General features: G+C 35.9%; 1 long non-coding RNA gene across 2 annotated transcripts; it reads left to right on the forward strand.

Moving 5' to 3' along the window:
- Positions 1-9,617: 9,617 nt before the first annotated feature.
- Positions 9,618-77,320, forward strand: LOC116420635. 2 transcript variants are annotated; one of them, XR_004231010.1, is made up of 4 exons: positions 9,618-9,891; positions 55,410-55,483; positions 56,445-56,649; positions 77,000-77,320. It is a non-coding gene; the product is annotated as an uncharacterized LOC116420635 (long non-coding RNA). The 2 variants fall into 2 exon arrangements; XR_004231011.1 differs by lacking the exon at positions 9,618-9,891 and adding an exon at positions 52,533-52,879.
- The last annotated feature ends 66,859 nt before the right edge of the window (positions 77,321-144,179 follow it).

Genomic DNA, 144,179 nt, shown 5'->3' on the forward strand with positions numbered 1-144,179 from the left:
ATATGTTAAAGTACCTCAAAAAAAGGCAGGAGTGAGGGTGGGGAGAGGCTAAAATCTAGGTATTGAACTCATAGAAGAAGGAATTAAATTTTCCTGTAGAGGATCAGTAGATCTACCAGGATCTGGATATAATGATAAATTAGGAGAGCATGGACCTTAAAGAGTAGAGGATTCTGAGTGATGATGGTCCAAGAATTTAGATGTGGCAGTGGAAGTAAATAGTATTTCTCTTCCCCTACTAGCCCTGGGGTAAATGTAAGAAAAAGTGTAGCTGGGACTGGAATAGTGAGGAAAGCATCTTCCAGAGAGAATTAAGTCTCAAGGAATACTAGAAGAAAGAATAAGTGAGAAAATCTAAGATGAAAGAAAACTTGTTAATTATAGACCAGGATTCCACAGAATACAGTGGAATAGGCAAGCAGATCTGAAATGGGATATTGGGGAGGGAAAAGTTGCTGTGTTTGGGAATAAAGAAATGGACAGTTGGAGCTAGGGGATGGGGTTTTTCCACTAGCAATTGAGGAGTATAAGGATATGAGTATATTAATCTATAAGGAATGAGTTTAGACTGAGTATTGGTGGAAGGAAAGAGGTCATTTGGTAGGCAAATAATCACACTATTCTAGATTATGAGGAGGAGGTCATGTAATGCGTTATGATGGTTTTATTGCCCCTACAACAGATCTGTAACTCGGTCAGATTTCTTAGGTATTAGCCTGGAAAAAGCTAATTATGACATTTAATTTTACATAAGACTGATGGAGAAGAGAAAGTCAATTTAATAATTGACAATGACAAATATAACTGCCAAGTGACCTGGATGTTGTGTTCAATACAATTCAGATTAACAAATATTAAGTGCAAGGTGCTAGGGATCCACTGATGAAAATGGCATTGTACTGCTCTCCAGAAGTTTATAATCTGACAGAGGAAGAGACCCATACAAGAAATATATAAAATTATTGCACAAATAACTTTAGTATACATTAGAAAGTGATTAAGTGCATATCACTTTAGCATAGTACCTGGAACATAGAAATCACTCAATAAATGTTTATTGATTGCTTAATAAATTTAGACAGGTCAAAGTTAATAGATTCATGTGAGAAGAATCATTTGTAATAATATTCAGTTCATTGTAATAATTTTGTTGTTGTTTAATCATTTCATTTGTGACCAACTTTTTGTGACCCCATTTGGGATTTTCTTGACAGAAACACTGGATTGGTTTGCCATTCCTTCTACAACTTATTTTGCAGATGATGAAACTGAGACAAACAGGATCAAATGATCTGCTTAGAGTCATACACTTAGTAAGTGCCTGATGTAATAATATTCAATTGAAAAAGTTATTTTATCCACCTGTGTAATATAGTCTGTAGCACATTAAATATAAAGGAATGATACCTATATAGCAAGTGGTCCTGAGACTATTTCTCCCTGAATGTCATTGAAAAAGATGAGAAGAATGAGATACTAACAATCACATTTGAAATAAGAATAGGAACTAGATGTATGATTTTGTTAGTAGAGGGGGGAGTCTTGGGTAACAAAAGAATTTAGCTTTGCTAGCAAGTGACCAAAAAAAAAAAAAAAAAAAAAAAGAAAGGATGCTAACCATGTATCAAGAAGTTAATGATTATAGATCTGGATGAGATAAACCTCCTAGTCATCTGCCTCAGTTTGTGTGCTACTTCTCTCTCAACTAGTCAACTTAAACCCTCATCCAATTTCTGGGCCTAATAAGGAAACCCCCTCTGACCCCAGCGTGGTATTAATAAATGACAGTAGAATTTTCTCTACTGCATCTAAGTCTGAGTAGAAATGCCCTCTTCCATATTTGGCATTGATTACCCATTCTTAATCAAGATCATTTTTAGGATATAAAACTTCCTTTCTAAGAACTCTGCTTTGAGCATATATTTCCCTTAAAATCTTTGCAATCATACATTACTCACTTACCCTTGAGCTGAGGGTTTTTGGGCTTTTTTTAGCATTTGTGGAAATGAATATGTGTCTCTCTGTCTCTATCTCTATTGTTGTCTCTCTCTCTCTCTGCTTATATTGCCATATGGCATGTGTGTATGCTTTTTTTTGTTGTTGTTGTTTACTTGCTATGTCACATAATAATAAAGCACGTTTGTATCAGCTTCCCAAATATAAGTTTTCAGTGAATCTCTTAACCTAGTTCCTTGCTTTAACCCAACTCATGAAGCCAAATAAAGTAGGGTACTGAAGAACGTTGGGGAGAGTGGAATGTAACACAGCCGCTCTAAGGCTGTAGGGCCAGAATAGTCATTGTTACACTTGTCACATCCACATTTAGGGGAAAAAACATGGTTGATGCCCACTAAGAGATTGAGAAGGAATAACCAGAGAGATAGGGAAACCAGGATGCCACAGTGACATGATAAAGGAAAGAAGGAGACATGGAGAATGATGTGAAGATGAGCGAGGAGAACAGCGGTAAGTAGTACACTTTGACTAGATTGTGGAATATGCAGTGAGGAATAGCAGGAAATCAGGTCACAAAGATAGTATAACCTAGATTTTGGAGAATTTTGAACACTGGGCTAAGAACTTTGTATTTTAATTGGTAAGCCATAAAGAACTGTTGAAGAGTTTAAACAAGGAAGCAATGCAACCTGAGTGATATATTAGCTTTCTTTGGTGACTGTGTGAAGAATGGCCCAGGTAGGAGAAAGGAGAGTCAGGAAAACCAGTCAATGATACTGTTACAACGGACTAGACAGAGGAAAGGAGGGAAATGGCTATGGTAGTGGAAATGAAGGCATGAGAAGCTCCAAGGGTAGAAGGTTCATCTTAATAAATCTTTCTGTGTTTCTTAGAACTCAGCATTTTGCATGTATAGGTTCTATGAGAGGGGTCCAATGGAAAAAGCACCGTATTTGGAGTCCTCTCAAGACCTCCAAGAGGGCTTAAAGGTTCCAAGATGTAACCATGGGCAAGTAACAGACTCTTTGAGCCTGATTTTTCTCCTTGGTTAAATGGGGGAAATCATACCCATTTCACAGATTTTTTATAAAGAAAATATAATATGAAATAAAGAAAACCATAAAGTACAATTAAAAGATGAATTACAGTTTTTATTATGCTACTGAGTCATTTTCATTTGTGTCTGACTTTGTGACCCCATTTGAGGTTTTCTTGGCAAAGATACTAGAAAAATTTCCCATTTTGTTTTCTAACTTATTTTACAAATAAGGAAATTGAGGCAGATGTAGTCAAGTAACTTGCTCTGGATCACCCAGCTATTAAGTGTCTGAGACTAGATTTGAACTCAGGAAGATGAGCCTGGCTGTCTTATCTATTCTATTACCTAGGTGCTCTTCATTTTGTTTACAAGGGATAGATCTAAGGGCCTGTAATAGTAGATAGAGTTGATTTGAGAGTCAAGAAGACTTGAGTATTCATTGATTTATACTACTTATGAAACCCAGACCAAGCACTTAACCTCTCAGTGATGCCAGGAAAGTCTCTAAGACTAAAAATAATAATGCCAATTAACATTTGTATATTAAATTTTACATATTATCTCATTTGATGCTTATTACTGATATTATCTCCATATTGCTAATGAGCAAACTGAGGCTCAGGCTTGGGTCTTGCCTTGGGTCACACAGCTAATAGCTGAGGAAGCATTCAAACACAGGTTTTCTTGACTCCAAATTCAACATTCTTTCCACTGCTCCATTAGCAGAAGTTGCTTATGTACATTGGAAGAGAGAGTTGCTGTTTACTAAGAATTCATGTTGTTGTTGATGAAGAATTCAGTGAAATCATATGTTTGGGCAAAAAAAAAGCCAAATTCAAGAAAAATTTTCAGAGATGTAATTTAAAGGATTTGTGTTTAATTAATTGTGCTTATTAAATGCCTTCTGTGTGCACAATACCCCACTGACATAGATAAAACATAGACCTGGCCCTCATGCAGCTTACAATCTATCAGGACTTATCCCTTAAACTGTGTGAATCCATATGGGAATCTTGTAACTAAATATGGAGATTGTAAAATTGTGATTTATTATCAGTAAATGTTTGTTTTGTATACCTATTCTGTACACCCATAAACCTGGGGTCACATAAACATTTCTTGGCAGAAAGAGATCATGAATAGAATGGAGACAATAATGAATTAGGAGGATATTGTAACAGACCTATATGTCTGGGAACTAACAGGATACTTGTCAATGAACTGCATTTCCCAGAAGGCTTTGGGGGCAGAGTGTATACACATTATAAAAATGATTTCCCATGTGTGCTGACCAAATGTGGATGGGCAGTCTTTTAAGATGAAAATGAGTAGATGGCAAGAGATTTGGAGTTTATTATCACTGCTGTTTATTACCTGTTTCACTTTGAGTTGATCATTTAACCACCTTTGTAAACCAAGAGGATTGGTTTAAACGGCTTTTGAAGTTCTCTAACTCTGAAGGTGATAGTTGGAGCAGTGGGACCCTTGCTGGTGCACAGCAGAGATCACCTCTAGGACAATCAATCTCCTCAGTGCAGGAAAGACTGATTATAAGTGGCGTTCTGACTTTTGAATGAGCTATTTAAAGGAGAAGTGGTCACTGCTTTTCAAAGCAGAAAGGTGCACACTAAGTAGGGCAACAAGTAAGGTTCCTTTTCTCTTGCATGAATCAAGAGAAAGAATAGTAATGTCCACTTTGTGGCCTGTAAAAGTGATTTCTCTACTGCCTGCTGAGATCTGGGAAATTTGCATTAAACATTTAAATCAGGAGGCTATGACCTTAGAGGAATAGAAGGAAATCAAGATGATGGCTGTTTCTGAAATACAGGTGCTTAGATTTTATTACCCTTTTATCCAATCTAATTAAACTTCTTACTAAGATAATGAATTCTTAATTTATTTGGTATACCTAGGAAGAGGGAAGGACCTGGTAAGTATGTAGGGAGTGAGACAGATTGGGATAACAGCCTACTCCTAACCTAAATAAGATGAGAAAATAATAGTGGAGGAAAAAAGGAAGAATGGAGGCTTGAATAACCACTCATATGCTCATGGTCTGACTGGTATTAGAAGATAAAACACTAGCCCTAAAATCCCTTACTTATTTTTACCCTTAATTTTTTAATAGGGGAGTTAGGAGAAGGGACAGAGATTTTTGAAGAAAAAATAAGTTCAGTTTTTGATATATTGAGTTTTATATGCTGGTAGGACATCTAGGTGATGTCTACTTGGCAGTTAGTTAGAAATCCAGGCAAGAGAGTCATTCAGGTAAGATTTTGAATGTAGTTTAAGAAAATAGGATGAGACTGCCAAGAAGGAAACTATAGAAAGAGGAGAGGAGATATTTCTGTATCTAGGTGGACATTTAGAACAGAGCCTCTTAAACCTTTTTCCACTTGCAATTCCTTTTGCCCAAGAAATTTTTACATGACCCTGGGCATATAAAAAAGGCATACAAATCAAATACTTACTGATAATTATGATTTCATGACCTTCACATACAGTTTATGAGATCTCATAAGCTAGAACTTGGAGAAAAAAACGAAGAAGAGGTTCCAGTGAAAGACAGATGAACAATGGTCATAAAGGTAACAGGTAAACAAGGAAAGAGCAGTGTTGTAGAAATGAAGGAGATATTTTTTAAAAAAAGAAGGTTGCAATATTATAAAATATTGCACAAAGACAGTTAAACTGAAAATTTAAAAGGCCACTAGTGAATTTGGAATGATCTTTTACAGTAAAATGATGGAGAGGGAAATCAGATCACAGAAGGGAAATGGTTAGGAGTAAGAAGTAGTGAAGAAGTAGAGGAAGCAAATATTGGTTATTATTTTTAGAAATTTGGCAATAAAAATGACAACAGAAAGAAAATGGAGGAGGAGGAGGAAGGAAAGAAGGAAGAAAGAAAGGGTTTCTTATTTGTTTTAGCTTGGAGAAGAGCTGAACATACATACTTGTATGTGAAAAGGGAGCTAGGAAGACATTAAAGATTAGACAGAGATGATCAGACAATAAGAGGCCTGGGTTAGGAGAATTTCAGAGATCATCTAATTCCACAGTCCCTTCATTTTATGTGGGAGAATCTAAAGTACAAAGAAAGATGATGCAGGTAATAGTGTACACAGCAAGGATTAAAAGGTTCTTGGACTTGATATTTAGGATTTTTTTTTCACAATCTTCTGCGGCCTAATGGAACAAAAAATCCAAGAGGAGATCCACATCTTTTCTAAGACCAGAGAAAAGGAAGATTTGGAGGGAGAAGAATAGAGAAGTGTGGAGGAAAGAAAATTAAGGAACTCAATGTTAGATGGTTTTAATCTCAGGAAAGTAGGGGATGGTATCATCTGACACTGGAGGTTTTGGAGGAAAAAGGAGAGATGAGAGTGGAGTTGAATGCTTGAGAGGAAATAATTTCTCTTCCCATTGTGGGAAATCAAATATAAATAGACTACTTGATGATAATGTGGAATTCAAGCAAGGAAGGCACCACTTGATACAAACCTGTCCAAATTGCCAGTCTGATCTGAGCTATTAGCTGGTTTGAGCATCCTTTCTCCCATCACTGTTGGAGCCATTCTCCCCAAGTTTCTTTTCAAGCTCCTTTTCTGTTTTGTTTATCACAATTTACATCAAAAGGTCCCTGATTGCTCCTGGCAGAGTACAAATAGGTAGTAATATCTCATTTAATCCTCAGAGATAGTGATTGCCCAGAATCAAGAGGTATGTGGCTCTGTCACAATCAATAGTTAGCACATTGAAGATAGCATTTATTAAATGAATTATAGTGACTAGAAGGATATTATGATGAAGGACACCTGGGGAAAAAAAGATAATGTAAGTCCAGGGGGGGAAGGCTAGGGTCTTCTCCATATCTATTCCTTCATTGCTTCCATGCTTGGTAACCTGGCTTTCTATTTAACATGCCATCCCTTTATACCTTTTCCTCCTACTCACTGGTAGTCTCTTGGAGGAAATTTTTCAACTCAACAAAGATTTATTAAGTGACTATTATATACTAGGCAGTCTGAGGACCTTCCTTTATGGAGCTTAAAATCCAGGAATTGAATTATTCTAAAGAAAATAATAATGATATGGATTAATAGCTAGTATTTATAAAGGGCTTAAGTTTTACAAAACACTTCATGTATTATTTAAAGTCAAGATGATCCTGGCAGCCTCGCTTTACTTCTATTTATTCACTTGATGGGGCAGATGAAAACTATTTCTCTGAAAGATGAGTAAATGGGAGACTTTGATGGCTTTCTTGGCACATCTGCTCTAGAATGACAGTAGAGCCTTGGTTTAAAGCATCAGGCTCCAATCTATCATTTTGTTAAATGACAACGTTGTGCCCTGATTGCCTAAAAGAGTTTGTGCAGCTTCCAAAAATGTGTAACTTCTAGGGAATAGTTCCTACCCTGGGAGAATCTGACTCATTAAGTGATAGAATTGTTCTATTAGAAAAATTATTGTTAAGTGGTTTCACCCACTGAAATAATCCACGGTTATTTTAGTGGAACCCTCTGTGTAAGAAGAAAGTGCTAGAGAAAAGAATAGGAATTCTCACTCTGTTCTTTTTGCTTTGCATCTTGTAGACATAATGCTAAGGAAAGGGAGATTGCTGGAAAAAAAAAAAGTCTTACAACAGGAGAAAATCGAGCACCATATTGTCAGAAGCATGATGAAGCTTTCCTGAATTTAATATCTAATTGGAAAAGTCCACCACTGTTCTTGGTCTTCTTGTGTCTTGGTCCAGTCTTTTTAATTTGAGCATAATGCTTCTGGAAATCAGCCCTTGCTTAAGTACACACGTTCCATTTCTGCAGTGTGAGAGGCCTCTGAAGTTTCTATCTCTGGAATCCACTGGGGCAGGTTGCCTCAGTAACAGGACTAAGTTCTTGTAGCAATCTCACAAATCTGTCTATGAAAATTTGTATTTTAAAAAAAAAATTACCATGCTAAAGAAAAGTTAGACCCAAAATTTTATAATCTTCTGAAAAAAATCACAAAGCACCTGACCCAAATCTTTGGAATCTTGGTACTGATGTTCCCAATGATACCAGCTGTGATGGGATTGCATTGAAAGGTAGTAGAAAAGTGCCATTGAATGTCATTGTAAGAGCACTGGTATGAAAATCCTGTGAGAAATAAAGAAAATAACAAACAAGGAAACAACTGTTTGCTCAGTCTTGGCCTCAGGCCAATGCTTTTGAGGTTTGTTCATTCAATACAAAGTATATACAGAGAGAAAATACCAATTTTTGGGCAATAATGCCGGGAATGGCAGTATATTATTAAATGTAGTCATAAATGTTTTAGAACAGAATTGTTTTGGCCTCATTCACATTTACCATAAGAATTAGCTTTGAATTGTGTTAAGGCATTCTATGGATCTAATGCCATATGATGAGCTTAATGGGGGTGTGTAAAAAAAGAGAGAGAGAGAGAGGAACAATACTCCCTGAATGGCAGCTGGAATGGTATTTGCTTTTTTGCTTTTTTTTTTTTTTTAAACAAAGCTGGAACAACTCATCAGGTTATACGTGGCAATTTTCACATACTAATATTCTCACCATTAAAGAACAGTAATATTTAAATCATTTTGGATGTTTCCAATTTTGGCAAGGCGTGGGCTGGAGTATTGAAGCTATTCAAGAGGAGTTATATGGTCCCCGCATGATGTCCTTAAACCTATTGTTTGACACACCAGGGGAATCTGGCTCCTTTAAACCTGAAAGGAGAGAATGAGATCACAAGGCTTTCAATAGCTCACTTAGTTCTTGGCTCCACTGTGATGGGGTGGAAATTCTGGAGCCATGATAGGTCAAGGGACCAGGTTATTGTACTGGCCCTTCTGGCTATAGATCCTTGAGCAAGACCCTTCTTTCTCCTTGTAGGCTCTAGTATCCTCATCTGAAAAATCAGAGGTTAGGACTAAGGTTTAGAATTCCAGGTTGTCAAATTTATCGTCAGCTTATTGTTTTTTGTGGTAACTAGATCACAAGTTGTCACAGAAAATTTTTTCAAGTTGTTTATCCTTCATTTCTCCCCCAATTTGGCCCTTTATTAGAGTTGGAACATAAAGTAGTTATGGAGTAGTAGTATCTCCCCAGTAGTATGGAGAGGACAGTATTCTAGAAGTGCCTAGGGGAAATAATCCTGGAGTCAATGTAGAGACAGGAGAGAGGAGACCCACCCCAACTAAGGGGCTGGTGGTCAGAGGAAACTTTCCCCCAACTAATTCACAAAGCAGATAATTGAGAGTTGATCATAAATTAGTTCTATGCCATAAATAACCAATCCTGTTGGACTATAAAAGACAAAAAATTAAATCAAGCCCCCCAAAGAAAAATAAATAATATTAAAAATAACATTATCTAATATATCTGTCCCAAGAAAGGATTTAAACTAATGCTTTTTTTCATAATTTCATGTTTAAAGTATTCAGGTTTACCTCATTATACTGATGACAGCAATTGTGTTACAATAAGGGAAATGGGGATGGAAATGCTAGGTATGGTCAAGTCTGGGCTCTGCTACTTACTGGTGATATGACTTTGGACAAATACTAGGCCTATTTTACTTCATGTATAAAACAAAGGGACTAGAACAGATCTTTAAAGTCCCTTTCAGCTCTGATACTGTACTCCTGATGTAATGATCTCTGGTGAGGGGTTAGCTGACCAAAAACCTCCTGGGAATTCTAATTCTTTCTAGTTTGAGAAGAGATAAATTAATTCAATATCATCTTCAGCCTGCGGTTTATGATGTGATTCTCTCTAGGAAAAGAAATAGAGAAGAAGGAAGAGGTGATGGTAGTTCCATGACTGTCCCTGTGTCTGCTACACCTAATCTCCCTTTCTTCAGAACTGACTTCTAAGTGGACAAGTTGGGAGGTAGGTGACTTGTGTTTTTTCTTTTGAATGCCCAGGCATTTTTATTGGCTGTATCCCATGCCTGGAATGCTATGCCTCCTCATCTCTGCATCCTGATTGATTCCAAGATTTAGCTGCTCCTTACAATTAGCCTTTTCCAACCCATGTTAATTCTAATGCCTTCCTGTATTATTTTCCATTTATTTTCTATATAATACATTTGTATGCCTGCTAGATGGACAAAGTTCTAAGCCTAGAGTCAAGAAGACTAATCTTCCTGAGTTCAAATCTGGGATCAGATACTTACTAGCAAGTCACATGACCTTGTTTGCCTCAGTTTCCTCATTTGTAAAATGATCTGGAGAAGGAAGTGGCAAAGCACTCTAGTAGCTTTGCTAAGAAATGAGGTAATGAAGTATTGGACACAACTGAAAAGATTGAATAACATCAAAAAAATTTGTTTGTATAATTTATATGCTGTCTCCTCTGTTAGATTCCAAGTTCCTTGAAAGCAGGGATTACCTTTTGCTTTTGCCTTTCTGTATTCCCAAAGCTTAGCACAGCACCTGGCTCATAATAAGTACTTCATAAATGTTTACTGACTGACTGATAGGAGGAGCAGCACAGGGAGAAACAAGTTAACTAAGAGAAAATGGCAGTCTTTACCTTACTCCTATTTTATTTCCACTCAATTATGTGATTTCTATTTTTTTAAGAATACATTTGCTGGATTGAATATTATCTCTCAGAAACACGTGTAGATCACCTTATCCTTATTTTGCCTGGTGTCCCTTCGTTTATAGCCTGAGAGCACAGTGAAAATGTTCCAGGGAGAAGGGCCTTTCATACTTCAGGGCTGGGAGCTCAACATCCAGCCCATTATTTTGCTTTCTAATTAGAAGCATAAACATCAGTCACATCATAATTCATCTTCTAAGCAAGGAATAACAGTCAATATAGGCCATATTGTCTAAATCTGCCCTATAAATTCATGTTATTCTGGGATTTCTCCAATGGGGTATATATTGATTGATCTAGTTTCAGAAAAAATCCACTAATGGAAACATCTGAATTAACACTAAATGAATTCAAATGTGAGACTCAAATGTGTTTCATAAAGGTGGATATGTTGGAGTTCACTCAAACCTACCAAAGTGAATTGTGTTAAATTTTTAGTGTGAGCACTTATATTTCAGAAACAGTAAATAGCAGGACTTAATTTATCATTTTGTTGATTTCAAGACTCAAGAAAACGATGCATAAAATATTAATAATGCAGATTAAACTTAAAAATACACTTAATGTACATCTTCTGCCACTCCCCACCCCCAAGTTGGTAGTTAAACATTTACTATCCACATTCCTGGTTTCTGCCACCATTATTCTACAAGTAAATTACCGTATAAAGTACGGAGTGAAGGCATTATGTATTGCTTACCAACTCCTTCTCCCATCACTTCTTTTTTGCCTTCACCCAAAGCATGGCAGTAATCCCTGCAGTATGAGCTGTAGAAAAAGAATGAGAATGAAAAATCACTCAAAAGGATGTGATTATTCCCAAGGGATTCTAACTATTCCCACTGGAAGGTCATCTTGCTCACATGGCCAAGAAGGAAAAATACCAGGCGCTGCTAACAGAGTGATATTTTATCCTTCCCCTTCTAATATTCAGCTCAATCCTTCTTTCAATTCCACCTTTCCAGTGTCCATTATTATGTGGTTGTTGAGGCTCTGCAGGATTAATCACCCTGGATGAAAAAAAAAGTGTTATATATTAAAGGAACTAGATGATGGTGAGTAGTTAAACTGTGAGCCAATAAGCAAAGTTTGGTATTTTAGTAATGAAGATACATTTTGTAATGGAGAACACACAAAAGCATGAGTCACTTGGTGAAATAGGGCTTTTTAAGTGTGTGATAATATTTACTTATAACTTCATTTTTTATTAATTATAATATTTTGGGTTTTTTATGAACTTGAAAAATCAATGAAGCCTATGAACGTGCAATTGGCCAGAGATGCTCAAATGCCGTTGTTTGTCCTTCCTTTTTGAAGAAGATCAATGACATCAAAAGGCTGATGTCTTGACTTGCAAGTCAATTGGGTTTAACTGAGGCAGAGCTGTCTAGTCATCAGCTTTACTCTCTTCTCCAGGGTCATCGGGGTCCAGTGACAAGACATAGGTCTTGGCCGCAAATACAGTGGGAGACCTTGGCCTTTTTGAATTAAGGTCTTTCCCAGGTCTCAGTTTATCTGAGGTGATGCCCCATTAAGTAGTTAAAGACTAAGTAAAAATTGAGGCAAAAGATGGCTTAGTTTGCCTTCCCAAAGGAATCGGTCTGGAAGGGAAGACCCTCAGAGTTTCTGGCCTGACAGAAACAATTGCTATTTCCACCCATTCTGTGCCATCAAAACCCAAACAACGAACAAGTGAAGTTTGGGCTGGGACCTATCATGGTACCAGAGCCAGAGCGGTTTGGATTTAAAGACAGTCTGGTAGTGCCATTTGAATCATAATGGGCTTTATTAAAGCCTCGTTTTTCAGAGGTATATTTCAAGAAATCATAAATGAAAATTACATGTGACAAAAGAGTTAATTTTTCCAACTTTTTTGAGGAGAAATGATAAAATAAATAAATAGGGAAGAAAAAAAATTTAGCCCCCAAACTCCAACATCCCTTGCAATATAAAGGTTTGGCATCCATGTTTCCAACAGGAGATCCCAAATGATCCGTTTTCCAGGACCACTCGGGTTGCTCATAGCTACCGTCATTCTTTTCAGCAATGTGAAAAGTTGATTTCTGAAAGTTTGGGTGACTTAGCTCCAGAGTATTTTCAAGTATATTCTCTCAACTACTTAGGGCTAAATAATTAAAATAGCCACCAGGGGGCAATAATACTACAGTGACATTCAAGTAATAACAATTTTACCCTGTCCAAATCACCCAGGAGTCTAATGTTAGTTTAGCAGGCTACACACCTTTAGTTTTTTACTCTGTGATTGATTACTAAGAGACTCATTACACCTGTAGGATAATTTAATAGCATTTAACAGGGCCTCAGATTTTCCAATATGGAGATGAATAGAGGAAATTGTGCAGATTTACATGGGTTCAGATTTTCCCTCAGAGATCATTTTATTTTTCTGTCTGCCTACATTTTCTTGTTGCAGTCAGGAATAGGGGTGAAGCTGCTGAGGCAGGGCCAGGAGGGAGAGGGTAAGGAGGGCATGACTGGGGAGGGGATATGGGAGGAGAATGAAGGCTGAATAAGAGAAAATGCAGACACTGAGAGGTAATGTCTCTCATGGAACACTATCCTGATTCTTGACAACTGCTAGTTGCCTGATGAAGGGTATGTCACTTAGTAACTTAGTGACTCTGAGTCTGTAAAATGGGAATAATAAAAACTCCAGAACCAACCCTGTAGGGGTGCTGTGAGAATTATTCAGAGAAGACATGTAAAGTGATTTATAAATGTCAATGTCCTATCTCTAAAGGGAAAGCTTATTAATTCTCAATACCCACCACTAGGGATGACTAAGGCTACTGGGATTGAAAGACAGTGGTTCTATCTTTCATCCAGGGGTCGATAAAGTGAAAGTAGTGGAAAAAGAGAGATGTTTCCCACCTCCTCTGTGCTTCATGGGGATACATCCCCAGAAAGTGGACAGAAACTGTTCCAAGCTTCTAAAATGGCCACAAATGCCTATCAGGAACCTTTTTGGCAGAGAACCTCTTAGATCTTTGGCCTAGAACTTGTGTTATATTAGACACAGCTGGAAAATCACCCAGGGTCATCTAATCTGCTTTACAGATAAAGAAACTGACTTTCATGGAGGTAAAGGAATTTGCCTAATAATGCCAGATAGTAATTAGTATTACACTATGCAGTGATACTTAGGTAGCCTATAAGTCCTCCTATCTTGGAGTTTTGAGGATGCCAGAAACTCTAGAGCGCACCTGGGGCTATATGACTTCTTTTTAAACTAATGGTACCAGCAAACGCCGTCTTAGAGACAGGTAAGTAAGAAAGCAGCTGCTTTGAGCCTTTGTGTCACTCTTGGCAAAAGTATGACTGCTTAAACAGCTTCTGGGTTATTTTTAGGACGTTCCACTATGGTGCAGTTCAAATTGGACTCCACCTCATTTAAGAATAACCCGGCTTAGCGGGACAGTTAAATTTGTACAATCATCCATCCGTATTTGACAAATGAGTAAAAAACCTCAGAGAGATGCTATTTGCTTGAGATCACAAAGTTCCCGAGCTGAGGCTGCCACTTCCCCGTTCCGGAGGAGCGAGGGCTCCCACTATTCTTGGTTCAGGAATGCTTTCCATTTCTGATCATCAGAAGGAGAGCCAGCTTTCTCTGCTGTCCAAGTCCCTGTCAGATGCTCGGAAGGGTGCATTCGCTCGTTTAGGCCGGTAGGGGGACATATGTACAGTATGTCTTTATCACGGCATGCTCCCTTATTGGGAAAAGAAAGTACTGTTTTGGTGAAGCACTACATACGGTATGGGTCCAAATACAGGCTGTATGCTCCTACCCCCCACCTCCCACCAATCTGTCTTACATAATCGCTGAGTACAACTGATAACCAAAGCTATTTTTCAGAAAATATGTATGTATAGACATATAGCTATACTGTAAAGTCAGAATGAGACCCAGAGATGTGTATTCCTGTATATGGGAAGCCGGGTGCGCAGCAGATAAAGTGGCAGGCCTGGAGTCAGCAAGACTTGTTTTCCAGAGTTCAAATCCAGTCTCAGACACTTACCAGCTGTGTGACTCTGGTAAGTCACTTCACTCTGTTTGCCTCAGTTTCTCATCTGTAAAATGAACTGGAGGAGAAAATGATAAACTATTCCAGTATCTTCGCTAAGAAAACCCTAAATGAGGTCACAAAAAGTCAGACATAACTGAAAATACTGAGCAATAATAAATTCATGTATATATAGTATTATATATGCACATGTACATATTTATAAGTACATGTAAATTTTATATGTATGCACATATACATAAATATATATGTATGTATGCATCACTAAAATAAAATATAAACTCCTTAGCTTGACACTTAAAAGCCCTTCAAAATCTGAACCCAATCTATCTTTCCAGTTCTGTTACACATGACTCCCTTTCATGCTATACAGTGAAGTCATTAATAATAATAATGATAAAGATAACTAGCATTTATATAACTCTTTAAAGTTTGCAAAGTGTTTTACAAAAATTATCTCATTTTGCCCTCATGATTCTGAAAGTAGCCCTCTTACTATTCCTACATCTCTGAGCTTTTGCTTTGGTTAACTCCTACAACTGGAATGCCCTTCCTCCTCACCTTTTTTCCCTTTAAGACACAAACTCAGGCATTTCTATGTAAGATCTACTTGCAAATATGTGTGTATATATATATATATATATGTATATATATGTATATATATACATATATATATACATAAGTGTGTCTATATATACTACATCTCTATAGATATATAATATATGCATGTACATGTGTCTCCCTCTATAATATGCACAATTGCATGTAGATGAGCACACTTATACATATATGGTCTCTATAGACAATCATAATAAGACATTTATGCATGTGTATCTTTCCTTGCAAACATACACTCACATAAGAGGCAGGATGGTATAGGGAACTGGTCTTAGAATAGTCAGAAATACCTGAGTTCAGGTCCAATGCCTGACATATAATTGGTTGAGTGCTTCTGAGACAGTAATTTAACGTCTTAGTGTAACAGGTAACTTTGTGAGATTAAATGTAAGTTGTAGGGAAGATACTGACTTCCACTGGTTGAAGAAGAAATCAATAGTACGAGCTGAAGCTAGCATGCTTCCCTCCCTGACACTTACTAGATGTTTGGCCACTGACAAACATACTTAATCTCTCACTCCTTTCCCCTATCTCAGATAATTTTCTTTCTTTTCTTTTTTATTCTGAGGGAACTGGGGTTAAGTGACTCACCCAAGGACACACAGCCAGGAGTGTTAAGTGTCTGAGACCAGATTTGAACTCAGGTCCTCCTGACTTCAGGACCGGTGCTCTATCCATACCCTACCCAGCTGCTCCTCCAGACAATTTCTAAGAAGGGTAGTGGTGGTGGTAACATAGGGCAGCTAGGTGGCACTGTGGATAAATTGCCCAAGTTCAAATCCAGCCTTAGGTGATTATTAACCGTGTGACCTTAGGCAAGTATGTAACTTCCATTTCTTCATCTGTAAAATGGGAGGGATAAAGGACCTACCTCCCAAAGTTGCTTTGAAGATAAAATGAGATGATATTTGGCAAGGGCATTGTAAATCTTCACGTACTATATAAATGCTATTGTTATTATTTTCTTGACATATTTTTCCATTTGCATCAACGATGTTTACACACAGAAGTTCTCTGCCCCATGGATTCACATGCTTAGACTATATACCCATTAAATCTTTATCAAAGTAGGAAGTTTTGCCTTTAACAGAAAGAATAAGTTATTAATCAGAAGCTGTAAGTTCTTCCCAATGTTATTTAAGGAAATGTTTTGACCTCAGAAGGGCTGTATTGACACTTGGTAGCTCTCCTGTACATAAATGAAGTTCAGATAACTGTTATGGATTCAGGCAGAATATTCTCCTGGATTTTTTGATGTGTGGTCATGACATACATAATACAAAACAGTTAATTGGCTGAAATGGCAACCTTCCTGTCCTCAGTTTTTATTCAATAACATCTCAAAGTGGAAGTAAAAAAAATGAAAATACTAATTACAAAAAACGTCAGGAGACTCAACATGAAAACAAATATCTCAGAGCAGTTGTACTCACCTTTATAGAATTTCCAATTGCACAAAGCATACATGCATAAGTCAGATATTCTCATATTCCATCTGATGACCCAGCAGTTTTATCCAAGATTCAAGAAAATGAAATTTCTGCACTTTTGAAGATTTGGAAGAATTCATTGCTATGGGATTTAATTTCTATTGAAATAAGCCAGAAAGGCCTTGGAGTTTCCCAACTCATGTACTCATCCCACTTAATTTCTTTTCCACATTTACCTTCTACTTACCACTGCCAATCCAATTCCCCAAACACAGTATCCTGACGATAAGGAGAATTTATATAGCTCTGATCATTTTCTCTCCTCCCCCCAACATATATACTTTATAACTAGGGGAAACTGGTATGAAAGTATGACTACCAAACCCCCTCCTGTCCCCCGTGAAATAACTATAAAGGCCAGATATTTATTCTGCTTTGCTTTTGCTTATAATTGCCAATCAGTTGCAAGACATCCTAATATAGTATTTTTGGGATTACAGTTTTCAGAGACCTGCCAAAGAATGAGATCTGCTTGAAAGGGAAGTCCATATTATGAGTCCTGAACAGCACAAGCACTCCAGAACTCTGGCCATAAACCAAGCATTATTATCCTCCAGGGTTGTGAGAAGAGTCACAGCCATATCTAATCCCACGAAAGAATTTCTCTGGTACATGCTTGTTCACATCTTGGCAGAAACCCTGTCTCCCTCAAACCAGACTTTATCTTACAAAGCCTTTTCTGTTTCTGATTTATTAATAAACTACAGACCCTCCTTCAGAGTTCTTGGCATCCTTGGCAGGCTTTATTCCAATGTTCTTAGTTGTTATCACTAATTAGCTAATATACAGCTGTAAGATGGACCCACTATTAACCTCCTTTTACAAGTGGAAAAGCTGAAACAGAAAGATTTAGTTTGAGTTGCTCACCATTCTCATGCTACTCTTCTGACCTGGAATGTCCTTTCTACATCTTACTCCCTACCCCAATTCCTTCCATTTTCTAACTCCTATGTCCTTCATAAAGTCTTTGTGAACTGGTCTGGCGCTCATGGATCTCTCCTTTGCTCCTATCCCATGTATGTTACCTCTTATTTAATCCTGGAGGCAGCAGGGAATTACTAGAGGTTATTCACAGATGACATATATATATATATATATATATATATATATATACACACATATATATATATATATATATATATATATATATATCTATCTTTGCTTTGCTTTGTTGGGTGACTTGGTGGGGAATGGAATGGAAGGAAGAGAAATTTCAGGTATTTCTGTGGGATTTAATTTCTATTGACTCTATGAGTCTGAGCCACCTTCATGTTTTTCAGCAGATTGACCCATCCTATTTCAATTCCTTTCTTGCCACCAACCTGATCGATTAATGGATTTGGTCTGCTGTGATATCTTTGAAGAGTCACAGAACTTTAATATGACATTGAAAAGCTCAAGTGGATGGTACAGTAGAAAGGGCATTTGATTTGGAGTCAGAAAACCTGAATTCAAATCTATTAATTCTGAAAAAGTCATCTAACCTCAGTTTATTCATCTGTAAAATTAGAGGGTTGAATTATATAGGGCTTCTTTTCTTTTCTATTTTTTAAAATATACATCTCTTTATGAATCATGTTGGGAGAGAAAAATCAGAACAAAAGGGAAAAAAACACAGAAGAGAAAAAAAAACAGGAAAAAAAGTGAACATAGCATGTGTTGATTTATATTCAATATCATTTATTCTTTTTCTGGATGCAGATGGTGTTTTCTATCCAAAGTTTACTGGGCTTGCTTTGCACTGAGAAGAACCAAGTCTTTCATAGTTGATCACCACATGTTCTTGCTATTAGTGTGTACAATGTATTCCTGGTTTTACTTCTTTTGCTCAACATCAGTTCATGTAAATCTTTCCAGATCTTTCTAAAATCATCTTGTTCATCATTTTTTATAATAATTATTAAATAATATTTAATAATAATAATACTCCATTGCCTTCATATGCTACAACTTATTCAGCCCTTCCCCAATTGATGGGTATCTACTCATTTTCCAATTCTTTGCTACCACAAAAAGAGCTGCTATAAACATTTTTTGCCAATATGGGTCCTTTTCCCTTCTTTAAGATCTCCTTGAAATAGAGGCCCAGTAGTGGCAGTGCTGGGTCAAAAGGTATACACAGTTTTATAATCCTTTGGGTGTAGTTCAAAATTGCTCTCCAGAACAGTTGGCTCATTTCACAACTCCAGCGACAATGCATTAGTAGTTCCAATTTTCCCACATCCCTCCAACATTTGTCACTATCTTTTCCTGTCATCTTAGTCAATCTGACAGATGTAAGGTATCTCAGGGTTATTTTAATTTTAATTTCTCTAATCAATAGTGATTTTGAGCATTTTTTGAACTATATAGTTTCAAAGGTTTCTTCCAGCTCTAAATTTATGATACTAATATGAATGAAAAAAGTTAAAGATATAGATCACACAGAATACTCTTGTCTTTTACATCATGAACATTTTCTGTTTTCTGTTTACTTGTTTACTTATACTTATTTAACATGTATAAGTAAATATATATATATTTTTACTTATAATTATATATACCTTGAATCACGAACACTCTAAAAACAGAAGACTTAATAGATTCTGGATAAAGAGAGCACAAAATATCATCATAAAAATTTTAATTTATTATATTTAACAGATAGGAAAGCACTTATGTTGATTTACAAGTTATCTCTGAATCAGTTTTCTGTGTTCAGTCAGTCCATCAGCTTCTCACAGCTAAGATCATAATTAGTAAAAAAAAAAAATAATGATGAAAAAAAGATAGTGTGCAACTAAGACAATTCAGTTCTGAATTACTTGAATAAATAAATAACTATCAAAAAGGGAAAATGGACAACAGTAATGACATCAATACCAATTATAATAATGTTATAGAGGTTTAGTCCATTTAAATTATCACAAAAAAAGAGACTTAAGAGAGTACACAGTATACCTAAATGAGCTAACAACTGATTAATTTACTATTTTACTAGGAGAAAGATAGCTGCCAAAAGCAACATTAGGCTAAAAATGAATTTATTCAAACCCTTATCAAATCTTCCATGAACTACCATGATATTTTTATAATTGATCTTTTTTTTTTTTTAAATTCCTTCCTTTTCTGTCCATCAAAAGTCACCAAAATAAATTTTCTAAAACATATTTCTCATCATGTCAATGTCAGATGTCAATAACCTCTAATGACTCCCAATTGCATCAAGGATCAAATATAAATCTTTTTGGAAGACATTTGAAACCCTTAACAACTCATCTTTCCAGATTAATAATGATTAGACTGAGAATAATGATTCTCTTTCATTCACATACACCACAGGTCAGTCAGTCTGGCCCTCTCACTATTCCTTGTACATAACATTTTGTCTTCTACCTTGGTGCCTTCACACTGGCTGTCTCCCATGGAAGGAATGTGCTTCCTCCTTGTCCTTATCTCTTTCTCTCCGAATTCTGTCTTTTTTACAATTCAGCCCCAACACCATCTTCTACATAAGTCCTTTCCTGTTGTCCCCCAGTTAGTAGAATCCACCCATTCACCCCCCAATAATTTTTTGTCTTAAAAAATCTAATTTGAATACACACACTTATATATATATATATCTATATCTCTCTCTATATATATACACACAGATATATATGTATATATATACATATATGTATATAGATGCATATCTATATCTATCTATCTATCTGTATAAAATTAGCTGGGTCCTCCAGAACATGGATTATTTTCATTATTGTGTTTCTATCCTAGTATATTACACTCTACCTGGCACATTTCGAGGTACTTAATAAGTGCTTGTTAATTGATTTGTTAAATATGAACTCATTTGCAAAATTTTACAAAAGAGGATAATGGCCAATTAGAAGCAGTATTGTCTCATAAATGGCAGAGAAGCAGTGGAGGTTAAAAACTAACTTAAAGAAAGCTTGGCAAAACATACAAACTAAACAAAGTCATCCCAAGGTTGTTGAAGAATGAAAACATAAGGAGAATAACCAATAGAAGATAGAAAAAAATTAATAACAAACTATTTTCTCACACAAGGACATGGTAATAATAGCTAGCATTTATGTAGCCCATTAAGTTTGCAAAACACTATTCGTCTTATATTATTTGATTCTCAAAACATTCCTCTGATATAGATATTATTAGTATCTTCATTTTACTGGTGAGTGAACTAAGACAAAAATTAAGTGACTGGCCAAGGTCATACAATTAATAATTGTCTAAGGTTGGATTTGAACTAAAGTTTTCTTGATTCTAAATTTCTTAATATTACTCATTATGTGACCTAGTTGCCTCTAGAAATCTTTATAACTGGTCTCTAGCATCATGCTAGGGATATGCGTATAGGGGAGGTAGATATGGCTTTAGAGCAACAAAAATGGGAAAAGCAGCTGGATTGGACCAAGTAAATATAAAGGAGATTCATGCAAGAGGTGATGCAATTCTGAGTGTTGTGGGATCAATATAAAGGGTACCTGAAGAAAAGGAAGATACCAAAAGAATGGAAAAAATAAGGGATGTTATTAAAACCAAAAAATGTCAACTGATAATCGCTGATTTCTATCATTTTCTCTCATCTATTCAAAACTATTATGACAGTCATTTGTACATAAATCTAAGGCATCCTCATTGAGAGTATTGGCATGCAGGATCTAGCAATCAATATTTTACAAAAGATTACATCTTTATCATTTCACAATCAGAAGATGGAGAGACCATGAGATCTCATTATCTTTATTGTTGACTATCAATTTTTTGTTTTGATTTGGCAGAGGAAATTGCTACCTTGAAGGCTCTTTTCCAACAAATGATCACCCAACACTCCAGGTTCCCTACAACACTTAATAGAAATAACCAAGATTAGTATAACCAAGATTAGTATTCTGTGATCAGAAACATCAGTGGAGGCTTTAAACAGAGAAGCATTTGTTTCAAGGTTTTCAACATGGTGATAAAGGAGATTAACACAGAGTTCAAGTTTAAGAGGGATTCCCTGTGGATGCTGAGATTCTCCATATGCTCCTTTTTTCCAATGACATGTTGCTGATTGTAACAAACCCCAGAATGTTTCAGAACTCCTCTAGAAGAAATCTATAATCACTCAAAAGAGCTTGACTTGACCATCCACACAGGCAAGAGCCAATCAATGAAAAATGTCTATGGAACAGATTACAATATGCAGAGAGTTTGTCTATCAGTGTGTATATTTGAGACTGACAATGCTATCATTATCATTGTTTATCCTTCATTTTTTAAGAAGATCAATGACATTATTGAATTAAAGTACATATAACAAAGGATAATATAATGGCAAATGGTGAGCAGGCTGAGACTGGTAACTAAAGAGGAACAGCAAAGAAGAACAGGAATAAAAGAAATCATTAAGGAAAAATAAGATGAGGAGAAAAGATGGGTTGGTCATCTGGGGAGCACAAGGGATGATGGGAAGCAGCCATAATGCTCCACTGGTATCCTCAAACTATCTAGGTAAAGAAAAGCAGGGCTCTAGAAAAATTGGTCAAGCTCATAAGGGGAAATGGGAAAGACTCAAACACATATTCCATATCACTCTTCCCCTCATAGCAAAACTCCTCTAGTTAGAAATCAATACTCACTTGATAGCTTTATTTCCTCTCCTCTCATTCTCTTCTAAAATACTCTGAAATCTGCCTTCTTATATCATAATTCAAATGAAACTGCTCTCTCCAAAGTCATCAACGATCTCTTAATGACCAATTTTAAGGCCCCTTCTGTTACATTTACTCTTTTATTTATATTTAATTTCTCCCTGACTATTGGATCATTCCCTACTGCCTACAAACATGCCTACATCTCTCCATACTGAAAATAAAAACCCTCACTTGATTCTTCCATCCTTGCTGACTATTGTCCTTTAGTTCTTCCTTTTTATAAGTAAGTTCCTTGTAAAGGTTATCTGCTATACATGTCTCTCCTTTTTCTCCTTTCATTCTTTTTTTTTTTTTAACCTCTTACAATCTGGTTCTGATCTAATTTTTCTACTGAATTTGCTTTCACCAAAATTATTAATAATCTCTTACCTGGAAAATCCAGTGGTCGTTTCTTAATCTTCAGTCTTTTTGATCTCTCTACAACCTTTGACACTGCTGATCACTTTTTCCTCTATGATACTCTCCTTTCTGGTGTTTCAGGACATCACTCTCTCCTGATTCTACTTCATCTTATCTGACTTCACTGTCTGGTTTGCTGGATCCTTCTCCAGAATCCCTCTCTATGGGTTCTATGCTGAATCCTCTTCTCTTTTCCCTTTAAACTACTTCACTTGGTAATCTCATCAGTTCACATGAAATTGACATTATCTCCATTAATAAAAATAGATATCCTGCCCCAATCTCTCTGTTGACCTCCAATCTTGCATATTTATCAAACTTTTAGTCCAGTAGACATCTTAAACTCAATAGGCACAGAACAAGTCATTATCTTTTCTTAACCTTCCCCACCTTCTCCCTCTCTTAACTTGGAATTCTCTTCACATTCCCTTAGATTTCTCAGTTTCCCTGACTTTTTCTTTGAGATTCAGCTTAAACCTTACCTGCTGCAAGAATTCTCTCTTGGTCCTTTTAGTTACTAGTATCATTCCCTCTCAGATTGCCTTCTATCTACTCTTAATAGTTTTTGTGTGTTGTTTATATGTTATCTCCCTATAAGAATATAATATCATCAGGGAACTGTTTTTACCCCCTTTTTCCCCCCAGTACTTAGCATTAGTGCCTGGTACTTTGTAAGTATTTAAATATTTGTTGATTGACAAACAGAAGACCAACAGACATAAACTAAAATCTGTATTTCTGGAGAAATATACAGAAAGAAAATAATACACCCAATGATTACAACAATATAAAAAGAAAGAATAATAATCAATCAAAAGTGAATGTTGCAAAATTATAAAAATGAACGTGGCTAGAAAGATAAGATAGGAAAAGATATGCTTACCCTTTGCATAAGTGGGAAGTTCACAAGTGTTTATACATAGCACATGGTTTCAATATTTTGGTCAGTTACGTTAGTTTCTCCCTCCTTTTTAATCTTGAACAATGTTATTGTTATGCAAGATTGCTTTCTGAGAGGAGTAAAGGGAAAAGCTGTTTGGAAAAACTCAAGATGACATTAAAAAGACAAAAATAATACTTATTTTTAAAAAATCTGCATTTTTGAAATGAATTTACAAATTAATAAAATCAGTTTGAGTATCTATGATAATCCATAGCATTTATAGCCTCAACCTACTATAGACTTCTCTTCCTTACTTCAGAACTCCAGAAAGCTATCCTCTGGTGGTTGATTATCACCCTAACATATCTCAATTCTTCAGGGGCTCAAGATTCCTTGGAACCGAATAGGAGACAATTTGTTAAAAAAAATCCTATTTATCATTTCTTAAGAAACAATGATTTTTTTAAAATAAAATTTCATTTTGGGGGAGGAGCAACTCACAATTGTCCACTAGGGTAAGATATGATTCTCTAGAAGGGATATTTACACTGATGGAACTCTGTGGTTTGCTTTGAAATACTAGCACAAAAACTCCCATTGAGTTAAAATAGGTAAGGATTTCCATTACTTTGTGAAATTAATTTTCTTCTTCTTTGATATATTATCCATTAATTCAATTAAAGACTTTAAAAGCCTAATTTTGTTTAGCACATGTTTATTAACAGGCAATCAAGTGGCACAGTGATTAGAGAACTGGGCTTGAAATTAGGAAGACTCTTTTTTATAAATTAAAATTCAATCTTAGATCTTACTAGCTGTGTGACCCTGAGCAAGTCAACCTCTTTACCTCAGTTCCTCACTATAAAATGATCTGGGAAGGAAATGGCAAACTTCTGTGGAATATTTACCAGGAAAATGCCAAAATGAGGTCATAAAGAGTTGAATATGATTAAAAAATAGCACATTGATATCAAAATTGTGAAGGATTTTTAAAAAGTTGTTTTCATTTTGCATGAAAGGGTGTTGTGATACAAAGTTAGTGTTCTCTTCTTTTTCAATTTCTGCTGTATTTTAACCCTCTTGAACACCTATGATTGCATGGTTTGGTGATAATGAGACTGGAGTTAGACCAGAATTGTTTTGCATCAGGAAAGGTATGGAGGCTTTTCTCAACAAGGAGACTCCTTATCTCATAAATACACAGATGTTTGGCAGATAAAAATAGGACTATATATGAGCAACAAAAACCATAACTACTCTGGAGGAGAAAATGGTGGAAATGGCAGTAAAATATGATGAAACAGCCAAAGTATGACTATGTAAGCAACAGTTGACTTAACAGATGAACTTTATTCTCATTAACTGATGGCAGCCCTGTACCCCTGCCCTCCCCATTCCATCCCTGATTGAAAGCAATCAGCCTAATCAATAAGAATCAGTAGCAGGGAAACTCTGACCCTGGTGATATGATTTTGATCTGCTTCCTTGACATCATTGTTGGGGTTAGTTAATTATAGATAAAAAGGTAGGTGGAAGGCAAGAGACCCAGGAAAGATTTCTACTCAGACTCATCTTGGATTTGTCTTTCACATTACAATTTGTGTCAGTTTATGTACCTTCACTGTTTTCTTACCCAACCATCATTTTAGGTGGAATGTAACACCATCAATCTAAAGATGGCAGCCTTTCTAATTTGGTATAGGTCTTACCTGGCAGAGTTTGTGCTTTGCTGGCATACTTTGAGAGTCTAGCAATCTTGCAATTTGTAGTGGAAAAAACTTTGAATTCAGTGAAAAGACTTGGGTTTGATCCTCAAATCCATTCCTTACTAGCTGTATAAATTTGGACAAGTCATATCATTTTACTGGGCCTTTTAGAGTAAAATTAGGGGACTTAGATTCTCTAAGATTTCTTCTAACTCTAAATTCTGAGATCCTATGAATCATGATCCTGAAGTAAGCTGACTTGTCAATGTCTGAGTATTTTCTCCTCCACCTCCAATTCTCCAATTCCTCTGATAATCTTTAATCCCAAAGAACAAACACTGAAGGAAGAAAGAGTACCCTTAGAGAAGAGTACAGCTTTAACATCCATTGCTTGTTCAGTGATGCTGACAAAACAAAGATTAATTTGATTGTTTGCTTGTTTGATTTCAAGCCAATCTTTTCTTTGGCCTTCCCTGTACATGGACTTTATGTATGGTCATGGACTTATAGCATCTTAGACTTGGAAAACACCTCAAAGACTATCTAATTCAATCATTACCAAACTATGAATCTCCTTATTCTAGACAAGTCTGATCAGTAACTGAGGTCAGTTCATTGATTCATTCAGATTTGCGATTATAATGCAATAAAATATTCATTTGCCCCTAAAATGTAATAAAAGCAACTTTACTGAAAATATGATAAAAATACAATTCTTATAAAACACTATTCCCTTCTGCCCCCACATTTACCCCTAGACCACATTAGGTCAGACAGGTATTACCAAAAGAAAATGGCAATTCTGCTAAAACATCTGATCCCATTTCAACATAGCCTAGGTATTTTATGCCTCAGGTCTCAAGAAAGTCAAATCAATGTTGATTCAGAAAACAGCCTCTTCAGCTTTTAAAGGGAAACTAGGTCAACCTAGGCAAACACAGGTGGCCCTCCTACTCATTTCTCGATTGCATCCATCATCCAGTCTCCCCTTGAAGCCCTCTAGTGGTGAAGAACAGTGATAAGGCAGTGGGGTACAGTGGGAAGACCTTAGTTCAGGAATGAGAGACCCTGGACTCAAATTATGAATATTACACTTCTTACTGGTTAACTGGCAAATCACTTGAATCTGAGCTTCTGTTCCTCATCAGAAAAATAAGAATTGAATTAGGTGAATCTTACAGCTTAACATTTCCAATTCTATTAACTTCCAAATTCTTAAGGCAACTGATTCCGCTTTTGTTAAGTTATGGTAGTATGGTTTTCTTTATATCAAGCTGCTGTGAATATGCATGTTGGAACAGTTAACTAGACAGTTAAATGGGTAATAATAATAATAACCAACATTTATCTGGTGCTTTAAGATTTGGAAAGAATATCTCATTTGATGCTCACATTAACTCTGGATGGTAGCTATTATTGTTATACCCCTTTTTTATAGATGAGGAAATTCAGGTACACAAAAGTAGGTGACTTGTACAAATCACATGGCTAGTAAGTATCCAAGATGGGATTTGATATTCATTGTGCACCTTCACTGCTTCTGAAAAGTTACATGTATTTATATAGAAACATATATAGGACATAGCACACGGACCTTGAACTACTGTGTGGCTTAATGGATTAGAGTGCTGGGCCTGAAATCAGGAAGACTCATTTTGATGAGGTCACATCTGGTCTCAGCCTCTTACTTAGCTGTGTGACATTGGTCAGTTCACTTAACCTTGTTTGCCTCAGTTTGCTCTTCTTCAAAGTGAATTAGAGAAGGGAATTGGAAACCATTCCAGTATCTTTGCTGAGAAAATCCCAAATGAGGTCACAAAGAGTCTGACATGACTGAGAAATGACTGAAAAACAACATATGAGCTTTAGCCCAATACATTACATGGATCAGTGTTTAATAAAGATTTCCTATTTGTCTCTTTCCATTAATCATTTAATTTGATTCTCCATTTAGTTAAGAAATGCATGCTTTCCCCCTACCTTTCTCTACATATCTCAATAAAGAAATATTTCTTTGCAGTATAGACTATATCCGACTAAGGATGAGGATAAATTATTAACATTTTCATGGAAAAGCATATATGCTGTGAACATAATGCCTAAGAGCTTCCACATGTTCTTGAATAAATTCTCTGATCTCAATCTCAATATAACTTTTCCTCATAGAAGATCTTTAACAGCCTAGCATATTATTATACTTCAGTCAGAACTTCATCTTCTTTCTCAATTTAATTGCGAATCTCTTTATTTTACCATTCAATTCATATATCAACCACTGGGAGGCAAATGGGGTTAGTGACTTAGTAGAATTGCATAGCCTAACTCCAAGTCCAGTTCTTTGCGCACTATGACTTCAGATAAACCAATTCCTCCAATGAGTTTGTTACCAACCTTTTTTTCAGTGAGTTGCTAAGAAGTAGAGGGTACCACAGAGATCCTTTGTGGCAGAAATTTAGATTGATAGTATCCCAATGGACACAAGATGGATGCTTTTACTTTCTCCTCCACCATGGGAATGGCACAATGTAAAGAGTGATGCACATGAAATCAGAAGACCTGAATTCAAATCCAGCTTCTTTTAAGTCTTATCTTTACAATCTGGGGCAAATTCTTGGGTGTCAGTTTCCTCATCCTTAAAATGAAAGGATTGGATTAAATGAACTCTAAGGTCTTTTATAAGTCCAAATCTTAAGATCTTGGAACATTCTAAGCCTACCCCAATCAACGGTTCCATAAACACCCTGGTTGTGTCTTGGTAAGTGTTCACACTAATTTCTCGAAAAATAAAAAAGTTTATTTAGCAGTGAGGCAGCACCATGGATAGAGCACTGGACCTAAAGTCAGAAAGACTTGTCTGAATTTATACCTAGTCTCTTAGACATTCATTAGCTGTGTGACCCTCAGCAAGTCATTTATCCATTGTCTACTTCAATTTCCTCATCTGTAAAATGGGAATAAAAATAGCACTTACTTTCCAGGGTTATAGTGAGGATCAAATGAAATAAAAGAGTTATATAAAGACTAGCCATTTATTAGTTTTAATCATACAAGGCCAACAGATAGTTTAAAGTATCCAAGAAGTAATTAAGAAAGTGCTACAATGAAAAATCAGGACCAGTTTCTTTTTTGTCCTCAAGAGTGCCCTTTATGAAGAATAAATGAGTAAATATTCTATATTTGGCCTAGTAAATGTGCTAGCTTCAGCTCATATTATTGATTTCTTCCTCCCCTGGTTTTTCCCCTTTCTTGAACAAGACCCATCAGTAGTTGGTAAGAACTCATTCTCACTGAGCCTGCTGTTTGGTTTTAGCAGATCTGGGCTTGACATGGATCATTAGCTTAACAATCTCTTTAATTTTATTGAGTCTCTCAAATTAAGAAATATGAATTTTTTTCATTTGGAAAGTAAGGACCCAACAAGAGTTAGTCCTGAAACAGCCTTCATGTTATCAAAGCAGCAAAATTTGAAAAAAAAAACTGAATATCTGATTAAATCAATTCACAAATATTTATTGATAATATATTATATGAACCAGATAGATGGTACATGCCTGTAAGTCTCTGCTTTGGGAATGCTAAGATTCTTGAATCTGAAAATTCTAAGTTGTTGTAAGACTAAAGTGGTTCCATTACTAAAATCATGAATCTTAAGAAGCAGGGCATTACCAACACAAAAAAGGATGTCAGCCTATGTAAGAAATTTAGCAAATCAAAGCTTCCATGATTGTCAATATTGGGATAGGGCTTTGGACAAGGTAGGGAGATCCAATCTCAGATAGTAATAATTTGCTATATGCAATGCACTGTATTAGTCATTGAGGAAAATACAAAAATAAATAGGGCAGGATGACAGAATTGCAAAATCTTAGACTTGGAATGGAATTTAGGGACTATCTGGTTCAACCCATACCAAAAGATCAATCTCTTTTGCAAAGTCCCCAACCAAATGGTCAGTCAGTTTGCTGGAAGGCCCCATGTGTGGGGCAGCCATGCCACTTTTGAATAATGATAGTTGTTAGGAAGATATTCCTTACAATAAATCTAGACTTGTATCTTCTTTCCTTTGGGATGAAATGGAACAAATTTAATTATTCTTCCTTATGATAGTCCTTCAAATATTTGAAAACAGTTATTTTCCCTTTTCCCCTTTCCCCTAGCCACCATTTTTCCTCCTTCTGGTTAAACATCTTCATTTTCTTTGATTGTTCTTCATATTTAGCATGATCATATGATCTCTATCCATTAAAACTCCCCAGATCAAGTCCCTAAATCTTTTTATACAGATCTTTCTCTAATCACATTTCCCTCATCTGTACTTGTATTTTTTGAAATGAAATACAAAGTGAAGTGAACAGAAATAGAAAAGTAATTGTCATTATAGCATCAATATTGTGAAACTGAACATTTTTTACGACTTTTCTAAACTAGTGAAGGAGGAAATGAAAAGAACTAAGAGAAAACTTTATAAAACATCACTGTAGAACCCACAGTAAAAAATTAAGCTTTGATAAATCTAATGACCATTCATGATTTCCAGAGGGCTGATAAAAAATGTTGTCCATTAGAACAAGATGATTGTTTTGGGGTAGAGAATGAGACATATTTTTGTGTAAAGCCATTGGGAAAATTTGTTTTGTCTTGTCTGTCTATACATATTTTTTTAAAATTTATTTTTTTAATTGTATGAAGAAATGAGAAAATAAATAAAAAAACTAGAAAAGTGAGAGTACTACAATGTGAAATGTTACATGAGCTTTCAGATGAAGTCATTGTTATTAAATTTACCCAAGTGTTTTAATTTATTATAAGATTCTCTCACAGATGAAAGAGGGATCTATAGATGTTTATAATATAAAAACAAAATATACCTGGAAAACTGAAAAAAAATCAATCACAGTGTTGTAAGGAAAGAGATCATGTAATACCTTATTATAGTAGTTCAGGTGATAAATGATTTGGTCATGAACCATGATGGTGGCACTATAAGAGAGAAGGATAGAAGATAAGAGAAAAGGATAGAAGGATAGAAGATAAGAGAGAAGGAAGAATACAAACTCAACTCTGAGGTATAAAGCCTAGGTGACTGATGGTGCTTTGCATGGAAATAGGGAAAATGGGATAAAAGGTAGGTTTTGTGGAATGGAATGGATGAGTTCAGTTTAGTACATCCTACTCTTGAAATGCCAGAGACACATCTAAATGGGGTGGAACCATAGATATCCAGAGATGTGGGCCTTAAGTTCAGAGAACAGGCTGGGATGAAGATAAATAAATTTTAAGAGCCATCTGCATAAAAGTGACAATTGAAGGACTAGGAACAAAAGACATTGGCAAGGTGAAAAAGTGTAAAGAAGAGAAGGGGCCTGAAGATACATAGAACTGAGATACTTAATTTTTCTTAGAGTACTTTTACACTCTCACCCCTACCACATACTTCCTTGTAGCAAACTAAATTGTTTATATAATCTCTCTCCTATTAGGTTGTAGCCTCCCCAAGAAGAGATACCATGTCATTCTTCATCATTGAATCCCTTGCACATTCCTTCCCACATAATTGGCACTTAATAAAAGCTTATTGAATTGAATTAAGATAGTCAAAAGGGCTATGACACCAGATTAGAGACATCATTTCCAGCTGGAGAAATTGCAGGAAGCTTCTTGGAGAGAATTGCATTTGAGCTGCACTTGAAATATTGGTAAAATGTCAATGGGCAGAAATTAGTAAAAAAGAGTCACTACTTTAGTAGTCTTGTTAAAGGACAATTAGAGTATGGTCAGTCTTCAATATATTCAATTATGTGTACATGTACTTTTGGTAAATAGTGTTCTCAAGGGATATTTGTAATTTGGTTCTAAAAAGGTCATTCTGGAAATTCTATAAAAAAGAATATCCTCTTTTTTTTTTTTTCAAATAAGCAAGATGATAACCTTCTCTACTTATAATTGCTGGTTAATTTCAGCTGATAATTATTTCATTAACTATATCTCCTTTGCACAGAACAAGAGATTTCTTGTGCTCCCTGTAGAATTCCCCTTCAAGATCATTATCCCCAAGAGATCCTTTTTAGGGGCTTAGAGGAAATACAATGTACTAAATAACCTATCTCTCTCTAAAAAAAGTTTTTGGAAGGCTGACAGAAAAGGATCGTAGTGGAAATATGCTTCCTACTTGCTCAAGAGATCAAAAGATTTGTCTGGGCATAACTCAGCACTAAGAATCAATGAGTCAACCAGTCAACATTTATTTAACACCTACTATGTGCAAATCAATGTGCTAGTTAGAGCTACAAGTATAAAGAATCAAACAATGTGTCTTCTCAATGAGCTTATGCTGGTGGAGAGTTAAGGGGAAATAAGTACACATAAATGTAGAAAGATTTTAAATTAAATTAAATTATTTTAAATTAACACTGTCCCCTTGGAATCTCTTTCTGACCAGGCATTTAGTTCCTTTACCTCCTTGTACATTAGGAGCTCATATTGCTCCTGTCTCCACCACCTCCAGGGCAGCAGTAGGCATAGGAATGACCAACTAACACTGCTTTCCATCAAAAAGAACACAGGAAATATTAATCCTTGCAGCTGAATCATTATACATCGAAATTCTCTCTACAATATTCTCCAACAAGCAGTTTTAGGACAGGATATTATGTAATCTACAAGTAGGAAAACCTGCCTGTGGTTATAGCATATAGGTCCTCAAACATCCCATTTCATTTTCAGATAATTCTAATTGCTAGAGGAAAGGTGGTCTTTAAGGTTTCTGCTGAACACTTGTAAGATTTCTACGTACCCAATAAGTAAAAACCTACTTGACTGATTTTAATCTCCAAAGTATTGTAGTCACCAAATACCAAATCCCATTTATAATCTGGAAGCTATTTTCCATAGAAGTGTAATTGTAGGGAGAAAGGCCCTAGGCTCCTCTGTTTGCTCATACATTTTCCAATTTTCTTGCAGTTGCTCTTGTTCTATCTGCACTAGCATTATCAGTCTTTGGGACCCAGTAGAAGAGGCTTTCTCTCAGTGTCTTTGCATAGCATCTAGGCCAGACAAAGAATCACTGAATAAATTCCTCTTAATGATGGTGACCTCAGGTTATGTCAAGTTTAATAGAATCAATTGATCTCTTGCTGTGATAAGATCACAGTAACAACTTCCAAAGCCCATCATTTTACTAATAACATTTTCATTGAGATGTCAAATGTCTGAGAATCATGGCATCCCACAATCTTAAAAGAATCAAAATGCTGACAATAGAAAGCCATATGGGTGGGCATAAGTGGGCTTTAGGAGTGTGCCTAAGAAGTGCTGTAAAAGGCATCAAGGCCACATATTATAGGAAAAGAAAAAACAGATAGAAGCTTCAGTGATCTTCAGAACATTTTTTAAAATAGAGGATGGTCCTAAGGACATTGGGTGAATCCTCTGTGTCAGACTTAAGTAAAGACAAAAAAAAAAAACCCTAAATAAATATGGGATGAAACTCATTTATGATTGGCATAATATAGGTATTTTATCCACATCAATCAGATTATTGATCAATTAAAACATCATAAAATATGAATATGCCACTTCAAATGAGACACTGTTAATATGTATTAGTTTTGTCTGCTATAGTAAATATTAATGGTATCATAATTCCCAATATCATAATTAGGAGAAAGTGTGGTTTCTTGGTCAGAAGTGGTGATTGTTCACCTGTTGCAGTCATGTTTTACTCTTCATAACCCATCTGGGGTTTTCTTGGCAAAGATATTGACATGGTTTGCTATTTTCCTTCCCCAACCCATTTTATAGATGAGAAGACTAAGGCAAAATGATTTGGCCAGGCAATTAGTGTCTGAGGCTGGATTTAACTTAGGACTTTCTGATTCCAATCCAAGCACTCTATGCATTGCGCCACCGAATGTCAGTACAGTAGTCAGACAACCAAGATTCAAATCCTGATTTTCATACTTAACCATTTTTGTGAATTTGGCCAAATCCCTTTGGCTTTTTGCACCTCATTTTATTTTAATTGCAACAAGAGAGGGTTAGATGCGGTGACCTCAGAGTTCTTTTCCAGCTGTAAATCTGTGATCCCATGATTTTATGTTACCAGGTATTTCTTACTTGACAGATATGATAGACAGTCACAGCCAAAATCCTATCTTCTTCAAGAAGCCTTTTTTAGTCCTCCTTAAAGTTCAGGCTTTCCTCCTGTGATAATCTATAATTTATCCTGCATTATCATGTTTTTACATACTCTATTAAACTGTGTGCCCCTTGAGAGCAAGGTCTACTTTTAACTTTGTTTGTATCCCCAGGACTTGGCACTGTGTGCCTGGTCCATAGAAGATGCACAATAAAGGCTTATTGACTTGAAATCCTGGCATGAGATAAAGAGAAATGGATCAGCTGCCAGAAGGCAAGAGTTGTAATCCCACCTCTATGTTTTAAAAACTAGATGACCTTAGAAAATTGGTTAGCTTATGTAAGTCTCACTTTCCTCCTATTTTAACACGAGACTAATATTTGTTCCAAAATACCAACCAAGATATTGAGATGGAAAGCCTTTTGCAAATAATAGCATGCTCTGTCATTGAGGTATAACCAAGAATTGCCATTGGAAAACATTTAATAATTTTTGTTCCTTTCTGACCTACAAAATGTATCTTTACTGCAGAGTATAAGTCTAACTACTGACATAATTCTTCAATGCTTAAAAAACCCACATGAATTTAATGCAAATCAAAATGACACCAAAGAATCACTAATAAATGCATAATTAAAGGGTTTTTATATGATCAGATCACAGCAAAATATATGCTTATCTATAGACACCTAAAAAACAAGCACAGAAACCAAATAGTTTGCATTCTTTTGTTCTTAAAAGAAAGCTTTTCAAAGGTCTTTCAGCACAAGGATGTTTAAATACCATGTATTTGGATTTGTCATTTGCTTGTACGAAAATGTGATCATATTTTCTTTACTGTTGGAAGAATCCTCTGTAGCATAATAATTGCTATCAGTAACTGACATTTACTTTGAATAGGAACAATTGATGAGCTGTAAGAATAACTCAGAAGAGATAGAACCAGAAGTGCACAAATGTCCAGATTGCTGCTATAGGACAAGGTGTGGATGGCAATGACTTTTCTACGCTATACCTGGGTGGAGATCCTCTAGTATTTGAAGTGAATCTAATTTCCTATGGAATTGTTTCCAGTCTGTGAAAAAAAAATCTCACCAGGATGTGATCCCTCATTTTCTCAACATTTTCATATTGACCTCTTAAACAAAGACAAAATGGCACTTAGTCCTCTATAGTATTATTTTTTCTGAATCTGCAAGAAGTTTGGTACAACAGCAAAAAGTTGGAGGTAAGGTGGGGATAGGTAGTGTGCATTTAGAATCATTCAGCTTTTAGGCCTACTATAAACATTTACTGGAGAAGGAAATGGCAAACCACTCCAGACACAGTATTTTTGCCAAAAATAATTCCAAATGAGGTCATAAAGAGGAGGACATTACTGAAATAACTGAATAACAACACATAAACATCAACTTAGTTGTTGTTACTTAAATGTGAAAACGTATCTAGTGATGAATTGGTAAACCTAGAATTATAAATCATAAATCTGGAACTGGAAGAGATCTGGATCAATCTACTCCAACCTTCTCATTTTTCTCATAAGAATATTGAGATCCAGGAAGATTTATTGCCTTACACGAAGCCAAACAATTAGGGTCAAAGGTGAGACTTGAACCTAGATCCTCTTAAGTTCATAATCTGTATTCTTTCCTCTGTAATAAATAAATCTTATTCATCTTAATACTCTTAATATATATGTGAGAAAAAACTCTTGAACAAAGAGCTAAATTAGCAAAAATGACCTTGTTATCAATGTCAGCTACAGAAAATGTTTATAAAGCAAAATGTTCTGGAAATGGTTATTCTTCTCTGTTAAAGGATAAAACCAAAATCTTGTCATTGTAGATATTTTTCTTGCTAATTGGGTAACATGCACAATTGGAACACTGCTCAGAGCAATCGGACTTTGTTGTCCCTTGTTAGCAAGTAAAATCTCTGTTTGGTTTATGTGATTGGACTCAATTAAGTTCATTGTCAAATGAAACCAAGAGACAAAAGGAAATTGCAACTAAGTAGGCTAGTCCATAAATAAAATAGTTTACATTGGTTTTATTTTATGTCCAAAGGCAGTAAATCACATCATTTCAGGGGACATTTATTCATCTTGTATTGTAGTGCTCCTGCTAGTCATTTGCAAAAAGACTACCATAAAGATGATTAAAACTTGTATTCCAATATTTGTTTCAAATGATGCAGGAGATGAATGAGGATCACATTTTTTGAAGAACTCAAAACCTTGCAAATTATATCAAATTAACTTGAGTGAAAAGCAGCATGATATAATGGTTAGGGTGCTAGAGTTGAAGTCAAGAAGATCTCTTTCCAAATCTTACTTCTGATAACTTACAAGCTTGGTTTGAATATTACTTGCTCTGCCCAGGTTTTGGACTCATAGCAGGTACTTAATTAACATTTATATAATTAACTAGAACATATGGCTTTGGTGACTTAATGCACACATGTAGCTCTTAATCTGGGGAACCTGAACAAGAATAGGCTAAATGTGCTAAAGTTCATCTGTTGGTTTATTTTATATAAAGCAGTATTGAAAAAAGGGCATGGTTATTTGGACTTGATGGGTTTGATTTTTTGTATTACCATGACTACTGTCATTATAATTGACTTGGCTGGCTTCCTGTAAGCAGAGACATGAAGAGCTATACTTGGCATTATATCCTTGATAAGTTTTTGTTTATATTTGGTAAAGAAGAAGATTTTTTTTTTTTTTACAAATGACCTAATTTCTAGAAATTCTAACTTCTCATTTATAATCCTATGAACCTATCCTAAAATATATCTATTCATGGATTAATCATGCAATAATATTAATGCTAGTGGTACTGATATTAGTAGACTGAGGAAGAGGAGAAAGAGAAAAAAAAAGATCATATCTCATTAAACTTTTCCTTACTTGACTTGTACTGTTATTTAGATACAAAAACAGATTATGATTTATGATGATAAAAGAAATACCCATGCCAGGCATTCCCTACACTGAAAAAATCATGGATCTTTCATGTATTTAAATATACTTTGATACTTGTTGAATTTAATGCAATGATGGGCATAAACACGTACAAAAACAATATGCTGGAAAATATGGCTTGAAGCAAAAAGAGAGTGAAGTCAAACACTGGTCTACAAGAAGCTTCATGTCTCTATGTAGTGAATACTTTAAGAAAAAAAAGGGAAATAGCAGGTATAGGAAGGATCAAATAGTAAAAATAAAAAGTAATTACATTTTAACAGATTGGAAATGAGTTATTATTATTATTGTGAAAATAATTATCAAAATAGATGTTTAAAATAAGATCACTTAATTGTTAGAACAAAAGAGAAAAATCAAAATTATTGGAAAACCAGAAAAAAAGATAGGAAATGCAATTAAAAATAATGTCAACTTGATCTACTTAAACTGTTGACATTGAGAAATCAAGAGTGAATGGAAGAAGAGACATCAACACAGATTATAACCATTTCCTAAAATAATTTAACTTATGTAAATCAGTTGTCATAGAGGAGAACAAAAAACCTAGGAACAACTCTAGCTCCTGAGTACTTTATCTCCTATGAAAACATAGCAATCAAGAATATTCGCAATTTCGACTATGAATACATAGATTAAATTTTACACAAGAGGAAAGTTAAAGATTGTGACCAGCATCACCTCATAAAACAATGAGAAGTAGGGAAGGAAATAGTATTTTAAAGAAAGTTTGGTAGGAGATTCTAAGGTTTCCAAGATTCCTGAGCAAAGTCAGGATGAGGGCATTTATGAAGGAAACTTAAAGGATAACAGATTTTTTTAAAAAAATAGAAAAAATATTTAAATTTTTTCATTATTTTTTTTCATCATCAAGGACAAAAGATATACCACATTTGCACTTTAATGCTATAGTCCTAATATGATTATGGAAGAAGTAGATATGCCATTGAAAAAAACAAAACAAAACAAAACAAAAAATGGGAAAAGCAATTGCATTAGACCAAGTACAGACAGGAGAAAACTATGCTTCCCTCTCACCCAATACATTCAATCAGTTGCCAATTTTTTTCTTTTTAGTGTCTACAACATCTCCTTGGTCAGATCTTTTCTCAACATTCATGTAACCACTACTTTAATTAGGCCCTCATCACTTCTCACCTGGATTATTTTATTGACTTCTTAATTGACCTTCCCTTTATAAGTCTCTCCACACTTTAGTATTTCCTCCAAGTATCTACCAAAGCGATTTTCCTTAAGTGCAGAACTGACCATGTTACTCCCCTACTCAATAAACTTCAGTTCTTCCTAGTACCTCTCAGATAAATATATAAATTATTCTGTTGAGCTTTTAAAGTACTTCATAAACTGATCCCAAACTATCTTCTTAGTTTTCCTGAACATTATTCCCTTCTCATCTGTTCATTCCTGAAACAGCTTCTTACAATCTGTGATTTCCTTCTAGGTTTAGACCAAGTACCACCTCCCACTGAAAGCCTTTCCAGATCCACCTATTTGTTAGTCTTATCTTCCTCAACAGAAGAGCATGTATATGTATCTGCTTACATATTTTATTCCTTCCCACCCTCACAGTCCAGCAGAATTTAAGTTCTGTGAGGTCATGGACTACTTTTTGCTTCATCTTCATATCCATTGCCTAAAGCAAATAGTAAACAAACAAACAAACAAAAATAACAATACTTTGATCCACATTCAGTCTTCATAGTTCTCTCTCTGGATGTGTATGGTACTTTCTATCCCAAATCAATTCCAAGTCTATTGAAATTTCATGTAGTTGAAAAGAGCCAAGTTCATTCATCACAGTTGATCATCACATAATCTTGCTGTTACTGTGTACTACAGGAACAACTCACTCAGTTCTGCTCACTTCGCTGAAGTCTACTCAGACTTTTCTGAAATCAGCCTGCTCATCATTTCTATAGAACAATAATATTCCATTACATTCATGTGCCATAACTTATTCAGCCATTCTCCAACTGATGAACTCAATGATGAATTGATGATTCAATTTCCAGTTCCTTGCCACTACAAAAAGGACTGCTAAAACGTTTTTGCACATGTGGGTTCTTTTTCCTCTTTTATGATCTCTCTGGAATACAGACTCTTTTGAGACATTGCTGGATCAAAGGGTATGCACAGTTTGATAACCCTTTGGGCACAGTTCTAAATTGATCTTCAGTCTGGTCAGATCACTGGCAAAGAACATCTTTGGGATACAAAGTTTTCACTGTTTTACATCTCATTTTATTTTAATAACCAGAGGTTCACCAGAGTTATCTCTGTTGTGTATTTTAAGGAATCTTTTGTGATTTTTGCATAACTATGGAAGACACATTGTTAAAGAAGAGATATTAAATCAAAATTTGCTTTACTGAATAAGATGCTTTTTTATAGTCAATGAGCAATGAGTGTAATTGAGGTCCTATATACTTTATGCCTTTAAGTCAATTGTACAACTATTATAACAGGACATTGGAGATAACTGCTGAAACATAGGAATGGATTCTGAAATTCTCCCCTATTCAAGCCTCTGGAAGTCATTGGACTGTGACTAATATAGTAACAATAGGGAGAGAGATCTTACACACACAGTATGAGAAAGCAGGGGCTCTACTTCCTGCCTTGGAAGTAGCCTCTTCCCCCAACCATCTTCAACCATTCAATAACCAGAATGAATGAAAGAGAAAATAACAGACTGACATGCTGAAACTACTACACAATGAGGATGGCTATCTGAGGTGGTGACAAATTGCCTCCCTCTTGATTCCTTAACTTACTCTGACCCTCGTGGCCTTCTGCTTCATTCCTTATTTTTTAAGAGTCTGTTCACTTTCTGTATTTTGCTAGGTGGTGTTGTAGAAAGTCAATAGTTTCTCTAAGATACAATTATTTTTTATTTGTGTTTTTGAAGGATTAAAAGCCTTGAGTGGAATTATGGAATTAAAGTTTGAATGGGAGAAAGAGAGAGAGAGAGAAAGAGAGAGAGAGAGAGAGAGAGCAGACAGAGACAGACAGAGACAGAGACAGAGAAAGATAGGAAACAGACACACATATATACAGAGACAGAGAGAGACACACACAACGATAGAGATAGAGAGAGGTAGACAGAGAAATGAACAGAGAGAGAACCCTGGGATTTTCTCAGCTTGGAGCTTAAATCAAATCATATTATTATAGCCTCCTCCAAAAGGAAATAAAAAGATCTAATGAATCTGGATTGGTTTGTTGTTGTTCAGTTATTTCTGTCATGTCTGATTCGTTGTGACCCCATTTGGGGTTTTCTTGGCAATTATGCTGGAGTGGTTTGTCATCTCCTTCTCTAGCTTATTTTATAGTTGAGGAAACGAAAAGAAAACAGGATTAAGCAATTCTCCCAGTGCTATGCAGCTAGTAAGTGTCTTAGGATGGATTTGAAATCCTGTCTTTCTGATTCCAGACCCAGGGCTCCACTGTGCCACCTAGCTGTCCCTTAGCTAGACTTATACCTAGACTTAAAACTCTCACTATAGTCTAGTGAAAGTTAGGTTATGGTAAGTAGAAGCAGGAGAAAACCTGCCTTGAGGGGCAGATAAATATCTCTTTGTTGTCTTCTTCTCAGTAGGATAATGTGTCCCATCCTCTCCTTCTTCCAAGCTTGGAATAAGGGCATTGACTAATAGAAGTCATGCCTATTGATCCTGAAAGAAATAACTGGAAAAGAGTAGCTTCTTACAATGTTGTGGCTTCTCCCTGTTGGAATCCAACTCCTGTAGTGAATTAAGGGTATGAATTTTCCAGGGCCAGGTGGAGAGTCTCGAATATGAACTCTTCAAAGTTTATTGATCAGAGAGACAAATATATATATATATATATATATATATATATATATATATATATATATAATTCAAATGCTCATAGGCTTGATACAAAGTATCAACCAGCAGACTAAAGTTCCTATAGTTTTCTCTAAACAAATAAATTGCATCTACTGAGATGCAAATAATTAAGCCCTGGATTTTGGTTACTTAGAGATGCACATCAGGGTAAAGTTTATCATATCATTGTCTCAAGTATCTTCCTCCCAAATGCCTTTAGTCTCTATTATGGGCTATTTTTCTGTCCCAAGTTCAAAGGTTTGCCTTTAATCCAAAAAGTAGTGCTTGCATTTTGCTTCAGTTGCTATTTTAATAATTTATTATATTCACAAGTAGTCTCTGCTATTTCAATAATAAAAGGGAGTTTTGGTGAGCCAAGCTACTGTAAGATTCAAAAACTAGAATGGATACTTACCTCTTGACCCTCTACATCTCATAATCATGGCAGTACTAGTCTTTTGGGGAGTCCTGGTGACTATCCATCAAAATACTTACGTATGCTTTTTGGCTCTCCTAAGGTTTCAATTGTCTCCTTTCCCACAAGACTGAGAAAATGTGATTACATCAGCTACATCAGTTTCAAGATTCCATGAGGCTTGAGTGATGGAGATGCCAAAAACCTTCTGTTCACCCATAGACATTGTCTCCTGTGCCCTGCAGTCTGCTGGTTGGGGAAACATGCTAATAATACCTGATACCAGGGAAGTTTAAGAAGGGTGATGAATTGCTTAAGCTCAAGAAATCTGAGCTACACAGTAAGGCTAAAATGAATTTCATGTCTACAATGAATCTAACATCAAAATGGTGGGCCCCCAGGAATGAGTGACCACCAGGATTCCTAAAGAAGATGAAATGGCCTAATTTTGAAATGGAGCAGATCAAAATATCTGGGCTGATCAGGAGTGGGGTCTATGACTGTTGTATTTCCAGCCTGAGAGGGATAAGAAGACTCAGTGAGACAGAAAGAGAAACAGAGAGTCTGCTTGGATGCCTCATTCTCATAACTATTTGTGAAATTGTGAAGTTGAAAAGTTGGTCAAGTTACTGATGTTACCTCAGTTACCTTTTTCCTCCCCCCCCTCTCATCTGAGATTTTTATCAAGTTTTTGAAATCTCCTCTTAAAATGTGATCACCTTCAGGACAGATCTTCTCTGTGTATACTTGTTTTAGGCTAGTTATTTTTTCTATTTTTATTTTCTTTAATAACATCACTGTTTTTTCATATACCAATCCAGGCATGTGATGTTAACATTTGCATGTTTTCCTCCAATGTCATTAATGCTGCATGGAGTTCATTATAAAAACCTTCATAATTTTTTTTTTTATATTTTTCGTCAGTTTGTTGTTATTTCACTTTCACCCTTCAAAAGTTTTGTGATAACGTTGTTTAAGTGGATTTTGGACAATATTTCTATTGCCTTGTTTTTTCCTACACAACTTTTTTGCTATTTTATGAGCTAATATTTCTTATAATCTTTCATAATAGTCCTCTATGAGATTTTAAATATACATTCCTATTCTGAAGCTTTAAATATCATATCCCTTTAGTTAGCATGAAATTACATTTGTGAACAGAGGTGGTTTCTAGTTTCTTTTGTTCTTAATATTTTTGGGACTGATTTCTATCAGTTAAACTTCTTTAAGAAGAGGTGATAATGAGTGTCAATGTCAGTTCCTTTATCCATTTTCCAGCATCCAATTTGTTTAAATAGGTTAAGTTGATGATCTTTTAATTTCCTACATTATCTTTGCATTTCTTTCTCCTCATTAGCTATTGAACTATATGCTTAACCCTACAATTTAGTGAACTGATGGGTATTGATTCCTTCATCAATAAGCAATTTTTTTCTTGTATGTTAAGATAGAATCATTTCCAGTTTTTGATACATTATTTGGTATACAGCATATCCAGTGTCTGACTTTTTCTAAATTTATTATATTCCTAAAAGAATATATCTCTTTCATGATGAAAATCAATGGAATAAAAAATGGTACAGTATGTAGTAATTTGCTTTATAGGTAACTTTCCAAAAATGTATGTCTTCTTTAAAGTGAGATATGCCTTCATAAAGGTTCAGGACAGGGAAGCCGAAGGATTTTACTATAAAGTTATAAACCAAGACGTTGTTTTCTTTAAATACTATTTAGAGTTTATCAGAAGGAAACAACATTTGCCTCCCAACTTATAGCAAAAATCTTGACAGCTTAATATCCTGCCACCTATTGTCTGTTCTCTTTTTATTTCCCTTAGGGTCCTAACTCCTCAAACAAATCCTCCTAGCAACCTAATAGTTATCTTACTCTTGGCCATTATGCCTCTTACTGAATTTTTCTCAGATCTGTGTTTTTTCAGGGTTACCAGAAAAGACTTGTAGAGAGAGGCAGAACCGCTCACTCTGATCACAACCGGAAAAGTACAGCCGAGTCTCCATTGTTTGAATGCCAGTCACTGTATCTGATGCATCCTTGTTCTTTGTTCATTTTCAGACCGCCTCTTGTTTCTGTTATGAGTTTTATGATTCTGTTTAATTTTACTTGGGTCTATGTGCTGCTCACCTTTCTTTAGTGGGAATACAATCTGCTTTTATTTCTAAAGGGCTCAGTGAGCTTTTATCTTCCTGGTTCACTTTTGTTTATGAACAGAAAATGGCAGGTCAGGGACATACTTGGTAGAGATGCCAAGGAATCTGTGCAGGAATGCATAGTCACATAATAGGGATAGATAGAATAAAGAGGTATATGAAGGTAATAAAAAAGCAAAATGGGAAGTTCAAATGAAGGAAAGGTTGCAAATCTCTCCTGTGTCTATTTAAATCCAAAAACATAGTTTCTCAGGATTCCCCATTTTCTGCCCCTCCAGTGTTCAATATGATATAATGTACATGAACCCATTTTTATATTTGGTAACATAATTAATGCATTACAAAAGTATTCTTTAATTATTTCAATGTTTTTGACTACTTAGAACTTACTCCTTTTCAGAAAAATGCATCTATGTTTATTCATGTCAGGGTTGATATTAGATCTTAAATTTTTCAAGAAAAAGGAAGGCATGGTGCCTTACATATATTACAGTATCCCTCGTAAATAGGTATCTGATGAATTTTTTTGTGTGTGTGATGATCATGATAATGATAGTAAAGATCTATCAACCAATTAATAAAGATTTATTAAGGAGCTATCATGTATCAGGCATTGTGCTAGGTGATAGGATTGCAAAGAAAAAAAGAAACAGCACCTGCCCTCAAGGAGCTTACAAGGATCTTATAAGGAGCAACTGAGGGAGTTATTTACACACATATGCATATAGATAATAAATATAAGATAGTTTGGGAAGAGAAGAAATTATTAATTTCTAATTACTAATTTGAAATTAGTAATTGGGAGAGTCAAGAAAGAATTCATTATTAAATTGATTCTTTTTTATATATAGGATATTTTATTTTTCCAAATACATGCAAAGATATTTTTCAATTTCTCCTTTGCAAAACCAATTTTTTTCCCTTTCTCTTTTCTTCCTCCTCCCAAGACAGCAAGCAATCCATTACAGATTAAACATCTACAATTCTTCTAAATATATTTCTATATTTGTCTTGCTGCAAAGAAAAATCAAATCAGAAGAGAAAAATACACAAGAAAAAATCCAAGCAAACAATTAACAACAACAGCAATAACAACAAAAAGTGACAATACTATGCTTTGATCCACATTTAGTGGTAGAGAGATTAGCATAGTTCTCTTTTGGATGCAGATGGTACTTTCCATCACAAACCTATTGGAATTGCTCTGAATGATCTTATCATTGAAAAGAGTCCATAAGGGTTGATCATCACATAATCTTGAAGTTACTGTGTACAATGTTCTCTTGTTCCTACTCACTTTACTTAGCATCAATTCATTTAAGTGTTTCCAGGCTTTTCTAAAATCATCCTGCTCATTATTTGTTATAGAATATAACAAATATATAATGTAATATTCCATTACATCCATATACCATAACTTATTCAGCCATTCCCCAACTGTTGAACATTATTCAATTTCCATGAATTGATTTTTCCCCCTCTTCTTAAAAATTTTATTTTTCTTGAGGTTTTTTTTTATTAGAGTGGGAGATCTATGTTTTCTTTCACAACATGATTTTTTTTATTAATTAAACTTTTTTATTTACAAAGCATATGCGTGGATAATTTTTCCAACAATGACCCTTGAATAACCTTTTCTTCCAAATTTTCTCCTTCTTCCCCCCACTCCTTCCCCTAACTGGCAGATAGTCCAATACATGTTAAATATGTTAAAATACACGTTAGATCCAATATATGTATACATATTTATACAGTTATCTTGTTGCACAAGAAAAGTCAGATCAAGAAGGAAGAATAGGAAAAACAGAGAAAGAAAACAAAATGCAAGCAAATAACAGAGAGAGTGAGAATGATATGTTGTATTTCACCCTCTGTTCCATGCTTCTCTCTCTGGGTGTAGATGGCTCTCTTTGTCACTGCACAAGTAGAACTGGTTTGAATCATCTCAATTTTGAAAAGAGCCATGCCCATCAGAACTGGTGGTTGTATAATCTTGTGGTTGCTGTGTATAATGATTTCCTTGTTCTGCTCATTTCACTTGGCATCAGTTCATGTAGGTCTCTTCAAGCCTCTCTGAAATCATCCTGCTGGTCGTTTCTTACAAAACAATAGTATTCCATACCATTAATATATCATAATTTATTCAGTCATTCTCCAATTGATGGGCATCCAGTCAGTTTCCAGGTTGTTGCCACTACAAAAGGACTGCCACAAACATTTTTGCACATGTGGGTCCCTTTCTCTCCTTTAAGATCTGATCTCTTTGGGATATAATCCCAGTAGAAACACTGCTGGATCAAAGGGTATGCACAGTTTGATAACGTTTTGAGCATAGTTCCAAACTGTTCTCCAGAATGGTTGGATCCATTCATAATTCCACCAACAAGGCAACATTTATATCATTCTTTATGTCTAGAGCATGAACCCATTTTGACCTTATCTTGGTATGTGGTGTTAGGTATGGGTCTATGCCTACTTTCTGCCATAGTAGTTTCCAATTTTTCCAGCAGTTTTTGTTAAATAGTGAATTCTTATCCCCAAAGCTGGGGCCTTTGGGTTTGTCAAATACTAGATTGTTATGGTCATTGGCTATTTTGTTCTGTGAGCCTAACCTATTCCACTGATCAATTTTTCTATTTCTTAGCCAGTACCAAATGGTTTTGATGACCATTGCTTTATAATATAGTTTTAGATCAGGTACAGCTAGGCCATCTTCATTTGCTTTTCTCTTCATTAATTCCTTTGAAATTCTTGACCTTTTGTTCTTCTGAATTTTGTTGTTATTTTTTCTAGTTGGGCAATTAGTTTCTTGGGAGTTTGATTGGTATAGCATTAAATAAAGAGACTAGTTTAGGGAGTATTGTCATCTTTATTATATTCACTTAACCTATCTATGAGCACTTGGTATTTTTCCAATTGTTTAGATCTAACTTTATTTGTGTGGAAAGTGTTTTGTAGTTTTGCTCATATAGTTCCTGACTATCCCTTAGCAGATAAATTTCCTAATATTTTATATTATCAACAGTTATTTTAAATGGAATTTCTCTTTGTATTTCTTGCTGTTGGAGTTTGTTAGTGATGTATAAGAATGCTAATGATTTGTGTAGATTTATTCTGTATCCTGTAGCTTTGCTAAAGTTGTGGATTATTTCTAATAGTTTTTTAGTTGATTCTCTGGGGTTCTCTAAGTATACCATCATATCACCTGTGAAGAGTGATAATTTGGTTCCTCATTACCTACCCTAATTCCTTTCATTTCTTTTTCTTCTCTTATTGCCAAAGCTAGCATTTCTAATGCAATATTGAATAGCAATGGTGATAGTAGGCAACCTTATTTCACCCCTGATCTTATGGGGAATGGTTGTAGTTTATTCCTATTACATATGATGCTTGCTAATGGTTTTAAATAGATGCTATTGACTATTTAAGGAAAAGTCCGTTTATTTCTATACTCTCTAGTGTTTTTAATAGGAATGGGTGTTGGATTTTATCAAATGCTTTTTCTGCATCTATTGAGACAATCATACGTTTTTTCTTTAAAAATTTGGTTATTGATATAGTAAATTATGCTAATAGTTTTCCTAATATTGAACCAGCCCTGCATTCCTGGTATAAATCCTACTTGGTCATGATGTATGATCCTGGGGATGATTGTCTGTAATCCATTTGCTAATATTTTATTTAAGATTTTTGCATCAATATTCATTAGGGAGATTGGTCTATAATTTTCTTTTTCTGTTTTCATCCTACCTGGTTTAGGTATCAGTACCACGGCTGTGTTGTAAAAGGAATTTGGTAGGAGTCCTTCATTGCCTATTTTTTCAAATAGTTTACATAGTGTTGGAGTTAATTGTCCTTTAAATATTTGGTAGAATTCACATGTAAATCCATCTGGTCCTGGGGATTTTTTCTTAGGGAGTTGATTAATAGCATGTTCTATTTCTTTTTCTAAAATGGGATTATTTAAGTAATTTATTTCCTCTTCTTGTTAATCTGGGCAATCTATATTTTTGTAGGTATTCATCCATTTCACTTAGGTTGTCAAATTTGTTGGCATAAAGTTGGACAAAGTAATTGCTGATAATTGCTCTAGTTTCCTCTTCATTGGTGGATAGTGTTCCCTTTTCATTTTTGAGACTAACAGTTTGATTTTCCTCTTTCCTTTTTCTAATCAAATTAACTAAAGATTTATCTATTTTGTTAGTTTTCTCATAAAATCAATTCTTACTTTTATTTATTAGTTCAATAATTTTTTTTAATTTCAATTTTATTGATCTTTTATTTTTAAAATTTCAAGTTTGGTATTGATTGGAGGTTTTTAATTTATTCTTTTTCTAGCTTTTTTACTTGCAAGCCCAATTTATTGATTTTTTTCTTTCTCTATTTTATGCAAGTAAGCATCTAGAGATATAAAATTTCCCTTTGTTACTGCTTTGGCTGCATCGCACAAATTTTGGTATGTTATCTCATTATTGTCATTCTCTTGGATAAAATTATTGATTGTGTTTATATGATTTACTGTTTTCACCCATTCATTCTTTAGGATGAGATTATTTAGTTTCCAATTTCTTTTCAGTCTATTTTTATTGCATTGTGATCTGAAAAAAATGCCTGTACTCTTTCTGCCTTTCTGCATTTGATTTTGAGGTCTTTATGTACTAAAATATGGTCAGTTTTTGTATAGGTTCTATGAACTGCCGAGAAGAAAGTGTACTCCTTTCTGTCTCCATTTAATTTTCTCCAAAGATCTATCATATTTAGTCTTTCTAGTATTTTATCAATTTCTTTAATTTCTTTCTTATTTATTTTGTGGTTTGATTTATCTAGTCCTGAGAGAGCAAGGTTGAGATCTCACACCATCATAGTTTTGCTGTCTATTTCTTTTTGCAACTCTCTTAATTTCTCCTCTAGGAATTTAGGTGCTACACCACTTGGTACATATATGTTTAATATTGATATTGCTTCATTATCTATGGTACCCTTTAGAAAGATATAGTTTCCTTTCTTATCTCTTTTAATTAGGTCAATTTTTGCTTTTGCCTGATCTGAGATTAAGATGGCTACCCTTGCTTTTTTTACTTCACCTGAAGCATAATAGATTCTGCTCCAGGCTTTTACTTTTATGCTGTATATATTGCTCTGTTTTAAATGTGTTTCTTGTAAACAACATATTGTAAGATTCTGGCTTTTAATCCAGTCTTCTATCTGCTTACGTTTTATGGGAGAGCTCACCCCATTCACATTTACAGTTAAAATGATTAATTCTGTATTTCTTACCATCTTATTAACCCAAATTATACTTTTCTCTTTCCTTTTCCCCTTTCTCTCCTCCCCAGTATTTTACTTATGAGCACTACTTGCCTCAATCAGTCCTCCCCTTTAGAGACCCTACCCTTTTTTATGCCTTTCCCCTACTATTTCTCTTTTCTCTTCTATTTAGCCTATCCCTTCCCTTTTCCCCCTTCCCCTCCCACTTTTCTATAAGATGAGAGATGTTTCTCAGTGAAACCAAAATATCTAATATTCTTTCTTTGGGCCAAATCTGATGAGAGTAAGATTCACACAATATTTATCACTCTCCCTTCTTTCCTTCAATTATAATATGTTTTCTTTGCCTCTTCCAGAGATGTAATTTCCCTCATTTTACCTCCACTTCCCCCCCTTTTTTTTTACAATCCCCTTTCCATCTCTAGTTCCTTTTTTATATTATAACAGTAAAATCAAATTATACATATACTCTCAATGTATACCAATAACAGAAATACAGTTCTCAAGAGTTTTTTTCTTTTAACCTTTTTATGCTTCTCTTGAGTTCTATATTTGGAGGTCAAATTTTTTGTTTAGCTCCAGTCTTTTCATCAAAAATAAATGGAATTTCCCAGTTTCATTGAATGTCCATCTTCTTCCCTGAAAGAAAATGTTCAGTTTAGCAGAGTAATTTATTCTTGGCTGCATTCCAAGTTCCTTCGCCTTTCAGAATACCAGATTCCAGGCCCTTTGATCTTATAAAGTGGAAGCTGCCAGGTCATGAAAAATCTTTGTTATGATTCCTTGATATTTGAATTGTTTCTTTCTGGCTTGTAATACTTTTTTTTCCTTGGGCCAATGGTTCTCAAATTTAGCCATGATATTCCTTGGGGTTTTAATTTTAGGGTCTCTTTAAGGAGGCATTTGGTGAATTCTTTCAATGGTCATTTTATCTTCTGATTCTATGATATCTGTGAAATTCTCTTTGATGATTTCCTGAAAGACAATGTCTAGGCTCTTTTTTTCATCATGTATTTCAGGGAGTCCAATCATCCTTAGATTGCGTCTCCTAGATCTGTTTTCCAAGTTGGTTGTTTTCCCAGTTAGATATTTTACATTTTTTCATTTTTCATTTTTTAAATGAGTTGTTTTGTTCTATGGAAATTTTTCTTTTCATTTCACAAATTGTTTTTTGAGGAGTTATATTATTTTTTCTGTTTCACAAATTCTGTTTTTCTGGGAGTTGCTTTCTTTTTCCATTTTATCAAATTTATCTTTTAATGAGTTTTATGTTTTTTTTTCCATTTCACTGTCTATTTTGTAGTGAATTTTCTTCAGATACTTTCTGTATTGCCTTTTTCAAACTTTCTTGCAAAATTTTCATTTCCTTTCCCCATTTTTCTTCTATCTCTCTTTTAAGATACTTTAAAATTTCTTCTAGGAGAGCCTTGTGTGGTGGGGACCAGGTTCTATTGCTTTTTGGGGCTTCATCTGGAAACAGTTTGCAATAGTCTCCTCAGGGTTTGAAATCTGTTCTTCCCTTTCACCATAGCAGCAGTCTAGTGTTAGAGTCATCTTTACTTTTTTACTCATTTTTTTTAAAAGTAAAGATCTGTCTCTAGGGCGGGGGGTGGGAGGGAGGTTTTCCAAGTGGTCACAGCTGTGCTGGGTCAGTGATGATTCACTCCCAGTGCTGGGTGGGCGTGGCCAGGTCCCATGAGATTCTGGCATTTTGGGGTTCACTATTGATCTTTTGTGTTTGTGTTGGATGTTTTCTAACTTTTCTGCTGATCTACTGGTTTGCAACCAGGACAGAATGGCCAACACTGCTGTAAATTCCTCCCTGTAGATTCTCTGCCCTGTGGAGTCTGCACCGCTACACTGAAAGCGCACTATCCCGGGACTCTGCACTGTGTGTGCTGGCGTTTGTACTTAGCTGCTTGTGCTGGCTGGCTGCCTCCTGTTTCTGACTAAAATAGACCTTTTCTGGCAATCTTCAAAATTATATTCTACTGATAATTTGTTGCACTCCCAATATCTGTGGGTTCTGCTGGTCCAGAGCTAATTCAGAGGCTAGATTTCTTAATTAGTGTGAGGGTTGTAGAGAAGATCAGAGAGAAATGTGTGTCATCTCCACCATGTTGACTACACTCCTGAAAGTCCCCTCCATGTATTGATTTTTAAAAGACATAAGGTATTATACAAAACTGAGATGAGAGACAGAACATTCCAGGTATAGCAATAGATAGGTGAAAAATGGAGCAGAACATGTGTTCAGAGAAGCTAGATGTCTGGTTTAACCATACCATAGGGAACCAAAGGAGAGGAAGGAATAATGAGGTAGGAAAGAGGTTTAGGTCACATTGGGAAATGTTGTAAAAGCCCAAAAGAGGAGTTTATATTTTATCCTAAGGAAACAGAGGGGCACTGTTGTTTTTTGAATAGGTCAATGGCATGGTCAGCTTAACACTTAAGAAAAATCACTTTGGCAAAATGGGTAGAAATAAATTGGAGGAGGAAGAGGCTTGAGGAGGAGACCTTTTAGGAAGCCATTACAGTAGTGATGATGAAACTAATAGCTGTAATGATGATGACTGGAATATAATACTACAATTTTAGCATTGAAAGGGGCTTCAGAAGCCCCATAGTCCAACGCTTAAAGCAGGAATCCTTGCCAAAGTATCCTTGATGAAGGGTTGTACAGCGTATGCTGCATAGCCCCAAGTTATGGAAAACTCAGTACCTACAGAGGCAAACCATTCTATTTTTGGATAGCTTTAATTACTAGTATAGCACTGTCTTGGCGTTGCCAAGGAGATCAGAATGCTGGAGATAGATAGCCTGCTGGTTCAGGCAGAAATCACACTTGCATTTTTCTTCTTGATCAGTCAGGGAGTTGCCTTAATAGGGGCAGACTTTGACTCTCAAACTAGTCCCTACCATTCTCAGGGATTTGGGTGCAACAGAAGTTGAACAAGAAGCAAGGATGTGGGTGCTAGAGGATCACATGGAAGTAAAAGAGGGACTTTAGCTATCAGAAAAAGCAGCTAGAGATGAGAAAGCATGACATGGAGAGAGAGAACTACAGAGGAAGCCACTTTAGCTGAGCTCCCCAGTGCTGGAGTCCAAGATTGGGGAAGTGTGGGCCCATGAGATTGCATGAAGCCTGTCAGAATGGATGCTATATGGCTGAAATCTCTTTGGGACTACTGGCAGTGATTTCTGGCAATGAATTTTCTATGCTAGATTTTTTATTCCTTCTGGCAATGATTTTTCAATTTTTCTATTCTTTAAAATATTATCTATTTTCTGTTTTTCTTCTCCCTTTTCCTTCCCATCCTTCAGAGAAAGCAGTCATTTATTTCTTGAAATTGATCTCTTTTTCTTGAAAGCATACTTTGGTTTACTGTGTCTTTTAAATAAAAATTATGATAAATGTTGTTAATGATTATATTGCTTAACTCTGTCTTTGCTCAAATGCAGCAGAGAGGGACCATAAAGGAGCATCTAAGAAAGGAAAGAAAGAGAGATTTATATCTGTTGTATTTTGCAGGGATGGTTTTCTGCATAGGGGTTCAGATGGTAACAAGAGAAACAGACAGAGACAACAACAAAGAGACAGAGATATTCAAAGACAAAGACAGAAAGACTTAGAGAAATAGAGATACAGACAGTGTGAGATAGTAAGAGATAGAAAGATAGAGGAATAAAGAAATGGAAAAGAAAGTGAGAAACAAATTGTTGTTTCTTTTACAATACTTTTCTCTCTAGGTAATGGCAATATTGGCTAAGGATTGCAACATCTGGCTTATTATGGAAGATGGAACTTTTATTTGTTTTCCTTCCCATTCTTTATTTTAAGATTTGAAAGTAAATATCATTCTCCAGAAGGAGACAGGGTCAAAGGGATCTTAGATAAGAGAGAAAATCACAAAATAGAATAGCTCTGATTATGGAGTAAGGGGAATGATTAAGAAGGAGTACAATCTCCTCAATACATCATAGCAACACAAAACCATACCATTATTAGACTAGGAATTCTTATTTTAAACACAAATAGACCTCCCTATAACTTCTGTCCATTGGGTCTAGTTTTCCTCCTATACTGATTATATAGAATCTCTCCTCCCCACCCCCCCCCACCCCCCACCGAAAACAGATACATGTAAAAGGTGCTGGATTTAGAATCAGAGAATTTGAGTTCAGAACTGGATCAGGCACTTACTACTTATGTGACTGTTAAGTCACTTAACTTACTTGGATCTCTCTTTTCCTTAGCTGTGAATCAAGGGGCATGGAATAAATGACCTCACAGGTCCCCTTCATTGTTATATTCCACGATGTAAACATAATGGGAGGGGTCAGTGCTAATAGGACAGAAAGGGCCCCTTGCTCCTCTTAAGGAAAAAAAAAATCATATGGGATGGAATTGATGTATGAGATCTTGTCATAAAGCTAGATCCAAGTTTGGAGCATAGATATCAGTTCTTAAGTCACAAGAATTGAACAGAGGAGATGGTAGGAGCAGGACAATGGGTCTAGTGTCCAGCACCTAGCATGGCCAGAAACTTCATTCAACATTCCCCAGCAGCAGATTTTCAGGTCCAGCTCTCTCTCCCTCCTTCCCTTCGACTCTCCCTAACACATCTCTTTCTGTCTCTGTATCTCTCTCCTTTCCTCCCTCTCCCTTCCCCCTTCCACTCTCCTTGTTTTTCTCTTCTGCCTTCCATTATTTAGCTACTTCCCTCATCCAATTTTGTATGGACGAGCTAAACAAACAATAGATTCCCACCATTTCCTAATTTTCTTTTCTCACCTCTTCTCCTAACTCCTCCTACTAATGATGGTAGATATAACAATATCATAAATATAATTTCCTAAGAAAAATATTGCTGATTCTTCTTTATAATTAATGATCAAATGAGGCAATATTTCTGAAGTACATAGCAATGTTTGGCACACAGTAAAAGCTTAATAAATGCTTGTTTCCTTCCCTTTTAATTGAGGTTTAGGTTTTTTTCCCCCATTGCCTTTGGATCTGTCCTAGATTGTAATCAGTCTATGCTAGGAGTGGTTTCTTTTATTTTACAGAGAGCATAGTTAGAATCTTTTAGTTTTTGCTTAGTTGGTCAAGGGAACATCTGGCAGTGAAATTATCTTACTTCAATTTTTATAAATTATTTAATTACTTAAGTTTCTTAAGAGTAGAGAAAGGACTCCATGTAGATCTGGGGCAAATTATTTCCCCTATGACTAAAGAATCTACTCTTCCATTATCATCCTAACTCTGAGTAGAGCTCACTAGGACAAGTGAGCTCCTGGGACTAAATTCTCTCCTGCTTCCCTGATACTGAAGAAAGGTGGGGGAAGAAAAGTAGAAGGGAGGACTAATAGAAAAAGTTCCTCCTCTGAGCCAGTGGGAAGTGTGGTCTGTGCTGATTTTGTCCCAACCCCTTCATGATTGCTAGAAAAAGTGAGGAGCAGCACAGCCAATCTACTTTGTATTCCACAGCAACAACTGATGTGACACTGAATTAGAAAACAGAATCACTTTTGCCATGTAACTGTTTATACCTTCCCCAGTCCACCAGGTAACTCTACAAGTCTCCACTTCACTTAAGCTTTTCAGATTTGGCCTTAGACAACCAAGAATATAGCTGATTGCAAACTTGGTATATAATGGAGAAAATAAAGATACCACTTACAGACTGATTTGGAAAAAGAAAAGATGTATTTACTTGCAGTTTATTATGTGGAATGTGACAGGCATACATTTGTGCTTTTTATTGAATGATGACTTACTACATACAGGAATTGGTGCAATTTGTAATGCAGATTATGTTTTTAAACAAAAAGAGGGTGCAAATACACTGATGACAGTCATGTGACTTGTTCTGCACTTCTCAAAAATGGCTGGAGAGTGGGCGGAACGACAAATATACCCTGGTTGCACAAATGTAATTTCCAAGAGAAAGATTCTGGGCAGCTTCCAATTCAGCCGGGCAGATTTAGACAGAAGAAAACCATGGCTAAGAAAATCTAAGTATCCTAAAATAGTATGAATTGGAGTAGGATAATTTGACTCACCCACATTAACTACTGAAATGCCACAAGGCAGAGAGAAAAAAAGTTCCTATCTAAGATTAGGATGTGGGCTGAAAGGAAACATATCGTATTTCTGTAAGGTTTGAAAAGTTTTACACCTGGGAATTGGATTTTACCTGGATGACCGAAGAAGAAATAAAAGAAAGGAGGAGCAGGAATTTTCTGTTCTCGGAAGAAGTAAAATCATATGAGGTCCTGGCTCCTTCCCCATTCTTGAAGCAATAAGTTTCATGACCTTATAAATTCTAGGCACTGAGCCAGCTCTTGCTTTGAGATATATGTGGTGTGTGTAATTCCTAGAGACTGCAGACTGGGATTTCCTCCTGGAAAAGAGGATATGTGTATTTATGAGTGGGCAGAATTTGATCCATTCTTTTCCTAACCAACCACCAATTAATCTTCCTCTTCAAGTACAGGACAATCATGAAATACAAAATGAACAAAACACAAATCAGTGTCACAGGTTGGTGGGCAGTTGTCTCTCTTCTGGTTACAATTTGCTTTGAATTTACCTTGTAAGTGATTTCACCCAGTGACCCAGCTGCTAAGAAATGAGGTCCATATATGCTAACAATTCTTACTTTAGCTGTCCATGAGTAATATGAAAGGGAATGCATGACTAAAGGTACAATCTATACTCAGATTTGAGAATAAGCGGAAAAACTTATTTTTTTAATATTCTCATTTGCCCTGAGGAAAAACCAAAAATAGCTATGATGTAATTTTCAAATCTAATTTTGTGGATTTCTCATCCCTTAAAAAAGTACTTTGTCTAATTAATGCAGATGCTCTCAGGTGGGGAAAATAACTGACTTGAACCTTTCTAGATCCTCCTCATTACCAGATGGTAGGACCCTTTCTCCCTTACTATCTTGAATTTATTTATATTTATTCTCTTTACAGTTATATTTATACTTACTTTATATACATTTATATATGTATTATATTTTATGTTGGTATTTATATATATTTATATATGTATGTCACATATTAATAGATGATAACTCTATTTTCATTCCAATTACAGTGTCACCTTCTTCAAAGGAGGCCTTGTTTTCATACTTTGGGATCTTCAGTATCTAGTAGAGTGTCTGGCACAGAGTAAGTGCATAAAAAAATATGCTTGTTGATCTATTGTTAAAAATATATGGCTTGGGGGCAGCTAGATGGCTCAGTGCATAGAGCCCTGGCCCTGAAGTAAGGAGGGCCTGAGTTTAACTCCAGCCTCAGACAATTAACACGTCTTAACTGTGTGACCCTGGGCAAGTCACTTAACCCCAATTGCCTCAGAAAAAAAAAAAAAAAAAAAAAAAAAAAAAAAAAAAAAAAAGGATGCCTTTTCCTGCTCATTCCTAGTCTCATTATTCTTTTAAAAATGTTATTGATTTCTTTTGCTATTAGATAACTTCTAGATATCTTGCAGCCCCTTTCCCAGCAATACCATCTTCCCTTAGAATTCATATAAATAGTTTAGCAATACCAATTGAGGATGGACATCTGACAGCCTATGCTATTTTGCACCCATAGTCCCCCAACTCTCCAAGGAAAGGAAGAAGGTGCATTTCCTCATTTCTTTTCTAAGATTTTCATTGGTCAATTGCAGTTAGATAATGTTCAGCTTTGTTTTGGTGTTTTCGTTTTCATTAACACACTTATTGTCTCAGTATTAATTTTATAATTTTTGAGAATTAGAAGTCTTGGTGAAGTGATACCATTCCCCATCCATCTACCCTCAATTCACAATCAGTCATAATTTTTCCTCTTGATGATTGGACACAAGCCTTCTGGGTACATGTGATGATGCAAAGCTACATTTCCTACATAGCAAATACATTGTTACTTCCCCATCAAAGTTTCAAAGCCAACCCTCATCAGAAGTTCCCCTTGATAGATTCCATTTAAGGCATGAGTTAATATATGAAGAGAGAAAACATTGATCTCTTCAAATGAAGTTGCACAGCTTCCCACCAGCTTGCTGGCATTTGTGGTTTTGTTTTTCAAAGGTGATGAGGCAGTCGGGCTATTTTAGGCGGCACATCCCAGATTTCCTTTGCTTTTGCAGATCCGGCTCCCCCTTACCCCCTTTCTTCCAAAAGGAGGATCAGCCTTACCTGTCTGCTTTTGTGAGGATTAAAAATCACCAGGTATGGGGGAGAGAGTTTCTCAAAGGCTCCTTGTTCCCTGAGGGCCATCACACTAAATGGAGGATGACGATGAAGATCTGCTTTCTGTAGCCATGAGGAACACATTCCAGCATTTTGACTAAGGTTTGGCTTATTTTTTTGTTAATTGTCAGGCTTCAATTCAAAGTGGGGAAAAATAGAAAGGTATTGAAGTATTTGCCTACCTCTACCTCACCCCTTCCACCAACTCTGATTTGAACTTTGAATTTAAGGCAATTTTAGCTCTAGTTCAGGTTTAAATTTCAGGGACAGAGAAGGGTAACAGGAGGAAAAGACAAAGAATGACCAGTGTGGATGGGTCCTTGCAGATGAGTTGTTCCAGATCAGAAGTAAAGGAGTAGAATTATAGGTTTTCAAGCTTGAAGAGATTCTAGAGATTTACTGGTAAAAATCCTTTTTTTTTTTACAGATGAAGAAACTGAATTTCAGAGAGAGGGATCAATCATTCAAAATAATCTAGGTACTAAATAGCTGAGCTAGGGTTTTGAATCCAGATTTTCTGATTCCAAATAGAATGTGGTTTTCATTACATCTTTAAAAGAGTTGTTAGTCATTTTCAGTCATGCCTGATTCCTCATGACCCCATTTGGAGTTTTCTCAGCAAAGATATTGGAGTGGATTGCCATTCCCTTTTCCAGCTCATTTTATAAACGAGGAAAACTGGACAAATTAAAGAAGCTGGGTTAATTGACTTGCCCAGAGTCATAAAGCTAGGAAGCATCTGAGTTCAGATTTGAACCCATGAAGATGGGTCTTTGTGACTTCAGGCTTGGTACTTAATCTACTGTATTTTTTAGCTGCCTTCTCTTTAAAAAAGACTCAAAAACAACCCAAAAGGCTATTCCCCTCCAATTGCTAGCACAATGCTTTGTATATTATGAGTCATCAATAAACATTTGTACACAGAATAGAATGGAAATGAAACTGGCGATACCACGTTAAGTTGATGTCTTTTACAACTATTGCTTGGTCAGTTTTATAGTAACATCTCCTATGAACAAAAATTCATTTTTCTGCATGACACTTAATGCAATACAGGAGTTTCATCTATGTACTTTCAAAGGCTGTAGTAAGGTATGCTTTCAAAAATTCTTTCTGCCAGGCTACACCTGAAGCAATAAGGATAGATCTTTGCATTCCTAAGATAGCAGTATTCACTTACTTCCCTCTGAACATGAAATGCCTTTTTTATTCCTTAGGTAAGGCCTTATTGGTAGTCAGAAATGTAATTAGGTCAGAGTGTCTAGGGCTTTTTCCCAGGATGCTGAAATTTCATCCCTCTAACAGATCTTCTTTTCTCTTTATATCATGGCCTCCCATATGAACGAATGAATGTATGAATGAATGAATGAAGCATTCATTAAGGTATTATTATGTGCTCTTCCTTAGATATTATAGACTTTAGAGCTGAAAGGACCCTTAGAGATTTTCTAGTTCAAATCTCTCATTTTACAAGAGGAGGAAACTGAATGCCATGACACAGAAAATAGGAAATATAAATACAGAAGCAAGAACCACTCTTGTCCACAAGGAGCTTACTCTAAAGAGGAAACAAGATTTCATGAACAGGGAAGAGCACTTTGATCAGGAAATTTACTGGGAATAGGGCCACTGAGCAATACACCTCATGCAATCAGTGAGAAATACATCTAGAGCTTTTTTGAAATAGTGTTGTGGAAAAGGTAGATGCCAACCTACAGTGTGACTCTTCTAGCTTTTTCACCTAGACCCTGGACTGCCAACTCCCAATTCCAAATCCCATCACTTTCTTCTCTTAGAGACTAGTGAATTGACTGATAGATATCTTTTCTATAACCTAGGGTGTTGGTGTTTTTCTTCTTTAAAATGTGGTGTTCTTTTTCCAAAACACAGCCAGGTGATAAAAGTTCAGATCTTTTATTGTGTCTTTCAATATATCCCGGTTAGTTCAGTGGCCTATCTCTCTGCTTGGTTCCAAGAGTTCTTGCAGCTTGGTCCTTGGCTTCTGCCTCTGCTTTCTTCAGCCTCCAGCCAGCACCAAGTTGGAAGATGCAATGAACCTCTCTTGCCTCGAAGGTAGGCCTTGTGGGCTTCCTCCCAGAGTGCTCCTCTCCGACCCCAGTCAATGTTCTGGAGAAATTCTTTTCCTCTCCGACGCCTGGGAATGTTCCCAAGAAACTCCATCAAGCTCTAAGAGCTTCCTGTATATATATGATCTCCTAAAACTCCTTCTTCTGGAGAGAGAAGGATTCTGGGTTATCTCCCAGAGAGCTCTCTGGCCCTAAGGGAGGTGTGAATTCGGATCTCATACTAAGCCCTGAAATCTCCCAAATGTGTAAACTCCATTGAGTACTTAGATATTTATGAGCTCTCTAAAGGTGTGAACATAAGCATCTTTTCTATCAGTTGTACTTAGTACCTTGTTTCAAGTTCTGATCCAAAATATCTCCTTCTAAGATCAAATCAATCATACTGAACCAAGCCAAATTAGATAATTATTGTCTCTATCAACTCCAATGGCTTAACAGTTTGTAAAGATTCCAACACTAGGGCAAGGACTATGAATACTACTCCGCCCTACCACCATCCCTCATCCCTCATCCAGATATTACTGAATTGACTGGGCTTGCATTATAAGGAGATTATGACACAAGAAAATGAAGGCTGTTGAGAATGAACCCTGGGAGGAAGCCTAACTCTTTCCATCCCTAATGTGAGCTTTCCCCCAAGTAACATCTGCACTAGCAGCTGTTTAGCAATATTCTTTGGTAGTATTTTGTCAAAATATTTTGGAGATACCCCATTTTCCCAGAACTAAAGCCCAGGTAGTGTCCTGAGCTTGACATAACAATAATCCTTTGTACTCAGGATGATATTACCCTCTGGCAAAGTGTATTGCTTGGACCAGCATCAGGTATGCACTGAGGGATTTAGTTTCCCCTATTTCCCAGGGCCATCTAATATATATTCACAATCCCTGTTCCTTACCACTAACAAGTACTACATTCTTGTTCTCATCCCAGAACTCTGGTTCTATATCCCACAGGGTGGGATATGACCCCTAAAACTTCAGATAATACTTAACTCAAAACCTCAAAATGATTATATCATAATCCAAACCACTTGTGGTATATAAGACCTACTTTTGGTCTAGCATATTATGCTCTCCTTTTTAGAAGGGATGTATGTGGGGGTGGGGGTGGGCTTCCATTTGCAAACATCATTTTCCTCAGTCCAAAATTAAATTTCTATTTCTGTCCCGAGTCTCCTGTCTGTAGCCTGTTCTGTTTTTGCTCCAGCCAACTACAAGTTAGAGGCCAGTTCCAGTCTGGTTGACAGCCCCAATGTTGGAGCTGCAGTTAAGGCTCTACTTATATAGTAAAAGTTTCAGGGTAAGAAATCGCAAATGGGCAAATTTAGATTTGAATAAGGAGACTCTAGTAATTAGAGCTTTCCAAACATGAAATGGGCTACATAGGACAGGGTGGACTTCTTTCACTCTAAGATTCTAAAGAGAGATGACTGATTGTATCATGTAATGTAAAGTAGTCTGCTATAATAGCTAGCATTTACAAACACTTTATGTTTAGCAGAAGGATCCTGGAAAGTAGGTACTATTATCCTCATTTTACAGATAAAAAACTCAGACAAAAGTCAAATAACCTGCTTAGGATTACAGTAGGTATTTGAGATAGGATTTAAACTCAGGTCTTATTGACACTAAAATCCCATATTCTATCTACTGTACTGTCTAACTCTGTAGGTAACTCAATAGACCTATAAAGTCTTGGCCACTTACTCATAACAGAAAGTAAAGATATTGGGCAAATATCCTTCATCCTTCAACCAGATTGCATTTTTTTAAAATATTTTATTTTTTCTTCAATATATGTTAAAAAAATTTAGGATTTCTTTTTCCAAGATTTTGAGTTACAAATTTTCTCTCCCCTTCTTCCAAAGATGGTAGGCAGTTTGATATAACTTATACACGTGCAATTATATAAAACATTTCCATAGTAGTCACAGTTGTAAAAGAAGAAATAGATCAAAAAGAAAAAAACAGAGGAAAGAATAAAATAATTTTAAAAATATGCTTCGATTTATATTCTATGTCCATCAGTTTTTAATCTGGTTATGGACAGCATATTCCTTTGTGAGTCCTTTACACCTATCTTATATCATTACATTGCTTAGAAGAGCTATGTCAATGTGTATATAATGTTTTACTGATTCTGCTCATTTCACTTTGCACAAGTTCATATGAGTCTTTCCAGGTTTTTCTGAAATATGGCTGTTCATTATTTCCATTGCTCAATAGTATTCCATTACATTCATATATCACCATATATCACCATTGATTTAGCCATTCCCCAATTGAAAGGCATCCCCTTAATTTCCAATATTTTACCACCATGAAAAGGGGTGCAATTTTTGCACTAACATTTTTTGCACATGTAGATCCTTTCCCATTTTTTATGATCTTTTTGGGATAGCGACCTAATAGTGGTATTACTGGGTCAAAGAATATGCACAGTTTGATTGTTTTTGGGCATAATTCCAAATTGCTTTCCAGAATGGTTGGATCAGTTCGCAACTTTACCAACAATGCCTTAATATCCCAATTTTTCACATCCTCTCCAACATTTATCACTTTCCTTTTTTGTCATATTGGCCAATCTGTTAAGTATGAGGTGGTATCTCAGAGTTGTTTTAATTTGCATTTCTCTAACTGAAAGTGATTTAGAGCATCCTTTTATATGCCAATAAATAGCTGTGAGTTCTTCATCTGAAAAATTGTTCATCCATATCTGTTGATCATTTATGAATTGAGGAATGGCTTATATTCTCATAAATTTGACTCAGTTTTCTATCTATTTGAGAAATGAGGCCTTTATCAAAGACACTTGTTGTAAAGATTGTTTCCCAGCTTTCTGTTTTCCTTCTAATCTTGGCTAAATTGGTTTTATTTGTAGGAAAGCTTTTAAAATTTAATATAATAAAATTATCTATTTTGCATTTGATCATGAATTTTCCCCTTTTCAATAGTTTTGACAGGTAGACTATTCCTTCCTTTTCTAATTTGCTTATGGTGTCATCCTTTATGTCTAAATCATGGGTCTTCTCTTGATATATGATGTGAGATACTACATCTAGTTTGTGTTCTATTGTTTTCCAGTGTTTCCAAAAGTTTTTGTCAAAGAGTGAGCTTTTATCTCAAAAACTGAGTCTTTGGGTTTATCAAATCCTAACTTATTTTGTCATTGACTACTGTATCTTGTGAACTAAATCTATCCCACTGATCCATTCCTCTACTATTCCTCTATCTAGTAAGTACCAGATAGTTTTGATGATGACTGCTTTTATAATATAGTTTCATATCTGGTACTGATAGGCCACCTTCCTTTGTATTTTTTCCCTTTAATTCCTTTGATATTATTGACTTTTTGTCTTTCCAGATGAATTTTGTTTTTATTTTTTTCTACCTGTATCAGATAAATTTTGGTAGTATGTATGAAACTGAATAAATTAGCTTAAGAAGACCAAGTGATAAATGATCAAAAGATATAATCTGCCCAAATGACTATAAATTCATGCATGTCCTTTGATCTAACAGTTATATCACTATTTGGCATGAATACCAAAGAGATTTGGGGGAAAAAAGGAAAATGACCTATATGTATAAAATATTCATAGCAACTTTTTTCAGGGCAAAATGTATTGGAAATTGAGGGGATGCTTATCAACTGGGGAATGGCTCAATAAACTGTGGTGTGTGTTTATGATGTAATATTATTTTTCTATGGAAAATTATGAGAAGGATGCTCTCAGGAATAAAAAACACCTAGGAAGTCCTCCATGAACTCAAGCAAAGGGAAATGTACTGTATACAAAGTAATAGCAATGTTCTGGGATGATCAGCTGTGAATGACTGCTATTCTGAATCATAAAGTCATCCATAACTACTCTGGACTTATGAAGAAAAATCCTATCCAAACCTGGAAAAAACTGATTGTATCTGAATAAATTTTGAAGTATTCTCTCTCTCTCTCTCTCTCTCTCTCTCTCTCTCTCTCTCTCTCTCTCTCTCTCTCTCTCTTTCCCCCTCTCTCTGTCTCTGCCTATCTTAGGCAGATGGGAGAGTTATGATTTTTCCCCCATATGGAAATGTTTTGCATAACTTCACAAGTGGTTTCTGAATTGTGGGTGGGATAAGGGAGAGAATTTAAAACTCAAAAATTTTAAAAACAAATGTAAAAAAATTGTTTTGAATGTTACTGGGGGGAAATATTAATAAATAAATAAAATTAGGTTAGGCAGAACTGTCATTTTTATTATATTGGCTCAATCTATCCATAAACAATTGTTTAGAGCTGACTGGGTGAAAAGTGTTTTGTAATTGTGTTTATATAATTCCTGCGTTTGTCTTGGCAGATAGATGTCTAAGTATTTTATATTGTTTAAAATTATTTTAAGTGGAATTTTTCTTTCTCTTGCTGCTGGGCTTTATTAGTCAACCAGAACTTATCTTCAGTAGTTTCTTTTCATGTACTAATTCCCTTTTGCTCTGTTCTGTAGTTCCACCTTCTAAAGGAAGGGAACTTCACCTAATTTCTCTTAAATCCAGAATTTTTCCTCTTTTAGTATTTCCAACTTATCATATACTTTGCTTGCTCTGTATATATTTGTCTACATGTTGTTACCCCCATAGGATTATAAGTTCCTTGAAGACAGGAATGGTCTTTTGCCTCTTTTTGTATCTCCAGTTCTTTGCATAGTGCCTGCCATATAGTAGGTACTTAATAAATATTTGGGCAATATATAGGTGGCTAGTGAATAGTTAGTTAGTCAGCCCTGAGTCTGTTTTCAGAAACTTATTAACTGTGTGACTTAGGCAAGTCACTTGATTTGCCTCATTTTCTCTATTGTAAAATGAGCAGGAAAAAGAAACAGCAAATTACTCTAGTATCTTTGCCAAGAAAACCTCAGATGGGATCATGAAGAGCTGGAAATGACTGAACACTGGAAAAATGATTGAATAAATGTTTATTGAATGAATTTCTTGTATCTAGTTCTCTCTAAGCTAGATTAAGACCTACAGAATATTCTTTTTTTACTCTTGCATCTTCTTGTTTTGACTGAATTAGCCACCTGATTGTTCTGTCCCTCTGGAATTTGGCCTCCTGTCTACTTGTAGTATCTGAGATGACTGTGATATACTGGGAAAAGTAATGGATATATAGTGAGACAACCCAGTTTTGAATCCTAATACTTGAATGCCTTTGGGAAAATTGGTGTGCTTCTCTGTGTCTAATTTACTTGATTTTTAAATGAAAGAATTTGCCCTTTATGATCACAAAAGTCCCTTCCAGTCTTAAATTTCATGGCCCCTTCTGCCCTCTCCAAACCAGATCTCCTCTGCTGATACTTATGCTTCAACATCATAATCACTCTGTTTCTAGGGGAACTTAAAAAAAATCACCACCAACAACAAAACAAACAAAAACAAAACAAAACAAAAAACCCAAAATCAGAAAAATGATTTTGTCAGAGCAGGTAATTGTGGAAATTTTCTCTACTGATGCTGACTGCAATCCATTTATAGTTAATCTTAAAGGATTGCTGGAGGCTCAGAAAGGAATTGGATAACTTCAGTGGTCACCCAGTTAATATGTATCAAAGGCAAGACTTCAACTCAGGTCTTACTGTTTCACTAATGCCAGACTTTTTATCTATGATGATATGCTGCTTTTCTACCAGAAAAAACACTGTTTAAATGGCCTTAATTTTAGCCTTAACCAAACTATAACGTGCAGTTAGATGAATAATGCGTGGAGTTGGTCCCATTAACATGTTTTGCTTATTTCTTAATTAAATTTAAAAAATATTTTCAAATTCTTTCCTTCTTCTTCTTTCTCACCTATTGGGATGGCAAACAAACAAACAACAAAAAACAAAACAACAACAAAAACTCAACTTGTTAGAAGTAAATATAATGCGTATCTTGGACAGACATTACTCTTGGACAATGAGATGGGTCTAGAACTGAAAAAGTTCTGATTAGTCTTTGATAAATTGCTCAGTGCATTTAATAATTCCCCAAGGGACATCTTAATCCTATTTAATTAATCAATAAATAGGTATTATATCTTCTCTATGCACATAACATTGTGTTGGACACAATGGAGGAATGAAGAAAATATATAAGATAGGCCCAGCTTGGAAAAGAGCTTATGATGATGTTGGAATAACAAGAACAAGGAACCAGGAATAACATGAGGCAGTGCATAATTAAGTATTACATTATGAGATATAGAATATTAATACTTTGGGGTTATTTGTTGTTTGTTTGTACTGCAAAGAATTCTAGCTACTTTATTCCCTAAATTTCTCTTTGCAGCATTTTCTTTAAGTAAAGTTCCCTTTGTGGAGAATCTGTATAGCAGTATATGCATTTTCAACTCATTGTTAACTATTAACATTTCAAGTTAAAGAATCATAATATAGGAAATCATTAGAAGCCGAAATGGATTCATTAAAATATGATATTTCAAACCAACCTCTTTTTTTTCCCTGAAAGCCTTGGTAGATTTAAGTAAGGACCATTGTATAAATATACTGTATTAGAATTTCAGTGGGCATCTAGGTGGCTCAATGGATAGCACACTGGGCCTGGAGTCAGGAAGACCCGAGTTCAAGTCTTGCTTTGGACCTAACTTACTAGCTGTGTCACCCTGGGTAAATCACTTCATCCTTTTTGCATCAGTTTCCTCATCTGTAAAATGAAGTAGAGAAAGGACATTACATACTACTCCAATATTTTTGCCAAGAAAACTCTAAACAGTCCCAAAGAATTAGACACAACTGAGAAATGACTGATTAATAACAAGGTTTTGTCCTCAACTTATTTTCTTCAACATTTTTATTAATGACTTGGATGAAAATGACTTGGTTTTCTTTATCACATATGTACGTAACATGAAGTGAGCATGATAGTTAATTCTTTTAATGTTAGAAGTGGTATCTAAGAAGAATTTAACAAGCTAAGATTCTGGGTCAAATGTGACACAAAGAAATTGAGTTATTATAAATGTTAAGTCCTGTATTTGGGCTAAAAAAATCAACTGCACAGGCACAGGAGAGAAAAATATGGTTAGAGAGAAAATCATGTGAAAAGAAAACTTGAAAGTTTTTGTTAGCTATAAACTTTGTTGTTGTTCAGTCTTCTCTGGATCTCTGTGACTCCATTTGGGATTTTTTGGCAAAAATACTAGAGTGGTTTGCCATTTCCAACCACAGATGGGGAACTGAGGCAAACAGGATAGAGTGACTTGCCCAAGGTCATATGGCTAGTGTCTGAGATCAGATCTTTCTGACTCAAGGATTGACTCTCTATCTACTTGTACCACCAGCTGCCCAGCCAGAAATTTACTGTTAGTTAAAAGTGTGATATAGTTGACAATAAAATGAATGTGGTCTGATTATGAATTAATAGATATATAGTTTTCAGAACACATAAGGTAAAAGATAAGGAAAATTTCTTGTTGTTCAATTGTTTTCAATCATGTCCAACTCTCCACAACTCTAGGATTTTTTAATAAAGATACTGCATAAAGATCCATTTCTTTCTCCAACTCATTTTACAGATTAGGAGACATGGTGAAAAGTGAAGTGACCGCTAGGAAGTGTTTGAGACCAGATTTTGAACTCAGGAAGATTAGTCTTCTCAACTATCCATTAAACCACCCAGCTGCCCATCACCCAAGATACATTCAACTAACACAAGATGTGATGATTATGTAGTTAAAGCAGAGGGTAACATGTAAAGGACTCTAGAGCCATGCCATTGTTAATATTGGGAGTCCCCCATGGAGGATTTATTGGAAGCCATAGACAATTGTCACAAAGAAAATTGTGGATGGTTTGTAACCAGCCCTGTAGGAAGTAAGTTTCTTTATATTCATCTGCTTGATGTACTGGACTGTCTCAAGGCAACAGGACAAAAGCATGAAATAAAAAGAGCCATCAAAATATGGAAGGTTTATAGGGTTTAGGGATCATCTTTCACAGACATATATTCATTTTACTAGGAGATTCCACATGACCTAATAGAAGGAATCTCTAATGATAGAATTTCAGCCAATGGGCTGGTAGTAGCTGGAGGCTATAGGACCTTCTTGGAACTTATATCAGAGCATATGACCTACTCTCAAAAGTAGCCCTGAGCCTAACCAAATAAGAAGCAAAGTAAATTATCTAATAGGGGCTTCCTTTCTGCCTTTGCTGAACGAATCCAGGCATTCATCAGAAGGAGATAGGATTAGGAAAATACATTTTGAGGGAGCATTGGTCTAGCCAATACATTCATTCCCTATGACCCTCAAAGATGTCTAAACATGGAATTAATTGCCATTTGTTTTTACTGCAAAATGCTCTGTCTAGATTACTTTCCAAACTGTTTTTTGCAGCACTTTCTTCAACTGAAATATCATATGCAGCACCTGTTCAAGAAGACATGTGATCATTAATGGATTAGGTGGTCTTATATGTCATGACTCTGTTTACATATCTGTGGCACTTATGTATGTGTTGCACGTGTGTGTTTGTGTGTGTGTGTATATATATATATATATATATATATATATATACACTGTATATATAATCAGGATATGTTTATAATATTCAGGCATATGCTCATAAATATTCATGAGCCAATCCATACATAAATGAATAATTTAACTTACTTAAGATCGACCAAAGTCTGTTTATAGCATTTCCTTTCAGTTCCAGTTGAGCATCACCTCATATAGTTCTTCTAAACACCTTCTCTAAGCTAGTATCCTGTGAAGGTGAAGAAGCCTGATGGAAATGAGAAAGCAGAGAGAAAGAAAAAAAAGAAGCAAATAGTTTTCAGTTAGTCAGTCTCTTTCTTCCCTAGCACACGCAGCGTGAGGGTTGAGCATTCTCTTCTGTTTGTTCCAAGGTGCCATATGCTCCTAGTTTGAATCTTTCCCACCTATATCGTCATGAAAGATGAAGTCTCTCACACAGTGGAATGAGCATTGGTCTTGTTGGCTGATCTGCATTTGAACCCATCATTGACACTTACTGGCTATGTCTGTAAATAAATCACTTAATCTCAATCTTTTCATCTTTAGTCTTATAAACTGTCTTACAATTTTTGATGTATGGAAGACTTAGAAATGGAAGAGATCTTGGAGTCTAGTCATTCTTGATCTGGGTTCTACAGATCCCCAGGTTGTTCATGGATAGATTTCAGGGGGTCTGTGGATTTGGAGGGGAAACACACACACACACACACACACACACACTATATATATATATATATATATATATATATATACACAATTTTTTCTGCTAACCTCTAACTAAAATTTGTTTCCTTCTTTTATGCATTTTATGCAACAAATGGATCCATAGACTTCATCTGATTTTCAAAGAGCTCTACAACAAAAAATATTTAAAACTCCTGATCTAATTCAATTTGCCCCTTTCATAGACATGAAAACTGAGGCATGGAGAAGTGAAGGGGCTTTCCCAAAATTTTTTGGGTAGTAAGAAATAGAGGCATAATTGCATGATTACCCTTAGAATTGCTATAGAAAAAATACTTTGTTGCTCTCCAAAAATCTGTGAAGAAGAGATATTTAAGACTCAAAACTTAAAATATTGTGAACATCAAGAGATGATGAGTGAAGTCAAAGCCCTAATAGCAGGAGAAACTGATAAAAGTTTAAATCATTTGAAAAATCATTTTGGTTTTCTTTGTTTCAGTTTGTTTTCTCAATTGAATGGTGAGGTAGGGAAGAGTAGTGAGTGAAACAGTCAGTTCTTTTAACTTGAGAGTTACAAAGTTCCATTATTTTGGCTTTCTTGTCTCTGAGAAAGTCTTCATATATCCATCTCTTTGAACATACCAGTAATGAGCAGTAGGTCAAGGAGTTTGAGATTATGCTGTCTTCTTAATGGAATTTGAGTAGTAGCCTTATGACCTCCTCCTTCAGTACCACTAATAAACATCTGCAGAAGGACAAGTTTTTCCTTCATTGGTCATGTGGTTGCTGGGGTGACCCCATAATCCTCTTTGAAGGATTAGATACATTAACTAGATTTCTCAATATCTAAAAACATTTGCATTCACACACAAATATGGCTATTTCAAAACCTAAAAATTTAAAAACTGGGAAACAAATATGCAAAATGAGGGCTGGCCTTGCAAAAAAGGAAAAAAGGTGTATTTAATATGATCTTTTTAGGTGCCAATCCTATTAGAGTCAAAAATCAGGAAACATTAATCTATGATCATTAATGAATGAATGAGAATTGATATCTTTTATACACAAAATCAATAACTGAGGCATTATATGGAAAAATAAAGTGATAAGTCAGCTTTTTGTATATAATTTTTTAAAGGTTTACAAAGTATCTTATATATGATGTTATAGCTTTTAATCCTCATACTAAGTGCTATGATTATCCTTATTCACAGATAGGGAAACTGAGGAAATTGAGAGAAGTTAAGTAATTTGTATAGATTCTAGAGCCTCTGATCTGCAGTTTGCTCTTCTACAAAATGAAGAGGTTAAGCTAAAGAAAGGATGTAAAACTTAACTAGAAATGGATACCTAAGGTATTATGTGTGAGGAAGGATTCCAATTCATGTCTTCTTTACTCTATATCCAGCATTCTAATATACCAGTTAGCCACCTATGTTTGCCTGAGATATTAAAATATCCACCTATCTATACATACATGGGTTGCTAGGTGGTGCAGTGTATAGTATGTTGAAATCAAAAGGACCTGAGTTCAAATCTGGCCTGGGCAAGTAATTCAACCCTACTTTGCCTCAGTTTCTCTATTTGTAAAATAAGCTGGAGAAGAAAATGGCAAACTATACTAGTAACCTTGCCCCCTAAACTCCTCCAAATGGGATTACAAATATTTGGACATGACTAGAAAGACAACAGCAACACCACCATCACACATATTTAAATATCCCTATATATGGATATATACATATAGATATAAATATATGTATACATTTATATGCATTATTTGTATTCATAGCTATATGCCTGTGTCTTTGTATATAGCTATATCCATTTACACATCGATTCTTTGCTTTCTTCAGTAAGAAGAAATTTATCTTCATTATTTTCTTCAGTATTTTTTGTGCCTTCTTTACCAAGCTCTTGACTCCATTTTCATGATTTTCTTTCATCACTCTTGTATCACATCCATTTCAATATATCTCTATGTCTATCTCTATGCTTATATCTACATTTATATTTCTATATTTATAATAAAAGAAAATTCAAGAGAGTACTCAACAACTCCTTATACATCCTTGTATATTCATATCAATCAGTTTTGGGCACGATCTACAAATAAGAAAATCTAAGTCAACTAGAGAGCTATATGGAGTAACACTCTCCTTTGATCATAAAAATTTCAAGAATTTGGTTTAAGTTGACACTATGTGTCTAGAATCTACTATAATCTCTGTATAAATTAGCAAAAATTTAGGCACTAAAAACTTCCAGCTAACTTAAGCAGGCCAATCGAAGTTACCACAGTCATATTCCTCATAAGATTCCTCACTTTTATATCATTTTCAAATAGCATCATTATTATATTATAAGTAAATCCTATTATTGCAAAAACACATCATTTGCCCTTTTCATCAAGAATGCTTGGAAGTAATCTATTTCATTAGATGACCATTTCCCCCCCTGAAGGATTATATACTTAGTTTTACTGATAAGGCAATTCTTAGTTATAATACCAGCTCCTTTACTTTCCAAATCACATTCCAATGCATTTTGTGCTAAATTTTGTGCTATCCTAACTGTGACTCCATAATATTTGAATTATTTTTTTGGCTGCTTAAAATGTTTTGTCTATGACCTTGGAGTTCTAGAATTTGGCTATAATATTCCTGGGAGTTTTCATCTTGGCTTCTCTTTCAAGAGGTGATGAGTGAATTATTTCCATTTCTATTTTACCTTTCACTTCTAGAAAAATCAGGATAGTTTGCCTAGAAAATTTCTTGAAATGTGATGTCTAGGTTCTTTTTTTTTTTTAATCATGACTTTCAAGTAGTAGTCCAATAACTCTTATTGTCTCTCTTGAATCTATTTTCCAGATTAGTGTTTTTCCAATGATATATTCAACATTTTCTTCTATTTTTTGTTATTTTTCTTTAATTTTATTGTTTGTTTCATGTAGTTATTGACTTTCACCTGGCCAATTTTAGTTTTTTAAGGAATTGTTTTCTTCAGTAAGTTTTTGAATATCACTTTCCATTTGGCTTTTTAAGGAGTTCTTTTCTTTAGTGGAATTTTTATACATCTTTTTCCATGTGTATTTCTCTTCAGTGGATTTTTGCACCTCTTTTATCTTGACTCCTTTTTAAAGAATTTTTTTTGCATCACTCTCATTTCTCCTCTCAATTTTCCTTCTATTTCTCTTATTTGATTTTTAAAATCCTTTTTGAATTCTTCCAGGAATTTATTTTGGGCCTGATCAAATCACATTTTTCTTTGAGACTTTGGATATAGAAGTTTTAATTTTGTTGCCTTTTGACTTTGTTCATCTTCCCTATGACTACAGTAGCTTTGTATGGTCATGTTCTCTTTTGTTGTTGTTTGCTCTTTTTTTTCAGCTAATTTTTAAATTTTTAACTTTGTTAAAATTGGATTCTGTTCCTGATATAGAATGGACATTGTCTAAAGTTTCAGGTTTTTGTGCTGCTGTTTTCAAAACTAGTTCTGGGGATCTGTATGTTTTAAGTTTTTCTTAGGTAGTATGATCTAAGGAGAGATATGTTTACTACTATCTTGGCCTCTACTCTAGTCTATAAATAAACAAAAGCATTCTTTTTTACCCTGGAAATATGACTAGGGTCCCTGCTATCCTGCAGTCATAAGCTTTAGGGTGCTAATGTTCCTCCTCATTTTGGGACTATATCCCAGGACTGACACTTAAATCCACATATGACAATGCAACAGGGTCTTGCTACCAATGTTAGGAAAGTAACCCTTGTAATCTCCTTCTGACCAGTTGTCTGAACCCCCTTATGATCTGAGGGCTGAGAGCTCTGGAAGCTGCTCCCACAGTTCATTCAGTCTCCTAAAGACTTGCTGCTGACTTGCCCTGCATTGCCTGCACATGACTGTATTTCACTCTCATGCTGGTACTACAGATTCTTCCTACTGACATTTTAAGTGGTCTTGGATTTGGAAATTATTTCACTTGTTCTTTTGTGGATTCTACCACTTTTTAATTAACTTGCGCCATTATTTTAAAATCATTTGGAAGGGAATTTGGGAGATCTTAGGCTAGTTTCTGTCTTTTCTCTGCCCCAATAAAATCATTTTTCAAAATATATATTTAAAAAAAAACAGCAGTGGTTTCTGGAACAATGAATATTGTATCAAAAGACCTGGATTGGTACTCCTGGTTCTGCTGATTTCATAAGGCACTCTTGGACAATACCATTCTGGGTCTGATGATGTTAACACATCATCTTTTTGAAAATTAATTATCATGTTCTTAGTTAAATGAAGGAATTTGACTAAGTTATCTCTGGTCTCATATAGTTCTAACATTCTCTAAATATGTAAATATCTGACCCCCAAAGTGTCAGGGTTACACATCCATCTCTGTTTCTTTCCTTTAATTTTTTCCTGCTCAGGTTATATCTAAAAGTGGAATATGAGAGGCATATCATAGATGTGAGACATACCTCAACCCATAGCCTTCCAATTGGCAGCAGGTTATTTTATAACTTGGCACTGCATTTTTCTCAGATGGAGATATTTAGACATAGAGAAAGGTGAAGGAGAGAAAGAGAGGAAGAAAAAAGGGGGGAGATAGAGAGCAAGAGAAAGTAAAAGAGAGTAAGAGACTCAGAGAGAGAGAGAAACAGAGAGGGAGACAGAGACAGGGAAGGAAGGAAAGACAGAAAGAAAGGAGGAAGCAAGAGGAAGAGGAGAAGAAGAAGAAGAAGAAGAAGAAGAAGAAGAAGAAGAAGAAGAAGAAGAAGAAGAAGAAGAAGAAGAAGAAAGAGAAGGAAGAGAAGGAGAAAAAGAAAGAAAGAAAAAAGAGGAGGAGGATGAGGAGAAAAGAAGAGGATAGCAGGAGGAGTATGGAAGAGAAGGAGGAGAAGGAGGAGTAGAGACAGAGGAGGGGGAAGACCAACATGGGGGGAAGAAGAGAGACAGACAGAGATACAAAGGAAGAGACAAAAAGATAAACACACAGAAAGTCTAATGTTTAGCAAAGAATTTAGTTGGCTTTTAAATATGCAGTGCTGCTATCCTAAAATATACCTGTGCCTGTGAGGCCGCTGTAGGATCATTTGTTCATTTGGAAAGTTTGGCCTGCTTTGCATGGTTTCTGAGAGATTTCCTACAGGCTGCCACATGGGAATCTGTCCCCTTGTAGACACCTGCCCCCAAGCACAGAGCTGCTTCAGGGCAACAGGACAATACATGTTAAATCCATCACTTGAGTTGATGGATAACATTATACTTTCCAGAATAAATAAATTACCTAGCAGAAAGTTACTGAAAGAAAAAAAAAAACTATCCATATGCTGAAATTGTAATGTATATTATTTGAGCTTTTAGGTACTTAGGAGGAGACTTCAAGAAATCTTTAGAGAAAATTAATAATTACTGAAAAACAAGGTATCATGAGCTTACAAAAATTCTAAACCATGATATCCCAACCCCTTTTCCTTCTACTCTCCTCTCCACCATCCAATGGATTTTCTAAATGTATGTGTTTGCTCTGGCACATAATGTCTCCCAAGAACAAGAATGGGGGGGGGGGGGAGGAAGTCATGTCACTTTCTTGCTCAAAAATCTGTAAAGACTTCCAAAACCTACTAAGCAAAGTTCAAAGGCCCTCCATGATTTAGAGTCACTTTCTCAGTCATTTCCTGTGTTTTCCCATATCTATGTCTTTGTATATGTTGCTGCTGATGCCTAGAATGTCCTCATTTTCCCACTTTGTTTAATTCTTCCTCTCCCTGTAAAGTCCCTTTTAAATACTCTAAGAAATTTTACTTTGTAGAATTATTGGTTTAGACTAGAAAGCCATCTGACTCAATCTTCTTTTAGATGAAACACATAGAGGTTATGATAGTTGCTGATATCACAGCTAGTAAGTATCTAAGGCAGAATTTGAAACTGGGTCTTCTTGACTCCAATAACAGTTGGATCCACTATAGAAAAGTGAAGTTGAAGGTGCTTCCTTAAAAAACCTCAGTCTTCTCAATAAACTAGAACGAGCTGGATACCTAGAAATGGTGGCAGGGTTGGGGTGGGGGGGAATCTTGAAGAGAGATGAAAAGTAGGGAACCACAACAGATGAATAAGATTGTTGAAGAAGTGTATTATCAATTTGTAGTGGATTAAACCAACATGATTTCATGACTTTGTTCAGCAAGCTCAGCAATGCGACAGCAGGAAGGGAGAAATTGGACAGGGAAGAGGAAGGGACAGGTTATGCAGAGTTGAGCTTCAGCCAGTCAGGACTAGCAAAAGACTTAAGGAGAAGAGATTTTATGCATGGAACTAGTGAATCACTGATCGCGGGATCAAGACTGGCTATGGAGTACAAGACAAGTGAATCAACATCCAAGGAGACAGATGAGTGAAATATTATTATGGTGTTTAGTGACTTGTGATTTCATCTGTATATGGAATAGCCAGTGAAGAAACTCTCCCAGTGCTGAACAGCCGCTACTTTGCTCTTTAGTAATAGAACATTGCATGAGGCACTGAGAGATTAAATGATCTGTCTTAAGTGATAGGTTGTGTCAGAAGTAGTACTCTAAGTTGGGACCTCTGTTCACTTAGCCACACTGCCTCTTAGATAGGATAATTATTGGTAAACTTAAAGGCATCTTCTTTAATTAAATTCAATTACAAATATTGATTAAATACCTACCATATATAGGGTACAGTAACAGGTATTAGGGATTTCTAGCTTTAAGAATCTTATGTTCTATTGATCTACAAATCATATTCTTTGGTTTCTATGCATATCATTATTATTGGTAAAATTATTGTGTAATGGTAGTAAATATATTTGAAAAGAATTGGGCAAGCATCACTACTTGAGGGAGCATGGAATAAGTGGCCTATTGGTAGTAAGAGAGGGAGATCATATTCCTTGGCTCTATGCATGTACTTGTTATTATTGTTAAAATTCTTGGGAAGGGCCAAAAAACACAATGAAAAAAAGCTGTGGGCTTAATGTGATTGAAGGAGAAAAGTAGAATCATAATCCTTTAATTTTATGTATGAGTAAACTGAGGAACAGAAAGGTTAAGTTTTTTGACTAAGGTTTTATATATACATATATATATATATATATTAATATTATATGGCAGAGCTGAAGTTTGAGCAAAGATTATCTGACTCTAGAGATAGCTGGGGAGCTCAGTGGGTAGTCCTCTGGGTCTGGAGTCAGGGAGATCTAAGTTCAAATTTGGTCTCATTAGCTGTATGATTCCAGGCAAGTGGTTTAACTTCTATTGGCCTTAATCGGCTGAAGAAGGAATGGCAAACTATTCTTTGCCAAGAAAAGTTCATGGAGAGTGTGGTCCACAGTCATGAAAAGTGAGATAAGACCAGACAACAACATTTAACTCTGATGCAGTACTATGTCCATTACACCATGCTTTTTCTCTGGAAGGAAAGAGATTTCATTTAGGAATAGAATTTAAGATCTGAAGGTAGTATAGTTCTCTGTGGTGATGTTACTAAGGTGTTACTAAGTCAGTTGGTTAGTCAGCAGCTAAAATGGGGCTGAGATAAGTCATTGGAGAAGTTGAGAAATGGAAGTCACATGTAGAAGGGCTTTCACTGTGAATATTGACATCTCTAAGGATGATGGCAAGGGCTAGGGTTGAAAATTTAGGGCCAAGAACTGAAATCATTGAAGAAATTAGAAAATGATGAGATGGTCAATACATAAAAGTAATGAGTATTGACATAGAGGAAAAATAATTGAATAATGGCAACCAAGAAATGATTTGAATAATGGGTAGAAAGGAATATATCAACATTTTATCTTGGCTCTATGAGATTGGAGGAAATAGAAGGAATGGTCTTCATTGCACTCGATTTATATGAAATGTGGCATATTTTTAGAAAAGCCAGAATTCAATTTAAAGAATGAAGTGGAAGAAGAGAACAGGGAAAAAAAGTTGAGACTACAAGTAGATTGATTGAGAATCCAGTAAGAATTTCAAACGTTCAGTGGAAAGTAGGAAAGTAGGATTGATTTGGATGAGGAAGAAAAGTGCAAGGGAGGAAATAGGGTATGAAGGTTGCATTAATGATGGTAAATATATTTGAAAAGAATTGGGGAACCATCACTACTTGAAGGAGCATGTAATAAGCGGCCTTATTCCATGTTCTGAAGAGCTTGTACAATTAATCAGATCTAAAATCCTAGGTAGCCAGATGACCGACTAGGTCTGGAGTCAGGAAGGCCTGAACTCAAATGCGGCTCCAGAGGTATCTCCTAGTAAGTACCTATGTGACCCTGGGCTTATATTTAGCCCTAGTTGCCTCAGTTTACTCATCTAACAAATAAACTAGACAAGGAAATGGCAAACCATTCCAGTATCTTTAGCTTATTCCTCGAATAAGCTCATAAGTCAGACATGACTGAAAAATGGCTAAACCACCAAGTGCTAGATAAAATGTGGAATGCTAAGATAGTTTTTGTCTGTTACCCAAAGGTAAGATGAAAGTTCTTATATTCCTAAAATCTTATCTTCCTTCATTTAGAGACAGAGCTTGATAATCCTTCCCAAGTGAAGAATTATAGAATCAATTTGGGGCTACTCTGGGTTTATAAAATTAAAATAATAGTCACAGACTATTAATTATGTAACTATAAAACAACTGTTTCATAAAATTCAATTGACTCTTTATCAGTAATTATTAATCTTGGGTCTGTGGGTTTAATTGTTATTTTATTTTGATTTCAATATATTTGACTTCCTTTGTAATCCTATGTATACTATTTTGTGCACTTAAAATTTTTGAAAAGAGGTTAATATCAATCTACGAAAGAGATCCACAATACAAAAATAGCAAAGAATTTCTAGCGTAGAAGCTAATACGCTCACAATGTTAGAAAAGAACCCCTCTAAATCTGAATATGATGGCCATCTAGGTTCCCACTTATGAGAAGATTTATGTATTGGGAGCAGGCTAACATCAGAGAAAGAATAATAATAGTTTGGAGTCAGAACACTGGAGTTCAGTTTTTTTCTTCTTTCTGATGCTTATTATTTATGTGATCTTGGGCAATTAACTTCTCTAAGCCTCTGTTTCCTAATCTATGGGGTGGGGAGGTAAGTGTGATGGAATAGATGAGTTCTAATGTTAGAATCTTTGTGATCCAGCCCTTGAACTTGTCCCAGTCTCAGAAGTGCTCATCTGTACCTCTGCCAGCAGATGGAGATGTTTGACAACAGAGAAAATAGCCCAACTAAAGCCATCATCAATCACTTCACTCTGAAGGCTCCAACAATGCAGGACCAGTATTGGTTCAGTGGAATCTTCTTCTTCTAAAGCACCATTTCCCAAGCTAATTTGACTACAGAACACATTGGGTCTTGTAATAAATCAACAAACTTACCAATGTTGCTCTAGGGGCCTTTTATAACAGGTAAAGAATATCCCTGGGGTAAGGGATAAGGGAGAGGTATTTGGGGGCAAAATAGAGGAAAATAAATTTAGAATCATTTTAGTTCAATTTCCCTCATGTGATTTTTTGCTACATATATATTTCATATTCTGAATTTTTTTTTGCGGGAATAATGTTGCCTGAACTGCCACTTTTTTTGGAATCTTGCTTCAGAACAGCAGGAGTCTGCAAAATAGAGGTTGGGAAATACTCTTCTAAGGCTGTGTCTTAAGGCCTTGCTGCTGGCAGTCTACAGTCCTAGAAACATCACATGGGGAACTAGCCCCAGATCTTTAAACTTAGTTGGAGGCCTTGCTTTGATTCAACTTCAATCAAGCTTAATTTCAGTGTTAACTTTATTAGCCTTGTTAGCTCACCTGGCACAGGTACTGAGCATATAAAGTCACTCAGTGTGCTGGAGGTAATGCACTGTTTAACTTAGAACTGTTTCCTTCTCTCTCTCTCTCTCTCTCTCTCTCTCTCTCTCTCTCTCTCTCTCTCTCTCTCTCTCTCTCTCTCTCATTCTGTCTCTCTTTCTCTCCCCCTCCCCTCCTTCCCTCTCCTTCTCCCCTCCCCTCTCTTTCCCTCTCCCCTCCCCCCTCCCTCTCCCCTTCCCCTCCCTTCCCCTCCCCCTCTCTCTCTCCCTCTCCCTCTTCCTCTCCCTTTCCCTCTCCCTCTCCCTCTCCTCTCTCTCCCTAGTTTGGGAATCTCTAGACTGGGATTTCTGATATCACCTAGGCCCTGTGTCCTCCAGGGGCACATAATATTGGTGCCTGATGGACACCCAATCAACTTTAGCTTTATTTTAGCTCAGAACTCAAAAGCTTAAACCACTAGCCCCAATCTCCCCATCATCAGTGATTACAGACATGTGCCACCATGTCTGAGTATCCCTCTATATAATTTACCATTAGTTGATATCATGAGTTGTTTGCTTGATATATTCTGAAATCCTTTCAAAGTACAGTAATGATATGTACTCTTCCAAAAAGGAACAGTTGTAAGTAATTTTGTAGGATATATTACAATGAAAAGTCCTGCCAAGGTAAATGTTGCTTAGTTTCCCTGTACTATTTAGAGCTTATTCCAGCACATCCAGATCATATTTCTGGTCAGGGCCCTGCAGCCAATAATGGAGTACAATGCTGGATCACTTTTATTTTCTCAAGTACAGCTGAAACAAGAAAGTCAAATTTGGGATTTGGTAGAGAATAGTTTTAGGAATTTGAATTTATCCCAAACCATGTGCCCAATGTTTTAAAAGTTTGTTATTTTCTTATCCTTTTCTGTTCTACATACAACTTGATATTAAATTAAAATAATTAAAAATGCTTCTAGTGTTAACTAACCTGAAGGCTTAAAGATAATCAAAAAGTATTTATTTAGAGGCTGATGTACCTACCATTTTATTGTTGTAAATGAGTGAATAAATTCACTTTCTACTCAGGAACTATTGGGAGTTATGATTGAAATAGAAAATGTCTTTGTTTTGAAGGTATATATAAGCTTATAATTTAGTTGAGAAAACTTAGAAACTAAAATAAGGTAGTTTGTAAATTATTAACATGGACTATAACAGGCACTTAAAGAAGAGAGAGAGATCACCTTGGACTAGAACCACAGGAGGCATTTGTCAGTTTGACTCTGTATGTCATTTTTCTGAAGTGCCTTAACAACAAATTTTTATCTTTTTGTGGCATAATGGAAATGATAGTAATACTTTAAAACTTTCAAAGAACACATATGTTATCTCAATTGATCCTTTTAACAATACTGGGAGATAGGTGCCCCTATTATTATTCCTATTTCATGGCAGAGAAAACTGAGATTCTATGAGGTTAACAGAGTTGCTTGGAGGCCCATAGCTAGTAAGCGAGGCAGGATTCAAAGTCTTCTGATTTATTAACTAGAGTTAGAGGATGAGGTTGAACACCACTTCTGAAGATCTATAATCCTCTTATTCTGTATTTGGGGACTCTTGGTACTTCTGGTGGGCCTAAGATGTAGTTCTCTCCCCCTAAGGAGAGCCTGTGCTCACTGTTTTGGAATAGGGGAAAGAAATCCACCTGCAGAAGCTCCCTACTCTGATTAAATCAAATATTTAGCTTAGAAAAAAATAAATTATCTACATACATAAATCTGCAGAATTGAGTGGGGAGAACACAGGGTACATTTATCAATACTTTTTGTTGTTTTTGTTGTGGACAATTCAGTAAAAACAGTGGATAAAGCACCAGGAAGGTTTGGAGTCAGGAACACTCATTTTCCTCCTGAGTTCAAATCTGAGTTCAAAATCCTTAGACACTTACTATGTGACTCTGGGCAAGTTATTTAACCCTGTTGCCCTCATCTATAAAATGAGCTGGATAAGGCTGACCACATTAGTAGCTTTACAAAGAAAGTCCCAAAAGAAGTCATGAAGATTTAAGCAAGATTTAAACGAATGAAGAAGAGGAATAATAGGTGAACAAATGTTATCTACATTATAATTTAATTATAATTCATATATCATATATTATGATCCAATTATAATTAGAATTTGATGTTATAATTCAATTCAACTAAACATTTGTTTGCCTACTGTTTCATTTTGGGCTTTGGATGCTGAGTATTTGCCACAGATTGCTAGTGCATAATAGGCACCTAAAATGTTTCTAGATTGTTTGATTAAGTTGATTGATCAATAGTAAGCACTCTATTAGGGGCTAGAGATAAAATAAAGCAATCAATCAATTTCTCAGTATATGCTGCTTGATGGGTTGAAGGAAGGAATGGTAGAAATGTGGGTAAGTATAATACAAATTCAGGAATAAAGGAAGAACAGGGTAAGAACAGCTTCCTAGAAGAAGGTAAAAAGGGGAATGAGAAGGCCTTCCTCTAAGGGGGGGGGCGGTCACTCAGAGAAGAATATATTTAAGGAGATTCCTCAAATGAATTGTCAGGAAGGGTAAGGATTGTGCGAAGAAAGATGAAGATGAAAGAATGGCATTCCAAATAAGGTTTTTTCCCATGTGCAAACCCACAAGAGCAGAAAATGGAATGCCAAATTCAAGAATTGCCTAGAGATTAGTTTGGCTGAAATAATGAATGCAATAATAATCAGGCTAGTGTAATAAAAGACTGGAAAGATAGACTGGAGGCAGATTGGAACCATCCTACCAAATCACAAGGTTTATCATAGCCACAATGAATGCTAGATAAGGAGGAAATATTGAACAACTTTTAGCCATTTAATTTAGCCATTTCTTTCTATAGGAGAATGATAAATTCAGATCTGTATCTTATTGTGAGGAGGAAGGATTGTGGATAAAAATAACTAGAAATTAGACAAGCAATTCGGAAACCAGTATAATAGTTCAAATTAGGGAATGAGATGGTATGGTATGGGATCAAAAGATTTGGCTTTAAATCCTACCTCTGACATTCTTATCTTTGTTACCTTGAACAAATCATTTTATCTCTGAATTTTTTCAACTACAAAACTGAAATATACAATGTGGTTGAACACATGATCTCTGAGGTCTCTTTTAATTCTAAATCTATGATCTTGTGGTAATGAGCCTGAATTATGTTGGTGGTCAAGTGGTTAAGAAGGAAGGAATTGATGAGGGTTTATAAGACTTGAGATCTAATTGGTTATGGGGATAAGGGAAAGGAAAGATCCAGAGATGAATCAAAGTTTTAATCCTGGAAAGTATGATGGCACCCTTCACACAAAATAGGGATATTTAGAAGAGGCTCACATTTAGGAGAAAAGATGATATGTCAAGTTTAGTGCATAATAGGTTTGAAGTTCTCCGATTATAATAATGGGTTTTGGTGTTATAGATAAAATTAAGTTATTTACTGATCTCTTTATTTATATCACTATCACATTCCAGTGGCCATTTCCAACAACTTCTCATTTTTAAACAAAGTTATGATTAAGCAACATACACACACACACACACACACACACACATTGTTTACATATAAAAATGTGTACCTTAAACCACACCTTCAGTACTTCAATTTTTTTTTTTTTTTTGTGAAGAGATAGGAAGTATGTTTCTCTCATTACTCTGATTTTTCCAGTTTTTACAATAGAATTGAGTTGTAGAGGGGGGAACTAAAGCTAGGAATTTAAGTGATCAGAAAAAAGGGGGGAAGGACATTTAAAGCTCCAGAAAAAGCAATGATCTTGGCATAAAAATGACACAGAAATGGAAAAGATCTGGTATGTGGTGAGACCATTTAAAAACACTATCCTGACTGGAGCCTAAAATATATATTGGTCACTATTGGGAGATAAAATAAGTTAGAATTCTCAAATAAAATGGTCTGTGGAAGATACTTTCTGCTTCCCTACCTTCATATCCTTTTCCATATCATTCTTTCATGCTCTTTCCCAGCTCTTAGCAACAGTGGGTATAGCAATTGGCCTTCCTTCCTTCCTTCCTTCCTTCCTTCCTTCCTTCCTTCCTTCCTTCCTTCCTTCCTTCCTTCCTTTCCTCTCTTTCTTTTCCTTTCCTTCCTTCCTTCCTTCATCACTTCTTCCATCTTTCCTCCCTTCCTCATTTCTTCCTTCCTTCCTGATTGCCTTTCCTCCTCTCCATTTGTCAAACCCATCTTATTTTATGAAACTTTATCATATAGTATTTTATATCCTACTTATCTGCATTTTTGTCAGATTCCTCCACAAAATTGTGAACTCCTCAAGGGCGGGAATTGGGTAGTATCTTCAGCACAGAATGCTCTGTACCACCTCGGTATTTTGTTAATATTTTAGATTAGATTCTCCCTTGCTACCTTAGTTCATTTCCCCTCACAGTGTTCACAATGATTTTTTTCTTTTCTAGTTTTCCTGGTCTTCTTGTCTGTAAACAACAAATTATTCTCCCCCTTCTCTTTCTGTTCTTTCCTTCCTTTAATAGTTTTTCCCTAAAAAAATTTTCAACACCTCATCTGCTCTAATCAATTCCCAATTCTTTTCTGTTCTCTGGTCACTTTCATCCCCTCTTCATTGCTACCATCCTAGTGATCCATCCAGAACTTTTGTCTATTATTCAAGTTTCTCATTTAATATCATTAGGAAAGGGAAATAATTTCCAGCTATGATTTTTCCATACCCAAATGCCATTGCAAAATTTATTTGCGTGTATTTTTAAGCTGTTTGTTGTCCTGGCATCATGGAACTTGTGTCTGCATTGTGTCAATCATTTAAGTTTTCTGGGGGAGAATATAATAAACCTAGCCTAGCAGATGATAATGCAGAGGAGACATACATTCATTAGGCAACTTTCTATTAACCTGCCAGTGATGGATCAAATAATTAGATGATTTAAATGTATTATTGTCATTATAATCTTGAAATATTGAAATAATCATTATTACTCATGTCTTCCCTGTGCTAATTTCCTCCACTTTATCTTAATGCATTGATGTTTCCTTTATGTGGTTTTATTTCCCCTGTTAGCTGTATAGTGTACTTTTAGGGCTCAGTAATGTATGTCTATTTTCTATGGGCTATTATATTATAATGACTTTGCTGCCATGAGTTTACTGCATTCAATGACCCCCCACTTTGCCCTAGTAAAGTACCCTCGGCTTGGCCCTCTGCCAGAATTTCACTGTTATTTCCATTCCCTGGAGTAGTCTGAGAAGTTATATAGTCTAATACTCTTATTTGAAAGATAAGGAAACTGAGGCTCAGAGTGGACAAATGACTGGCTCATCCAAGGCAAAAAGGGAGCACTATCTGAACCCTGTTTCTCTTTCTCCAAACCTACCAGTCTCTCATATCAGATTGTTAGATGAGAGTTATTCTTTTTTTTCCCCTGGCTGTCTTGTCTGTAAACAACAACCTGTTCTTTTCTGTTTTCTCTCTGCTTTCCTTTTTTTAATAGTTTTTTTCTAAAAGAATTTCCACACCTCACCTTCTCTGTCTAATCAATTCCCAATTCTTTTCTATTTTCTGGTAATTTTTATCTCCTCCTCATCACTACCACCCTAGTGATCCAGCCATAACTTTTGTCTGTTATTCAAGTTTCTCATCTAATTTCATTACATAAGGGAAATAATTACCAGCTCTGGTTTTTCCATACCTAAATGTCTCTAGTTTTTTCAAGGGGCATAACAAGATTCACAAAACAGAGTTAATTTAAGTTCATTTTAATAATCTTTTTTAAAATTGATCTTAGGGGCAGGTAGGTGGTGTAGCCCTGAAGTCAGGAGGACCTGAGTTCAAATCTGCCCTCAGTCACTTGACATGTCCTAGCTGTGTGCCCAGGCAAGTTACTTAACCCCAATTGCCTCAGCAAAAAATAAATAAATAAAAATTAAAATTTTTTTGATGCTATCTAGCTCTTTGAGAGAGGTAGAGATAGTGTAATGTAATAGAAAGTGCATAGTTTTTATTTCTGGGCTTGAATTCCTGGCTCTGCCACTTTTTACCTTTGCAATTTTAGGTCAATCATATCACCTCTCTGAGATTTAGTTTACCAACATATTAAATGGAGGGATTAGGTAAAAATGACCTTTAAAATGACTCAGATCTAAATCTTCTCAATATTTCTCTAGCCCTTATTACAATCGTCCTGTCTGATACAAAAGCCTCCCTCAGTTCACTCTATTCCTATTCATTACTATCAGTCTAATTATAATCTTGCATAGTTATAGTCATGGCAACCTAATCTCAAAACCTTTCAATGGCTCTCTGTGACCTACTGAATAAAATGGAAGCTCCTTGCTGTTTGTCCTTTGTTTCATAGGACAATGACAATATCAGGGTGATGTCTCGACTCTAACGTGAGTTGGGTTTTGATGAGATAGAGTGGAACAAACTTATCAGCCTCTTTCTTCCTTACAAAGTCATCAAATTCCAGTGGCAAGGCAAAAGCCTGGATGACCAGTGATGTCTCCACATGTAGTGGGTGACCGTGGCTTCTTAGATGTTTGACCAAGCTCTAAGGGCTCCATTGCATCTGCCTTTATGGTCTTTGGAACAGCTTGTTCTCATCCATTCATTCCATGGAGATAGACATCTCCCTAACTTACCAACAGGTTTGAGACCTATTAATTACCCTCAATTTGGGTTGGCCAACATGATTTATTAGGGTGTTGCTGCTGTACAAGCTACAGTTTCTAGGAAACACAGATGAGAGTCGGGTGAAGATAATTAATTCACCAAAGGTGGATGAGCATCCATGAAAAAGGCATGGCAAGCTTTCATACCAGAGGTACTAGTCTAATTATCCTGATGTATATCTTGTCATTGGACCCAAATGGCTCTGGAGGAGAAAATGAGGCAGGTGGCCTTGCACAATCCTCCCTCACTTAAATCCAATTAATTTGCATTTCATGGTCTCTGATGTTCTGGGCCTCTTCAAGAATGAAGGACAAAAATGCTTTTCATGCTGTTTCTTTCCATGTAGCCTATGTTAGTCAAATAAAACTAATGCCCCTGGATTCTGGGACTGATTGCCACAATTCTCTGGTCTCCAGCTGGTGACTCAGAGCTCATGTTTCTTCCCCAGAGGAGTGATTTACTAAAAATCTCCCTTCAATTCAAGTTGACAAGAGGGAAGTAGTGGGGATAGGAAAGAATGCCTTATAAATACAGTAAATAATAATAAACTATTACCAGAACCAACACAAATTCTGTCCAACTTGCTGCATGGACTTTGTTGTTGCCAAGGAGAATGAAAAGGGTGGCAATAAGTGTTCTCTAGCTGGAGAGACTTCACAAGAAACTGGAAGCTCTGGCCAGCCTCACACATCCAGACATAGAAGCCAGCATCCACCCACAGATTTATTAAAGACAATAAACCGACCCCCCCAGACCCTGTTGACTTTTACTTTTAACCCTGCTTCTGCCTTCAGACTGCCTCCCATTTCTGACTTCTTGAAACTCCCTAGCTATCCGTTTCACTCTTGACCTGAGCTTGTTAGGATTGTGATTTTTATTCCTAGCTATCTGGGGACTTCCTGGCTGCAATGTTTAATCCCAGCTCTCTGCAGGAACCAGAATAGTGGCAAGGGAAACATTATACTCAAGGGTAGAGCATGCTGAGGATACAGCAGTGAATGCTGACCAAGGAGAGGGGATTGAAGATGATTTCCTCAATCATAGTATGATAGATTTAAAACTAGAGGGGACCTCAGAAATCATTTTATTCACCCCCCTCTTTTACAGGATAGTTAAATAACTGATACAAGGTTACAAGGTAGTATTATGGGCAGAAATTTTCTGACCTGGTTCCTTTCATTTAGCCGACACTGAATAATTTTAATCCTGTTTTCTTTCTTTATCAAGTTCCTAATAGAACACTGTTTTATATAAACCCAAATAAAAGTTCTAGGACAAGTTATTTTTATCCTCAAGGGGCTTTAACCGGCTGTTCTACCTGTAGTTAAATTGGAGAAGAATGATCACTGCTTTTCCCCCTAGAGATCTTTTACCAGTTTCAAAGTGGGCCAGAATCACTCCCTGAGCAGGAGAGGAAGTAAACCATGTTTGGAGCAGTTTTTGCTTGCTTCATTTTTCAACATTTTGGCAAAATCACTTGAAAAATGAATTCTTTTGGCCCAAGCTCAGTTAGATTTCTGAAGCACTTACCATGCCAGGGCAGCTCCCCCTCAGCACCTCCACCCATCAGCTGAAGCTATGCATATGACTGAGGCTGTGCCAACATGGGACCATGGGCTACAATTGAATGGAAGTGTGGGTATTGATTGCTTTAAGAACTCCTTGGTAACAGTAAAAAAAAAAAGAGACAGTACTGAAATTTCTTCAACAAGTATTCATTTGCTCATTGGTTAATTCATTCATTCAACAACTATTTGTTAAATACCTAACAATCAACAAGCATCTATTAATCACAGTGCTTATATCTACTATGTATTCATCCAGTCTGGAGTAGAAACAAAATAGAGAGGTGACAAGATCCCTACCCTACACCACACTTTAACAAATACAAGCATACTTTGGAGATACTGAAGGTTTTATTCCAAACCATTTGAAATAGAGCAAGTCACATGATTTTTTTTTAGTTTCCTGATGCATATAAAACTTATATTTATACTACATTGTAGTCTATTAAATGTGTAAGAATATTATATATACAAAATGGTACACATAGCTCAATTTAAAAATACTTTATTGCTAAAAAATGCTATCCATCATCTAAGTTTTCAGCAAGTCATAATCTTTTTGCTGGTAGAAGGTCTTGCTTTGTTATTGATTGGTGCTGACTGATCAGGGAGGTGTCTGCTGAAGGTTAGGGTGGCTGTGGCAGTTTCTCAGAATAAGCAACAATGAAGTTTCTCACATTGATTGACTTCTTTTCAAAAAATATTTCTGTACAATGTAATGATATTTAAAAATATTTTACCTATAGTAGAACTTTTTTCAATATTGAAGTCAATCTTCCTGAATCTTGCCTTTTTTTATCAATTAAGTTTATGTAATATTTTTCAATGTTGTTATGTCTCAGGGAATGGGGAAGCCCAATAAGGAGAGAGAACAGCCAGTCACAGAGCAGTCAGAATCCAAAATGGAACTGATAGACTTATTTAATGCTTTTACCTTCCTACCTTTTTCCACCCAGAATGAGACCTATTCTCTCACTAAATGTCCCAAAATCAAATCTTCCTACAGCCTTTCTATCTTTAGGATATTTGGAAGCTCTGGGCTTAATTAGATGTTGGTATCATATATAGAAATATTCAGAGATGGTGAAATTATGTCAGTAAGGATAATTGTATATCTAAATACAGATAATATCTAAAGATATTACCAATTAAGAGTATTTTCTTTGTGTCTAAGATGCCCCCAAGATTGATATCAACTTCCTTTGCAAAGCTCCAGTTGTATGTGGGAGTGCTATTTTTTAGCCATAAGTATTATATTCAATAACCAAGTCTCTTACTTTTTTCTATTTCTTTATCATTTGTTAGAAAACATCCCAAGAAAATGTATGTCATCTTGGGAATAGTTTTCTAGGAGTTTATCTCTAGCTTACTGAAATATCTTTTACAGTGGGCTGGGGCTTTGCTTCTCCTTCTAGTGTTATAAAGAATTAATTAAAAAGGATATTAAGTTAAAATCAAATACCATTTTTCTCTTCCTCCAAGACCAATATAGCAATAATTAGCTAGGTCAGAGAATTAATTGTCCATAACTTCAGTGAACTACAAGAACATGAGGTATCAAGTTTTTTAGTCATACCTCAAGATCTTTTAGTTCTCCCATGCAAATGAGTGGGTATGGGAAAGCAAGATCAGAAATGGCTAGGTGCAAACCTTGTTAAGCTTCCAAATCAAATCTCTTATTCAAAATTGTTGCTTTTTTATCCATATGTGATCAGTCATGTGATTTCTGGTCTCTGAAGCCCCCTACACATTAAAAGTATATTTCAGATCTTTACAATGTTATATAATACAGCTACTGTTATTATTCCTGCTGAAACATTTCAGGGTAAATGTCTTTTCATTGTTAAGGGTGCCCCCAAACAAGCATTTCTAGACAATGAACTATGGCCTAAGTTCTCCCAAATGTCACTACAGAGAAAATCCTGGAGATCTGAAATTTCATTTCTCTTGTGTCCTCACTCTAGCAAATACATTCTTGGTTGATATCTCAGTGGTATTAGTCTGTCTGATAGGGTTCATAAATGCTTTACTTTTTCTCATGTATCTTTGCCCTTTGGCTACTCCTGTGGAATTCTAAGTAGCAACAAGCCCCATAACTACTACCTTAAGAAAAAGAAAAAAGAAACTAGAAACCAACTTTTGTCAACACCTCAAGGAGACTTGTCACTGTTAAAAGAACTAAAATTTGAGGGACTGATGGTGTCTGTTGTTAGGTGAATGCTTGCTGTGTGCTGTTTGTGTGAAATGAAGTTGGCAAGAAAAATGCTGGGTGACTGCTATTTCTTTTGGGCTCCTTTAGAAAATGAGATGTCTGTCTCCTGAGGCAAATTCCTTTAAATTCTAAATAAAAGTCACATCTCAATTTGGACCATTTTGTAGAGCACATTCACAAAGCTTGATTCTACTTGTTTTCTTTAACTTATATTGACTCCCCAGAATTATTTATTTTTCTTTTTCACATCACTTCCCTCATGTCTTCCTTCTTCATCTGCTGATCAGGAATAAGGAGAACATCATGAAGTACAGGTTTTGCTTGCTTGTTTTTGTTTCTTTGCTTTTTGAATAGCAAAGAAGGCCAAAACAGCTCACACTTGGGGGAAAAAATGGAGTGGTGCATTTGATATTGTTGACACTGCCCTCTCAAACATTTTCTCCAACTTCAGTTTTCATGACACTGTTATCTCTTAGTCTTTACCAGATAATTAACCATGTTTGGTCCCATAATAGATTTCCCATAAATTAATTTCCAAGGCACACTTCTTTTCTCTTTCTACAATCTTTCTTGGTAACATAATTAGCAATAAGTATCTTAGTATCTTTACAAAGTTGATAAGTATCTATTAGTATCTTTATGTAATGACTCCCACATCTATAAAGTAATCCTGAGTTCTAATACTGGATCACCAATTGCTTGTTGGACATTTTTCATAGAGACATATCAAATTCTACATGTTTAAAATGGAACTTAAAATCTTGTCCTCCAAACTTATCCTTATTCCTAATAGTCCTATTCTCTTAAAGGGTAGCAATATTGTTAATGCTTCACAACCTAGGGGTTGTCTCAAATCCAATTGCTTCCCCCTTTCCAATTAGATGTCAAATCTAATTGATTTTATATCCCTAATATCTCTCATATCTCTCCTCTTTTCTCTATTCACATGGCCACCACCCAAGAAATGCCTTCATCACCTCTTACCTGGCCTCCAAATTGGTATTCCTCCCTCCAAGTTGTCCTTGCTTCAATCCATCCTCCAAAATAGCTGCCAAACTGAAAATCCTAAAGTACAGGCCTTTCACTCCAAACAGAAGAAGTTTCAGTGAATCCTTATTTGGCTGATGATCATATTTTGTGTTCTAGTCAAATTTGTGTATATCTCATTCTCAAATCAACAAGGATGTATTTGTTAGTGACATTCCTTCAACTTTGCTTTTGACCATGTTGTATGCCATCCCTAGAATGTTTTCCTCTTTTGCCTCTGCTTCTTAGAATTGCTTTTGTTCAATCCTTACTCGATTATGTCCAACTCTTCAAGACCCAATTTAGGGTTTTCTTGTCAAAGATCCTGGAGTGGGTTGCCCTTTTCTTCTCTAACTCATTTTACAGATGAAGAACCTGAGGCAAATAAGGGTAGTGACTTGCGCAGAGTCACACAATTAGTAAATGTCTGGGACCAGATTTAAACTCAGGAAGATGAGTCTTCCTGACTCCAGGACCAGTGCTCTATTTACTGCTCCACCCAGATAACCTTGAGAATCCCTAACTGCTTTTAAATCTTGGCTTAATTACCGCCTCCTACAAACTTCCTTTCCTGCCCCAACATCAAGTTTTAGTGCCCTCTTCTCCCAAACTACTTGACCTTGACTTCATCTGTATTTTGTATTTGCTTCTCTATGTACATGCTGTTCTTCTCCCTTCTATCCACTGCTCCAATTAACTGTCCCTAAAGAGGAACTAGTGTCCTAAGACCAGTCCAATTTTAGTTTGAAATAAATGACTGCTTCCCCTACCTCTGACCTCATTACTTCTTAGTCTTTAGATTCAACAATTGTACCATATTCAGCGTTTACCTCTGTTTTGAGAACTGAAAATTTGGAACCAAAGATATTGGCTTAATAAGAACATCATCCAATTTCATCAATTCATTAATATTCATAAAAGTGCTGGAGAATCAAGATACCCACAGAACTAAATATGATTTAAAAATTTCCTCTTCACAGTCATCTTTGTTTTTACATCTTTTTCTCACTCCCCTTCCACCTTCTACTCATTCCCCAATTTTTTTCTTCTTCTGCAGAATGTGGTGTAGGAGTTATTTCATATTCTTTTCCACTTTACCTTTGGGGTTCAGCAGTGTGGATTAGCCCAGCACAAATATGTCTTCTTACATTATTCTCTTAAAGGTGCTGCTCTAGATTATCTGATTTGTGTATTTTATTTGTCATCATAAGGAGTAAACTTTTTCACTGAGGTGAATTGTTAGAGAGGAAGTGAGCTCAGCCTAATGGAAAGGGTAGAATTTGAAGGCCCACCTTTGATATTGGTCCTGCTGTTTACTATGTGATTTTTGGGCAAGGCTTTTACTTCACTAAGGCTGTTTCCTCTTTTGTAATGTGATAATAAGCCTTGTATCCACCTACTTCATGGAGTTGTAAGGAAAGATATTTGTAAGCCTTACAATTATTATATATGTATAATTTTTAACTGACTCTTTAAGTATCCAATAAAAATAATGAAAATATTTCCAAAAATAATCCACAATTTGCTACCTTCTTAAATAGAGGATGTTGAATCTAAATTATATTTATACAATTCAGAGATTTAAAATGGACCTTTTAAGCAAGCTGGTCCAATTTTCTCACTTTATAGATGAAGAAACTGAAGCCAGAGTGCCTGTTCTAAGATTGCACAGTCAAGCATGAGTCAGGATATCACCCATGAAGTAATTGGTGCTCTTCAAAATTGAAGGATGAACAACACCACAGATGACAGAAACAGTCAGTCAGTCAGTCAGTAGTATTAAAAGTTGTACAGCTGGAATTTGAACTCAACTCCTGTGACTCTGAATGCAGTATTCTTTCTACTACTTATCTCTTTCTTGATAACTTGAGTCCTAATAATTTTTGTTTAAATATATGATTTTACTTGTATAGAGCATTCCAATGAAGATATTCCTTCTCCTAATACAGATAGGCAGCTTAGAGTTTTAGAGAATCAACTAGGTCAATGAGAGGTTATACAATTTAGCCCCAGACACAGAATACAGACATCCTCCATACATACACACAATACCCATATATGTTTTATGTATATATGTATGTATATGTGTATGTTTATGTACATATCTCTCAGTTGTGGGATTTGAACCCAAGTTTCCTAACTCTGAAGCCAGCCTTTTATCCATTACAATATTCTGCCTTTTATAATTATTCATGATTAGCTGATGCAATAATACAGTGATTCCCTCAGAGGTTACAAAAAATATAGCACTATTTGCTCCTATGTTAAAAGGTCCCAAACTGCTGCTATTTTACTGTATCACAATTCATAGTAGCCCTCTGAAATTCCCTATGACCACATACGCAACATGTGGTCATTCAGCCTGTGACTGAGAAATACCTTTAGTGAGGAGAAACTCACTATTGCCTGAGCAAATCCATTCATAGGATCGTTGATTTAGAACTGGAAAGAACCTTAGAAGTTGTTGAATCTAACCTTCTTATTTAACATATGTGTATACATTATATATATATACACCCACACACATACACCCACACACACATATATATATATATGCATATAAAAAAGTGAGTTTCACATAGACAATGAGTCTGTCTCTAAAGCTCAACATTCCACTGGACCACCTTAGAGTTTACAAGTTGTTTTGTTTTGTTAACAATGGTTTTTGTTAAGGACCATCCCTAAGTGAAGGGGCAGGTCAATTCTCTGAGAGCCTCCACAGCTGTGAATCATAACACATGGAAAGAGTTATAAAGCAACCTTTGCAGATATTCCTTGTGGATTGGGAATGGAATAAATTGGAGGTAAAAGGGAAGAGGAGAGAGGTCAGAGAACAGCAACTGCCTCTCAGTCTTCTTGTATCATTGTCATCATCCTTTCACATGAAGAGATCCATTCTATAGGTCGCAGTGAGACCTCCAGCAGCCACTGGCAGGTGGCTCCCATATCACAATAGGTTTTTAAATTGGATCAGCTCTTTGTAATTTTTCTGTTTTCTTCCTTATTATAAGGTTTTCATTTGTCTCATTCCTTGTCATTTGCTGTCAGTGACTTGCTCCCCAGGACATCTTCATTGTTGTTTATAAAGTTTTGACTCTTAAATTTATGTGAACTAAAAGGCCAGTTGACCAAGCTTTTTAAAACTGAGAGGACAGTAGTAAAAATTTCCAAGTATGGCCTCTAGACAACTTTATGACACATTTCTGGGGCTTAGAAACTTTTTACACTTCAATTCAATACAACAAATATTTACTCAATGCCTACTATATGCAAAGCATACTGCTAGGGAATCACAAAGAATATACATATAAATAAGAGTTTGTAAGAGTAGTTAGGTGGTTCAGTGGATAGAATATTGGGCCTGGAGTTAGAAAAACCTTCCTAATTCACTTACCAGCAATGTAACCATGGGCAAATCACTTAACTCTGTATGCCTCAGTTTCTTCATCTGTAAAATGAGCTGAAGAAGGAAATGGCAAATCTTTTTGGTATCTTTGCCAAGAAAGTCTCAAATGGGGCCACAAAAAGTCAAAAATGACTGAAATGGTTGAATAACAACAAAAGAACTTATACCCACCCTCAAGAGCTGGGACCAGGTGAAGAATTGGGAAAGAATCCAAGAGAAAAGAAGAGACACTTGAGTGTTTGAGCTCACTCTCACTTTCTAAATGAGGGGACAAAGGGAGAAATTAAGAGAGAAGTGGCATTTGAAGTACTCTGAAAAGAATGAGTATGGTTCTCATAGGTAGAAACACAAAGAAGGACATATCAGGCAGAAGGCACAGAATACAGAAAGACATGGTGACAGAAGAGAGGAAAAGGGAATGGTCAAGTTATTAAACTGGTTTATATCAAACCCAAGAGCTTTGGAGGCATTATCATTATCATCATCATTTTGATCATTATCACAACAGCAACAGACATTTGTATAGTATCCTTCTATATGGAACCCAAGAAAACTGCTCATACCTCTGATACTACAGAACTAATAATGTCTTCTGGTGATGCCATCTGACTGCTCCCTGCTGGAAAGAATGAATAGATGAGAATAATTTGTTCCAGTGACCATCAAGGTGGTTGAAGGAGGTACCATGAAGTGCTTAGGGCTTGGTCAGACATCAAAAATACTAAGGTCATTCAATACAACCCAAGTCATTACCAGTTGTCTTGACTTTTGCCCTCACACCCGATTTCAGTTACTCTGAAAGAGAGATTAAAGCAGGCAACTTTGTGCAAATCTGCACATGTAAGTAAAACATTACCTGTGAAGTCATTAGTCCTTTTGGAAAACGAAAGACAAACAACAGGAACAACAACTAGAGGGACCATCTCTGTTATGTGCATCATATCCATTGGACAGTTTTTTGGTTAATGCTCTCTGCCACCATCTACTGTACTTCAGCTATTTAGGACTATCATGTTGCTGCCATCTAATATAGTATAGTGACTAGAAGTGCCTCTATCTAGCAAGGAGTGTTACAACTTTTTAGGGAAAGGCTGCCAAATGGTCACAATATCCACAGTATACGCTAGACCAAGAGTAAATCTAATCTTTCAATTTCCTTTTTCTGACGTGTACTTGAGGTTCTTGGCCTTTTTCAACTATCTAATTACACTGAGGAAATTATTTTTAATTATGATTACATTTCTGATTATGAGATTATATGCTCAAAACCCTTTTAGGGATTCTGTCCCTCCAAACACCACAAGAGCTATATGAGAAACTGGAGTGTTAATTCTTCCCTAGATCCCAAAATCTTCCTTCATTTGGATGCAAATGAAGCTAGAATAAGAGGGAAAGTAGGCAGAATCATCTATTACTCAAATTCTTCCCTTATTAATCAGAGTAGTCATGTGGGCAGGGTGTGACTTTCGAACCAAGATAACTAAGGTTCAAGTCCTACCTGCTCTTTTTCCTCTTCCTCATCTCCCAGTTCTTGTTTACCTTCTCCTCCTCCTCTCCTTTTTTCTCCTCATTTTCCTTCTCCTTCTCTTCCTTCTTGTTTTTGTTCTTGCTCTTGTTCTTCTTTTTCTCCTCCTCCTCCTCTTCCTCCTCTTTCTTCTTCAACTTCGTCTTTCTTTTTTCTTCTTCTTCTTCTTCCCCTTCCCCTCCTCCTCCTTCTCCCTCCTCCTTTTCCTCCTCTTCCTCCTCCGGCATATTTTTTAAGGCATATTAACGTTAATGTTAATGTGTGGGATGATTTGGAGAGGTTAGAGACAAGTATACTTATTAGGGGGTTCATTGCAATAGTCAAATGATAATAATGAATAAAAGGGATTAGGGGAGTGAAATATTCAGAAGGAGACAGAAGAGAAATGCTAAAGATAGGATAAGATGTGTGCTTAACAAGGCTAGATTTAATGAAAAAGTATTTCTGGATTCTTCCATATTTTCAAGCTATATAGATATCTTGTTAGATGCTAGAAATTGATGTTCTTGTAATGTATTACAGGAGATAGCTCCACACAGTAAATACAATATTGGGCTAAGAGATAAGAAAACCTAGTTTAAATTTCTCCTCAAAAACTCACTGGATTTATATCCATAGGCAAGACAATCAGTATTAAGTTTCTATTACATACCAGATACAGTGCTAGGCATTAGGGATAAAAAGACAAAAATGAAATTGTCCCTCCCCTCAAGTATCTTACATTATTGATAGAGATGATATATATATGTAGCGTATGACATATAATTTACAATATCATTATAGTAATAATAGAATAATTGTAATTAAAACATGTTATTGTTGTTGCTGCTGTTATTGTAAACATTTATATGGTGCTTACCATGTGTGAGGCACTGTGTGAAGTGCCTCAAAATACCTCATTTAATCCTCACAACAATACTAGAATTCTGTTCTATTATCTCTATTTTACAGTTGAGAAAACTAAAGCAGGCAGTAGTTATTTGTCCAAGGTCATATAACTAATAAAGGTCTACATTCGAACTTAGGTCTTCCTGTCTCCAAGATTAATTCTCTATCCACCATGACTCTTGCTGCCTTATCTATAAGTATATACAAAATTACTACAATGCTCTATAAGAAAATATATTCAAAAAATAAGATAATTTGGAAGGAGGTACCTCTAAAGTGATAAACCATCTTTCTGAGTTTCAGTGTATTTATCTGTAAAAGGGGGACAAAGAAAGCACATAATTCACAGAGATGTTATGAAAATCAAATGAACTAATATGTGTAAAGGACTTGTAAAACCTTATAAATATGAGAGATTAGAATACTCTGCAACTAATTTCTAGAGTACTTGTACACAATCTTAATTTCGCTTCTGTATATCATCATCACACACACATACACACACACACACACACACACACACACACACATTACCCATCAAAACAACAATAAAAAGGTATTTATCCCCTGTATATCATCGAGCAGGAGAAAGATAAAGGTTACAAAAGGAAAAGGAAGGCACTAAAATACAGAGAGAGCTCTATTAGGGATGGCAAAGCATTTGCAAATTACTTTTTAAAAACATTTGATTATCATAAATTAATAGATTGTTTTCATTCCTTCCCTCCTCCCCTCCCTGTTTAATGCTTGATTGAATCTAGTTGTCACAAATGCATTATAATGTTTTTCTTTCATTTTTTAACCTGCTCTGCTAAGCTCCTAATTTCCCTTTGTAGTATTTAAATGTGTATTTGCACTGTTATTAATGAAGAAACACAGTTCTCTCTGCCACTTAAAAGTCCTTCTTCTAGTGCTTTTGGTCTTTCCTTGTGTTTATGCTATGGATATACCCACATGCCCACACACAGGGTTTTGTTTTATTTCAGAGGACTCTATCTTTGGTGAGCAATGAGGCAAAAGTGGTAATGTTTCTCATGCCCGAGACTGCCCTGTTAAGATTTTAAATGGCTGTGGTCTACTTAAATTACTTGATCTTTGTGTACCAAATAAAATTAACTCAGTTTTTATGTTGGGCTTTCCAGGACACTTCCACATATTAGACAGTATCTATTTCTAGGGCTATTTTCCCCATGCCTTTTTTTTTTTTTTTTTTTAACAATACAAAGGATGATGGACCCTTGAGGATATGGAGGGAGAGCATGGAGGATGGTCAGTGCTAGGAGGAATTACTGTGATGAGTGAGAAGAATGTTATGAGAAAGGTAGATACAATATTATATGCAGTCTATATACTGCCCATACTACATAAAATTAAAGGCATGCCCACTATCCACTTTCTTTTCCTTTAACAGTTTTCTTTCTTAGTTTTCAGTAACAGCTTTCTGGGCTTTCTCCACATCTTTTTAACCAGTGATTACATTTCCACTGTCTTGCTAATCCACCTTGGCCTTTTTTTCTCTGGGAATATTTATAACTTGATAGCATTTTGGTCACACATTAACTTACCTTTGAACACTTCCTCCTGTGGCTTTCTCTTTTCACTGCTTTATCCTGTTTAATTTCCCTCAGCACTTTCCCCATTCTTCCAAAATTAGCCCTCTTGACATTTAATGTCTTTAGCTTCCCCTCCTGGCATTGCCTCAATCCTCCCAGGCATAAACATAGCTATCATTACCCAAGCACCTTTGCTTATGTGGGCTTCCATGCTGCTATTTCTTAATACATTACAGGGCTCTGCAGCAAAGTCAGATATTACAGCTGTTTCTCATTCTCCCCGCCACAGATGATTCCCATCAGGGCCTGTCCGGCATAATGGGGACACACCTATTGTTTAGGTTAGTCACTGTGTTTCAGAGTGTCCTAGTTTGCTGTTTGGTTTGGTGACTCCAGATGAGTGTCTTTTTCTCCCTTTTGTGCTAACATCCACTATGCCCAAGCTGCTGTAACAGTACATCCTACAGTCATAGCAATGAATTCCCTTTGGATTGTTAAAAGGGGAGGAAGGCACTAAAGAAATTCACAGATTGCTTTTTAATGTGCTACATATTCTGACATTCCTGAAATGTACACGTGGAATGTACACGCTCTTCTCACAAGCTTGCCACTTTCAAGATGCTCAATTTGGGTCTGCTCTCTGCTGTGTTTGGGGTACTTTATTCAGCAGAAAGCTGGAAAGCCGCATTTGATGGACAAGTCCAAAAGATTGATGTGCAAATTGTTGCTGTTTATGCTTCAAGCCTTCTGGAATAGTGGAAAAATACTCACCTCTCCTGAACATTTGCTCTGCTACTATTGCCAAATTATCTAACAACCAGTCCCTATCCAATTTGACAGCATGGTATTTATTATTTTTTTTAATTATGCATTGTGGTGTCTGTTTCTGCCTATGACAGGTTCCTTATAATAATAATACTTTGCCTTTATGTAGTTCCTTTTTATTTCAGAATCTCAAAGTGCTTTTGAATACCGTCACCTCTGTGAAATTTCATAGACAGGCAAGCAGAGATATAGATTAAGTCATATGAATAGCAGAGTCGTTCCAAGGACTTGGGGCAGCCCTGGGCTGCCAGCTTCCAGGAAGGCATTTTATCTCTAGCTCAGCACCCTACTATGGCACATTTCTTTCTTTTCTATTTCTTAGGAAAGAAGCTGTCCCCCCCCCCCCGCCCCACTGGCCCACTTAGGTCCCTATCCCTTCCAATCCTCCCTAATTGGCTCTTTTCTAACATCGCTGTATCTTTCCCCTTCACTCCTCACCCACCTGAAAAATGGTGCTAGGGACAAGTCCAAGGTCATGATCAGATCAAAGGCAATAATATAGTGTGGTAAAATGAGATTGCCTGGGAACATGAAACCCCAGTTTACCCTCCTGAGGTTCACTGGTGATTTCCTGTGGGATCCCGGGTGAAGCATTTACCCTCCCTGAACTGTTTTTTTTTTTTCTTAATTGAAATACAGAGAGAATAAGTGAATTCCTTGCATTTATTGACTTCACAGGGTGACTTGGGACATGGGCCAAGGAATAGTAATAAGATTTGAACAGAAATCTAGAGCTTTTCCTAAATAATGTAAGCAAATCGTTGGGTGGAGCACTCCTTGTTTAAATGTCCCATTTTCATGTACTCAACTGAGCTCTGATATTATCCAATAATTCTCTCACTCATAAATGAGAAACAGAATAAAGCAGGGGAAAGAACCCCAGCTTCATTTTCCAGAGACTTCTATCAATTACCTGTTAATATGCTGTCAGGCACTTCACTTCTTTGGTTCTCTTTCCCCAGTTGCTAAATAGAGATGATGATGATGATAATACTTACCCTTACAATATTGCTTGTAAGGACTAAGAGAAATGAATAAAAAAGCATTTATTAAATACTTAGCCATGTGCAAAACATTGCCCTAACCACTGAGACACAAAAAGAAAAGTAAGAACATCCCTGTTTTCAAAGGGCTCATTTTCTAATGGGAGAAACAATACATATAGAAGGTTTCAGCTACAAGTCAGATGGAAAAGACCCATAATCCTTAGGGGGCAGCAATAAAGCAGGTGGTAAGCTGCTTCTTTAATGTTATTTCAGTTTCTGGTGTTGGCAGTGCCAGGGACTTGTGTAGCAAGAGTGTTCTTTTCTAAATCTTCAATAGTTTGGCTAGAGCACCTGCAGGACCAATTGTCAGATAGCATCTCCACAAGGGCTATTTTCCAGAATGTGGAGAATATTGCGTTGGAAGTTTTATAATTTCCAGGACTCTTGGATTCAGCATCCTGGGATATCTCTTCAGGGTCGGAGGGGAGATGATAGTCAAAGTGATGTAGGGAACTCGAATTGCCTAGGAAATATTGACTTTTGTCACTCCTTCAGAGGATCTTGTTGCTTCAGCTAAGGTAGCTTGCCTGTCCTTAGGTGGCAGTTTGTGGGAATGGCTGGTCTCCTCTTCAAAAGAAGTGCTGCTTCCCTAGATGGTGATTATGAGGGCTAATCTGGAAGCAAGACCAATGATCTTGGTGGGATAGGACAGTTACTGCCATTTTTAGGGTTCCTATGTTTATCTGATATGTATGGGCAGATATAGAGATCAGATTTGGATGAATTACAAAACAATATAGAGATGCAAACTGGCATTTTTTTATATGTGAGTAGAAACTGGATAACATTTCAGGCTTGATCCTACTACTGTTCCATCTGAATACAAAGCTGTGTGATTATCATGTGGCATGTACCAGCTGATATAATATATCAAGGCACCCCCATTTGCCCTCCAATGCAATGGGGGTACTTTGCCACCAAGAATTTCTACTTTTACAGTCATTGTTATGGGTCAAGCACTATTATTGTTTTTTAAAAAATTATTTAAAAATAGACATAAGGCAACAGGCAGAGATAACCCAGGAAGGAAGATTTAGACAAAGCCCATTAGCAAAGTAGCTACATTTATTCTTGTTGTTAAGTCATTTTAGTCATGTCCCCCTAGTTATTAGACCATTTTGGGGCTTCCTTTGCAAAGATGCTGAAGTGGTTTGCCATTTCCTTCTCCAAGTCATTTTACAGATGAGGAAACTAAGGCAAACAGGGTTAAGTGACTTGCCCAGGCTCACATAGGTATAAAATATCTGAGGCCAGATTTGAACTTATGAGGATATCTTCCTCATTCCAGGCCCAGCCCTCTATTCACTGCACCACCTAAAATCAGAATAGCTGAATTTTCACTTTGGGTCATGATTGTTTGGATTTCCTTTGGGTTTCAAACTGTAAAAGATACACAAGGGAAGTTAAGTCTACAAATATTCATTCAGTTACTTCACAATAATTTATTAGGCCCCCCTACAGTGTCCCCAGCAGTGTGCCAAGTTGTGTGGAATAAACAAGAGAGAGGTACAGTCTCTGTCTTAGAGCAGCCGGCATTTTGCCTAGTCAAATAGATGCCATTTTGGAGAGTCAACCAGTGGAGCACAAGACAAGTCACTTTTGACTGATTGAGTCCATAAAGATCTGTAGCAGGAAGATACAATAAAGTGTGTGTGTGTGTGTGTGTGTGTGTGTGTGTGTGTGAGGGAGGGAGGCACACCTCAGTGTAAGATTCCTGGCAACTGAGCGTCTGGGAGTGGGGATGAGGAGGGAAGGATGCTAAAAGCAGCAAGACTAGAAATGAGTATGCTACCCTTCTTGTCTGTCCTCATCAGTTTGATCTTCAATTGTCATTTCCCTCGGGGTAAAGACTCCCCATTTCACTGGATTGCGGGGAGAGTGCCTGGCACACAGCACCATGTGCAGAAAGGCACCGCAACAAAGCTTTTTGATTGATAGTTATACTTTGACAGTCTGTGTATCTTTTTTTTTCCTTTTTGCCGTCTCCTTTGGTTTATTAAAAGCAGAATCTTGAAATATCGAAATTTATTTTAATTCCCATCACATGTGAGTTCTGAATTGCTCACGTTTCTGACTAGATTCCACCCAAGCTGGATTTCAGCAAACAAAAGCAAGAAATTGTAACACCTACCTGCATGCACTGCATTATGTACCTCACAATGGCATTGTGAGAAGCAAATAAGATAGTAAATGTGAAGTGGTTTGCAAACTTTAAAGCACAATATAAATTTTAGCAATTGTTATTATTAAATAATAATAGGATCATTAATCCAAGAACTTGAAGCTTCAGAAGCTATAAGGATCAAACCCTAAATTTTACAGAGAAGAAAATTGAGACAATAGGGATTAAATTACTTGCTCAAGGTCACAAGGGCAATAAGCATTAGAGGCAATATTTGAACAAAGATCCTCTGATTCTATCTAGTGCTCTTTCCACTGTGCCAATATATATGACATGCCTTGCAAACTTTAAAGCTTGATATAATTGTCTGTTGTTCTTTGACCCCCACCAGGTCTCTGGCTGGAAGAAAACTAGTTTGAAAACTTCCAGAACTATTGAAGTTTCTTGTTAGACCCTGATGTCTAGGGAGACAGAGGGAGGTTTTCATCAGTCAGCGTGCAGAATTGTAGAGTGAGATCCCTGGACAGCCAACAGGGAAAATGTTAAGGGTATTTCCAATTTAATTCAATTAATAATACTATTTCCCCCTAGTGAAGGCAACTCAACGTACAAAAAAACAAAGAAATAATGATAAATTAGAGAAAGTATATATATTTATGTGTGTGTGTGTATACATATATATATATATATATATATATATACTCACATGCACAGAGAGAGGAGGAGGGGGAGGAAGAGAAGGAGGAGGAAGAGAAGGAGGAGGAAGAGAAGGAAGAGGAGGAGGAGGAGGAGGAAGAGGAGAAGAAGAAGAAGAAGAAGAAATAATAATAAGAAGAAAAGAACAAAAAGAAGAGAAGAAGAAGAAAGAGGGGGAGGAGGAAAAGAACAACAACAAAAACAAGAAGAAGAAGAAGAAGAAGAAGAAGAAGAAGAACAACAACAACAACAACAACAACAACAACAACAACAAGAAGGTAGAATGAACCTTGCAAGGTATCAGAACAGGACCTAATATAACTGCTGGAAACATAGCCCCTCAGATCAAAAATCTTTATTTCATCCTTTTGTTGGTCATGATTCCAATGCTACTCCAACTATGAGAGAGGTTTTGGAAGCAGCCTATCAAACAAATGAAATTTGTCCTCTATTTGTAGTGGCAAGGCAAAATCCACCCCAGCAAAGTTCACTCAGTGCAGCATTTAACTATCTCTGGCTCCTGCTCAATCTCAGACAGGCAGAGAGCAAAAAGTCATTTTATAGCATTGGGGCACTGGGAAAGCTCTTATGACTTAGGAAAGTCATCTTCACAAAGGGAGGGATTTGGGGTTATTTTTCTTTTTAAATCTTTAAATTCAATTGCTAAGAAAACTACACCCTTGCTCCCGCTGCTTTGCCCAGGTGATGTCTCTATGAGAGAGACATGAGCCTGTCCCTATATTGTACCCTATTTCTTCCCTCTCCCCAGCCACTTTCAGGGATCTAGCTATACAAGGCTGCCTTCGTTTTTAGTTTTCTGGGAGCCATCACCCTCCCTTTCATGTTCAGCTGCTATATAACCTTTTGTGGGTTTTTTTTTAATCCGCCTTGAGTTTCACATCTGTTTTAACAGCACTTTGACAACCAGAAAACAGAACTGTTTACCCAGTTCACAGCTGCTGGTAATGCTGGGGAACCAGCCAGAAGGGACTGTTTCCCTGGTTAGCTCATCCTACGGAATGGAACCCTCTACAGGGTTTGTTGAAAGTTTTTGTTTCAATTGGAGCAGTATCAAAAGTCCCCACATCTGTGAAGTTCTTGGACTGCAGCCCCCTTAGCAAATCAAAAGGCCAAGGCTACAACTCACTTATTCCAGCAGCCTTTCAGATGGTTCCTGCTGGGGGCACAACATGGCCTTTTCAAATACACTAAGAGCTGTGGAGAAAAACAGAGTCAATCATAGAATATACAATATATAGAGCCACCCTCTCCATCATAAAAGTCTGTAATTAGCTGAACTTGGGTATACCACTGGAATATTCCCTAGGGAGAAAAACAAAACTATTGTAGAGAGGCAATGCAGTATGATGAAAAGGGTCCTAGTCTTGGAGTTGGGAGACCTGTTTTGTGAATTCTGGGATGGGAAACCTGGTAGAATGGAAACTGGAGAAGGAAAGGGACTATGTCATTTTTTTTTTCCCGTTCATCCCAAGTAGCACTTCTCATGGTGCAGCTAGGTGGTACAGTAGATAGAACTATGGAGCTAGAGTCACCAAGCCCTGAAATTAAATGTAGCCATAGACACTCACTATTTAGGTGAACCTGGCCTTTGTCTACCTCAGTTTTCCCAATTGCACAATAAGAGCACTTATTTCAGCGTCGTTGCAAGGATTAATTGAAATATCTGTAGAATGTCCAACACAGTGGCTGATACATAGTAGGCATTATTTCCCTCCTATTACAAAGTAGCTACTTAATAAGTGCTTGCTGAGTGATTGGGTTTAAATAAGTGACCTGGATAAGTCTCTGAGACTCATTCTCCTTATCTACAAAATGGGAATAATAATAATGTACTAGGAAAGCAATTCTGAAAACCTTTAAAAAGCTATAGAGATCTATTTTTATTATAATTTAAATTATTATTGATTTTACAACTTTCAAAATGCATTTTCTAAGCATTATCACCCTTAAATGTCACAACAATCTTGAGAGGTAAGCAGAGCAAATATTAATCTTTTTTTTTTTTTTTAACAGATGAATATACTGAGGCCTAGAGAACTTAATGTACTTGTTCCAGATCACACAGCAGAAAGCATCAGAGAGCCTTGGCTTAATTCTCAGCCTTTTGATTATTAGAGCAATATTTTATTTTTATTTTATTACATTTATTCCTATTATTTTTATTCCTACACCATTCATGGCATCACAGTCTCATAGAATCAGAACTGGGAAAATTTTTCTAAGTCATCTAATCCAATTTTCTCATTTTACAAACTATTATTATTATTGTTATTATTATTATTATTTTGTAAGGCAATTGGATTTGCTCAGCTAGCAAGTATCAAATGTGTGAGTCTATATTTAAACTCAGGTCCTTCTAACTCCAGGGCCAGTGCTCTATCTACTGCACCATCTAGTTGCCCATATGTATTAACAGACAGGGAATTTATTTTTTGTGTGAGATAATTGGGGTTAAATGACTTGCCCAGGATCATGCAGGTAGTAAGTACCACATGTGTGAGGATAGATTTGAATTCAAGTCCTTCTAACTTTAGGTCCCTATGATCCATCTCCTGCACCAGCTAGCTGTTACCTAAGGAGACAGAATGAGGGTCCAAGATCACACTACTGGTATATATTTAATGTGAATTTATAATTAATAGATTAACAATTTCAACCTAGGTTTTTTGACTCCAAATTCAGTGTTCTTCCCACTATACCAGACTGCTTATCATGTTATCTTGAGTAAATATAATTAGCCTGTTACTTAGGACTAGATTCTAAAATAATCTAGTTGGACTTTGAAAATGCAACAACAATAGTTGACTAAATAATTCCTGTCTAGATCTGTCCTTTAGCATGCCCATAGGTTTTTCTCATTAGAAACAAGATTAGTTGGTTTTAGAGGGGGAAGGGGAGGTGCAGAGTTGTTATTTCATTAGTATAAATAACTTTTAAGTTTGGAAACTCCCTCCAATTAGTCAATCAATAAACATTTATTAAAGGTGTACACTGTGCTAAGAGCTGGGGATATAAAAATTTGGAAAAAGACAGGTCCTGTCTTCAAGTAGTTTACACTCTAAAGGAACTATGCAGATTAGCAACTCATCTTTACAGCATATATTTGTGATTAAGATACAGTTGTTGGGGCATTTAAAAATTAAGTGACTTTCCCATATTAGCAACTCATCTTTAAAGTATACACACACACACACACAATATATATATATATATATATATGTATATTAAGAGATATATGTATATATGTATATTATATATGTATGTTAATATATGTATATTAAGAGATAATTGTTGGGGCACTTAAAGATTACATGATTTGCCCATAGCTATCAAACTTGGAATATGACAGAAATCAAGACTCTGTGAAGTCTTCCTGATTCCAAGACTAGCTCTCTGCCCACCCCTTTCACATAGTTTCTTGGTTGAGCTCTTACATTACAGAAAATATTTGGATATTTTTCCACTGGAGCACTTCATTCTAGTAATTAAGTTAGGCTCTTAATAGCATAAAATTTGGTATGTTGAGGAAGTTGTGGGATTTCAAAAATTCCTGGAGCTGTTCTGTCTTTTCCTTCTCAATTAGCTAACATGTTTATATAATCAATCTGTTCTCACTGTAACTTTTAGAGTTCACTATGGTATTCATATTTCAAAAGATTTTTTTTCAAAGTATTTTGAAGGCCTGTTTGCAGTAAACATTTTTTGTTAGTGGCTTTATTGATTGGTTCAAACATCAACAATATACTTTAGTTATAAATTTTATTAAAATTTCTAATTTTTTACTTTTAGGGGTCCAACAAGCTTCCATGAAATGGAAATACTTATTCACTTCATAAAAATCTCCTTTGGGACCTGAAAAGTAGTTGCAGTTGTAGAATTCTTTATGCCTGAGTTACCAGAGCTCATGTATTTGAAGATTTAGAAGTGATTTGACAGTTTAGCTTCCCCCTCCTCTTCCCTCTCCTCTTCATTGTGGGTATTCCCTCCCTTAAATGACACAATTGATGTTGAGAAAATACAGTGGGTTTTTTTGGTTTAAGAGTTAGAAGTTGATTTGTAATTAATATGTATAATGTGTTGACTATTCTCTATGCATTTTTTAGCCAAGAGAGGAACTACTGCCTCAATTGCCTCCATTAAGAGAACATTTTTGGCTGAGTCACTCAAATTTTGCAGATTTTCATATAAAAATATTTTCATGACCTTTTTCCAAGACTCTGTGAGCCAGACTCCACCAAATATCAAAGGCAAGGCATGTGTAGAGGCATTATTTAATTTTGCAGGCTACTAAGGAGCAATTTATAATGCATTTTTCCTATTTAAAATTATTTATTTTTATATTTTGAATAGATGGTTGAGTTTTTTGAGTTTAGACCTATCGTTTTATAAACATTAGGAGCTCCTAATGTAGAAATTGATCAGCAACAATTCTGCCACCTTTTATGAGTTGGTTAAGCAGGAAGAACTCCTGTTTGGGGCACCCTTCCTTCCTGCTTCCCAGTCTGAGGCAGGACATACTATTTGGTGAGTTTAAGAGTAGGGACTCCTAATTAAGTAGAGAGTGATAACTAGGTAGCTATAAGACTTCCAATGAGATGAAGGACCTACTGCTAGAAGTTATAAACCATTCACCGTCATTATCTAATCTGATGGAAGATCCTGAGCTTTGCTATGCTACTTATTCTTGAAAGCTAGTATGTGAATTGTCTTCCCAAATTACAATGTTAGTTACTCCAAAATAGAGGTAGTATTTTTTCTCTCTTTGTGTGTAAATAATAAACATTTAATAGATATATTCCTATTTACTCATTTGTTCATTCATTTTAGTCTCCAAATGAACATATTAAGCATTTAGTAAATACTTTCTTATTCATTCATTCATTCATTTTTGGTCCCAGAAAGCCCTGTCTTCTATTCCATACCTCTTCTGTATCATAGAGTATAATATTAAGTATAATGAAATAATGTATACAAAAATGATGTTAATTGTTCTTCCAATAATAAAGTTTTATGAAATGTTTAACAAGAGTGGGGCTGATTCCTGAAGTCAAGTCAAAAGTGACCTGACTCCTTGAACTCTTACTTTTCTGTTTCTAATTACATAGGCATTGTTCCCAGTTCTGACTGCCAAAACAAAAAAAGTCCAATCACTTATCCAAAAAATCATTCCTTAAAATTCTTATGATAACTCTAATATTACCTCCTCCCCTACCCCAAGTCTTCTCTTCTCCAGCCCCAGTTCCATGATCTTGCCTTCCTTGGCATCTAGCCAAATAGGATAACCAATGTTAAATGACATTCTAGCAAACATGTGACATGCCATCAGTCCCCAAGCACATTATTTCTCATTGACTAAAGGGCACCAACAGTATGCTAATCACTATGTTTAGGTAGAGAGCAAGTCTAAAGAGAAATTATCTCTACATAAGGACAAGAGAATTGTTTGTAGATATTTACAAACAGTGCTCCATTTATAAACACAGTATTTCCTATTTCTTTCTTTAACCTTAAAATTTTGCTGTTTTCTCTTTTTAAAAAGTTATCAATACTGCCCATAGCAGTATTATACTTATTTTAACCATGCATAAACACATAAATACCACAGATCCAAATACCCTTCAACCTTCACCTCACTCAGTCACTCTTAATAGAAGTTAGCCAGTTGTAAATACAAAAGCATGGCATGTGCATGAACATGGTTATGTCAACTACTCTGTCAGAAATGTGTCCAGCTCACAGTTGAGCAATTAAAGCTTTAACACCTCAACAGCTAAAACTGTTGATAAGACATAGTTACAGATAAGAGTAAAAACATGGAGACAAAGTCATTTAGAAGTGGAAGGAGAAGAGAATAATTATTTCACAACACCTTCCTTCTTTCTTTCTCTACTCTTCCATCCCATAAATCTAATAAATTTATATCTATATGTAATCACTATCAGAGAGCAGAGTAGGTATTAGGAAAGCTGCCTGGTCTGTTATGATTGTCAGTTGTTACCACTTACTCGTTCCCTCTGACCTCTGCAAAAAATGAATCCAGTTCATGAAAATATCTTGGCTCAGCCCCCACCTAATGATCTCTGCTTTCTTTCACAGTTGTCAAACAAAAGCATTAATAAAAAGCAGTGTATCTCAGTAAATGTTTTAATTGGGGTTAGGTAAAAGAGCAATAAATTGTTTTTAATAGTATTTTATTGTTCCAAATACATGCAAAGTTAGTTTTCAACATTCATCTTTGTAAGTCCCTGTGTTCTAAATTTTTCTCCCCCTCTTTCCCCTGTCCCTCCCCAAGATAGCAAGCAATTGGATATAGATTAAACATGTGTAATTCTTCTAAACATATTTCTCTATTCAAGGACAATAAATTGTAAACAGGAAACATATATATATATATATATATATATATATTTCAGAAATGGCAACTATCTTAATTCTCTCCATCACCTATAAGGAGTTTTAACCTTTTCCAGGATGAAATGAGTGAAGAGTTCAAGGGCTCCAACTCTTTTTAGAACAGGAAGAGAATAAACTTTGAGATGCTAATACACTCCACACTTCTGGGAATTTGTTAGGGATGCCTCTCACTTGGCTACTCATGGATGTTGGTTTCTCTGTTGGTAGAATGGAAATATTCATTGACTCGAAGGCATATCAAATTATAGTTTTAATATTTTGAGGATGTTAATGCCCTGCTTGAGCTGTTTTTCTTTTATCTTTTATTCTTTCTGTAAATACACATATTTGAATAGATGTTCGTTATATGAAAGTATGAATATAGCTACATATTATATATGTATAAAGGAAAAAACACAAAATACTGGAGAATGAAATGATATGAAGAAGCAAAAAAGACACTCACCAGTCTCCTTTCCTCCACTACTCACCTAAAATCCTCTTCAATCTGCCCTTACTAGTTATTACTGCTCCTTTATTAGAGGACTCTGTCATTTCCTCTTTAACTTTAGATTTGTGAAAGAGCCAAAGGAAGTTGCCATAGAGAGGCTTGATCTCACCAGCTTCACTTGTTCACCACTCCAAAAGTCACCATTCTTGAGAAGCCCAAAAGAAAGAATGCAAACACTGCTGCCCTACAAGCCGTCCTTTACAACCGAATTGTTGATATTGGCTTTATTCTATCTACAGCATGACTAATAATTAACAGCAACTCCTGAGACATCCAACAAATCTTCATAACAAATGTCAACAATAATTGGGTTGGAGAAATGTACAGACCTATCCCTATGACCATCTTTTCTTCTCTCAATTGACTGCCTTCCACTGTCTACCAATATAACAATAAAAAGTTCAAGCATGCTGTTATAATATGTACCATACCACAAGTCACCAGTTCCTAGATCCAAATCATAATGGAAGAATATTCACCTGAAGGAACACAAAACACCTAATAGTGACATTGTAGCTCCTACCCAACTGAAGCTTTACTTTAACTTTGTATCCAGAGAAGACATACATTCAAAGGTCCTCATCATAACTAAAAGACATAAGAGATAGGGAACAGGAAACGAGGAGTAGATTCTGATATGGGTTTGGGTTCAAGAACTCTCAGAAGCAATACAATTTGGTATGCATAAGTAGGTATCTTCCTTCTGCACTAAGAGTTGGTTGAAGAGTTAAGTAAAGTAAATTTAGGATAGTTAAATAACAAGTTGCCCCAAGACACACTTATTACTTGTGCTTCAGGTTACATTAGAAGACTGCAGGCATTCTTTATAATCATGAGGTTTTATTATGTCTATTTACCAAAGCTATCAATGTTATATTATGGGCTGCAGCACAAGTCCAGACTGAAAAAAAAACAACAACAAAAGAAATGGCACAATTTCAGACATAGTCAGGTATAAACACTGAGGAAAAATAAAAATGAGGAAGAAAATATATCCTCCTTTAAAATGATCTCCAAGGTCCCTTTTAGTACTAAAATTCTGTGACTTTGATGGCAGTTTGGCAGGTTGAGTGGTGGGATAACAGGAATAAGATTTGTCTGCTTCAATGATACTAATCTCACCACAGAAGTCACATTAACACTACAGTTATGACTGAAATGAAGTTTCCATTATTATGCTCAATCCATCTCTTTTTCTCTGTTCCCTTTGTTTTTAGTGACAGATCACTTCTTTAAAAAAAGAAAAAAGCATTCTCTTCAAACTGAAATTTTCCTTGTTTGACTTTAGCCCAGTGGTGAAGTATTTGGAAGACTGGAGCCCAATTTGCTTTGTCATGAGGGAAAACATTATATCCCTTCATAAAATAAAAGCTTTCCCTTTCCCAAAATCTCCTTTCATTTCAAATTTTAGTTAAGTTTCCTGGGCCCCTCCCTCCTCAATAAGATTACTTATAGTCAAAATTGCATGTATATACAAGTAAGACAGTGACTTGATGTCAGATTTCTTTGACATATCTATTTCTGATTTTTCCCTTCATTTTCAAAAGGGGATAGTAAATATATCATTAAAACAATGTCAAGACTGATCACTTAAATGCTATATAGATATTACCAAAAGTATTTTAAGTGGGACATTTGAAAACATGTACCAATATTTTTATTCTCTATTCAAGACCTACTTCATTGTCTCATTTAGATTGCCCTACATTCTCTTAAGGTTGTACTAGAAGACCACAATTATGGTCAGGTCCTGCTAAGCTAGAAAGGTTAGCAAGGGCCCAGTGATGCACTATATATAGGTAAACTGAATTAAGTCCACAGAGGAGTATATCTAAAGGGTATTAAACCCCAAGGGTTAGATTTTTTTGAACTACAAAACCTATAAACACTGTTGTTTATAGTTGTAACTCAATTCAAGAGAATTTTCACATGTGTGGAATCACAGATCCTTGAAACATTAAAATATATTTGTATATATAGATATGTGAAATGTATATATGTATATCATTACATGAATAAATTTATATTTATAAGTCAGAATATTTGCACTCAAATATTCACACAGATTTGTGATCCCACCAATTTAGGTTCTTTCAATGATATGTATTACAAATAATTCAAACCTACCACCTTCATATCTTCCCATATGTTTGCTGTAAGGATTAGGAGTTTTTATTCTGACTTTGAGAACATAGAAAAATTGGGTTGTCCATGTGTCATCTTTTCTTGTCCTTGTCCTTCCCATTCTCTACATATTATTGTTGTTCACTTTTGTCCAACTCCTTGTAACACTGTGGATCAAACCAAACCAATACTGTCACTGAGTTTTTCTTGGCAAAGGTATTAAAGTGGTTCACCATTTTCTTCTCCAGTGGAAAAAGGTAAAAAAGAGATAAAGTGACCTGTCCAGGGTGATGTAGTTATTAAGTGTCTGAGACTGGATTTGAATTCAGGGATTCCTAACTGTAGACACTTCACTCTTTCCACTGAGCCATCAAGCTGCCTCTCATGCATCCCCATAATGAGTTTCTTTCCTCCTTTTTCTCTTAGCTATGTGTTGTACTCATTAGTTATATATTGCACCTCTTTAGTTTATATGTAATAGCCGTCCCAGAATCATCCTGTGACTCTCCATGACTTCTATGAAATATTCATTATTGTAGTCTGGGTTACATAGTCATACAATACCACTCCTAGACTTTGATATTTAAAAATAGGCTTTTTTCCCCAGGTGAAACATGGGGTTAATGAAGTAACTTTGAATGTTCTTTAATTCTGGGCCCAACCACTATTTGTTCTGGATATTGATAGCTCATCTATCCAATTTTATTTCATAGTGTAGGCAATAGACAATCTTCTTATATTTGGTCTTTTCTTTTGAGGTCAGGCCAAATACTTTTGACTAGTCATCAATCTCTCCCTGAAGGCTTTCAAGGTTTGATGGGACTAAAATAAAGCCATCTTTAAACAGAATCATTCCATAAAGATGAAATCCTTCTTTAATTTGTGCATGGGATCTCCTTAATTCCAGTAGTAAGCATCTCTGAGAAGCAGCTATCTCCTTTTATGCTTTGTCTGATATTTAAGTCAAATGGTCTTTAAACAAAGTTATCTCTGTTGTTCTCTCAGGGATTCTTAAGTAATTTTGATGTATGAATGGAAGATATCTGGCTGAAAAGGAGCCTAGAAGGTGATGTTTTGTTTTACTGAATCAAATGCTTTTTCATAATCAATAAGCATAGCAAGATTACATATTATCTACATTTTTTTAGTCAATTGTGAAATGGCAAAAGTGTGTTTCATTGCAAAATATCTCTTGTGAGAGCTTGCCTGTTATATTTTCTTCTTTCAGATAACTTTCTGAAATGATGTGTCAGCATCCTCAGGAATGTTTCACCAATGTTTCTGTCCTAGGGGACAGATATCCATACTTGGCCCAGAACAGCTGTTTTTTCTGTCTTTATTTTTAATATTATTTCTAGCTCTTCTATAATCATATCTGGTTCTGTGATGTTACAGTCCAAGTGTAGTAGTTTGAATGTCCTTGGTGGTTAAAACAGTTTGTATTAAATCTTTGTAATCTGTTTGTGGTTCTTCTTCTATTTATCCTTAAATGTTCTTAAGATTTAAGGATTGTATTTGCATGGAGATATTGCATATAGATGTGATATATTTTATATTTACATCATTATCTCAAGGATTTGTATTTGTTTAGGTACAATCTCCACCAATGCCTATATGTCTTAATGGGTACTTAGGATTTGCTATGGCTGAAAAATTTATCACTCTCTGGCTGTGATTCACATAGTTTAAGATGATGAGCCCCTCTGAATTTAGTCAAACACATCTTTAGATAATAGTCACATAGTCCAGTGACTGGGTCCATATTCAAAGTCTTTTCAGCTCTGAAGGATCTTCCAGGACTTATGCTCTTTTAGTGTAAGCCTTTGAGAACTTAGCTGGGGATATCTCCATGGCTTAATGAGACATTGGATTTCAGCAGAAAAGAGAGACAGAAAGAGAGAGAAGGAGAGAGAGAGGCAGAGAGAGACACAGAGAGAGAGAGAGACAGAGAGACAGAGGGGGGGCGGGGTGGGAAGAGGGAGGGAGAGAGGGAGAAAGGGAAGGAGAGAGGAAGGAAATCATGATTTGTTAATTTATATGATTCTTGTTCATGTCTACTCCTAAGTCATCCACAGAAGAACCACTCCATATACAAAGGCCTTCCTCTAAAACTCTTAGGTACTTATGCATCATGTGGACATTGGTCATTCCTTAGTCTTTGCTATGTAATGGGTCTACCTCCTCTTCTAGTAATACATTTGTTTGATAACATTATCAGATAAATTGTGTATGTTGTTTTCTCCTGAGCAATTTTCAACTGACAATACTGTGCAGGCTGCTCACAAACCTACCATGCCTGTCTTCTTAATTTTTTTGTTGTCTTTCTGTATAAACCATGATGATTATGTCTAGTTCTTTGAAGTAGCCCATTGGTATTTTGATTGATAGATAATTGAATGTACAAATTAATTTGAAAAATAGTGACATTCTTACCATATTGGTTTAAACTAGTCATGTTATTTAGCTCATCCTTTATTTCTGTCATCATTATCATTTAAGTAAACTGTTATTATTTCTGTAATTTCTTCTTGGTTTCAAACAAAATTACATTATCTCTGAGAGAGATCTGTTTATCATCTTGGCTTGAGATTTATAAGTCACATTTACTTCCTTCTTTATTTCATCTTACAATATATTAATTTCATAGCTCTGCGGTGGTATAGTGCATAGAGGGCTAGATCTTAAGCAGAACTGAGTTCAAATCCAGTTACTTGCTATATGACTGGACAAGTCATTTAACCTATGTCTGCATCAATTTTTTTCATCTATAAAATGGGGAAAATAATAGTACTTAGCTTCCAGCATTGTTGTAAGGATAAAGTGAAATAATGCTTGTAGAATGCTTTACAAATTTTAATAACAATAACAACAATAACAATAATAAAACCTTATGTAAATGCTAGCTACTGTTGTTATTGTGACAATGAGGTGGTGCAATGGAGAGAGCACTGGAACTGGAGTCAGGAAGATTCATCTTTGTGAGTTCAAATCTGGCCTCAGGATACTTACTGCTGTGTGACCCTAAGTAAGTCATTTAACCTTATCTGCCACAGTTCATCATCTGTAAAACCAGCTGGACCTTGAGAAGGAAATAGCAAACCATTCATATATCTTTGCTCAAAAAACCTCCAATAGGATTATGAAAAGACATGACTGAAACAATTGAAACTATTTCTTTTTTTTTGCTGAGGCAACTGGAGTTAAGTGACTTGTCCAGGGTCACACAGCCAAGAAATATTAAGTGTCTGAGGTCATATTTGAACTCAGGTCCTCCTGACTTCAGAACTGGTGCTCTATCCACTACACCAACTAGCTGCCCCAAAACGAATTCTTTTAATGTGTTTATTTCTTTTGTTGTTTCTTAAGTTCTAGTTTCATTTATACATTTCTATTGGTATCATTTTCTTTTAAGACACATTTTAAATAATATTTTATTATTCCAAATACAAGCAAAGGTAGTTTTCAACATTCACCTTTGTAAAACCTTGTGTTCCAAATTTTTCTCTCTCTCTTCCCAAGACAGCAAGTAATCTGATACACCTTAAATTTGTGCAATTATTCTAAATATATTCATCATGCTGCGCAAAAATCAGATCAAAAGGGAAAAAATAAGCAAACAACAACAAAAAGGTAAAAATACTATGCTTTGATACACATTCAGTTGAGACAATTCTCTCTCTGGATGCAGAAGATAGTTTCCATTACAAGTCTATTGGAGTTGTCTTGATTTACCTCATTGTTGAAAAGAGTTTAAGTCCATCACAGTTGATTATCACATAATTTTGTTGTTGCTGTGTGCAATGTTCTCTTGGTTCTGTTCATTTCACTTACCACCAGTTCATGTAAGTATTTCCAGGTAAAGCCTGAGGTGATTCAAGACAAATTATTGGAATCTTATTCTCTAATACTCCTGTCAGAAATAGTAATAGAAGTGCCCTGCACAGACTAAACCAGAAATCAACAAAAGAAATTTATTTTTTTTAAAGGGAAGGCTCAACAAATAGTTGATATAATAGAAGAAATGCTAGATTTAGAGTCAGGAAAGGTCTGTGTTTGAATCCCAGCTCCATCATTTACTACTGGAACTCTGGCCAAGTCAATTAACCTTTTGGAATGTCAGTATTTTCATCTGTAAAATGGGAATAATGATGCTTTTTTAACACTAACTATTGAGACCCCCTCTGTGTAAAAGCTAGATGTGTTACATTTCATTGCCAAGGGTTTATACTTTTAAGGCCATTTGTGGTGTTTCAGTTTTCTAACCTTGGGTACAGATCCCATTGATAGGGTTGCCTCAAATATAGGGGTTTCTTCTGTACTCTAGTTCCATCTATCCATTAACAGTGAGATGAGTTTTTGCAAAGGAATATTTATTTCAAAAGTATAATGGCAAATATATAAACATATTCCTCAACATGTGGGAGGTATAAATCTTCCTCCCCCAATACCATCATCATCTCTGGGGGCGGGAAGGAATTTAGGTTCACAGTGCCATAGATTTCCAGTTCCAAAAACAAACTTCACCCCTACCCCTTGGGCTCAAATCCCAGGTACCATATTATCTCAGCATTTCTCTTCCAGGCTGTCTAGCTGCAACATCCGATCTGCAATGCTAGTTTCAAGGTCAATGTGGCTCAAACTTCTGGGCCATTGGGAGTCATGTCCATTGTTTCAGTCATGCTGACTCTTCCTGACCTCATTTGGGGTTTTCTTGGCAAAAATACTGGAGTGGTTTGCCTTTTTTTCTCCAGTTCATTTTACAGATGATGCATTGTGGCAAACAAGCTTAACTTACTTGCTCAGGGTCACATAGCTAATAAATATCTGTACCTAAAATTGGTAAATAAAAATTAAATAGAATGAGAAACAAAAACAATTCTAAGTTTCAGGGCCTGACAGGAAAGACAGGATTCTCTCTTTCCTTGTTTAGTTCATGGTATCCTTAAATATTATGTGATCTTCATCCTGTGGATCTAGCAGGAATGAGATTGAAGGAAAGAAAAGGAGATTCTATATCTGGAAAATTCAAAAGCAAAGCCTTTTCTAGTTATTCAGCCAATGGAATAAGGCTATTCCAATGCATGCTTTATTGTTGTTTGTTCTTCATTCTTGAAGACGACCATGAAAATAGGCAGGTGATCCACGGCATGCAAGTGAATAGGATTTGAGGGAGGGAGTGCTGTTCAAGGTCACCTGCCCCACTTTCCCTCCAGAGCCATCCAGGTCCAGTGGCAAGAGATAGATCAGGACAACTGGAGCTGGTCCTGGATGTATTGGGAGACCTTGGCCTTCTTAAGCTAAGGGGTTTTAACAGGTCTCATTCTGACTGAGGCAATGCCCTATCAATCATTTAAGGCTAAGTAAGAGGCCACTAATCTATTTGGAAAGAGAACAAAGGATGTCTCCTCCAAGAAACAGAATGCCTCCATGTTAAAAAATCTAGGCATAGTCCATATAAGTCCCTATTACAGTTAAAATACAGTACCTATATTTCAAAATTATTATTAGAAAGTTATTATTAGGGAATAAGATTCTTACAATTTACTTTTTTCATTATTTATTTTAAACATTAATTTAAAAATTGATTCCTAATTCTCTCATGTTTCTCTCCTACCCATTAAGAAGGTAAGCAATATATTAATTATTAAATATAAAATCATGAATATATGTGCATAAAATGTTATGCCACATAATAACACATATAATAAAACATCACTTAATATGTAATATAATATTATATACTTTACATACATATATATTAGAACTAATAACTTTGGTTGTGTATTACCTTTTCCATTTCTAAATTTCTAAGTTCTTAGAGGTATCTAGATGACACAGTGAATAGTATAGTAGACCTGCAGTCAGCAAGACCTTAGTTAAAATCTAATCTCAAACTCTTTATAACTCTTTGTGACTCTGGGCAAGTCATGTAATCAAAATGGGGATGATAATAATACTTATTTACCAGGATTGCTATGAATGAATGAAATAATATAATATTATATAATTATATTATAGTATAATTTGAATTTAATAAATCAATCCCTTGAAAGGAGTAAGAAAGACAGGCGCTGATAAAAAGGAAGGCAAATCGAGGGAGGTGGTAGTCAAAAGCAAAACACTGGTGAGGAGGAAAAGGGTGAAAGGAAAGAGAAAGTATAAACAGGGGAAAAATAGGATGGAGTGAAATACAGAGTAAATAATCTTAACTGTCAATGTGAATGGGATGAACTCTCTCATAAAATGAAAACTGATAGGAGAGTGGATTAAAAGCCAGAACCCTACTATATGTTGCTTACAAGTAACACATCTGAAGCAGAGAGATATGGAGAGTAAAGGCAAAAGACTGGAATAGAATATATTATGCTTCAGCTGAAGTAAACAAAAAAAAAAAAAAAAAAAAAAAAAACCAGGGATAGCAATCCTGATCTCAGACCAAGTAAAAGCAATAATCTAATTAAAAGAGATAAGTAAGGAAAAGAAATTGATCCCTTATGATCTTAGAGTTTTACCACCTCCTTTATCTGTTTTTTTTTTTTAATGTGTTATAATGAAGCCATAGTACCCAACAGCAAAACAGACAATAGAAAGGTCTGTTTTAAAGTCAACCTAAGTTTCAACTTACATTATCATAAAATAAGTGTCAGAATCCCAGTAGGGCAGACAGCCAAGCTGTAGGGCCAGGCACTATAAGTATGTCAGATTTTGGCTAGTTAAAGAGTTAGTGAATATGAGTACTTGGGATGAGATGAGGGTATCTGCCTATCTTTACAACAACTTCATTGACACTTTCTAATGACTACAGATTTTCTTTGAGCCACCCCAGAGCATCTAGTCATAGCAGTCATTATGACTTCCACACATGTGACTGCCATGCCAGTGCCTAAATTTAGTTTTGTAATTCTACCTCATAAAATCTTTGATTTAGATTTGCAAAAGATACCAGAGGCCTTCTTCTAGTTCAAATCCTTTATTTTGCCGTGAGAGAAACTGAGGACTAGAGAAGTTAAAAAACAGGAAAGTCACTTTATTCAAATCATTCATATAAAGTGAACATACTAGTATTTTTTCTCCATCAATCATAGAACTTACAATCCATAAATAAAGTATATTATGTTGACTGGGGGAAAAAAGAAACAGGAAAGCCACATAGGTGAGTAACAGATTAAGGAAGGAGACCAAGTCCTCTGACTTCAGATTTGTATTCTTTATACCGTACTAGCTTTCTTCTCCTCTATATTTCTGCCTCCCTAAAATGTAGAATCAGTGAATCATTTTTCAAGCATTTAAGTGCCTTACTATGAGTCAGACATTGTGCTGGGCTACACACAGACCTGTTTCTAGGGCATGGTGCTTGTCCCGAAAGTAACTGCTTAATAAATGCGTGTTGATGTATTGTTTCAATGCTGAGATGAAATATAAACCCCTTCCAGAGAAAGAGACATGAGGTTTTCCTCCCCATCTTCCCCAGTCCAGTTTATTTTTGCCAAACCTCCACAATTCAAGGTCTGCTCTCGGGTCCTTGGGCAACAAAGAGGGAGGAATTCAATGAGATCTTGGAAAAGGTATGTCTGTTGTTTTTTTTTAAACACAAAGACTTGACTAATTTGATTAATATGTTATTACACCAAATGTTCTTTGGACTTTTTTCACATACTATTAAAACAGCTGAAGTTGCAGAATTATTGTTATTTTATCCAGAGCTTATATTAGTCATTACCCTCCAAAATATAATTAAAATCCTCATCAGAATACAGATCAAAAGTAACTTCAGTATTAAATTTATTATTTCTGACATTTCTTCAGTCTTTATGTCTTCTTTGGTCTTCCATCTAGGCACAACTTTTATAATGAAATTTATCCCTCAGATAAAGGAGAATAAACAAGTCCAGTATCTTAAACTAATGTAATTTTTTGAGTTTCTCGAGGACAACGCTACTTTATTTTTTTTTCACCCTGATAAGTTTCCAAGGAAAAATGATTTATCTCTGTCTACTTCTTCACAGGTTTATTCACTGAGCAAAAAAAGTAGATTAAAGGAGTTGAGAAAGAGTTTGAAGTCAAAAGGGAAGGCACTTTAAGGCAATGTTGCAATGATGATGACTGAACCTGATTATTGTGTATCCTCTAAAGAAAACGAAAATCAAATTAAATTGGGGGAAAAGAAAGTGAAAAGAGAAGGAAATTGCAATATTTTGGTCTAGGGGAGATTACATTGTAGAGTTAATAGAATTTATATGGCAACATCATTTTTAAAACCAGATTGGCTTATTTTTATAATTCCTGAATGTATTGCACATGAGTAAGGTCTGCATGTGTGCATTTTCCGACATTACACAACGAAAAACCCTAACCAACAAGAATTGTCTGATATTAGCACTCACATAATTCCCTTTAAAAAAGAAATCCATCTTTATGTGTGTCTATCTTTGAGGCTGTGTGCACTCAGAGTCATTCATCATGATCTAGGGACCCACCCAGAAAAGTTGGTCCTTTTCCCCAAAAGCTTCAGTCCATTTTTCTAAGGCCTTAGCCTGTATTGTTGTTTGGCAGAATTTCACCCATGTCCACCAATCTTCGTTCTTATTCATTCTATACACAACCAGTGCACATTTCTGTAGCACCTATTATGCATAAAGCATCATGTGAGGTACTGTGGAGAAATCATTACAAAGAAATTAAAAGAATCATGTTTGTTTTTAAGGAGCCTTCAATCCAGCTGGGGCAACAAGTCCCTCACTGAACCTGACCATCCTTATTAGAGTAAATATGGAAAACTATATTTATAGATACACAGGTTCATATATGTATATATGCATACATATATACACATGTATATGAATGCACATTTACATATATATATATATACACACATACACACACATACTATGACCTTATGTCTCTCCTTGTCTCATCTAAACACCTTGAAAAAATTGTCTACATTGGCTACTTCTTCTTCCTCTTCTGTCACTTTACGTCTAAACATTTCAATCCAGATTCTCATTTCCCTATTCACCTGGCATGGTACCTTTTCCTGCACCAAAGTTACCAATGATCTAGGTGGTATACTGTTTATATTGTAGAATGCATTCTTATTTATTTATTAATTGGCTTAGATGGTTTCTGTGGGACCTGCTAACACTGAGATTCTGTTATTCAGAATTCTCTGAATTTTTAATTCTCTGTTTTTCCGAGGTATCTTTAAGTCTCCACCCCTCCAAAAAAGGATCCATTTTGTATTAGCCTTTGTAATTGCACCCCAGGATAGCTGACTGGCACAGTATATAAAACACCAGTGACTTCAAATACGCCTTTAGACACTTACTTGCTGCGTGACTCCCCAGGGGCAGTTCTGCTTCCATCATTTCCTAGGTGTGTAAACTTGGCCAAAGAATGGAATTCTTCTTGCATTCATTTTTCTCATCTGTAAAATGGGAATAGCAATAATATCTATCTCACAAAGTTATTTTGAGAATCAAAGGAGATAACATATATAAAAGATTTTATAAACCTTAAAATGCTATATAAAATTAGCTTTAATTGTTATTTGGAAAGAAAGTTATTACAAGATTTAATTATATATATATATATATATATATATGAATATATACATACATGTATACATGCACACACATATATACTCCTACTATATGCTAAACACTTTAGAAATATTATTTCATTGTGTTCCCACAACCCACATTTTACTGATGAGAAAACCAAGGCAAACATTAATTTAATGAGTTAACCAGGTTCATATAGCTAATCAGTGTCTGAGGTTATATTTGATTCAAATCTTGACTCTAGCTTCAGCACTCTATGTACCAGGTCACCCAGTTGCCTAACTTCAAGGTCATTTCTATTCTGTACACTAACTCTTCTGTAGGAGTGAAGTACTATAGCTAAAAATTTCATTTTGTTGTTGTTCAGTTGTGTTAGATTCTTTGTGACCTCATTTGAGATTTTCTTGGCAAAAATGCTGGAGTGTTTTGCCATTTCCTTCTCCTGCTCATTTACACGAGGAAACTGAGGCAAACAAGATTAAGTGATTTGCCTAGGTATGAACAACTAAATAACTGTCTGAGGCTGGATTTAAACTCTTGTCTTCCTGATGGATCCAGGTTTTGTGTTCTATCCACTGTATCACCTAGCCACCCCATGTTGCATAATAATATAATAATTTTATTCCTTTTCCTTAGTGTTGTGTATCTTTTGAGTTCCTGTGGTTTTGTGAATCTGTAATTTTTAGATAAGAATTTGCAATAATAAAGTGCATTCATGTTGAGGGCTTGTTTTATCCCTTATATCTTTATTAGTCCTAGATAGAATGCCCATCCTAGAATGACAATAGAATCCTATTAAAGCTGGATAACTGAATGTAATTGCTCTTAAGTAATTGAATGCAGCATACTAGATAGAACCTGAGCTGACTCCTATTTAGAATGGTTGGTTTGGGACATACTAAAGGCTTTAACACGAATGAACTGGCATCTTAGGATGCTTATAAAAGATCACTATACTTCTTTCTTAAAGGAAAAACAACTACATGAAGGAGAGAGAGTTATGGGAAACTTCAACTATCTGTGTATCTACTACATAATCCAAATAGCTGATAAATTCATTATTTGCTTTACTGACACTTTAAAATATTAAAGTTATGCTTATGTCTTCTGTTTTTATATTATATAGATTTCTGAATATTCTTGTCCTTCTTGATTGAGCCAGTGAATCTTCCTTTATAACAAAGTTTTTTTGAGAGATTATTGAGGATAAAATAATACTGCAGTGTAATGTAAATCCGATGAACAAGGAAGATCTGATTGGAATGGCTGATGCCACAAGAACCTTGGGAGAATTTCCCATGCCCCCTGGAGTTTATGTTAGCCAAGATGTGGAATACTGGGTGTTTTCAAATGTGTGGGCAGTTAGACCATGTTGAAACTGACCTCTGACTTATACCTAGCAGCCTAGTTCTCATTATATGCTATTTTCCCAAAGTCTCCCTTTTCTTATTCTGAACTCAGGACCACTGACCTTGTTGGGTCAGGAGCCACCTGATCCATTTGAGTTTCAATCTGGGTTCTGTCACTTAATTTATGTTTAGCTCAACCAAGCTCAACAATCCTATCTTGATTTTTATCATTTGTAAACTGAGGTGTTTTCCCTAGAAAATTTCCAAAGTCCTTTCCAGCTTTAACATTCTATGACCCCCAAAACACAGACCAGGATGTGCTTATTATTGCCAACTCTGAGATGGATGCTCTTGGCAAGTGGCTTTCACCTGCAGAAAGCTGGGACTCTTGCCTATCCAGCAGCCCCTCTTTCCTTCTCATTGTTGTCTAAATCCTAAACTCTATTTTTTGATGTTTCAATTTGTCATCAATCCCCATAGATTATCTGGGAAGAGATGCCCTCCCAAGGGTCTCTTCATCAATTAGCTGGGAAGAGATGCCCTCCCAAGGGGCTCTTCAACAATCCTTCTTCAAAATAGCTATCAGCAACACTACCTCCTCCCATCCCCAAATGGCTCTCAGCTGGTGGCCTTGAACAAAGGTCTTGAACTTGCCAGATTAAAACTCATCATCTCATGTCCTGTGTAGCCAGGTAGCCCAGGAGATGGAGCACTAGATGTTAGGAAGATTTGAGTTCAAATCTTTCCTCACATCCTTACTAACTGTAATAATAATAATAATAATAAGTCCATTAACTTCTAGAAGCCTCAATTTCTTCATTTGTAAAATGGGGATAATAAATTCACAGGGTTGTTGTAAAAGTCAAAGTAAGATAACATATAAAATACTTTACAAATCTTAAAGTGCTGTAGAAATGCAACCAAATATTTTATAAGCCTTAAATACTGTACAATCCCCTGAGCAGAGATCATCAGTTAGTCAACAAACGTTTATTAAGTGCCTACTATGTGTCAGACACTATACTAAACTTTGGGGACATAAAGGAAAGCAAGAGACAGTCCTTCCCTCAAGAAGTCCATAATAATGGGGAGACAGGTCACAAATACCTAGGGGTAAACGGGTTGTGAATAGGGTAAAATGAAAATAAATAACAGTGATGAAACTATAATTAAATTGGCATTAAGAAAAGCTTCTTACAGAAAGTGGGATTTTATCTGGGGCTCAAAAAGAGATAGGAGGCAGAGATGATAAGAGAGGGAAGTTCAGTCAAGGGGGACAGCTAGTGAATGTAGCCAGAGTCTGGAAATAGAAGGTCCTGAGGGAGAAGGCTAGAATCATTGGATCACAGACGATGTGAGATTCAGGAGAAGGGGAAGTATAAAATGTAAGAAGATTGAAAAGGTTGGAGGTGAGGTCAGGAATGGCTCTGAATGCCAAACAACAGACTTCCCTCCTCATCTCCACCCCATTTTCCATCCCTACCTTTGTTTGATCATTTGAAGCAGCACAGAGCTTAATCAGAAAGATGAACTGACATTACCCCAGACAGACTTATGTCTCCTGTGGCTTTTTCTGGAAAATAAGCAGAGACACAATGCAGCCTCTCAGCATCATATTTGCAGGGATTCTGACTGTCAAAATCAGAACCTGACACTGCTATAGTTGTTATCCAAGTTCTACAGCATCTCAAACAAATGAATCAATCAACAAATACTTATAAGATTCCTACTGTATATCAGGGACTATGCTGGGTGCTGTGGATAAAAAAGATTAAAGTGACACAGTAACAGCTTTCAAAGAGCTTAAATTTCATCAAATGATGCAATATTATAGAGGAGGGAAATTTGTGATGGAGATGGTGGATAGGACACTTGGGAAATCAACTCAGCTGATGACATTGAGAAGGGCAATCTTAGGCAATAGCTGACCACAGTCTTATTATCATATTCCAGTTCTGAAGTCCCAGCATATGGACCCAAGGTGAAGAGCTGGGCATGGCTGCCACAGGACCCCTGTCAACTTGAACCAGCATCTCCCAGAGCAAAATACAATTGGTTATTCCTCAATACCTATCAAAGGCTGGATTCCAAATTCACCAGCCACTTTCGTACTATCTAGAATCCCTGATTAGTCTGATGGCATCATCTCCCACTCACATCAGATGTTCTGAACCATAAGAATATCCAAAGGGGGGATTTTCCAAAGCTGAATCATATTTTTCATCTCATAGCCTTGAAGGGTCTCATTTCCCCTGCTATGTTAGTTCTATTCCTCCAATTCAGCTGCCTTCCCCTACTAATTCAGACCCTTAGAATCTGTCTCCAGACACTATAATCGTCTCTCTGTCTCTCTCTGTCTCTGTCTCTCATCTCTCTCTTTTCTGCCTCTTTCCTTTCTCCTCTTTTCTATCTTTTCCTCTGCCCTCTTCCTTTCTTCCTCTGCCCTCTTCCTTTCTTCCTGTCCTTCTCCTCTTCCTCCTCTTTCTCCTCTTCCTCCTCCTCCTCCTTCTCATGAAAAAGCCACAGGAGACATAAGTCTGTCTGGGGTAATGTCAGTTCATCTTACTTTACTATTAATAGTAAACCTTACTTTACTATTAATTCTACCTATTGAGAAGACAAGAAAAAAAATCCACTACAAATATATATAGTCATATGAAACAAATTCCCAAATTAACCATGTCCAAAAACAGAAAAAAAAAGAAAACAAAGAAAGGAATATATCTGAATATATCTTCTATCTGCACTCTTGAGTCCATCAGCTCACTACTTTCTGGAGATGGATAACTTATTTCATTATAATTTCTTTGGAATTGCTATTGGTCATTACGTTGGTCAGAATTCCTAAATTTTTCAGAATTGATTGCCCTTACAATGTTGCTGTTTCTGTATAAATTGTACTTCTGCTTCTACTCACTTCACTCTGCATCCTCCCATATAAGTCTTCCCAGGTTTTTCTGCTACCATTTTCTTTATCATTTCTTATAGAACAATAGCATTCCATTGCATCTATATCCCATAACTTGTTCAGTTATTCCAGATATGGAGTAGGTATTTAACAAATTTATTTAGTACAGTGTGTTTTCAACATATTGATTGTCCAGAGCTGTTGGTCTAAAGGAGTAAATATAAAAAATTAAGAATTCTACAAACTACAAGTCCAATTTTCTAATATTGCTGAGAATTTGCTATTGGGTGAAGGTTTATTTTTTAACCGGATATCATTTTTAAATAAGCCCTCCTCCATCCTCCCCATTTTATCATTTGTATCTTTGCATCCCTCACCTACCTCCCCTATTGCTTGCCTTTAGTTTTATTTTCAGCCCAAGAGAGAAGGCAGATTCACTTTTCTTCCTTTGTTCCTCCTTCCTTTCTTTCTTCCCCACTTGGTGCCTAGCTAATACACTTTAAGTAGGAAAGTTTAAAATCTCCAAGTTGGGAAATCTGAGAAGCTCTCTAGAGATTAGCAACTTGGAGGGTTTCACTCAGCCTTATTTCCAAAAAAGAAATCCTGCAGAATTAGAGTCCCTGGGCTGGTGGGATCCACACTGGATTTCCTTTATGCTGCTCCTTTATTTCCTCGTGGAGCCTAGATCAAGGCACCAGAGAGTTAAAAGCACTGAGAGCAACACAATTACACAGACATGAACAAACCGACATTAGCGAGACAAAGTCACATTTGAAAGTTGTAGAAAGTGCTCTCTCCTTGAAGACTGTCAGTCACTTCAATTATAAAAGACACTGCACTTAAGGGATGTCAGTCATTTCCCAGGAAAGGAGACAAGAAACTTTTAACATGTGCATTGCTAATATTTACACGTGGAGATGTTGGAAGAAAAAGAAAAAGAATGGGAGAGAGGAAGAAATAGGAGTGCTTCCCCTCCAACTCCTAACTGGTTCATAATGTTTCATAAAGACCTCAGGCACTTCGCCACCGAGTGAGAACTGGACAAAAAGAGCTCGCTGAAGCCTTGTGACAGTAAAGAGCCCTGAGCCCTGCTTGGTCCACAGTGGCCAGCTTTCTGTAGCAGATTTGCAAATGGACAGCTTATTAGAGAGGAAAGCTGGCTGACTATGGAGAGGCAGGCCGCCCAGACAAAAATAGCGTGTGATTTGGATCTTTGAAAAGCTGCCTGGTAGAAAGGGGGAATGTGCCAATGAACCACTTGCCTCCCACATGGCACTGCTTGCAACTTTTCACCCCATTTTCTTGCTTCCATTCAGGAACATAGGGTGAGCTGAAGGAGCTCAGATACACTACAAGATCTTGGTTCTAGAATAGGCAGATGCATCATCCTTTACTGCTTTTCACTTGAAGATGATAGAAGAAAGCAAATATTATATTCTCTCTGAGTTTTTTCTCTCAATTTCCACTTTCACAGTGGCAGTTAGAGTCCCAGAGGATGGTTTATAGTTATCTCTTATCAGAGGACCTAGCCTCACATAGGGAAAAGAAATAATTGATGCTATCTATCAAACTACTTCTCCCCTCAGAGTTCTAGGGTTAATCCTATCCTATTGCAGTTTCCAATATTATTACTGATGATTCCCTATCTGGTATGATTCTTTCATATCATCTAACTAGTTGATATCAATGAACTTTATGAATAAATATTTACAGAGAAGTAGAACAAGGATAGAAGTTACAAAAAACATCTCCCCAAACCAGAGGGCAGAATCCCCCCTGCTCACTCCCATTTCCCAGAGAGAGTAGTACAAACTTAAGCACAAAATTACACATGTAAAGAACATACATGGCTAAAGAGCACCTATTAGCCTGGAGTCATTTCCTTCCTTCCCTTCATCCCATCAAGTTCATTTCTGGGTGTGACATGGCCTGTAAGGGTGTTGTTCCCTTTGTTCAGCTGGGCTGGCACCTCTCAGGCCATGTTTTCTTGGCTGGTGGGCCACTCTGCTACTGGACTAAATCATGCAAATTGCTTGGCTGATTTTCAGGATCAGCTGCCATGATTCTGGGACTTCAGTTGCCAGTGGGGCTTTTGATGGATCTTCCAAACTACTAAGTCTCCTGGGTGCTCCTATTTCAGGTTGCTCATTCACCTATATAATCAGGAAAGAATAAACTTAAGAGACAAAAGAAACAGAAATGCCATATGTTTATAGACATAACAGCCAAGCAGTGTGATAAAGGCTGCTAAAACTGCTGACCCTTCCTCTGCCAGATACTCAGAAAAATCCTCACTTAAAAGCTGCTAAGGAAGAACATCAGAGATCATCTGGCTGAAGCTTTTGCATGCATACTCAGTTCTCACAGTAAAGCAACAGAAAATTCAGAGCAAACCAATACTGTAGTTCTAGAGGAAAATAGGAGAAAAGGCCTTTCCCTTACACACGCCTGAAAGCAGATTCACCAAGTTTTCATGTTAGAATGAGCCAGTCAGGGGATATTGTGCCAAGGAGTGGGCATTTTCTTATTATGCAAGCATAAGAGCAAAGTCCCTTATGGGTGAGATCAACTGAAATGAGCATACTTTTCCAAAATTGAAGATAAAGGAATCATATAGTCTTATGGTTGGAAGAACATTTTAGTCATGCAACCATGCACTACAAAGTCATGCTGACTGTTCCATTACAAATTTATGTCATCCAGTCTCAAATGAGTCCTCACTGTTGCACGGCAATCCCTTTAGTCTTTCCAGATTAATTTTCTTTTGTACTACCTATAAGAGCTATTCCAAGCATTCTCTTCTCAAATATCTATAGAGTCCTCTCCCTTTTATTAGAAGACCAAGCTTCAGACTTCACGGAAAAGTTGATACTAGTCAACATAAAATCTCTCTTCTTTCTAGTTCCACATGTCAAAACACCCCAGCATTATCTCCATTGTCTCCACCTTTGTTATATTCTCATAGGATGTTAGATCTCATAGGATAAGTTGCTTATACCTGGATTTTTACGCTTGTACTCTTGATCTTGTCTTTTCCTATCTTCTCTGGCAGTTCAATTTTTTGGTCATTTTCCTTTTTATCTCTAATTTTCAATCTCTCCTTATCCACTGGCTCTTTGCCTGAAAATATGCCCAGATTACCTCATTCTTTTTTCCCCCCTGAGACAATTGGGATAAACCCAGGGTGACACAGCTAGGAAGTATTAAGTGTCTGAGTGCACACTTGAATTCGGGTCCTCCTGACTTCAGGGCTGGTGCTCTATCCACTGCACTATCTAGCTGCCCCACAGATTACCTCATTCTTAAAACTTTTTTCACTCAATTCTACCTCTCCTTCAATTTCCCTGCCCCATTCACAAACTCCTCTATAAAATGGTCTACACTCTTCCCCTCTATTGCCTCAGCTCTTCCTTCTTATTGTTGTTCAGTTGTCTGAACAACATTTCCTTTACCAGGTAATTTTACAAATGAGGAAACTGAGAACAAACAGGGCTAAGTGACTTGCCTAGCTAATCAGTGTCTGAGGGCAGATTTGAACTCTGGAAGATGAGACTTTCTGATTCCAGACTTTGTATGCTAGCCACTCTATCATCTAGTTGCCAAATTCAATGACTTTTTTAAAAAAAAGATCCATACTCATCCTTCTTGATTTCTCTGCAAGGTCTGTCACTATTGTCTGCTCCTTCCTTCTGTATTCTTTCTCCTCCCTGAATTTTTGTGGTATTGTGCTATCCTACTTCTTACCTGTCTTCTTAGTGATTCTAAGTCTTCTTTTTAGTATTATTATCTATATCCTACCACCATGTCTTCATGTACCTTAGCAATCTATTCTAATCCCCTTCTTCTCCATATATTCTCTCTGTTATCTCATAATTCCCATAGATTCAAAAATCATTTCTATGTAGATTGCTTCTTAATCTACATATCCATCCTTCATCATTGTATTGAATTCTGGCTCATTCTCATACCACAGAAACCCACTCTTCCTTCTAACTCCATAATTCTATCAAAATCATCACCATTTTCCCAGTGACACAGGTTCATATCCCAGGAATTATTTACTTTTCACTCTCACTCACCCACAAAATTCAACTGGTTTTCCAATTTTTTTTTTAACATCATTCAGTATGTCTCATATATATCACATGTATCTCTTTTGCTCTAATCATACTTCAATCACTTTAGTTCAGATCCTCATCCTCTCCTCCGAAATGCTATAAAACCTTCTAATAATTCTCCTTGAATGTAGTCTCTTTCCTTCTCTAATACATCCTCTACTCATTTATAAAGTTGATATTGCTAGAGATAGCTAGAGCTATTGCTCAAGACCTCTAAGATAAAAGGCAAACTCCTTCATTTGGCATTCAAAGTTCTTCACAATCTCATTGCAGCCTATCTTTCTGAATAGCTATCTCAGCATTTGAGAGTCTCTAAAGGAAAGTGTGAGAGAGAAGAGGTATTAGACTTCCTACAAAACAGAAGGTCTATAAAGCAGTTGTGCTGACCTCATTGTTGTATGCCTGTGAAACCTGGACAGTCTACCAGTGCTATGCCAGGAAATGGAATTACTTCTATTTGAGTTGTTTTAGGAAGATTCTGAAGATCACCTGGCAGGATAAAGTACTGGACACTAAGATCCTTTCTCAAGTTAAACTGCTAAGCATTCAAACTCTACTGCAGAGAGTGCAACTCTGATAGGCTGACTCTGTTGTTTGAATGCCAAATATACATTTGCTTAAAAGAATATTTTATGAAGAACTCTTACAAGGTCTCACATTAAGGTTGGAAGAAATGATGCAAGGATATTCTCACAGTCTCTCTGAAGAACTTTGGGACCAATTACATGGTATGTCCATATCAAAGAAGGCACTATGGTCCATGAACAATGAAGAATTGCAGTAGCTCAACAGAAATGTGAGATGTGCAAATTTAGAGACATCTCTTAACTCCAAATGTTCACATAGACCTAAATTCTAATTCTGACTCAAACATTTGCTATATGTATAATCCCAAGCATGTCATTTAACTTCTCAACCTCAGTTTCTTCATATATATGATGGTAATAATAGAAACTATTTCACAAAATTGTTGGGGGGTGTCAAGCAAGATATTATATATAAATTCATTTGAAAACTTTAAGTACTATAAAATAGTAGCTATTATTATTATTATTAGGATAACCAGGTGACACAGTGATTAGAATGCTGTCCATGAGTCAGGACGACTCCTCTAAGTCCAAATCCAGCCTCAGACAATTACGAGATGTGACCCTGGTCAAGTCACTTAACCCTGTTTGTCTTAGTTTCCTCATTTGTGAAATGAACTGGAGAAGAAAATGGCAAACCAGTCAGTATCTTTGGCAAGAAAAACTCATGTCATAGAGTCAGAGAACTGAAAATAACTGAATAAGAACAAAAAAAATACTATTATTATTATTTCCATGATCAAATAGGTATTAAGAAGCTAATGAAGAAAAAATGTCACATGGGAGTAAGAAAGATATTATGTATGTTATGCCCATCTTTTTCACATGCATTTATTTTTGCCAGTCTCTAGCTCACTGATAATGATTTTTTCAAATCCGATTGCTCCAAAAAATACTAAAATTACCCAAAATATTGAGAAGAAAAGCTTATTGATGACTAACTATAAATAAGTATATATATGTATATTAAAAGCTATACTTACAACCAGACACAGGGAAGACAAATGACCTTGTACTCAGCAATTAGTTCTTGTGATTGCTCAGACTAGCTTATAGAGTTCAAGATGGAATATTTTGAAGTATTAGGGAAAAAATTCTTTGGTAGATTATCTTTCTGAAATTACTTGAGAGACATGGGATCCCCATAAGGTAATTAAGCACAAATTATAATGATTTTTAAATTTTAAGTCAGTTAGAAACTTGATACAGAAATCCTGTCACCGCTGAGCAGGAAGAGGTTAAAATTAAAATTAATGTGTTACATGGGTTCCTAAGATGACTAGCCATGTTTCTAGAGAAGCTTGGCCCATGGAGACAAGGGCTCTCTTTTTGGAGAGGAAATGCCTATCACAGTCAAGCCACCCAAACCAGACTGAATCTCCTTTTGTGAGAAAAAGCCACTGAGAATTTTCCTCTGATTTGATACTGGGTATGTACAGTATCTGATGCCCTAAAAAAACTGAAAAGTAAGTTTCTGGGCTCTCAATTAAATGATAGGTGGTGGCAACTATTCTTTTGATTAAAGGAAATAAAAGCAATATTTCAATTGATACCTCTAGCTCAAACTAGGGTAAAGTCCCATAAGAACGTGCCCATCAAACCTACTCCTGGAAGCAAATTTGGGACCAGCAGAGCACTCTCTAGCCATGGCTTAGTGAGAGCAACAGAGAGACTTGGCAAAAAATAGCACATCTCATCAGACCAGTGGGGAAGAGATTTCATTTTCCCCAGATAACAGTATACTGCAGTATTAAAGGGGGTCAGTTGGCTTTCTACTTCTGTATATTGGACACATTTTCCCTACATGTGTCCCCTTATTCTATCCAGTCTTCCCACTGATATTATATGTATTTGTGGACAGGAGTGAACAAGATTTATGGGGAAAATATATAAAATGCTTTACAAACCTTAAAGCACTTTTTGTATTATTATTATTTTGTTGGTATTATTATCATCATGATTGTTGCGGTTGCTGCTGTTACTATTGTTGATATAATCTGACTTTTAGCATTTTGTTCTTTTTATTATTTATCTCTCCAGCCAGAATGTGAATTCTTAAATGGCTGGAACTATGTCTTTTCTTTTTTTTTTTTTAGTTGATTCCCCAAAGGGTCTAGTGGAAGACCGGGCCATAAATAGATATTCAATGAATAGCTGCAATTTGACTTCCACATCCCTCTTTCAAAATTCAAACTTTTGGCCCTCACCTCTTAGTCATTATGGGTAATGCAATCATCAGTGTTCACCACTAGAGGTCATTCCTTTACAGAAGTCTTCCTTCCCCAACAACCAATTCCATACAGCAGAGATGAGTATATGAGTGTCTCAAAGTAGGGCATGCTAATTTATTTCCTCTCCAACACAGCCTCAGGGCCATCAGAGCCTCTGATGCCAGGGCTCATGCTGTGTCAACTGCAAAATGACAACACTGCAAATAAGAAAGGTCACTGCATCCAGCTCTTGAGAGTTACCGCTCACCTAAAGTCTCCCCTTCTCCCTTAGCAATGTTCCAGCTTGGGTCTTTGATCCTTTTTCCCTATTGAATATCCCAGCTGGAGAGAGAAGAATTTTGTGAGTAGTGTTGTCACATACAAGCAATGAGGGTCTAGAGGGTCTGGCCCTTAAACAAAGGCATGGTTCCAGGAGGGCTGTGCCCACTTTGGGAGTTTCTGACCCAGGCAAGGATAGTCTGGTGCAACACAGCTGTTCTCACCTTGACTGCTGCTGTGTCCTAATAATAGAGTTTCATCTTTTAAAATGGATCCTTTTAAACTGTCAGTCATACTTAGAGATGTCAAAGTTCATAGGATATAGTAACAGATTGGAGTCAAAGCACTGAGCATGACTTGTTTAATATCCATGTAAACTTCATTTCTTTAGCCTCAGCTTCCCCATCTGTAAAATGAGAAGATTAGACTAAAGTCGCTTCTAGCTCTAAATCTCCAATTTTTGTGAGTCTATCCTGGGCAGCTAGGTGGGGCAGGGGATACAGTGCCAGACCTGAAGGCAGAAAGACTCAGCTTCCTGGGTTGAAACCAATCCAACTTTGGACATTACTAACTGTGTGACCCAGGGCAAGTCCTTTAACCCCATTTGTCTAAGTTTCTCATTTGTAAAATGAGCTGTAGAAAGAAATGACAAATTACTCTACTATCTTTGCCAGAAAGCCCCAGATGGGGTCGACTCAATAATAATGAGCCTATAATTTCAAGGTTAGAAGGAATATCAGAAATCATCTAATCTGTCCCATCCTACCTGATTGATGGATCCCCTCTACCACTTGTCCCAACAAGTAGTTTTTCATCCTCTGCATGTACATTAGTATGGTAAGAAGCTCACTACCTATTAAGACAGCATGTTTATTTTTTGAACTGATATAATTTGAGGAAGTTCTTTCTCATGTTGAGCTATAGCTGATTGCCTTTAATGGACAACTGAGGACTGGCCCCTAGTTCTTGAGTGATAAAAATTCATCTTTTTTCCATATTATAACCCTATGAATATAATAATATATCCTCCCTTAATCTTACCTTCTTAGGACTAATCTTCACTTATTTCTTCAAATTATCTTCATATTATAAGATTTCAAGTTCCCTTCTTAACCTGGTCATCAGTATGATAGCAGGATTTAGAGACTATAGGAACCCCCATACACATAAACTTTATCCTGTGAATGCACTCAATCTTGTTTGTGTTCATTTCAAAATGTTCCTAAAACGGAATATAATACTCCATATATGATATGATTAGTTACAAAGATCAATGAGATTATGGCTTTTATGACCTCCCAGTGATGAGGAGATCACCTAGAATATTTTCCCCATTTGAAGTCTTGACACCTAAGACCCCTTTAATCCAAGGACAAATTCTCTCATTCTACATTAAAATATCATTATACCTGAAAGAAGTAATTCATTGACAAATTCACTCTAAAATGTAAGCAACTAATACCTGATCTTTTTCTTAAAATTTGATGGAGCAGGAAAGAAGACAAAAGGAGGGAATTGCCTCAAGAAAAAGTATGGAAAAAAGGAGGGATTATAAGAGATCAAAAACAAACATCGTCCCAAGCAAAATGGTCATAATCTACTTATATAGTCAATTTAATTTGTGATTCCATTCATTTAAAAGTTCTTTTCAATGATGCTGATTGCAACTCATCCATTCTTGTCCAACCTATATGATTCTTAACTGTATCCTCCCATAAGATCGCTGCATAAACACCAGGGATTTGATGGGAGGCCTCCTTGCATTCTCTTGATGTTTCAAAGCTACCAGTGAAACACTTGGGCTGCATGGAATTTGTTGTTCCATCTTCTCACGATGCCCTCTGTCCTGCAGCTACACCATGGAAATCTTGGGCCTTGCCATGCACTTTACTTCTGACCCTTAAGGATTTCTGAGACTTTTCATCTGCCTTGTTCCTTCCATATATGCTGTCTCCTCCCCAAATGGAATATGAGTTCCTTGAAAGCAAGAAATGTTTCATTTTTCTATTTGTATCTCCAGCACTTAGCATAATACTTGATACATCATAAGCATTTATTTTGTATTTCTTTATTATTCTTTACTTTAATTCTTCTAGAAAGTTTCTAATTTGATGTTTGTTGCAATTTGTTCACCTATGCCATAAACTCATATATACCTCCATTGCCTTTTCAATAATATTCATTTGTAATTCCTTGGGGAGTAGTTTTCTAATCCTCACAGTTTATTGCAACACCAAGTATATTAGTGTTAGTTAATTATTTTAGTAGATTATTAAAGGATATTAAAGAAGATTTATAATCTTTTGAAGTTAATCCAGCCTGTTTTCTTACTCCTTTTTAATTTTGGGCCCAACATACTATATATTTGCATTCTGTCTTAGATATATTAAATGGAGAAACTCAATAGATTGTCCATCATGTAATATGTTCTTCCCTGGGCAAAATACACTTTCCATCTACATGATATCTTTTGTGTGGGTAGTTAGGGTATACTCTTTTGAGTAGTCTTAGGTCTCTTTCAGACTTCCATGTTTCAGAGCTTAATGAAATCAATACGATGTTATATGCAAGCAAGAATACCTAGAACAAGGGGCAAACAACATAAACCTATTTTAAAAATTCTTAACTAATGGGACGGGGAGATTGGTGGCATTCAAAAAGAGATAGTGGAACAGATTTGGGCTCTGGACCAGTCCATGATCTAAGACGACTTCAATTTGTAGGAAATTTATATTAAACTTGCATTCTAAATAGATTTTTTCCAACCACTTTGGTAAGTACATTTGAGAAAGACACATTTCCCTATTATTCCTTGCTGGATACTAATGACCAAAGGGTCCTTGTATAAGCTTATCTTTCTTGTTACATATTTTTTAAAAAAATCTTGATTAATATTGATGTAGACATAGACATTAGACAAGATTCTTTAAGGCAGCATTTTGTGCAACCAAAAAAAAACCTTTTTAAAAAATCATCAACAATTAATGGGATCCTATATGCTCCACAGCTTTCAGTCAATTGTGTGACAGTAAAAAAGGTAAAATATTGTTTTTTTATTCCCTATCAATTGCCTGTTAATCCTATACTAAAACTCTCATTGAGGATGCTCTTGATGGATGTACAGATGATTCTCATAATGATTTTAGATAAATAAGAGAAAAAAGAATATAGGTTGTTAGTTGTTGGTGTTCTCAGTTGCCTTTTTTGATATTGACATGAGTTTTTTCCCCACACATTCAATATTCTTAACCTTCTTTCAGACACCTTCTGAATATCAATCCCTCTATGCCCTCCCAATTAGGTTACCTCCAGCACAAATCTCTACATCCATCTAATCCAACTAGATCCTCTAATCCATATGTTTTTCTTTATTCCCACTTGTTATATTTCTAACTCCTCAGTAAGCTCATCTGAGACAATAACATTAGAATCAGCATGTGGTGTTCTTAATGAAAAAAAAGTTTATTATAAAAAGAGTTTACAGATCTTTTTCATTTTTATTTTACTTGTTGTCCCCTTTCTGGTTTCATCTTCAAATCCCCTAAGGATAATTTAGTTGGGAGTTTCACCAATTAAAAAATACTTTTAACCTTCACTGCTTCTCTCTGTGCTTTCATGAAACAAAATCAATCAAACTCTCCTAATATCCTTTTCTATAATATTTTAAAAGCAACTTTGTAATCCAGTGCTTTCCAGAGAATTTAGATAATTTACTTACAGTCATGCAAGTTGTAAGCTGAAGAATTGTGATTTGAACCCAGGTTTTATAAACCTGGGATAAATTCATTGTCCTTTATACCATGCAACATTTCAGTGACAACCGATTGATTTCACTTTCTCATCTTTTAGAAAATGTATCCACGTAGTCTAGAACAGTGTGACAGTCTCAGAGTCAGGAGGACCTGAGTTTGAGTCTTGTCTTTGAAACATTATTGTTGTGTGACTGATCCTAAATCACTAATCCTCTTATGCTCTAGACAACTATCTGACAGTACAAATTGTAGAGAAGATTTTGAGTGACATTGAAAGAGGCAATTTTCTCATCTGGAAAATTCATTTAACTATGAAATCACAGTCTGCAGGCCCTTCTTTAAATGTTGGAGCAGAGATGTAAGGGAAAAAACTCAGTGAGACTGGGAACCTGATTCTTAATTGGAAAATACTTTAAAATAAATAAAAATATAATAGAACATAGATAAAGTAAATATGTTGTTTTCTAAGTCAATATGAGCTGCTAAGGATGCTCATTAATTTTTTTAATAAAGCTTTTTATTTTCAAAATATATGCATGGATAATTTAACAACATTGACTCTTGCATAGCCTTGTGTTTCAGATTTTCTCCTCTTTCGCTGGCAAGCAATTCAATATATGTTAAGACATGTTTGGTTTTTATAAAATCTTTTTTTATTTGTGGGGGGCTCAGACTTGCTCACTATACTTATCCAGCTTTTCACTTTGTGATTCTTTCCATTTACATTGTTTCTTATTCATCTTCCTTCACTCTGAGTCAGTTCATTGAAATCTTTCGATGTTTCTAAATTCCATTAAGATCATAGGTCATGGGATCATAGATTGAATTGGAAGGGTCTTCAGGGGCCACCTAATACAACCCTCTCAGACTTCTCCAGGGATGTTAAGGAACTGGAGTAAAGTCATATAAGTAGTAAACATAAGAGATAAAAATTCTATTTCCATTTCTTATGATATAGTAATATTCCATTATATTTGAAATCAACTTTTTTCTAGTAACTATACTATGAATAATATTTCCATAAATCTTTGGAAGAACTTTTTGCTTTTGAAATCTTTGGTATATAGGCCCAGCACTGAGATGTTTGGATCAAAGTGTATGTTGACTTTTATCGCTTTTCTTTTTCACTAAATCAAAATTGTTTTCTAGGATATTTGGACCAATTCCTAGCTCCATAAACAACATATTGGTGTCCTTTTCTTCTAGTAGCCTTTCCACAGTGACTATTTCCATATTTTTTCATTTTTGCCAATTTGCTGAATATGAGGTGAAATAGTTATTTCAATTCTCATATCCTTTATTAAAATTATGTGGAACAATCTTTAGCAGAGTATTATAAACCTAGAGCTGGGAGGGATTTTAGAGATCACTGAATACCATCACCTTACTTTACAGATGAAGTAAGCCCAAAGAATTAAAGTGATTTCCCAATGTCAAACAGATAGTTTGTTGTTGTCGAGTTATTTCAGTCATGTTTGGCTTTTTGAGATGTCCTTTAGGGTTTTTTTTTTTTGGCAAAGATAATGGAGTAGTCTTCCATTTCCTTCTGTATCTCATTTTACAGATGAGAAGACTGAGGCAAACAAGATTAAATGACTTGCCCAGAGTCATACAACTAGGAAGTGTCTGAGGCCAGATGTGAACACATGAAATGAATCTTCCTGATTTCAAGCCAAGTGCTCTATCCACAATGCTACCTAGCAGGAAATGGTTATATAATATCTTTTAATTATTTTGAAAACTATTTTTTCATATTCTTTGACTACTTACCTATTGGGGAATGGCTCTTGGTTTTTTATATATATATATATATATATATATATATATATATATATGTATATACATACACATATATGTATATATAACATAATCTTGGATTTCAGAACCTTATATGATGCAGATTTTTTTTTATTCATTTGATAATTTGGTTATTTTATTGATTAAGTACTAACTTTATAAATTAAAGTAGTATTATCATGTTTATTATATTGCCACATTCCTACCAAAATCAATAAATATCCCTCTAATATTTTATGTTTTCCTTTATTTCTTTAAAGAGCATTTTGTAAACAGACATGGTAGTACATGCAAGTTTCTTGAGCATGGTTGTTCTGAGCTTCAGTAAACTATAGTAGTCATATTTCTGTACTAAGTTTGGCATTAATAAGGTGAACCCCACTATTAAGATAATGAGCTAGCAGGAAGGTGATATATACAGGGATGTTTAAGAAAGGGCAAAGCCTGGGTTGGGACAAAAGTGGAGTAGATCAAAGGTCATGTTGCAGTCTTTAGGGGAGACCTATGAGTATCCTCTCCACTCTCAGATAGGAGAATACATATATGTAGGTGCTTTAGTAAATGTTTCTTCCCTATCCTATCTCTACCCTTCTAAGAGGTGGAATTGAGGTAGAAATAAAGGCATGAGAAACAGCTTGTGCAAAGACAAAAAGACATCCTTCTCTCTCTTCAGTCCTAACATTTCATTCTTGTTCTGCCATACTTCCATAGCTTTCTCCCCCTGGAAGTTCACTCGGTCCCTGCATCTTCCTCATCTTGAAAATTCACTCCACCTGTGGCCTTCAAGTCCCCTGGTCAGTCATGTCTTTATTCCTGTCTAAGTTTCACTTCTGACTTTCTTCTTCCTCCTCCGCTCTCCAGCTTTTCATCTTCTTCTTAATATGTTGTTCCCCCCCAGTAAAATGTAACCCTTTGAAAAAAAGGACTCGTACTTGTATTCCTAAAAGTAACAGTGCCTGAATATATAGTAAGAGCTTAATCAATGCTTGTTGATATGAAATGGATTTTCACCTATGAGATACAAGAAAACCACTTAGGTAGCTGTATAGAACATATGTTATAGAGAAGAGAAATAAGATAAAAGGATAAATTATGAGAATATCACAATAATTCACATCAACATAATGACTATAGATGGTAATTATGTGGGGGAAGAGAAGGGAACAGATGTGAGAAGTGTGGGAGAAGTAGTAGATCATTGTCATTTTTCCCTTCCATGCCTTTCAATCTGTACAGGTCTTGTTCATTTGACATAGGGACATCTCTCTAACATACTGGAGACCTTAATTCCCTCAATCTTGTCATAATACCAGATTTTTTTTGTTCATGTATTTCCTTGATGTATGTTACTTCAATCTGATTCTTCTTTATAGTTTTTTTTCTTTGAGACTTACCCATACTTATCACATACCTCTACATTGCCTTCTGAATTAATAGTCATTTTTATTTGAATATTGTAAGGTTTCATGATTTTCAGACAGACAACAGCACCAGTAAAATATTGCTATTTTAAAAATGAACCTTTGTTCCTGGAAGAATTTTAGGATCAAGAAACAATCAGCAGGTTGATTTCAGAGAGGCCTGGAGAGACTTATATGAACTGATGCAAAGTGAAATGAACAGAACCAGGAGATAATTGTACATGGCAACAAGATTATATGATAATCAATTCTGATGGACGTGGCTCTCTTAAACAATGAGATGATTCAGACCAGTTCCAATGATCTTGTGATAAAGAGAGCCATCTATACCCAGATAGAGGGAACTGATTGTGGTTCATAACATAGCATTTTCATTTTTTGTTGTTTGCTTGCATTTTATTTTCTTTCTCATTTTTTCCCTGTTTGATCTGATTTTTCTTGTGCAGCAAGATAATTGTATAAATATATATGCATATATTGAATTTAATATATATTTCTACCATTATTAACATATGTTGGATTACTTGCCATCTAAGAGAGAGGATGGAGGAGGGGAGAAATTGGAACACAAGGTTTTGCAAGATTTAATGTTGAAAAATTATCCATGCATATGTTTTGAAAATAAAAAGTTTTCATTTTTCAAAAATGAAATCTAACACAAAAGGCTGTTGAGAGGATCAAAGGCGATACAAAATGCTCCCAGATCCACACAGCAGCCTTAATTTGTAAACATTTTGGGCTATTAAATGCTTTGGAAACATGGGGGGAAATTTTTTTATGATCATGAAAGAGCTTTTCTATTTCCCAAGGGCAATCCAGCCTGTTCTCTTTCCCCTGTTTATGGATCCAATATTTTTTTATACATGTGTAGTGTATACTTAAATCATATATTTTAATTGCAATATTTATAGGTTGAATATATAACTGCATTTCATAGTTTGCCATTGTAGACTTTTTTTATCCATTTAGTATTTTCTGTGTGCTTGGTTAGGCAGAACACTTTTAATTTCATTCACACAGCTTTTCTGTAGTCCAGAGCTTGTTGCAATTAACACAACATCATCCTCAAACAGGAGCACCCAGAGTACCATCTATCATCAGATGTAGCAAATTCATTTTCCAACTTGTATTCAACATTGGATACCTTCCATTACAGTGGCAAAAATATTTAGTGAATATCTTCCTGTTCTATTCCTTAACTAATACTCATTTTCAGAGCATCATTGAATATCATTGTTACCTTAGTTGCTATTTCAAAGAGTTTTACTCAATTTTTACATATAAGTAGGATATATTTTTGCAAAGGAGAATGTTTAAGGTGATATTTTGCCCTACTATTGATAAACTATAAATTTATCCAAACACCTAAGCTTCTTGAAGGTAGGGGCTGTTTTTGTCAACCTTAGAGTCTAGCATAGTGCCTGATACACAGTCAAAACTTAACTTGTTTAAGATGGATGCAAATGTTTTCTATAGTCAATAAACAATAAATATTGGTGCATCTTATATTTTTCTACATTTCTCAATTATGTGCTGTAAAATTTATCTGTTGACTGATTGAAATTTGAAAAAGATTGCCCATTTCTTCTTAATGCCCTCAGAAAAGTACCTTAAATGTGCTATGTATGATTATCACTAAAATTTTACATAAAGAAGTAGACATATTGTGCACGAATGTTTGTGGCAGGTCTTTTTGTAGTGGCCAGAAACTGGAAACTGAGTGGATGCCCATCAATTGGAGAATGGCTGAATAAATTGTGGTATATGAATATTATGGAATAATGTTGTTTGGTAAGAAATGACCAGCAGGAGGATTTCAGAAAGTCCTGGAGAGGCTTACATGAAGTGATGCTGAGTGAAATGAGCAGGACCAGGAAATCATTATATATTTCAAAAACAATACTATATGATGATCAATTCTGATGGACATGGTCATCTTCAGCAATGAGATGAACCAAATTGGTTCCAGTAGAACAGTAATGAATTGAACTAGCTACACCCAGCAAAAGAACTCTGGGAGATGACTATGAACCACTACACAGAATTCCCAATCCCTATATTTTTGTCCGCCTGCATTTTTGATTTCCTTCACAGGCTAACAGTACACTATTTCAAACTCCAATTCTTTTTATACAGCAAAATAACTGTTAGAACATGTATGCTTATATTGTATTTAATTTATACTTTAACATACTTAACATGTATTGGTCTACCTGCCATCCGGGGGAGGGGATGAGGGGAAGGAAGGGAAAAAATGGAACAAAAGGTTTGGCAATTGTCAATGCTGTAAAATTACCCATGCATATAACTTGTAAATAAAAAGCTATAATTAAAAAAAGAAGTAAACATATGTCAGTTGTTGTCAATGTTTTCTCATTTGTGTGTGTGTGTGTGTGTGTTTTGGATCAATCCCAAGAGTTTTTCCATGTCTTCAAATACTTTTATATCCTATTCCTCAAAACCCTCAAAAGTGTGTTGCCTCTAGGATCAAATATCTTTCCTTTTTTCCCTTAAGCTGTTTTTTTTTTTTTTTTACAAAACATATGCATGGATAATTTTTCAACACTGACCCCTGCAAAGCCTTCTTTTCCAAATTATCTCCTCCTTCCCCCCACCGCCTCTTCTAGATTGCAGTTAGTCCAATATACATTAAATATCTTAAAATATGTTAAATCCAATTTATATATACATATTTATACAGTTATCTGTATAAATTAATAAATGTTATCACATCAAGAAGGGAAAAAACCCAAGAAAGAAAACAAAATGCAAGCAAACAACAGAGTGAGAATGCTATGCTGTTGTCCATGCTCATTTCCCACGCAGGACCAAATTTCTTTATGTACCTGATCTAGTTCTGTGAGGTATACAAACTTATCCAAAAGCATTCCTAAGTTTGCTCAGCCAGCTACAAATGTATCACTTTGGCTTTTCTCTCATCCCTTAAATATTGAAAGCCAAGAATAGGTGGTGTCCTCTGTGGTGTGGAATACTGCTCTATCTAGCCCTCTTCCTCACAGTAAACATTTTGAGCAGGAGAGATAACAATGCTGATAGAAATTTGAGTGATAAATTCCATGAGTTAAAACCATTAACAACTGAAATAGCTTTCATTGGTACAGTGTCCTCTTAACAAAAAACCACATGTAGACTCTTGGCCTTTTATTATATGTCACATACACCACAATCATTAATGAAATTATTCTGTTCACTAGGAAGAAAGCTTCTTTGCCTGTGGCTTCAAGACTCAAGATACCATTCTTAATTCTCTTCTAGCTATGAATGGCTTAAGTCATTCCAACCCTCCCTTCCCCCCCCCCCCAATTGAAACAAAAACTCTCAAATCACACTTTGGAAGCACAAATTTACAGCAGGGGGCTGCTGGGAAACTGAAGCATTAGACAACTCAGTCTGGTGTGCGAAAGGATCCTTTTGGTATGGATAACTCTTTTCAAGCAAGATTCTAGTTTAAATGCATGTTAAAGGCAAGGTCATAAAGAGCATCATGCTTTACAAATAACAGCTAGAACACAAATAGTTAGAACCTGTGTATAGCCTGAGAAGGATTGCTATTTGCCCATTGTCCTTTGTACCTTAAACCCAAAGCTGTAGTCATTTAATATAGTGTTATGTTCAAGTAATGATGAATTAATGAAAAACCTTCTGTGAAATTTTTACCCTGTGCCAAGCACTGTGCTAAACACTGGTGAATCAAATAAAATAGAAAAGGAACTTTTCTCTCATCTGAAATAAAATAAATATGTATGTATATGTAGTATATGTGTGTAACATGTATATAGTACATATATATATGTAGTGAGTACTTATACATGCTTATAGGTACATACCAGTTTATACTATATATGTATATATGCAGTGTGTGTGCCTGTCTATATGCATGTGAGTATGTGTGTATACACATAGGTAATGCATAATTAATATGTGCATATAAGCAGATACTCTATGCAATGCATTGTGCAGTGTGTGTGTGTATATGTATATAATTATGTGTACAAATACATACATACATAAATACCCACTTATAGGAATGATGACCAGAGAATGATATTTTGCTTAGGAGATTATAGGGATGATGAAGGGAATCATAAGAAACTAAATTGAAATACCTTTTCTAGTAGCAATGGCAGTATTATTTTGATTTTGAGTATAGAACTAAAAATCAGGGAGATCAAAAAGTTAAGCTTGGCTCAATCTGGACTAGATGAAGTATACCACGTGAATCATTTGTGTTGTATCACATGCCAAGGGGTAGGAGTTACAGAATTGAAAGGGGTAAGTTCTCCAAGGTAGTAAAGTAAATATGTTTTGAGCATACAGATAAGCCCTTAACCTTAATTCATAGGAGATTTTCTATGGCCCATGGAAAAGAACCTATCTTCTCATGAATCTAAAAAAGAACTGTGGACTTCAAGGAGAAGAAATGGACATGCAAACATGGAGAAAAGCCAACAAAACAAAGTATTCACTACAGAGAGCTATGTTCACCAAAGATGACTCATCAGATGGACATGCTAAAATTGCAACACAATCATAAAAGGGAGAAGCAAACTTATGAACCTTGCCCTTGGGTGTACCACAGAAATCAGCATAGCATGGTACTATGTATACCAAGGAACTGCTCAATCTATCAATATTTCTTTCATCAAAGAAAATATGTCCTCTATTTGGTCCCTTTTCTGTCTGACTGGTGGAAGGAGATCTGAGGGACATTTTAGGAAGTGCTAAAGAAGTCATATGAAAATATTCTCAGAGTTCCCCTGGGACAAGCCAGAGATATATTGTGTGAGAGTCTTGGGACTAATTGAGACATGAGTTAGATAACAGATTCTTCTTGTTGCAAATGATGTCAAGATCATTTACTTCAACCCATTTGATTTGACAAATAAGGAAATAGATCCAGTTAATCAATAAACATTTAAGTGCCTACTATGTATCAGGTATTGTGTTAAGGCACTTGAACTACAAAAAATGTCAAAAGACAATTTTTGCCTTCAAGAATCTCACAATCTAATGAGTGAGACAACAACGAGAAAATATACAAACAACTATGTATAAACATGCTATATTTAGAATAAACAGGAAATAATTAAAAGTGAGAAGGCACTAGAATCAAGAGGGATTGAGAATTTTAGGTGAATATGAAGGAAGCTAGAGTGTGAACAAGCATATACACAAATATGTAAATATAAGATAATATGAGGAAGGAAGGTGAACATCATCATCTTCCTGGAGGAGGCAGCACCCTGAATCTTGAAGGATTATAAGAGGTAGAGGTGAGGAGGGAGCACATTTCAGATGTATGGTATCAGATGATGCAAAGTCAAGAAAATAGAGATAAGAGCTGAGTTTAGATAACAGTCTGGTTTGATTGAAATATTATTGGAATATCATTCTTATGGGGAGAATGAGTTATGATTTTGAAATTGCTAATTATAAAAGAACTTTTCAATGTAAACTATTCATAAGTTGGAGATTTATATATATATATATATATATATATCAATCATAGGATTATAGGAGATGGGATATTATGTATAGGGAATAGTAATCAAGCCAATTTGGCTGAAACATAGAATATGTGAGGGTAATAACGTTAAATCAATATAGCAAGAAATGTTAGAATTTAGAACTATGGCTAAAGGGCAAACTGTTCATACCTTTTGATCCAGCAGTATCACTACTAACTAGGTTTGTATTCTAAGGAAATTATAAAGGGGGGAAGAAGACCTACTTGTACCAAAAATATTTATGGCAGTTTTTTTGTGGTGGCAAAAAATTCAAGATTGAGGGGATTTCCACCAATTGGGGAATGTGAACAAGTTATTATGAATATAATGGAATATTATTGTATTATAAGAAATAATGAGCAAGCTAATTTTAGAAAAACCTAGGAAGACTTATATGAACTGATATGA

The sequence above is a fragment of the Sarcophilus harrisii genome, chromosome 1 (genome assembly GCF_902635505.1).
Source record: "Sarcophilus harrisii chromosome 1, mSarHar1.11, whole genome shotgun sequence".
In the NCBI taxonomy this organism is placed as follows: Eukaryota; Metazoa; Chordata; class Mammalia; order Dasyuromorphia; family Dasyuridae; genus Sarcophilus; species Sarcophilus harrisii.